General features: G+C 37.0%; 2 protein-coding genes across 7 annotated transcripts; one reads left to right on the top strand and one right to left on the bottom strand.

Moving 5' to 3' along the window:
- Positions 1 to 59,319: 59,319 nt before the first annotated feature.
- On the top strand, positions 59,320 to 112,703 carry TMPRSS15 (transmembrane serine protease 15). 3 transcript variants are annotated; one of them, XM_023943755.2, is made up of 28 exons: positions 59,320 to 59,508; positions 62,096 to 62,226; positions 62,516 to 62,583; positions 63,416 to 63,457; positions 65,651 to 65,793; positions 67,567 to 67,608; positions 69,964 to 70,005; positions 70,307 to 70,348; positions 72,253 to 72,372; positions 78,775 to 78,883; positions 81,553 to 81,662; positions 82,529 to 82,666; positions 83,752 to 83,901; positions 86,075 to 86,177; positions 86,630 to 86,780; positions 87,818 to 87,959; positions 91,600 to 91,689; positions 92,947 to 93,072; positions 93,536 to 93,667; positions 96,148 to 96,258; positions 99,089 to 99,221; positions 103,007 to 103,105; positions 106,376 to 106,425; positions 106,862 to 107,036; positions 108,678 to 108,859; positions 109,077 to 109,172; positions 110,069 to 110,208; positions 111,941 to 112,703. In XM_023943755.2, the coding sequence occupies exons 1-28, from the start codon at positions 59,364 to 59,366 to the stop codon at positions 112,094 to 112,096; spliced, it is 3,168 nt and encodes a 1,055-aa protein (XP_023799523.2). In that variant the 5' UTR covers positions 59,320 to 59,363; the 3' UTR covers positions 112,097 to 112,703. The 3 variants fall into 3 exon arrangements, with proteins under 3 accessions (XP_023799523.2, XP_086739501.1, XP_086739502.1); XM_086883376.1 differs by lacking the exon at positions 62,096 to 62,226 and having other exon boundaries at positions 59,435 to 59,508; XM_086883375.1 differs by lacking the exons at positions 69,964 to 70,005; positions 70,307 to 70,348.
- Positions 112,704 to 115,847: 3,144 nt separating this feature from the next.
- Positions 115,848 to 141,331, bottom strand: CHODL (chondrolectin). Of its 4 annotated transcripts, XM_086883378.1 has the most exons (8): positions 141,168 to 141,331; positions 126,899 to 127,211; positions 126,041 to 126,198; positions 122,283 to 122,330; positions 121,831 to 121,914; positions 120,406 to 120,508; positions 118,135 to 118,207; positions 116,355 to 116,392 (listed from the first exon to the last, which is right to left on the bottom strand). In XM_086883378.1, exons 1-7 carry the CDS (start codon positions 141,256 to 141,258, stop codon positions 118,138 to 118,140), a joined length of 867 nt encoding a protein of 288 aa, XP_086739504.1. In that variant the 5' UTR covers positions 141,259 to 141,331; the 3' UTR covers positions 116,355 to 116,392; positions 118,135 to 118,137. The 4 variants fall into 4 exon arrangements, with proteins under 4 accessions (XP_086739503.1, XP_086739507.1, XP_086739505.1 ...); XM_086883377.1 differs by lacking the exon at positions 118,135 to 118,207 and having other exon boundaries at positions 115,848 to 116,392; XM_086883381.1 differs by lacking the exons at positions 118,135 to 118,207; positions 141,168 to 141,331 and adding an exon at positions 133,307 to 133,671 and having other exon boundaries at positions 115,848 to 116,392.
- Between the last annotated feature and the right edge of the window lie 2,848 nt (positions 141,332 to 144,179).

The raw sequence follows: 144,179 nt of genomic DNA, 5'->3' as shown, positions 1-144,179 counted from the left end.
AGTAGTTAGATCTCAAATGCTAACTACAGAGAGCATGCTTCTCGAGCATCAGCTGTGACATGAGTACAAAATGAGCATCTGAGACTCAGGGCAAGTGTCATCTGACAAGAAGGGAAACGTGAGAGGGCAAGCTAACCTCAAAAAGCAGCAGAATCTGTGAGCTGGAGTCAGCACTTGCAGGGACACTGTTATACCAGATTTATTAACAAGCTTTTGAAAATGACAGAAATACCACCTTTTAATGCTGTGAATAACAAGTAAATCTGTCTTTACAGGGAGAGAACATTTTCATTATGGCACAGAGAATGAAACCTTCCTAGAAACTGACAGGAAACAAGGAAAACTAAATAACTGCTTAGAGAGATGCAGGAGGAAAATAAATTTTGACAAGGTCAGGACAGAATTCATAGCCTGCTGTAAACATCACAACAAAAACTGCAGATGCACTGCTGGCTACCAGGGATCCAGCAATCACAGCTGCCTTAAACACATATTTACAGCACTAAAACTTCTAGAATTATTTAGTGAGTGACAATGAGGGTCCATTTATATCCAAGGGATTCAAAACTTGCATCAAACAGAATGGAGTTAAGCACTGGAGCGACGGTAGTGGAAACAAGCAGGAAATAGAAATCAGACACACAAAGCAATTTGCCTTGCTCAGCTGGAGTAGAAACACTTCAGGGGAGAAAACAGTGAAATTCTTTCTAGGTGGCTGCTGATGTGCTCTGCCAGTCTGACCAGAGATCAGCTCCCCACAAGGAGGGCTCCGTGTTGCACAGATGAGGCAATCAGGAGCAGGGGTACATCACTTGCACTATCAGGGCCCCAATTACTATCAGAAATACAAAATGTACTCTCTACACACCTCCCCCTGTGAGCTGTGAAAGCAGAAGGACAGATCTTTTCTCTGCTGTGGCCTCCCTGGGTGTATCTGAAGAAAGCAGTCACTACACAGGCACAGGCTTTATCTGCTGCCACAAGGGAATCAATCAAAGAGAGCTGACCAAGACATGGCAGGTGTGTCCTGGAGCTTCAGACAGTGTGACAGGAAAAAAAAATCAGATACATGCTCAAAGTAGGTGATTTTCACTGTAAAAAGCAATGCATGGACTAGCTAACCAAAACATCATATTTTATATTCATGAAAGAGCTCAATTAATTTTGAAAAAAATGTAACAATCTGATCTTTCCTTGTTATGGAGTTTAAGGCTGATCAACTTTCATATTCCTTTAATACAGGGTTTTGGTTCCATAATTTCTTTTGTTTGCAATTCTTTATTTTAATGACAAATAAAAGTGCCCCTGATCTCTAACTCACCACAGTACTGAGGAATGAGGTTAGTCATGATGAAAATTAGATATTGCACTAATAAATTATTATTTACCAGATAGGAAAACTACTTCTTGGCAGTCTAAAAGAGTTAGCCAAAGAAAGGAATCTGTAGTGATAGGAATTTGAATTTCCCTTCACTCAGATCAGAAAATACTCCAACCAAGAATCCCTTAGAAATTTTGCAACTCATCAGCATTCCTCTTATGTACAAAACATTGTATTAAAATTAAGGATTAGGAACACATTAGTTAATTAGGAATTTGAAAGTTCCGGATCCATTACTAAGATTCACAAATCCTATCCCTTAGCAGTATTTTCTTTCTGTTCCAGGATTTTGTTTCAGTTCCAGGATGGGGGTGGGGGGAAAGTACTTTTGATGCTTAGGATGAACAATGTGTGTGTGAGTTTTGTAAACCACAGGAGATTAAACATCTGCCGCAGAACTGTCTCACTGGAGGGAAAACAGCTCCATTCACATTAACTGGGAAAACATTTGGGCCAACTTGGGCAGCACTACAAATTCACCACATGTGAATAGTGACTTGGGCTTCACTACAGAAGTCTCACAACATTTATAGAAAAGCTAATCAACAACTGTCTGAATTCAACACTTTTTCTTGTGAATCATGGCAAGTCATTTTCTTTTCTTTTTCCCACTTCACCAAAAAAAAAATAAATCCCTTAATTCTGGCATCAAAATAATATTCTTTTTCATGCCCACAGGTACTACTCAGACAACCTCTACCTCCTGGAAAATTCAGTCAGTTTAAAGTTTAGCTCATTTCTCAATTAATTTGCATGATACAAATTATTCATGATTATCTTGCACAGGGATAATTAATATATTTACTGAAAACATGCCCATAATTGTTATGCTGTGTACAGAACTATAATGGGTGAAAATAGAAGAACAAATAGAATATTGAAATAAAATCTTAAATAAATCAAATCTAGAGTAGATAGACATGTGAATAGAATGAGATTAAAGCTAGGATGGAATTTACCAGAGCATGTATCCATCTTGTGCCACCTAGATGGATTCCCTCTTTAGTTACTCTTCAATATTAACACCGATACTAATATTAATAAATGTGAATACTAATACTTCAGTTCATTGTAACACAGATATTTAGAAGAGACCAATGTGAGCAATGTTTTTGAAGTGCCTTCATACAAACTATGTAAGTAAAATTTTCTTATGTTGTTATTATTATCATTATTGGTGGTATTAACCATCTGTGAATCAGTTGTCCAGTTTCTTGAAGAAAGGAAGTAGTGAAGCTGGAAAAATTGTTTGAGAGGTAACTATGGCCTCTGACTGTCTTTGGTCAGGGAAGCCATTTGAATGTAAACACTTTGGTGATGATTGCATAAGGAACAGGCTGACTTGTCATGTAGAAGAGAGAACTTGATCAGGAATTGAGGCTTATAAATGAAAGGCTAGAAGATTCAAAGGGAAAGAAGGCAAGTTGGAAAATCACAGAAAAAAAACCCTAAAAATTAGTGAAAGGGAGCAAAAAGGATAGGGGGAATGGTAAACCTTACATCATACCCTTAAGTTTTATTTGATGATGCTAATTTAGTGAATTTTGCCAGTGTTCGTTGTCTTGTCTCTCAAATGTGCTCATGCCAAAGGGTGTCAATGTAGTGACACCGTTATCACCTTTATGTCCTGAATCTTAAGTAGTGTGAAATGGTCATGGTCCATGACCTTTTGTCAGCATAAAAACTCCATCAGTGTTTGACCAATCCAATAGAAATATATCCTTGTGTCCATGCAGGATCAGGGAATACTTAACTATACTACTATGAAACTGAACAGTCTTTTTAAAATTTATTTGTATCCCAAAAGTAGAATTATAAAATTTGAGAACAACTCCTGACCATAAATAATTTCTCAATTCCAGTTAAATACCTGGAAATGTAAACAAATGCAACTGTCTGCACATGAGACTATCCATACTTATGATAAAATAGTTGGGTTTTGCTTTTCAGATATTTTTTCCACAGAAATTCCTAGTTGAGGCTGTATTGGGTTTATGTGGCAATGTTTAGCTGCTGCAGTAGTTTCTATGGAAAGGAACCAGGAGCTGCCCCCATTCCTGAAGGAGCCAGGTTCACTCAGCTCCAAGTCAAGCCTGCCACCAGCCAAAGTTGAGGCCAGCAGTGACATTGGTAGCACCACTGTGATAACAAATTTAAGGGAGGGTAGGGGAATGCTCCTGTCAGGAGCTGTGGCCCATGCAGAAGCAGGGTTTCTGTCATGAGTTGTGCCATGTGGGGGTCCCATGCTGGAACAGCCTGCTCCTGAAGGACTACTCTATGGAAAGGACCCACACTGGAGCCATTGTGGAAGAACTTCAGCCTGTGGGAAGGACTCATTCTGGACAAGTTCATTAGAGATGGTTTCCTGGAAGAGACCCCATGCTGGAGGAGGAGAGTGTAAGGAGGAAAGAGCAGCAGAAGTTAGGAACTATAGACAATGGTGTCACTCAGTTCCCCATCCCCCTGCACCACTCAGGAGTTAAAGGTGAAGTTGAACCTGGGAAGAAGGAAGGGAGGGCAGAAGGTGTGTTGTTCTCTCATCCTAATCTCTTACAGATAGATGGTTGACAACACATTAAATTATTTTCCCCAAGTCTATTTGCTCATAAGAGTAAAATGTAAGCAATCTCCTGTCCTTATCTCAGCCAAGAGCTTTTCACTGCACATTGTCCCTGTCTCTAGCTGAGGGGAAGGAGTGATAGAAGGTCTTAGTAGACACCTGATGTCCAGCCAAGCTCAACCAACCATAGAGGCTTTAAAGTATTATTCTGAATGGTAATACTGAAAAGCTTATCTTTTTCTTGGGTGTTCCAGAATAATTGACTATCATTTTCGAGTGGTTATCTGAATTTCTGAACAGTATCTGAATCTCAGAACAGTAGAGAGTCTTTTTTTCTTTCTTTCTACAAGAGAAATTAAAACACAGGAAATCCATTATTCTTAGATAAAAAATGAAAGAAATCACAGCCCAGTTTTCTCCACTCCATGAGAAAATAGCACTGTCTACAGTTTCTTGCAAAGCTAAACATTTTGGCTGTTTATTTATTAGCATTTCAGTGAGTGTTATTTTTATTTCTCTTAAAAGATGCTGAAAGGAAAAGGGCCAGTCCTGTTCCTAAAATACTTTAAGTTATGGACTGGGTCTATCTTGTTGATAATGCTTTAATACACTGTACTAAGGATTTTCACTTTCTAGCTTTCCCCTCCTGGTGAAATATAAACCCCCTTCAGCCAAATCAGCACAGCTCTCTCTGTGGCACCTTCTGTGCATGAACTTGTCACTTACTCATTTTAGAGTATTATCTAGTGTGTGATAAACTCACTGGGAAAAATGCAAGGTCTGGGAAAAAATGGTGCTCAGAAATCTTTTAAACGAGGTTTGCCACCAGGGAAACTGTGACATGAAATTCCACCCTGGGATCTCCTGCTCACCCTCAGTTACCACCCACCATGAGGGCAATTGGCTCCCAGCTTTATTGATGGGTGTGTGTCAAAGCAAAGGCACAGGAATCTTCTGTGCAGTTCTTTATTAAGTGACCCCAAAAGGCACACATTTCAAAGCTGCTGTCAAATTTCTGTCACATGCAGCTGCATATTTACTTACAGTTATCTATATCTAAATGTAATTTGCTTTATGAATCCATCTAGATAGAGAACTAGATAGTTAAAGGGTAGTGTAGGAAGGCAACAGTGCTAGGAAAGACCAACATATCTGTTGTTGCATATCCATGCTTGTTTTAAAATTAGTCAATTTTTTCTGCTTCATTACACATATTTTGCTTATCAGATAATTATTCAGCTGTCTGAATGCAGTCATTCTTGTTATTAGCACAGTTTAAATTGGAATTAACCTTGTTACAGCCTATAGTCTTTTATAAAGAATGATCTTCATGTCTGTAGACTAATTGCACTGAGAAAGTTCACTGCAAAGACATAATTAATAGTCCATAATGTTTGGAAAGGTGACATTTCCTACTTTCTTTGAATTCTCAGTCTGCTATTTGAAAGCCAAGATAAGGTACTGAATACAGGATGTTTAATCTGGAGTGGTGTCTAGTCGATAGTTAACTGTAACTGCTTCCTTTCCCCTAACAGCAATAAAACAGAAAGAACTAATTACCCCTTTTTATAGGTGCAATTTGAACTTAAAACTCTAGAGAGAGCACATGTATTAAACCACCGTTAGAGTTGATTTCACCATCTGCACCTTAAAACTGGGGCTGTGGAACCAGCAAAATACACACAGCATTTAGCACTGAGATTCCCTGCACAAATTTGGGGTTTGCTGTAGGGGAAATTTTCAGCAGCCAGTGATAATTCAGGAGTATTTTCTGAATCCCTGTAAAATCACTTTAGTTAAATGAATGCATATTCCATTTAATCCGTCATTAGTACTTAATTGAAGCTCACTCGTCTAAAGATGATGTATTAATATTTTTGTGCATTTAATGAACCCCTCTGTACTAATACGTTTTTTGCTTAAGCCTATGTGAAGAAAGAGGCCTTAGGTTATTCCTCCAGCAAGAATGGCAACCATCACTTTTCCAAGCCTAGAACTTATTCCAACATGTTTTTTTTCTTCTGGTATTTAGTATTTATTTCTTCCATGAACAGGATCTGCTCCCATCAATATAGTTCCTCAAGCTTAATACTTTTTATCACTTCTGCTTTACTGCTAAGTTGCAAAGTTCTATATGTTTCATTATCTGTGTTTTCATAAATGATAAATTATTAAATTTAAGGTTGATTTCTTAAATATATATTTTGGTAGTCTGGAGTTTTCAGGAATAAGCAAGCTTTCTTATTGGCAGATGATGGGCTGTCCATTTTAACCACATTACCATTCTTTCTAACCCTCTGCTGCAGATTTTCAAGTCTTGAGCTCTGCATTCATTATTTTCAACATTTTTAACTCACTCTTGGATTTTGCTGTGCTTTTGACTATTACTGTTTCCAAGCCAACTAACAAAAATTTCTTGAAGCACATTGTATGATTGTGACCCTTTGACGTGTAGACTTCTACTTGAATGGTCCTGTGTCTGGAAGAACTTTCTGTCCTGACTCTGAACTGCTTAAAAACAGAAAAACTTCTTTTTGGACAGTATTTTTCCCAAGTTGGGTGTTGTTTTTGGTTTTTTTCAGTTATTTTCCCTTCTTCTATGCATTCCTGAAATGAATAGACAATCCAGAATTATATCAAAAGAGAAAAGTCAGAGTTTGCTACCATTTTCCTTGACATAACCTCCAGCTTCTGAGGAAGAGACTTGTTTTACATTTGGGTGTGGTTTTGGGGGTTTTATTTAGTAAAGAATCATTGAAGTTTCAGAGAAAAAAGTATGAGCAATAGTTGTAATATTTCAGAGGATAAAAAAATCCACAATCTTGAAGGAACTCAGCTTTACTTTCTGTGAAAGTATGTGGATGATGCTATTATGTTCTATTAGTTGACATAATATCAAGACTGAGAAATGCTGGACTGTGTGTTTTTCTTAAGTATGACTTGAAATGAAATTGGGACTCAGAGAAATTTTAGCTTCATTTGATAGTAACCTGGAAATTGAAAAATGGGCTCTTGTTTTTTGAGACACAAGCAAAAGGTTCAAAGCAATTTTGCCGAAGAGCAAAGTGTATGTGAATTTATTATTAGTGCAGGATAAACTTTGAACATGACAAAGTGCAACTTGATTTTGAGCCATTTCTGCAAAGCATTTGGGGACAAAGAAGACAGCTTAGTACTTCATGAAGTCATATATTTGCATGTGTATCTGTTGCTGTCCATGAAGTTGTTTCATCCATGAATGTCTTTAATTGACATTGAAAAAAAAGTTTATATAATAATGTGTAGGGTAGTCTTAAGTGATTTAAAAGCAATATTTGACAATTTAAATTTACTCAAACCCCACTACCATACATATGCAAGAATTAATCTCCTTTTTGAAAAAGATGTCTCACTGTCTTTCCTTTAATGATCATCTAAACCTGAGTAGAGCTTGAAGTCTATTTTGCACTTTCTTAAGTCACTAGAGCAGTCAGCTTACCTACACAGCATCTTACCACTCCATGTAGCAACCAGAATGTACAAAAGCACATGAAGGACCTTTTAAAAATGAAAGGAAAAAAGTCTTTCATAAATTTGTAAAGTGTTTGAGGAACTTATTTCAAATACTATTTTGTTAGAATAGCACCTTTAGACTTTTTCCTTTCCCTCACTATAATTGATTTCTATAATTGCATAGTTAAACAAAATAGACACAATAGTAGAAAATATGCCATTTTGTTTACAAAAAAAATAATATTGATCCATCAATCCATTGTTTGTGACTTTGCAGTGATTTATAAGTTCTGACAATGTCTGATTGGGACTGACTGCCACCTCAAAATTTTTTAGAGAAAAAGTTGTCTAAAAAATAAAATAAATTTGTGAACATTAAAGAAGATGATAGCAGGAAATCTTTGCAAAGTTATATGAATTAATTGAGATTGAATTCTGTAGAAATCCCTGTAGTTAATGAGATAAAGACCATTATTTTTAAATTCATTTGAAATAAATCAAAATGCACAATCTGGAATAATCCTATCTTTTATATGGAGAGTGTACGAAAAATTGTCAAAAATCTTTTTTTTATACGGGATTTTCAAAAGATACCACAGATCTTCCCAAACCAGAAGTCAAAAGCTTTGTAATCCCAGAAAGACAATAAACAACCAAGGAAAATGTGACTCCTTAAATCAGTATTTTTCATCAGATTTTGGCAGAGCTGGGGGCAATAAATGACAGACAGCAGAAATCGTAGCACTGGATCTAACATAATGAAGATGATAAATTTTCCAGGCCCAGCAATGTTCTTTCCCTCTTTTCTGTTGCATCCCCAGACCTTCGAGTGTATTCATAATATCTGCCCTGGGACAAAGCTGTTTCTGTTCATTTGCATTGCCTCAGTGCACTCTGCTTGTAGAGTCCTGGTGGCTGATGCTGCCCACCACAAGCTGTAGCTGCAATGTGAGGATGTGTCAAGAGACAGGAAAAGGAAATTGAGAAGCTGGATAAAGAAAGGGCTGGTTGGTCAGAAACTTTACCCTGAACTGTGACTTTATCCTCACACACACACACAATTTGTATACAGAGAGAGATTCTCTTGTACATAAATTTCATGACACACAGAAGGTGGTTGAAAAGCCTGCTTGGTATAATACTTCACTTTTCTGAATATTTATCTGAAGGGCTTGGATCTGCAAGAGCAAGTGTGAATTGAAATTGCAGCCATCTCAGCTGGAGGTTGGATTTGTTGTGTGTGAGAACATAAGATTCCCCTCTAGTCAAACACACAGACTCAATGGCATAGCCCTAAGTTGCATAATGTTCTCTGTGGTGTCTCTCATTTGGCCAGCCACCACTGAGCTGGCTCGGCAGGAAGGCTTTGCCTCTGCAAATTCATCTCCCGTGGCCAGGGACAGGGGGAATGCAGTGATCCTTTATAACAGCTATTTTTGAGAACCATCTGGTTTGGCCAGACAGAGGTCAAGGAGGTACCTGGTTTATCTAAGATGTCTGTTGTGGTGCCAGAGGGGGAGTTCTGGGACTGCTGTCATAGGGAAAACTCTCACAACTTCTCCACTGACACAGGAATGGACTGAATTTTCCTGAGATGAAAAGATCAGCTGACAGAGCAGAAAATATAAAACATACTTATAAATTTTTGGTGCCTAATGCAAGAGGGAATTGTCTCACTCTACTTTGTGCTGGTGTGGCCTCAACTTGAGTCTTGTGTGCAGTTTTGGGCACCACGATTTAAGAAAAATATAAAGATATTATGGAGTGTCCAAAGGAAGGCCACGAGGATGGTGAAGGATGAGGATGGTGAAGGGTCAGGAGGGGAAGCCATATGAGGACCTTTATCATGAGGGGATAAGGGGCAGGTACCAATCTCTTTAATCCCTTGGCCAGCGGCAGGGCCCAAGGAAATGGCCTGAAGCTGTGTCAGGGAAGGTTTAGGATGGATATTAGGAAAAGATTCTTCACCCAGAGGGTGTTTGGGCACTAGAAGAGGCTCCTGAGGGAAGTGGTCATAGCATCAAACCTGACAGAGTTCAAGAAGAGTTTGGCCAACACTCTCAGGCACATGATTTGATTCTTGTGGCTCTCCCATTCAAAGAAAGGAGTTGGACTTTGATGATCCTTGTGTTGGATCCCTTGCAACTCAGGATATTTTATGTTTTTATGATTCTAATAAGGTAGGAGCTGTAATCAAGGTTTCCCCACAGCCGACTCAGGGTCTCTGGCTCATAGTAAGAGGAAAGCCAATGTTGTAGGATTTCTTGTGAAATCCTGAAACTGACAGACCCTCTGCAGGGCACAGTCGAGCCCTTCAGCCAGCAGCAGCACCTCAGGAAAGGTTTGTGTAAGGAGGGCCAAAACCTGTCTGCCCGTGAAGGGTGAGGGGAACAGTGTGAGAGACAGGAGCCTGAGCAGGAATCCCCTGCAGCCCCTGGAAAGACCATGGTGTAGCAGAAGACAGGAGTGAGAAGGAGCAGGGCTGGCCACAACCCCTTCCCTGCAGCATAGGGACCGAGTGTAACCCACGGTGATACACCTCCGGGTGACACACCTCCGGGTGAGGAGAGACCTGCTTGGGAGAGCCTCACCCAGGTGGATTTCATCACATTCCCCTCCCTGGCCTGTTGAAGTGAGGGACATGGTGGTGGCCTTGGCAGGCAGCCAAGGTTAACCCATCACAGTGTAAAACACCATTCTCACTTTATCTGGGATGAAACTAATGTTTCACAGAGGTGAGTATAAACTTTCTAGTCAGCAGCCACATGCAGAGTCTGCAACTTGTTATTATTGATTTCTGTAGTAGAAATCTGTGTTGCATTTATTAATCTGAAAGTTTGCATTGTTTTATCAGGTCATAAAAGAAAAGAGTGTATCTGTTTTTTGGTTTAAAATTGTAAGGGTAATCCAGAACAACGGTAATCTCTTCCCAAAACCAAAACACAATAGATACATACACATAAACACAGGCACACATAAGATAAAATAAAAATATCATAAATCAAACCAAAATATAGCAGAAATATAAGCAAAAAGTATAGATGGAATAAGTCCTGTGTTTTTCTTCAAGGAATATCATATGCAAGTGATAAGAACAACCTACAGATTCTTGAGAAAACCTAGTGTCATCAGAAAAGAAATTATTTCATTTTCTAATCATATTATTACATAACTATAGTAAATTAAGGAATATAGATCTGTACACAAAACTTCTCATTGTGATTGCACAGTAATTTACATCATGCTCAAAAAAAATTCATACTGTGCAAGAAAACCTGTAATAATCCATGGTGTTACAGGACACTTGCTAGAAATTTCTTTAAGATTCTGAGTAACATGCTGAAAGATTTCTCTGCCATAATAATGCTCAAGCACATACAGTGTAAAGAAATAGTAGTTATATTATTTCTTATTTTTTGTCTGGTGGTGCAAGTATTGCTGCCAGTTTAAATTCTCACACAGTGCAGCTGTGAGAATTTTCATATCCTAGAAACAGGACATCTGGGTTTTGGGAGGGATGTTTTTGGTCAGTAACTGCTATTTTTATATAAACTAATTAATTAACAACCATAACTGTAATCACCCAGAAATAAAATTACATTACACCTATTTCTATCAAAATGGTTCCAAGAGGCTTCTTTCTATTTCATTCCCCTGACAAACTGTCTGTTTGTTTATACAACATCATAATTGGGACCAAATATTTAAGGTAATGTTTTCATTACACACTCTTTCCAAGATATATCTATCTTCATAGCTATACCCAGATGCCCAAAGGTTTTGCTTGGATTTTCTCTGTCTAGACACAGTATTTTATGGTGTTACATTTTGAAGTTGTTTTATAATATGTTGTAGTATTTTGTACTTTTGAATAATTATGTTTTGAAGAATCATGTTTTTATGATGAAAATGTAATGCATTTATTTTTTCCATTTTACTTTCTACTACCTTTGCATGATGGCTAGGATCATGTATATGGGAAGCAGTTCTGACTTCTAAAAGTTTAATAAATTGAGATTTTAATGTGTTAAAAAATACAGAAAAAGGCAGAAGTCTAAGATTCCTCAAGTATGAATAAGGCTTTAAAGTCTCTGAAAGATTCAGATAGAAATATTGGTAAGAATAAAATAAATCTGCTTTTGTAGTACAGCTGTAGTCAGAGGCTTAATGTGATACATATATTTCTGGATGGATAACTAAGGGCTGTGTTTCAGAATTAGTGACTGTTCAATTCCTCTGAGGCTGTCACAGCTGATCATAGCTTCAGTCACATTTTCCTTCTCTTCCTTATGTAAGGAAGAGTGGAAAAGAGTGAAGGTGGAACAGTTGCACTTGGTGTTCTTACAGAAAGAAAACTTACCTTTTGCAGACCAAGATACTCTTTGTGTGCAAAGAAGACTGTGTGACACCAGTTGAGTAGTGAGACAATGATTTGAATGCATCATTTCCCCCATCTTCATTTCTTTTTAAATCTGTTACAGGAGAAAGTTTGCTGGGATGTAAAAAAGGAGTGTCTGTAGGTAGAAAGAGATTGCTGAAGGGAGGAATTAAATAGCAATTAGAGGGATGACACAAACAGCTCAGCAGTTTGTTTACCTGTGTATTGACAGTGATATTGCAAACCCAGGACTGAAAACCCTTCCTGAATGGCAACACTTCCCACAGTTGTGTAGCAGGCTCCTACATCTGGAGAGTTCCTGGAATATGCACTGCATTTATTGTCCCAGGACTCACTAAGACCCCTTAGTCAAGAATATAATCTACAGCTCTACAAACCAAAGGAAAGCATCAGGAGAAATAAAGAGCAATATCCAATGTGCCAGATGCCTGCTGAGTCAGGAAATCTATTGGGTGGTGATAATAATCCCAGGAAGCAGGCCACCAACTATGCTATAAAGAGATGCACAGGGAGACAGGGAGCCATCAATAAACCCCAAAAGTCTTTTCCAAACTAATGTGAAGACACATCCTATCCAGATCTTTAATGACTAGTTGAAATAGTAAGGGGGTAGGCTGAGAGAGGTCATATTTCCCTGCTGTGTAATTGATGTTGGAGAGAGAAAGCTCCCTCTTCCTAAGGCTTTAGTTGAGGACAGAAGCTTCTACTGATATAGCTAAATGAGTGGGGGTTATGGTTCGGGTTTTCTTTTTTTATTTTTATACACCAATTCATAATTATAGTGGAATTAACTTTTAGGTAGGGGCTCTGGAGCACAGAAATGAAGAGCAAAAAAAAAGTCCTCCTCTCCCTTGTTCTGCTTGCAGATATTTGCCATAATTCAGGATGATGCTGGGGCCCAGTCTTGCACAGAGATTTTACTTCTCCCTCCATTCTTTTTCCTGATGAACTTCCCACAGATGGGAAATCTTGTGCATCATTTCAATAGTGTTTAAACCCCACAATAGAGGCAATCCATTCACCCCAACCTGAACTCTGCCCCAGAGCTCTGCTGATTCTTCAGTGGGGGCATTACCAGTCTAAAGAGGAGACTAATTATCCTGGACTGTGTGCACATTTGGAATATATGCTTTGGTATTGCAGACCCCAGTGTAAGTATCAGCTGAGCATCTCAGTACTCACCATCTGTCTTTCAGGGCTGTACTGGTTGATGCTGTTCCCATTCAGGCACATACCTGAAGTTCACAGTCAGATACACGTGTGTTTAATGTGTACTGGGGAAAATCACTGTAATGAGGATTCTCAAAGGTACTGCAACAGCACCAGCTATGGTAGGAACTTCTGGATGTACAATCTCTTTGCAGTTTCATTAGCATAATTGGAACTGGAACTTACTTTAGTGCTACTCAAATTTGGATTGATTGTATAATTGGATGATAATAGTAATGCTTAGCACTTTAGCACTACTTTACATGATCAGAAAGCTGCGCAAACATTAACTAAATAATCTTCACAGTGCCCCTGTGAGGTAGTAATTGGAGATGGAAAAAGCCCATTACTACATCATCAAATCTGATTCTCTTGCCAGGGCAACATACATTTACCCAGCAGAGGACATAGAAGACACTAAACTGCTATGTTCAGTCTCTGCTCCCCTTGTGACATTATTTCAATGTGGCACTTCCCTGAGACTGTAAAGGGACTTTACGAAGTTTTTTAACAGCATAGGAGCTCCAGTGCTCCTTTTTGATGAAGGTAAAACAGGTTTTTACTGTCCTTCTCCTTGCCTACTTTTCAATGTCAGCAGAGAGATGTGCATTTGATTCTCCTCAAAAAGAATAGAGAAAAGGATGAAACTGTTTAAAGATGGGTTCACAGTTTCTTGCTTAGAATAAAAAGAGACAGGAAAGACTCCTGCCTCTCCAAAATAAACATTCCTAATACTAGCTATCTGCCAACAGTTCAACACTGATGGTATAAAAGTGAGACATTTCATCAGTAACTATATAACATCTCTTTCCATTACAAGTTGCCTTGATAGAAGCACCACTCAATGTTTATATCCTGAATTTCATCAGGTTTCCAAGGTTGCAAAGCTCTTTGAATATAAAATACCTGCTCAAAATACAATAATCAGTGTACAATAACCTTCACCACTATCAATCTTTGTCTTTTTAATGTTATTTTGACCAATTGTTCCCCTTGACATTTCCTATACTTTGACTATAATAGTGACAAAACAATTATATCCTCTGAATAAGCCCTAAAATTGTAGCCATGAAATAACTTTCAGAGTGTTCAAGGCCATTTTATTTCATTTGCATGAATATTCATGCATGTATATTCATGGAAAGTGCAAGTCTCAGAGGCATACGTGCTCTGGTTCTGATGCTTGTGGCATTAGCAATCAGTCTGTTCAGGGAGGTGAGCCACAGAAAACAGAAGTGGCTGTTAATCTGGGGCAGGCCAGTCCTCTGACCAGAGTTTGCTTCCTCTACACCTAAGCAAAAGATAGACTTCACACAAGCTTTGGCAATTTTTCTTAAATGAATGCAAATTTTGTAATAATTTCTTCATTTCTTTTTAATATGAAGAGGTTTGGGTGATTTAAATTCATCTGTATCCATAGCAATTTATTGGGTTTTTTTTTTCTTTTTACTCCTATAAAAAAGGTGGTTTTAAGTCTAAATAAGATATGTAGTACACAGTAGATAAATTTATCCTTTAGCTTTCTATTTTCAGAGTATTAGTTTTTGACCAATATTATCATCTCTGAAACTCTAGGCAGCCAGCTGTAGACCTTGGATAACTAAGGCACTAAGGCTCTTGGTTCATAATTTTCCAGAAAGACCAGACTGGAAGGTGAGACAAGTACAAGCCAGAAAATTGCAGGCACTTACCTGAGAAATCGTTGTGCTGGTAAACATAAAAACCCTTAAGTACCTCTTAGTTTCTTTGGCTTGTAATTTTCAAGTAATATTCATTATAGACCCAACAGAAATAATTATCTGTGAGTGGAAGAGAACTCTTGTAAACAAAAGGTTTGAGTTTTTTCTGATTATCAGAGTTTTGCTGTGGTTTTGTTATCAATCTGAAATGTTACTTCCAATCTACCTTGGTGTAACAATGGAAGCATGTAAACTATTAAGAATCACAGGGAAAAAGACCAACTTGAGTCACACTTGCTGTAGCATTAGCTTCTATGTTAGAATTAAGTTCTTTTTCCCAAACACATTTGAGACCAAGAGTTTATTTCTATCCATCAAATTTTATTGAACTAATAATAACTGCAACTATACATTTTCAGTGTTAGCAGCTGTCTTGGTGCCCTAATTATTGCTGAATAGCTTTGAACAGGATCCAGTCAAATCCATGGCATAATGGTGGTTATTTTTCATTTTTAGTATTAATTAGTAATTTTAGAGAGCATATATTATTTTTAAAAAGGGGTAAATACAAGTGACTTGGTTGGTGAACTGAGTGCCTGCTCATGAACATTTCCCTGCTTGCATAAACCATGTAAAGATACAGAAAAAAGATCTATTTACTTCAAAGAACATCAATGGCAACAACATATGGGTTTTATTTCTTTTACTATATCTATCTTCCATTCAGCTATGGATAAACCTAATTTGAGGTTGTGTTAGATTGAAAAGACTGCTTCTATACAATTTTTGTATTTTTGCCCTGATTTCAGGCAGCACATTTTTCAAGTGTTAAACAAAATGTCTCAAAGTCTTGACTAAAGTTAGAACATCACAATGAAAAAATTCTAGTCAAATAGAGCAAGATAAGTGGCATGGTTTAAAGAACTTAAATTTTCAATATTTTTTAATTTGGAATGCTTAAAATACACTAGCAAAATAAAAGGATCATGGGCAAATTAAGAAACATTTAAAATTAATTTGAAGATCCTTTATTATCTGGTCTTGCTTATTTTAGAAAGCACACTTTGGAACTTTTTTTACACTTCAATCAGGACCTGTAAAAAAATCACAAAACTAGAATTTGAGTCATGAGAACTTTGGATCAGATTCATGGCAAAGTGTGTGAGAACTAACAACTAAGTGAAATAGCAAAATGAGGTGATGTCTTAATTCCCCAAGTGCTTCACTGATAAACCCTTGAGTAAAAGTGAGTCCACCAAGCTGTCGCTCTGGTGCCATGTGCATCAGACTGCCTTGGCAAAGTGTAATATTTCAGGGTGGACCTTTGCCAATTTAGATGCCTCCTTTCTTCAGTGTATCAGAGGTACATGAGGATAGAAATCTCCTTTTTAAATTGCTCTAGTAGAGATTAAAAGTAGAGAGAAGATGGGATGGGCCATGACAATATTTTTGTATTGGAGTATGAAATTGCATTTGTGTTATTGTGAGTTTTGAGATAGCTAACTTGTTAATAATAATAGTATGTAGGACAAACTTGGCACTGCATGTCAAGGGCAAAGTCTTTCTGTGGAATGAATTTATACATCAGTGATGCAAGAAATTAAAAACTTGAATATTTTCTTATAGACTAGAATGAAATAAACATTGTTGGAATTGGACCTTGATACAATATCTGATAAAGGCTACTATTTTTTATAAAAGCACAAAATGGTGATGCTATGGTCCTCTTGTTCTTGTTCTGAACTTAAGTTATCCTGTAAACTAGATAGATCTTATTCAAAACATTTTCTTAATTATTTACATTTGTTTGGATATTTTCACTATATATAATATGTTTATCATACCTGATGAATGAATTTAACTGAAGTTAAATTCTGTGTCACCTGTTAGCAAATTATATTTAATGTAAGGTACATCTGTATAATCTCCAATAGGAGAAAGTTGGTTTCTGATTTCTGAAAAATTCTAATACTTAAAAATGTTCCATTTATTTCCCCTTTTACTGACTTTCAAATTTCAGAGTGTTCCATTCTGTTAATTGTTCTGAATTGTTGATTGAATGGGAATGGATACAAATCTGAATCAGTCTGTGCAAGTATTTTAGGCAGGTGTCACAAATGCAAGACAAAATTTAAAGGATATTTCGTTTCAAAGGATCCATTGAATCTACTCTACTGGCAGATCTTTTTCTAGGTATAAGAAAGAGATGAAATCTGAGCATACCACATCTGATAGATTGAGTACTGTAAATATTTTTATTTTCACCTGTACTTGAGGACAGACATTGGGGGCAAGATTTCTGAATCCCTATTGTCACAGTTGTAAAAGTGTTGATCTCAGAGGGCTGTATGGTAACTGAATATCCTATGAAGGATAAAGCTATTCCTATGTGAAAACCTTGACTGGGAAATCATGATGGCTGTGCATGATCCCAGAAATCTGACAATCAGAACTGTTTCCTTCCCCCCTGAATGTGAGTTTTTGACTCAGGTCTAACTGTCTTAAACCTTTCTCCTCTCTGTACTGTGCAGCCTTATTTCATGCGCTGAAAAAAATCAAACCAAGTTTGGGCCCCTTAGTGAAAAAAGCTTTAGTTCTGAGAGCAGAAGCATCTTTAAAGAAAAAATGGTCTGGATAAGGCTTGAGAAAGTGCAGTTTATTCTTGGAGGATTCAATTATCTCCTGTAGGATTTAATTAATGGGGATCTGTCTTCTGTCTCGCTAAAATTTCTCTTTGGGTTGTGATCTGGACTTGAGAAATAAATGAGGGGAAACAAGGAATGACTGAAGACACAGTGACTTTCCAGCATCTTTCTTGTAGCTAAGAAAAGGTTTTATAGGTTCATCTGGACAACTGCCTTGTCTGCTGTTTGATTTTTTTTGAGTTATCCAAATGTCTTTTCTTCCAAAGACCAACTCTGGAAGTGATATTCTCTAATGAGATTTCTCTGCTTGCACAGAGTTCAGGATCAAACCTTGTGTGGTGTAGCCTGTGTCATGGTTTAAAAGATGAAAAAAATAAAGAGTCCATCAAAAGAAAAATAAATGTTTAATACCTTTAATTTTTTATAAGTTAAATTGTGATTACAAGGTCAATGTTTGTTTCTTACCATAACCTCTGGTTTCTAAACCTTTAATCCTTCTCAGCTGATTTCACACAAAAAAATGCTGGTTTTAATTGAAAGTTCCCATTCCCTCAGTCTCCTGGGTTATGCCAAAGGCATGAGAGCTGATAATGCTCCTGCATGGCAAATACACAATAACTGCATCTATGATTCTGTCACAGCATGTAGGATGTGGTGCTGCAGATATAGCTCAGTATAATGTTTTCTTCACTGTGTCTCAAAAGTTACACTTGAAATCACATCTGATAAATGATTATGCTTTATAAAAGTAAACAGTAAAAAAGGCATGTAGAATAGAAAGTGACCTGAACTGAAATTACATTGCAAAGATGTCAGAATGCTGTAGCAGCTCAGTGATAAGTTATTTCCTGCCAGTATTTATACATTCATCTTCTCTACTTCTAAATAGAACTTCTAAAAGCTTTTTACTCTTTGACCTCCAGCTGTCAGTAGTAACCAGCAACAGTATTTCATTTTATCATTATTTTTTTATTAGAGCAATAATTGTGCAAACATATGTAGATTAAATGAGAGATTGGACATACTAAACAGCTTTTCTGAATTCCATTTTGAACATTGCTTAAGATAAATTCCTAGAAAGCTCCACAGGGGTTTGAGCCTTTCCTGTGGCTTGCCAAATATATTTTCTGTACACTCCTGACAACTAAATACTTCAACAAAATTCGCACTTGTTTCTGTGGGGGTAGAGAAAATATTTTGCATATGTTTATGCAAGGGTGACTGGAACTAGCAGCAAAGTCGCTGCTGATATCACACATGCACAGATGTTTTAAGAAAAAAAATACCTTGAAGCAAGCACATAATTTTAGCAATTGATGTAGTGGCAAACACTGGATGCAAGATAATATTTTAAAGTATGGTTTTATAAAAACTTGCATTGACACATAATAAATCTGTGGTGTGATTGTAAACAAGATTATTGCCCACACAATACACACACATGCCTTTATGTATTTCCCAGCAGTCATCTGTTGCTTGTTAGATTATTATCTTTTTTTTAACTCTAATGATCCCACAGCCATTATCTTCTCTGAGTATCCTAAATTATAGGCAACAAATGAGTTCTGGGAATCATAGCCTGTTCCCCAGACCCCTGTTGGTGCATTTGTGCAACTCTAACTCGTGGATTTGAAGGGCTGAGTCTTTGGCACAGAATCCTGACTTTTCCCTCTTCAAGCTGAAAAGCACTTGCTAAAAGTGGCCATTTGGCTTTGGCATAACCGATTGAGACATTCTCTGCCCAAGTAAAAGACAGTTGCCAGGTCTGACTCAGCTGTGCCTCATAATAAAAGGTCTCAGGAGTGAGCAAAAACTATATTCGAGAATTTCAAAGCTGAGATTTGGCTTCTGTTGACTTAAATCCCTACCACAGGATTGTTTGGTTATGCTCATGTTGTAAGAGATGCAAAATAAGCTCAAATAAAATAAAGACACCACTACTGACCAAACACCTAAAAAAAAATACTATATAATTAATGTCTCTAAATCTTCTCTTGGGTCTTTGTCATATGCATATCATGGATTTAATGGGAAGATGGATATGGGAAAATTGATCCTTGACATTTTTTTTGGACAGAGATTAATAATGACTTTGCTCTCCACAAATGCTGCAATCAGCTGGCACAAAAAATGGTGTACATTTGAATTCAGCCTACCTGTAAGTCTTCAGTTTGAGGGATAGGATGATGAAAATATTTTCAAGAATTAAAAAAAAAAAATGTACTTTTACTAATTTAATTCATATTAAACTGAATAGAGGTTGCTGATGCAACTTCCCCTGGCAATCTCTTCCTTATGTTTCCTCTGAGAATACCCTGATAATATAGGCACTGATATTATGCTTCCTTTGGCTCCTCTTTTTGCAGTGGAATGAAAAGGCATCTCGGGATTTAAATATGTGATAGATGCCTGGAAATCCAAGACCGATTGAGACTCAAAAGATTTCCTTATTTTTTTTCCAGCTAAATTCCAACCTTTTAAGTTAACAAAGGGAATTAGCCTAATACTGACTATTCTGTGTATTCTTATTGTGGTCTTGATAGACCTAATTTGCCACTGACAGCATTAAAAGGATTCCACATTTAGCTTGTTCTCCCACTCTCCTGATAACTCATTAGCAAGCCCTGGCTTTGCTTAATGCCTGCAACACAAACAGTAAACTGGTTTGCATAAATCATTGCTACCTTCAAGGGACAAAATATTTTGGCATGCTCTGGGTTTATATTTCCTTGATTTTCTGTTCAATGTATTTAGAGACCAATTTTGCAGTTTCCCCACAGGCAGATCCTGTGTCTAGTTTGGTGTAGCAAACAATGAATTTATGTGAAAGGAAGACCATACCACTAAGCAAAGTGTTTAAATATAGTCTGTCATGAAATGGAATTGCACCCATGGGATTCAACGGTGACTGGAGCAGCCTGCTCACTGATTAACGTAATAAACAGTAATGATGGTAACATCTCCAAATGGGACATCTTACATTTCCTTCTGGATATTATCAGCTATTTAGAAAATGCCTACATTCCCTACTTCAATGTACAAATCTTTCTAATTTATAAAGTAAATAAATTTTGACTAGTACAAGTTGATATTACTACCCATTATGACAGTGGATGCATATAAAGCCCAATTGAAATTCTGGGGACTTCTTGAAAAATAGAATTAATCAAAAGAAGAAAAAATTTGAAAATGTCTCACAATCCTTGAGCAGACAAGTTAGCTCAAGCTGAATAAACTGAATCTGCAGACATATTTTGGTGTATTGTAAGTTCTTTACATTAAGTACTGGTTTTTTAATGAGATGAAATTTGGCCTTTTTTTCATTAATTTGCTTTTTTTCATAAAATTTCACTAAATGAAGTTGAAAGCAAAGTGAATTTCTCTTCTTTGTTCTCTAATTTTCCTTACCCTGCTACGTGTTTTTATTTTGTTATCCCCCTTTCAAAATGTGATGTCTTTTTTCCTCCTTTTCCTGCTTATCTTTCTTTTTTTAGCATTTTTAGTCATTCTTCTGGTGTATTTGTAGTAAGTTCTGCCTTTTAATAGTCCTCTATGCATAACTTGTCCTCTTTCTGACAATTATTTTTTATTTTTAGTTTAGATGTCTCTGACACGAGACTATGCCTGTCTGTCATGTGCCTCAAGTAGTTGCTCGTGCACTTGGTAAAATATTTACACAAAATTTATGCACTATTATCTTTTATGTCATTTCTGTATGCTAAGATTTCAATTCAGTGCAAGGCAACATAAGTTGCAAACCTATTTATGGGTGTCACAGGCTTAAAATTTGTCTGTATTACCCAAATTGCTTTCTGACAGAAAAATGCACATGGAAGGGCTTTGTGTGGTGATATGGAATTTCCAGCTATATTCCAGTTACTGAGCAGTTCACCTTGACATCCCTCTGAGGTTTTTGGTACTGTCTGCAATGTGTAGGCACCAAAACAGTACTGAACATGTGGAGCATGCCTAGAAACAATGAATTTATTATAAATTATCTCCACAGAGTGTACCTGCCTTTTTCTGTCTGAAATTTAAGGAAAACATAACAGAATCTGTCAGTTGAATAGATTTTTTTCTGTCCTGTTGATGTAGGTTTTATTTAATCCTGAGTTCATGTGCTTCAACTCATCTCTAGTCTATGATTCTATGATATACCTGGTGAGGACCATAAGGAGGAGGGAGTCTGGGAGATCACAGAATGGTTTGGGTTGGAAGGGACCTTGAAGATCTTCAAGCCCCAAACCCCTGTCATGGGCAGTGACACCTTTCACTAGACCAAGCTGCTTATAGCTCCATCCAACCTGGCCTTGAACACTTCCAGGAATGGAGCTCCCAGAATTTCTATAGGCAGCCTGTGCCAGGGCCTCACCATTCTCACAGGAGAAAAATTCCTTCCTGATCTCTGATCTAACCCTGCTCTCTGTAAACTTGTATTCATTCTTCCTTGTCACTACAGTTTCTGATGAAAAGTCTCTCTTTGGCTTCCTTGTAGGCATCCATGGGAGAAAACATTGCCTAACAAAGTTTGGACCAGTGAAAAGCCTCATTGAGATATTTGCAATTATTTTATTTAAATGTTATCAGCACTTCATAAAAGCTCAAGAACTGAGGACACAAGCTTGAAAGAGAAGAGCCTTGAGTGATGTGTTATAAAAGCTTGCATATAAATACTTCCTGTGATCAAATATACTGAGGTTCATGCAGCACTACAATGACAGTGCTACTGCTGTAAATGAAAGTAGTAAAGCAGTCGTAGAATCTCATGAGGAAAACAAATTAAAATGGACTATGCTTTCAGCAGGAAAAACCTCAGTCAGGAAAAGAGTCTAGAGAAATGCCACAGGCAAGTGAGTTATGTGTCCTCCCAAGAAATAGGATGGTTTGTCCATCCGGGCTGGTAAATTCCTCCACTTTCTACTTCACAGCCTGAGTCAAATGCTGCAGATCTGGGGAGCTGTACAGCCTTTGTCTTGCTGCTACAAATGTTAGTTTTGTTCCTGGGTATTTTATCTCAAGGTTGAAGGGGGTGGAAGTACATTAGCAGCTTGTGCTCTGAAAGGTGAGTGGAGTTATTTCTATGAAAATAAATAAAGGAAAATATATAAGTAACTCCAAGGCCAATAAAAATAAAGAATGAGCTATGCTGCCCCATTAGATGCTTTTTTTTTTGTTAGCTAAATATCAAGTTTCTGCTTTACTGTTTCTAGTTGGTTTAGCTTCCTCCCAGTCCATCAAGAAATCTGCTGACAAAAGGAAAGACATGTTTCTTTTTTGCCCACATGTATAGTATAAGCCTTAAAGGGAGCATAAAGAAACTTCCAAATAAATTTTTAACAATACCTTGTACAACATTAAAAACAGTAATACATTAATTTCCTTTATGACTAATATGAAGCTTTTGCCTGTCTCCTACCCCAAAAATTACCAGCTTGCTAGAAAGAGAACTCGAGATTTATGGCTCAAGTGTCTTTTGTTTCATTCTCCTGGGCATCAGCCTGCACAAGGAAAGCTGTATTGATCACTCCAGTGATCTATCCCTCTTTTTGAACAGACAGCAACTTGAATTCAAGTAGACAAACTCCTTTCAGCCATCAAAAGGAAATTTTTAAAATTGAAATTCAGCTTTGTGAAAGACTGTAAGTAGCCTGAATACCTGAAATGCAGAATATAAAAGAAAGCCCCTGCTTGGTAATGGAAGCTAGAGAAATGAAAGGGAAAACAGGATTACCCCCAAATGGAACCAAAAATACACACATTTTCTTTCCTTTTTTGTTGTTTGAGCCACACAGCTCAAAATGTCCAGAACTGAGTATGTTCACAGAGACCTGCTGAAAGAAGTAAGTGAGTGCTCTTGGAACACTCTGCATGTAAAGAACCTCACCCTGCAACAACTGAGAGTGGCTGAAGGACTTTCAGGCTTTAGACTGTGATGATCTATGAGCTCAGCTACTCAGAGGCTGAAACCATAAGAACACCTTGCTGTCCACTAGAGAAGATTAGGTAAGAAATGTTCACTTTTTTAAGATTTCTGTAATCATGTATTTTTATAGGCAACTTCTTATAGAACAAACTATTCTTATTTCAGAATAATTGCCTGTCATATTTTTGTTGAAAGCAATCAGAAGAGGAAAGGCTGAGAGATTTGGGATTGCTCAGCCTGGAGAAGAGAAGGCTCTGGGGTCTAAGACCTAATTGGGGCCTTCCAGTACCTGAATGGAGCCCACAACAAAAACAGAGACTGTTTACAAGGGCCTGGAGTGATAGGACAGGATGGAATGGCTTCAGCTTGAAAGAGAGTAGGTTTAGATCAGATATTGGGAAGAAATTCTTCCCTGTGAAGATGGTGAGGCACTTCTTCCTTGAGAAGTTATTCATGCCACATCCCTGGAAGTGTTTCAGGCCAGACTGGATGGGGCTCTGAGCAACCTGGTCCCTGCCCATGGAAGCAGGGGTAAAATGAGGGAATTTTCAAGGTCCCTCCCATCCCAGCCCATTCTGTGATTGTAGGAAACCTCCTTCTAGATGATTTGACCCACTGCAGAACAGCTATTTCATGAAGTTGTGGGGAAGGGCTGCTCCAGAAAGGGGAGAGTGAAGTTAATAGGAGAAAGAGGTTTCTGCTGTTGGAGGAATTGTTAGATGATGGGGAGGATCTTTCCTGTCTTCCAAGCTTTATGAGATATTTTGGAAATGCAGAAGAGACTTAAATGAGCTTGTTTAAACTTCTCCTCAGCTTTAGTTCACACATGCCTATGTTACATCATGCAGAACATCACAGGGATTCTTGAAATGCATGACCAAAAGTTCTCACTGGTAAATGCATACAAAGACATGGCATCTGTTTACCTTACAGGCTAGAACAGCTTTCTTTAGACAAAAACATTTCTACTGAGAAAGTTTGAAAAACTTTCTTATAAAACTTTCTTTATCATTTGTTCTGTTATATATGAATCAGACTATGCTCTAGCAAAATTTTAAAATATCTAAAAATATATATTTCTCTCAAATTACTCAAAAAATTACTTCTCTCAAATGCAATAAAAGCTGTGCTGCCCCACTCTCACTGTTTCCCATATGCCAAGCAAAAGATAATGCACTTTTTTCAGACATTTCCCTTAATCAGCAAAAAGCTTTAAAGAAAAGCTCTCTCTGATTATTAGCCTTGAATCTTAATATCCTTAACTTGTCAGGTCCCTGCCGTTACTTTTGAATGTTTAAATATAGATTAATAGAGAGAACACATGTCTAGCCACTGCAATCATGTAGCCATTAGAAGAGCAAATATCTTAAGAGCTGAAGCTGAAATGAATCCCAAGAAAGACGAGGTTTAAATTCAAAAAAATGCAGTTTTCAATTTAGGTGAAAACAAGGTGGATTATGAATTGTTTGTCACTACCACCTCGGTGTTTATTTTGCTGAAGATTTGTAGAGGTAATTAAATGATGACTTCCAAGTAGTGCTAAGTATCCATGGAAATAAATACAGCCTGTCTTTATAGACATGGAGATGAAATGAAGGTATTTGTGGAGTGAGAATTTATGTTTATTTATTAATTTAGCTTGTATTACTGTGGGAATAACTGTCTTAATTTAAAATATTTGTTTATTTGCAAGTCTTGTGTTTTCATTTTTATTTCCCTAGTGGGAATAAATCAGACTTTCTGTTTTTTAAAAGAGCTAACAAAACTTCAATGGATCTTTTGCATTGTGCAGCATCTTCATGAGATACTTTGGGCATACTTTAGTCCTGAAATAGTTTTAGACTGAAATTACCAAGGTATTTGTAAATTTTAGGATGAGTTCTGCAAAATTATCTGTGACTCTAAAGTCCACAAGTTTTCAGAACATTATTCTGTCAAGATAACTCTCTTGTAATTGAAGAATAACAACCTTTTCCTCTGTTGTTCAATGCTTTCCTACCCTCCAGTCCTCTTCCCCATGCTTTGACCATCATAGTAATAGGCACAGTCCTTGGATAGTCGCATGCTCAGTACAGTGGTATAAGATAGGAATTTTCCTTTGACTGGATAATTGACTTAAGTTGATTTTTCATTAAAATGTTGTTCCAGTCTTAACTGGATAAAGTTAGGTTTGCTCAGCAAGCAGGGCAAATTTCCATTTTCTCCTAAGACCAAAACAAATAGAATCACAACAACAAAAGCCAAAAACCATGGAAGAAGCGATAGCTTATGTTCAGACCTGAATTCTTTGCCTATTTTGTGTCACTGTTAATGCCTCCAATTGTGTATGGAGTAGTCCTGAGAGACAATACATTCTTTTCCACAACTTAGAAGAGGAAGGAAAAAATGAGGAGCTGGTTTATTTTTCTGGCTTCTATCTGAACGTAAAGCTTCCCGGGCTTGTTTGAGACTATTTAGATATGATTGTTGTCCTGCTTTCTATTTCTCATAATGAATATACATCAAAGATATTTCCAGATTTCAGGATAATCTCCTGCTTTGGTAACAGATTTCTTTCTGTCTTGTTTTAAAGCTTCATTGGCAGTGTCTTTGAAAGCATTTTCAGATGACTTTACTTCTTGCAGCACTGTTGAGATTTAAAATAACAAAGAACAAGAAAATATAATGCTTTTTTTCCTTTTCTTTCTTGTTTTTTGTTTGTGTTTTTTTTTTTTTTTTGAAAGGGAGTTCCCTTTTCTCTCCTGTTCCTTCAATGAGTAGAAAAGCATAAAAGGATTTGAAGTAAACTAAGTCCAAGAGGTAGATAAAGGAGACCCTGAAGAGCTGCAGTTTGTTTGGAAACCAGTGCCAATATTGCATTTCTTATCTGTATGGATAATACAAACAATAGAATGACCTATTTTTATGGCCTGACCATTAAATCTTTTCCTATGGCCATAAATGACTTTGAACTACTAACAGTCATTGTTTGCAACTATTTTCTAGGTTTAAATGCTTCAGATGAGACTCTGGGCTCTTTCTCAGTTTCACCCTGTATTATAGAACAGTGGTTGTTGCTGGACATGCAAGGTCATGGCTGAAATGTCATTGCTTTTGGCATCCCCACTCAGTTATTTTCATTTGCTGATGAAGATCTAAGGCTATTCAATCAATTAAACTAAATGCAAAAACAATTTTAATGGCTCGGTGGTTTCCTCCTGAGTGTTATCTTACATGGCCAAACAATAGAGCAGACATTGTGCTGCTTATATACAGTCTGTGAAATGGGTTTTTCTGGGTGTTCCTAGAAATTCAGGAGACCAAAGCAGGGACAGAAACTTCTCACTGTGGTTCCAAAACAGTGCAGTAGTGGAGTTCTTTGGTACAAATAAATGACCCTTTTGAGACAGGATTTGGTCATTGACAAGTTTTCACAGAATTAAAAAAGGACAAGCTTTTGTGAGTGAAGGCTATACAGTTTCAAAATTAGTTTTGCTGGTTAAAAAAAGATATCTAAAGGTATTTCAATAAAATAGGTATTATAGTTAGCTCATAATCAATCAGATGGCAATGAACTAATGGCATTGTTATTAGTTTGGATGTTCTGGGTGTGTGTTTTGCTTTTTTTTTCTTTGCTTTTATAACTGCATGACATTCACTGCCATGGGGGACTTCCAGGTCTCCAGCAATTTTAAGAGCAGACAGAGCAGCAGATCTCCCATATATTAAAGTGGGAGCTTTTATTTATATTTCTCTTCCACCATCAACCACTAATGCATTTGTGGGAACATCTCCCTCGTGTGTGTGTGTGACAATGACCCATTAAATGCCCATGACGGCAACACGGCACACACAGAAAAGATCACTGGAATGATATGAACAGTAAAGATGGAATTGTTACATAATGTTCATGGATGAATAAAATTTCACATATTTCAAGCACAAATATGTCTTCAGACAGAAGTCTTCATAAAAATCACAAATGCAAGGCTAAGCAACACCACTCTCCTGTTTAGAGTAAACAGCATTACACTTCCATAGCAAGTGAATTAAACATGTCCTAATTCAAGCAGGACAAGAACCAGATAGTAAAGGATGAAATGTCAATTTTTCTTCATGTGGACAGCCAAAGACCACAGAAAAATGAAAATTACATTGAGGGTGAGGGAAGTGTTTAATCATTTCGGAGTTATAGCTCAAAATATCAGTAATACCCATACTGGCTGCTGAAACCTGGATTGTGCTACTTAGGAATGCAGAAATGATCATTAACCAAGCAGGAAAAAAGCCTTGAAGATATACTTTTGCCTTAATTTCTGTGTAACTAAAAGGAATTTTCTAGAAAGGTCTAGATTCACTCCCTTTTTTTTTAAAAAAAAAAAAAAAATTGCAAATGGCTGTAAAATCACTGAACAATGCAGTGGAAAAAGTTTACTTCCAGTCTGCCTTCATTTTTGGGTGCCTAGCCCATGTTCTCCATAGGTTGACTGTCATCGGGACATTTTGATCTCATTTTCTGCCTTTTTCCAACATACCTTATGCTCTGCTAATAGCTATTTTTCCCCCAAAGGTGATAGTTTCTCACAGCTGCTATCCCTATCCTTTGTGGATGCTTGGCAGCCCCTCTTCTGTCATGCTGAGAACAAACACCTGGTCATAAAACTGAGATGCTACTGGGCCCTTTGGACGGGTGACAACTAAGCAGCAGCTGTTATCACTAAAAGAGTTCATCCATTCCTCTCCTCATCAGCTCCTGAAATGTTTAAAGATAAAAAAAGTGACCAGGAGTAGGCTGAAAGAAATTGTTGCCCAGAACAGGGGTACTTCAGATCCTAAAGACTTTGTACTCCAAATGATTAGAAAGACTGGGGGCAATTTTTCTCTTTTGTTCTAGTACTTATATGGTTCCTGTTCCTGCAATGCTGGAAAATATTTGCTGCAGTTTAAACTTTCACTACAATATATCACATTTTTAACTCCCATCCCAATCACTCACTCATTCCTAAATATGCCTGTCCTGTCAGGATTGATATGCAGGAAAAGGGACAAGGATGCTGTGTTAAGTCATGGTTAATGGCAGCTCAGGCCTCATCTTGCAACTTCAGGAAAATTTAATTACACTTTTTGGGTTCACTGAACTGATTTTCTCTGCTTGCTAATATCAACTAGTTGACTTTATTTTATCAAACATAGAAAAAGAGAAGAACACCCCAAAGTAGACAGATAAGATAACTATCTTACACTCTGTAGCTGGAACTATTTCACAGGTCACTTCTCCAGTGAGATTATGAGGCAGCTGCTACATCAGTTGGTTGCTTTCTTTCTATCATGGGGCATTCACCTCCTTCATAGTTTGATCTTCTAAAGGTGCTGCCAGGTACTGAGCCCTTATCTAAGCAGCAGCTTATCATGTTTGAGCTGTTTCTCCTCTGACACTTATTCCTTACTTCCTGCACTTCTATCATGTTTGATTAGCTATTCCCTACTCCAGCAGCCGTTCCCTGCTGCTCCTTCCCTCATTGTTGCTTGCTCAGTGACCTGTTCTGTCTACTGCAGTTTTACCAATCATTTCTGTTAATTCCTCCCTTTCAATACAAACATTGCTGGGGGTTGACACAGCTTATCCAATATCACTATTCCAATTTCCACTGCTTTCCTGGAAACTCTGAAGTAAAATACCCCACTCTTCTTTTTTACCACAGCACATAATTTGCATCCACGTCACCACAGAATTGCTTTTTAAGGTGAGCATTTACCTCAGAATTTGACTTGTGAGCTGGCCTGTATTTTGCTATACCCTTACAGCTCCAGATTTTCTCTGGTTAGCTGTGGAAGTCCTTTTCAATAAGTATCAAACACAATAAAATAGGACATGTTAAAAGAGGTCACGTTTTGTCAGTTGCTTTCATTTATATTCCTTTCTATCACAAATCCACTGAGTTGTCTATGGTCTCTGAAAATCTCCTGAGCTTTTCTTTTAGGATCCAACCATCAGGCTTATTTGAGAATGCAGAATTTCTGCTCTGCAAGTATAGGACTTGTATGGAATAAGATGAACCCTATTCTCTAATCCCAAGATTAATTTTGTGTGGAATTCTGCCTTTTAGAATTATTGGTGCCAGTCAAAATTCAGAAGACATCTGACACAAAAGTAGGTTTCCAACCAGAAGTAGCTAGAAAAGCAGCATCAGAATAAAGTACAAAGCCATCAGATCCAGGCCACACTCTGGCTTTGTCACTAATCTCAATTTAATTGATAGGCAGGAAACCTACACTAAGAACAGAAGTAGAAATTGTTGCTTAAAATATAGAAAAGTGAGCAAGGAAAGAAATCCACTTCAAATGGGTAAAACAATAAAGGAGGAAAAATCTTGATTTTAGGAAGATTTAGCACAGTAATTCATAGTTGCATCTGAATTTTATAGCAAACTGTGGACAACCAGACATGTTAGTCAGTTTAAGAGAAGTGGAGTTAACAGCATTTAACCACCACTTTCGTTTAACAGCTCAGTGTCCTAAATTATCACCAGGAAAAATTCCCCCAGCCTTGTGGATATCACAAAGTGTTGGTTTGTCACCCCATTGGCAGGCAGCTGAGCTTGATCTGATTAGTGTTGACATTGTTCACTGAGGAGACACATCAATTTTTGAAAGTCATTGGACTTCTCCAAATTTTTGTGGCCTGGGCTGTTCTCAGCAAATTGTCTGCCTTCCTCAAAAAAGAGTAAGAACTTCTCATAAAATTCCATAAGGGTCAAGTATCTCCATTTACTGCTGTGATGTATCACAGACCTATTTGGTGCTCCCTCTCAAAGAGTCTCAAACCTTTAATGGATTAGGATATTTACAGTTTATCACACAGAAATAAATTCCCTCTCTCTCTTCAAACTCAGATCTTACTTCTGGTTATCACACACCTGGCTGTTTTCAAATGCCACCTTCCTTGTGCTGTTAGCTGCACACACTATTTCATTCCTTTTTTTCTTAGTAATGGATAATCTCCAGTTTCTCTGGATCTGTTTTCTTTGTATGGGCTCTGGACTGCACATGTGGTGAAGGACACATCTGTTAAATCACCTTCAAAGTGAGAGCAGGGTTTTTCTGAGCAGAGGTTGGCAAATATGAGCTCCATATTCACAGTAATGACCAGTGATGTTCTCTACCTCAAACCATCCTCTTTTCCTTATCGTGCATATGCATTATATAAAGGCATTGACTGGATTCACCCTTTTCTTGGTGTTAGTCGTCTGTAATAGCCATGGGCTATGGAAAATAACCCTGACTATGGCAGCTGCTTCTGTATGTCTTGAGAAAGCACAAAAGCCCTGGACTGCCCCCACTTCAGTCCTGACAAAGGGAGCACTTCAGGGCATGAGCTCAGTTCGGACGAAGACCTTTTAGATTAAAAAAATATATATTGTGTGGACTGCTGTGTGCTGGTTTTGTGGGAAAAATAGTGATGAGTTTCATCACCCCTCTGGGTGTGGGTGTTTAACAATGGACAGACCTGATCAAGAAAAAAGGTTCACAATATTTTATACCATCTTTCTATTATTATGCTTTATGATGCTGAAGCAACTGAGTATCACTCAGAATCTGGTATCTGGCAAGCAGTGTATTGAAATGCACTTGAATACTGTACTTGTAGAGCAGATACTGTTGAACAGAACATTCACAAATGGATGCAGCCACCATTTTTCCAGGGGTGCCTTGTAGCTTCTGCAGTGATAACCAAATTGTCTGAAGATCCACCACAGAACAAATAATTTAATCCAATTTCTTGTTGGCCCTTGCACTAGTGAGTGAATGCTATGTTCAGAACAAGGGCCTGACATTTGAGGAGATATTTGCTGTCATTTTTTCCAAGGACAAGTGTTGAATATGAAATGATATGAAGTGATATGAAATGAGCAATGGTAGGCTGAGGCACTGAAGTGAATGAGGGTTTGATAAACATTTCTTGCAAGGAAATAATTTGTCTGGTACATCCATGTGGATGCCTTGAATGCTTTAGTAAGATCTGTTTGAAGCAGGCAATAATACAAAAGGAAGCACGCTGAAAATTTCTCAGAGGTATTGAGAGAAACTGTCTCATATGATGTCATTAATGGCTTGTGAAATGGAGTTTGGTGTTTAAGTAAAGCAATTCTGGCTGAGCTATATATATTTAAATTGGTTGCTATGTTAGCTATGAAGAAAAAATACCCCCTTAAAGATAAAGATCCCTTTTTCCATTCTTTACAAAAATCTTGCCTTTTGAGATCTTTTCTTCAGCACACTTGACTTAATTGAATTTCTAAGAGCAATAAATACATTTTGTTGAAGATGTGAGACTTAAAACCCATTTGAAGCTAAGTTATATTTCAAGTATGAACATGCAGTATAGTACAAGTACTTTAACTTAACTCTTATCTTCTAATTTGGAGGAAATACTGTTATACGTACAAAAAGGAGGTCATTCTTATAAACTGATGCTTATCTAAAGGAAATAATCACTGCTATGTACTTTTGGCTAGCAGTAACCATGAATCTGAACATGGATTCCCCTGAAGTAATATCTAGGATGCACACCACTTGGAGCTTGATGTCTTATAGAGAGAGCTTTGTGTGGTTTGTGCAGCAAGGAAGTTTAATGTACTCACTCATGGTGTTCTCACAAAAATATAAGTCTTGATCAACTCTTGCCAGCATGACCTTGAATTCTTAATTACTAATTTGTTTTACACTATTCCTTGCAGAGATGACACTTAACTCATTAATTTCTCTGCATTCCCTTTTCACAAGACATTTCTCACTAAAGGAAGAACAATTTTATTTGGCTACTTATTATCTTGATTTACAGATTGCTTATATAGATCACAGACTGTCTCTGTTTAAGGCATTAAAATTTATCACTTAGGTGCAGAAAATAGCTGCAAGTGTGTGGCTGTTTACAGTCCTGTAAATGATCCCATTTGTCACAGCAGTTAGTTTGAGCCAGGGGGATGTAAACCCTGGATGCCACATGCTTTCCATAGGAAAACCTGTTAACAGAACACAACTACCTGCTTTTGCCTGCTCTGAACCAGTGTAGCAGCAGCAGTAATAGCAGCAGGTGCTTAGTATGATATTGTTTGTGATAGAAAAAATGGAAAAGGAAGAAGAATTGTGGGTAGATAAAAAAAAAAAAAAATTGAATGAGTTTCCTTTAAACCTAGCTGTGTTTAGCAAGATGTTTACAAGCACAGGAGGCCTGAAAAAATGAAATATATTGCAATAATGAAATATATTGAGTTGAATTTTGCTTGGTGGCCTGCGTTTCCTGAACTGCCTTACTCTAAGAGTTTCCCTGAGCAATATAAGCGGGGATGAAGTCATTACTGCACGTCTTCTGGTCAAAATCAAACAGTTCTATTCCATGGTTTCCTCTATGTAATCTTTATAATTACTCTTTCACAAATTCATTGCTTATTTTCATTTGTGGAAATGTCTCTTCACTTTTCTTGGCCATAAGTGCTAGTTTTTCAGCAACAAGAGGCTAGGGACCTTGGTCACTCCAAGGAAAAGAGAAATTTGTTCTAGGCTGGACAAAGGAGCAAATTTAGGGCCACTCACATGTATTCTTTCTTCTATTCCTTGTGTCTCCCTTCTTCATCATAAACAGTGCATCACTGCAAATTCATCCCAAAGCCTTTTTTCAACCTCATAATTCCTACATGAGAGACTGGGAGAATTATCTCAGGATGTCCAGGGAGTGAAAGCAAAAGATATGGTCAAACTATCACCATCCTAAAGGACAATTCACTTGCATTTTTCTCGGGGACCTAGAGCTGGCTCCAGGACTCTTGCTAAAATCATGTACAACACAAACCATTCTGGGATTGTGATTATGTTTTGCTGCTGCTTACCCAGCAGATTTAGTTTCTCATTCATTTGATGACATTCTGTATTTGTTGAACTTACCTGTGATGGCTTGACTGGGTACTGAGGCTATAAAAAATGCTTGTCTGCACTTAACAAATAGTCTTTGCAGTCATTTTACAAGTATCTTGGCTATTTAAGTCTTGCCTTCTGAATATTGTGGATATGGAACAAACAAATCTGAATTTCCCTTTAAAATTTCATCAAAAGCATAGTTCTAAAAAGTCACTAGTTTTTTGATAGTCCAGGAGTGCCATCCACAGGATGAAATTCATATTTTATGCAATAAAGTCTTTGATATTTTAGTTGAAAAAAAAAAATTTAAAAAAGAAGAAAAATCAGCAATTTAATTTTGACATCACTTAAATATTTATACTGTAACCAAATAGAAAAACCTTTCTATCTTTCTGCTGGAATTGAATGACAGCAAAAGATATGATTTAGATCTTTAGGTGGTTGATAATTGACTTCTAATAGTTTATAAAAAATGATACAAATATAACTTAGCTATGGTTTGGTGTTTTTTTTAAGACTGCGATATTGACACAGAACATATTTCTTCTGTATTCATTGAAATCTCCAGGGAAAATACTCCTTTGCCCAAAAAGAGCTCATTGGATAATAAAACCAGGAAGCTGTGCAGGTCTGGATCTTCTAGCTAAGGTGACAGCATGTAAAACCAGTTTCCCAAACTAAGGTGATGTCCTCAGAAATAATTTATTAAATATAAAGCATTTCTTCATGTATATACTGTTATTGAGTCTAACACTGCCTTGAGAAACTATAATGAGAATAAAGAAATTATGGTGATTTTGTAATACATAGGAGGAAAAAATTCCCCTCTCAAGTAGAGGGGAATCTGCAACTAGAAAGGAGTATGTTTATTAAAAGGTAACTGTGCAGACATTATAAAAATGTAAATGCTCTCTCTCACATCTTTCAAAATACCTGTGAGTTATTCTTTCCTAGAATTCTTTCATAATGTATGTCCACATGCAGAAATTACTTAAAACTACAATAGTTCCAGCATGAGAAACCACTAAAATGCACCTTCATGATATCTTTGGTCAGTATTGCTAGCCACAGTGAAAGATTCAGGTTTTGGTGGGGAGCCATAAGTTATTTTTAGTTGTCCTCTGCCACCACTGGTATTGGTATCATAGTTACAGATTTTTGGCCTGTAATTTTTGTGAGCCTTCTGCCATTAGTTGCAATGAAACAAAAGATGGACAGCTGCTCAAGGTCTCCTTATGATCAGGAAAAGTTTCCCCTGTCTTTTCCTTTCCCTATTCTCTATCCCCTAGTACTGTTTTCTATGCCTGTAATGATTTGCCAACTCACTCCAACACATTTTCCTTCCTCCCCTTCTTGCCATTTGTCTGTTTTACTGTCTTTCCTGTCCCTGCTGAACACAAGGTTGTGCTGCTCTGGAGTATGTATAAAAAAATTATGTATGACCTCAAGTCAAAACCCACTGAATCTGTTAATTTCTTTGACCTTGAATGTACTTTATCTTGGTACAATTGCTAACAGAAAGTATAATTATCTCCCTACTGTCAATTTTTTTTTCCCATAGTCTATACTTTTTTTGTGTAACTAGGTCAAGCACACTTTCTTTCCAGTCCACAAAATGCATTCCAAAAGGTTCCAAAGCAAAAGTGATTATGATCTAGCTATGATTTTGCTTTAAGAAGAGATTGTGTTTGGTTTGGTATTTTTGGGAAAGCCATGCCAGAGAAGCTAAAGACCAATGAGCAGTTCAGATGCCCAGTATAGCCTGAAAAATTAACTTTCCATGATTAATTAACCTTCTATACTTTTAGCTGAAAGCAACACTGAATGGGCAGAGATTACTTAAATGCAACTCTACATACAGATAAAAATATAGATATTAAACCTGATACAGAAGTATACAGTCCAGACAGTCAAATTCCCAGCTGAAACTGCAGGAATGGTCTTTTCATATTGTTTTATTAGGCAGGAATGGAGAAGAAATCACAATTGCACTTATAATCTTGTTGTGCAGAGCCGTATTTCAGAATATCCTCCCTGAAAAGTGTGACCTAGTAATTTATGCTATTTTATTTGTCAGACTGCTGGTTCCCATTGCACAGGTCAGTGCTTAAATAATGCATCACTTAAGGGTTATTCTCTCTCTTCATTTCTCATGGAGAGTAAGTTCTGGTATCATGGGGGTTCTCTGTTTATGCTATTCATCTCTGTGAAGTTCACACCTGAAAATGGAGAATAATCCTGAAGTATGGAGAAAAAGATATCTCAATAGTTTCAAGTATTTTTTTTCTGGGTTTCAGATATTTTTCAGCTTTTTATTTTTCCTTCAAAGAATCCCTATAATATTTGCTTACTTGACTAGTGGTTCCTCACGTCTAATTACTTCTATTTACACCCTCTTCCTCCTTATTCTTCCATATTTTTATTCCTATTCTGCTTTATTCTTCCATACCCCGATCTACAAGAAACTCAGTTTGTTTAGAAGTATCAAGATCTGTGTCTTGCCATCAACATATATTAAGCAAACAAAAATGTACCATTTTCTTGTGTTTGTCATTACTGACAGTATCATAATTGGCCTGAAGCTTTTTATAGCTGTGGAGTTTTTTCTGTATTACCACAGCATTTCCACAATTGTATTTTGGCCAATCATTAAAGATGCAAAAAACCCCCAGTGATTTAGGTCACAGTTAATATAGATAAAACAACTATCCACAGAAAGAGGTACCTCTTCCAGGATCATAGTGGGAGGCTGGAAAAGGGAAAATATAACTGTTCAGAGATGCGAGACTTAAATTGAGGGTGCTGTGAGATACCCAGAGAAGCTGTGGCTGCTCCATCCCAGGCATTGTTCAAGGCCAGAACACTGATCTAGTGGAAGGGGGGTCAGAACTGGATGATCTATGAGATCCTTTCCAACCCAGGTCACTCTATGAAGATTGTGTAGGGGCTGAGAGAACAACATAGCTTCTACTGTGACACCAGTACTCTCTAAAATGGTTTGCTGTCATTTTAACATACAGAACATAAACACTGAGAATTCTGCCACCTTTGAGCTTCTAAGCTAGTCACATTTATTGCCTGATCAAATATTGATGTGACCAGAGGTCATGCTCCTTTCTGAAATCCCATTGGTAACCTGTGTCCAGGGGGAGCACTCAAACATTCCTTTTAAATTTGGCCTCTTTAGAAATTCTTGTCTAAGATACCCATAAATAATACATGCCTCAGGCCTGGCCTAAAAATATCAAATTCACTCTTAGCTGCTGGTCTTGACTGGAAACAGGTTGTAAGAGGTGGAGAAGGTAGGATTTGTTCAGACTTCTTTTTCAGGACAGCTCACAACTTTACGGAACAGAAGTGCTGATCACTTTTGGAAGGTCTCATTTAAATGTTAATCTTCAAAACTGACCTTCCCAAGCCTGACAGGGGAAATGAACCTATTGAATTTTCTGAAGTAAGGGCAAGGACTGCTGGGGGAGGGTCTAAGGCTGCAAGGGATTATCACCTTTGTTCACAGGCTTTAAAACTGAGTAAATAAGCAGGAAAAGTTAAAAAAAATAAACAAAAAAATGCCCACTAAGACAAGGACAGATTTATTTACTCTACAGGCAGTACAGAGCACAGTGCATTGTAAGCATGTTTAACAGGTTGCTTGGGAACCATCTCAGACTTTTACAACATGATATGACAACCTTTGCTCAAATTTGTGCAATACCAGCCTGGATGCAGCTGTTCCAAGGGCTCCTTATCTTGCTTTTCCACCTGGTATATGAATGCAGCAATCATTAACAACTTTACTTACCCCATGGCTAGCAATGATAACTAATAATTAAGTTAATATGAACATTCATAGTATTATTATTTGTCCTAATCACAATACCATTTGTGCACCAGAGGAATGTGAGGTCCTCTTTCAGTGAACATTAATGTCACAGTCAATTTGAATATCTCAAATTTAGGGAACAATGGTTTCTGTAAATTAAGCTTTATTTTATGAACTCACTAGCCAAAATAAAACCAAACAAGACAAATATTGCCTCGATTTCCTTTGTACAGACTCATATGTCTATGAGCAAAATTACTCACTGGATAATGGTGAGAGCACTCATTTTTCATCTTCCTCCCCTGCATCACTCTGGGAAGCACAAAAGCCTCAGCAGTCCAGCTGCTGCTGGAACTGCTTCAAAAGCTTTTTCCATAGAATCACACAGTCATTATGGTTGAAAAAGACCTCTGAGCTCGTTGAGTTCAACCTTTGACTGATCAACACCTTGTCAACCAGACCACAGCACCAAGTGCCGTGTTCAGTTGTTTCTTGAACACCTTCAGGGAATTCTGACTCCACTATCCAGGGCAGCCCATTCCCATGTTTAAAAATCCTTTCAGTGAAGAAATTCCTCCTTATGTCAAACCTGAATCTCTTCTGGCACAGCCTAAGGCTAAGCTTGAGGTAAGCCAATGTATTTATACCTTCCATCTTGGAAATTTGATCTGTACCGCATCCATTACTTACTGGATTCCAAAGAGACTTCCAGACAATTGCTATGAGAGAGGTCAGGAGGTTATATCTTCAGGAGAGGGCGAGCTTAAGGTGATAATGGCTGCAGAGGGGCCTCTACTCTTTCCTGTGCATTGCATCCCAACCACACATTGTTCTGTCTTTGACCAGAGCATCCATCAGGTCTTAGCATGAGGAGTGTGTCAGGCCAAAACTGGAGCAGGAGTTGAGCTAAGTCGGCATTATGCAGACAGGAATTCAAAACTTCCAGAATAGCCAAATTAATTATTGGGTATTATAAGGTTATCTTTATTCAAAGAAGAATTCACAAGAGTGTTTTGTTCTTCTCTAGACCATGTCAGAGGGCCTGCACAATATGCAGCCTCAAACACTTTGGAAGTGTCAAAAGGAATGTGACATAATCACCAACATCTTCAAAGTCAAAGAAATTCAAATACACTATTCTGTAACTGAGGCATCATGACTGGCTCAGGAAATTATGACCCAGGAAAACTGGAATGACAGCTGGTGGGTGATTGCTCAGAACTTCTGTGAGAGGAACTGTAGGCATCTACTGCCATGGGAAATGCCAACATTTCTTCATGGACATTATCAGAAAAGTCCATCTTTCGTATTCCTTATTTGGAATACTCAGAAAGTAATATTTATTACAGATGGTTTGCACCTGTTTGCATTTTTATGGGTGAAAGATTGTTATCTCTTCTTGCAACAGACACAGGCTGATCAAAGCAAATATTCTTTGCATAGCTAATGGTAGCACAGTAAATGATCTTCCTGTCCGTGAAGGATTCCCTCATGGATTACTTGGATTCCTTCATGGGATGATTTTGATGGGAGAATAAAAGGAAGAGAAAAGGAAGAGAATGTTTTCCCAAGTTAAATAAGCAAAATGAAAATCAATATCATTTTTTTCCAATCTGAGCTAGTTTATTTTTCTAGAGTCATTAATGACTTTGCTTAATTTTCTCTCCCAAAGGCTTTCTTCAAAAAGATAATATAACTTAGTTTTCTACATGCGCATTTTCTGGATCCAGTAAGTCAGGAGTAGGCTGATTGTGGAAGCTGTTCCTGCTACCTTGCAAAAATTACAGTGTGTTAAAGGATATGATTTTTTTTTTTTTCATTCTCCTTTTAGGTATTAACTTTAGCAAAAATCAGTTTTCTAATATAAATTCAGGTGTCTCTGGTGCTCCTTTAACTTTTCTTCTAGTTTCTAGAAAATATCAGAGTGAGTTGGTAGTCTATTCATTACCCCAGGAACTAAAATAGGCATCATTTATACATGGAACAGACTGTTTCCTTCCTGAGGCCAAGAAAAACTCTCAGGACAGCCTCAAGTAACCTGCTTAGAACTATCAGTAATATGTTTTTCTCCTGGGTGTTCTTTGCACTGCTCTGTCCAGGGAGTGTCCTCAGCCTGAGGGGGGCTGAGCTGGGTTCCTGTTGCCCAGCTTGTCTGAGCTCCAGCTCTGGAAGTGCATCTCCAGGGAAGAGGATGCAGCCCCAGGCAGCTCCTGGGCAATTCTGGGAGGCTATAGGGCAACTTTCACCCTTTCCCTGGGAGCACAGGAAAGGCAGCAAGGGAGGCAAAGGAAAATCCACCGGCAGCATCCTTCATCTGTAAAGTCTTTGGTATGCTGATGCAACTCTAGATCTCTCTGGTTCAAGAAAATTGTAACAACTGACTGTAGCAGTCATAGAAAAGATGAGCATAACATGTTGGAGGCAAAGATAAGTCATCCTGTACAGCTCTTAGGTTTTTTATAGTCAGTAAGTTTTATTTACTAGTTTGAACTATGTGTTAGTGTTTTGTAACTCTAATAACTACTGCTTCATTTGCATTTATGCTAAGAATTTTTTTAGGCTAACAGGAAATTCTTGGCTCCATGTTTAATTCATATTTCTCTCCACCTATCGCCTTATTTTCAATGGTGTTCAGTGCTGTTCATACAGCAGGTTTGTGCAAGACAATAAGCAGAAATTATTTATATATCTATTTTTAAGTCACAGCAAACCCTGAGGCAAAATCAAGGCCTAGCACAACATTTAAAATAAGCAATGAAGATGTGAAGATGAGTACATATGAAAATGTAGAAGACTTTACATGTGGAACCTCCAGCTATAACAGCAGATTCCACCATCCTCCATTGCAAGAAAAATTAAGCCCTAATTTAAATGAAGAGTTAGGAAAAGGAACAAGTGGATACATTAGTTATAGAGATGTTCTTTATAAGATAACAGCTATTTTTCCACTTATTTTTCTTCAAATGCCCTTGTTGACTATGTCAACAACATCTGAGATATCCAGGTCATTTTGTAGGTGATTTGTGGCTATTTAGCTCTCTATGCTTCTTATTCAAAGGTTAAGAGAACTGAGCTGAGTTTCCCTATTTACTGATTATTTGATTATTTGCATTCTGTCAGTTTAAAACTCTTTAGCAGTAAGAAAATGAAAAAGAATAATTCTTCATGAACTTTCTATCTTTCTTCTCATAGCTTCTGATTATAGTCCAGCATTATGAAAACATCCAAATGGAATTTGTTGTGGGGCTAAAAACAGCGAATTTGAAGACAAGGGATCTTATTAGAAGTGAGCTGCGGGTGTGGAAAGGAGGATGGAAGGTGACAATATAAAACTTCTGGGACATGCACCAAGTTGAATTTTAAGCCTAGACATTACCATGCAAAACTTGTCTTAATTTAGTATCAGATCAGATCTGCCTCTGCAGTTGTGAGAAGTGCAACTGGTGCCAATAGAGAGTCAACAAATCTAGAGGGAGCTTTTCAGTTATCCAACAGGGAAGTTACAGATTCCATATCCAAATCCTTTAAAAAATGGTAATATGAGCAAGAGTGAGTGGAAAACAAGAAACAGGCAGATGTAATCAGCGTAAAACTGGATTCACTGATCTTTATCTAAGAAAATGCTCCCTAGAAACAATTTTTCAGGATGCAATCTAATTTGGCAATTGTATAGAAACTAGCTATAAAGAACTATCATTTCACAAAGAGATCATCCTCATTCTTGTAATTAATATCTTCTTTGAGAGTTTCAGGACCATAATACTTTCCCCAAGACAGCTATCAATCTCTTCTGCCTAGAAATAATGATCCACACATAAATCTTCTTTGACATATTCAATCTTATTTCCCATCTAAAGCTGTTGTTGAGCTTGGTTGGACTTTGTTAAAAATCCTGTAGAAAAGACTACACTAAATTGTGCATAAAATCACCACCATGCTGGAGATGTCGAACCTTAGAAATCCTGTGGGAAATTTCTGGCTTCTGTAAACATGAAGAAAAAAAATTTGAAGTTTTATTTTTCTGTGCTGAAATTGTAAGTGACTAAAATCCTTTGTACCCTCTTCACACATTTGAAGTTGATTAAATAGCAGTATTTACATAGGTAATGGTGAAGCAGAACTTAAGGAAGGCTTGTCTCATCTTAATGAGTGCAGTACTGAGGGTAAGAACAAATGCTAATTAAAAGGCATCTCTGGTTTTCTGAATAAAAGCCAGCAACAACTTTTATTCCTTTTTTATCTTTCTTAAAGTGAAAGTTTTCAATAAAAATAGTCTAAATTAATTTTTGTTGGTGTACTACTTTGTTTTCAAGGATTTGAATAAAAAATTAGTCAGGCAAATATATAAATGTCTGTGTTGCTGAAGGATCTATGCCTAAGTAGTTTGTGTAGCCATCTGGAATGTATTGCTTTTCCTGATTTTTAGGAAGAGGCAACCCTTTCATCAAGAAGCAGAAGTGTTCTAGCATAGTCTGTGTGATCATCAGTTTCCAAGTGAATGAAAGAATGAAATTACTTTGGTAATTACTCAGAGACCAAAATGTAATGGTTAAAGAATAAGTAGAACCATTTCTGGTAGCTGCAGTTTTTTATCAGAAACAAAACTTTTTTTGCGGTAATTTTCTAAAATTTCATAATTGTAACCATAATAACGAAGGAGGAAAACTCTCTCCCTGGAGTAGGAAATCAAGGCTGCCATTTTCAGAAACAAAGTTTATTGTTCAAGTCTTCCTTTTTTAGGTAATTCAAACAGAGATCTATTATTTTTACCAAAGTTGCATAGGCTGAGTGTTGTCATGTCAGAGTGAAACTGTATATTGTAGAATTATCAACACAAAGCTTTCATGTGTACACGATTTCAGTGGTTAGTTAACTCCATCCAGAACATAACTTTGGGAACATTTCTGTGTGTTTTCCCTGTCCTAAGCTGTCAGAGCAACACTAAGAGCAGCAGTTCGACTGCACTTTGCAGAGATGCACCCTGAAACCCAGACTTCTAACGCTTGTCCTTTTTTCCCTTCCAAATAAAGGGGAAAAAGGATGGGATTTGGAAAGAGCAGCACTGCCCTCCGGTGGGCAGATTAATGCTTCACAGAGGGAAGCCTGGGGTTTCCTTCAGATCTTGGAATATTTAAAAAGCTGTGCCTAAATTTGTACTCCCAGCAAAACATATGTGCTTGGATTGAAACTTTCAAGGTAAGGTTCGAATAAGAATAATAAAAAACCTTATTATTTTTTTTTTTTGGTGGGGGGGGGAAGTGGTTTGGAGTGTGTGCATTGTGTTTTACTTCTTGTTGTTTTGGTTTTTTGGGTTTTTTTCAGAAATTTGTAAAATACTTCTATGTAAGATTAGAAATCACTGCAAAATATAAAGGAAGTGCATTCATCTTTTTTAACCTAAAAACATTACAGTGTCAGTAAAGGCGAGTTAACTTCCTTCATGTCTGATTCAGTGTCTCACATTTTCAACCCCAAATGAACACTTGCCATTAATCTGCTTAGAATAAAATATTCCACTTTTTGAGATCTTAATCATTTTGTAATTGGACAGAGCACAATAAAGACTAACTCAAATCAATAGCAAAATATTTCTATTTTAAGTTAATCAGAAAGAGCAAAGGAATAAAATGTGTATCTTTTAAATTTGCATATATTAAACTATATTTACATAGAAATAATGTTGTTAAACAGTTGTTTCTACTGAAATGTAATTTTTATGAAACCCTTTCACAGGCTTCCTTCCAGGTACCAAGCCACTGATAGCAGCTTTCTGAGAGTAGAATTTCAAAAGATTTGCATTCACCTTGCAAAGCTTCATTATGACAAATTTGTATATAAAACAGAATCAGAAGTCTGCTTAAGTCAAAACATCTCACTAAGCCAATCTAAAACCTTTGCTATCATAGAATTCTGGAATGGTTTGGGTTGGAAAGGACCTTAAAGATAATCACATTGCAACACCCCTGCTATGGGCAGGGACATCTTCAGCAAGACCAGATTGCTCAGAGCCTCATCCAACCTGGCCTTGAACACAGCCAGGGATGGGGCATCCACAGCTTCTCTGAGGAATCTGTTCCAGGGCCTCACCACTCTCACAAGGATTTTTATTTTTTTTTCCCTAGTATCTAGTCTAAACCTGTTCTCTTCCTCTCCTGGGGAAAAAAAATTGAATGAGATTGTTCTGAGTGAATTGTTTTTAAAATGCCCATGTTGTAACTTCTATGTTTTCCTAAGACCTATGTGTAATTTGGGATGCTCACAATGAGCTGGAGTATTTTTTTCCACTCTTTTCCAGACATTTGGCCTGGGAATTGAACCTGTACTGGTAGATTTGGGGGTTTTGGCCAGCTCTTTTTTCTTTTTTTTTCTAAATACATTACATGGTGAAAGTCTTTCTAAAGTCCTTTAACATTTTTAGTGTAAGATTAATTTGGAGAGATGTCTGGGGGATTTTAAGTACCTTCAGAAAAATTTCCTCAAACTCAGTTAGCTGAAAGCATGTGTTTAATACTAAGTACTCTCTAACCAGGACTTTTTTACGCATACTTTGACCAAGGCCTTGATCACCTCTTGCAATATTCACCTCTCTAGCCATATGGACATGGCTGAAATTTCTAATAAAGAAACAGCATTTGCTCCCTTGCTGGTTTTGTTGGCACACCTTCCCTTAAAAATTTATTTTTCATTCTCCAACTAATTTTCTATCCTTGGATAATCTCTCTGAATCAACAGACATTCCTCAGAGGGAAGACTTTTCACTTCACTTTGAGGCTGACTTGACTTACCAGCTCTGTGTAACAGCTGTAACAGCTTTAAGCCTGTTTCCATACTTTACTGAGTCAGTGTTAAAATTATGAATCAGGTTTAATTTTCTCTTGTTGATTTTCCAACAGCTGCAGCAATATGTTTCCCTCAACAATTAATTTGTTTAGTATTCATGAACATGCAAGTTATTTAAAACCATTCTCAAGATCATCACCATCTCACCTAAATACTTGTTAAAATGTGGGACTAAATTTCACTGGTTTTCAAGTAGATTTATTAGTTAAAATAATGTATGGCCTTTTAATGTGGCTTAGCTTCTTTTTATATGCTGAGAAGTGTTTAAAACTAAGATGACTCTTTTATAAATGCAGTAATGAGATATACATTACAGTTTGCTAGAAAACTACTTTTAAACATTGTTTCTTAATTAAATATATGTTTTAAAAGCTGTATTTTAATATAGATTTAAAATACCGCTGAAATCTGATATTTACATTGAGTTTCAGTTTAATATACTATTACTATAAATATGTAATGTAGTAAGACTAAAATGTAAGTATGATTTCTTAATATTTTTATAAATATAATTACTATTTTGTGGTGTCCTGGGGCTCCCTCTGCAACCAGTGATGGCTGCAATGGTGATGTCAGTGAAAGTCTCCCAGTTTGAGTGGGCTTTGGATCAGGCCTGTTAACATTAACTTCCAACTACAACCAGCTGGATTTATAAGAGTTAGTTGACATAATTCCTAGAAAAAGGGTGGGCTGTTTCTGGAGAAACATGCACTACATCCCTAAGCTTAGCTGATACTTCCAGATATTAGGAGAGGTGACTTAATGATCTGTTTCTGTCCATTTGGGGTGATGAAAGGGACAAAGCTCCCTGCTATCTAAGTTCCAATACACAGAAAGAAGACCTAATGAAGCTCAACTCACAGCTCCAGGAAAGAACATTTTAGTTCTATTATTCTCCAAAATTGCAAGAGGACTAATACAGCCTGGGGAAGATTGTAAAATGAATTATCCTTAGCTGTGCTTTTCCTTATGGCCTGATTCCAAAGCAAAGCACTTTCCTTTCACTCCCTATGAATATCTTTTGCTGTCATCCTTCAGTTTATTTTACTTTAGGGACATGATCAGCTTTTATTTGCCATTAAAGATCCATTTCTGACAACAGGTAACATCATTTGAAACCTTTTCCCTACACTATCACTTTAGACTCTTTGTGCCATAAAATTGGTCCTTTATTTCTTTTTTTTCCTTCTTAGTTTGCAGGTAGTGAAAGTTGATGCATCAGCCTTCTTGAATTTTCCCACTGGGCACTAGGAAATGACCAAGCAAAAAGCCAAGTCTGGATGAGATCCACACAGAGACCAAAAAAAAACAAAAACAAAAACAAATAACAAAAAAAAAAAAATTTAAAAAAAAAGTGGTTTTTATTCTTCAACTTTTCATTTAGCTAGAATTTTGTATTGACTCCAAAACAGGAAAGACTGACTTTTTCCAAAACTTCATTTTTTTTAAGAGTTGAAAACTCTTAAGAACTTCAAGCTAAGTTCTTAGCTTAAAAGTCCTCTTTAAAATTATAGAAGGAAGCTTCAATTCTTAGCTTAAAAGCACTCTTTAAAATTATAGAAAAAAATCTATAATTAGTTTAGTCACTTTGCCTACCTTGATGTCCAAGATCAAGGGAGCAGCAAATGACTCAGGGTGTTTGCAGGGCTGCCAGACTGAATTGAGCCTGAATATAGATCCTGAATTTGTCTCCCTTATCTATGCTACTTAACCTATGTGTCTCTTCATCAGCCCCACAATCCCCTGGATCACCTGCCTGGATTTGCTTTGATGTTGTTTGGCAGCATGAGGAGGCCACATGCCGTGTTCTGTGAGCAGTTCAGTGGTATGGAATGAAGGGTTAATGCTCTCTGACCCCTCTTCAGTCATGTCTGGCTTAGCTGAGCCAGCTCAAGGAGCACAATTTTAATCTGATATAGACAAGTGGCAAAAATAACCCTCTCCTTTAGAGAACCCAGAATGTTCTAACAAAGAATAAAAGGTTGTGTGACTCAGAGAAATCTGTTAGGGGTACAGATCATATGGGCTTTGCCTAAATGTGCACTTAACCAATAGAGGGATGTCATACAGCTGGAAACAAGCTATTTCCTGCTCACATTGACATAGTTTAATATTCAATTACACATTATTGTGTAATCAGAATGGCCTGGGTTGGAAGGGCCCTTACAGATCATCTAGTTCCAACCCCCCACAGTGGACAGAGACACCTTCCACCAATTCAGAAACTTTCAGAAGTTCTTGAAAAAGTTCTTTGATGTACCAGGAGCCTAAAATCTGACTACAGAAACCACTCCTTATGAAGGAAGACTTTTAGAAAGATGTATCTTAGGATGTCTGAAAATAGACTGCTGTCCAGCAGGTCCCAAATTTATCACTTGTGGTATGCTGTTCAGTGAGCCCAGTAGATATGCAACCATCAAATGTCTATTTAAAATTTGTAATATTGACTTCAGTGCACAGTGGAGCATGACTGTGAAAGTTAAGCAGAAGGGATGGTCAGTCTAAATCCTGTAGCACAGAGCAGAAATCCCAGCAGTTCATGCAGTAATATAAAACCTGATCAATGAGAACTAAAAAACTTGTTTTCTAACATGGAATAAGAAAACTATGTTTTATTTGTCTGAGTTAAAATAGTAAAACCGTGCAGAAAATAAGATTTAACAATAAACACAGTGTCTGCCTCCTGATATTGAATATATCGTTTTCAAAATGGTGGCAAATCAAACAAGGAGTGTGATATTTAACAATATTGGTCCGACTGAATTTTTTAATGCAGAGATTCATATCTTCTTGCAACTTTTCATAATTCAGCTGTTAAGAGTTTTCTTCCCAGGAGGTTAAAATTCCCTATTATCTAAATAGTGGTAAGTACTGGAAAAATTACCTTCATTTTTTCTTTTTTTCCTCTCTTTACCTTGTAATTTAGTGCCACCAACTGTCATCAATGTGAAACCTTCATATCATTGAAGCAGATGTAGTGGTTACCATCTATACTTAATTAATATTTATTTACTCACTAAATTGCATCATTAGATTAAGTAATATTCTTTTTATCTATTGTACTAGCTCCAGCTGGGGTGGAGTTAATTTTCTTTATAGCAGCCTGTATAACACCATGTTTTGTAGTCATGTCTGAAGCTCTCTCACAATTTGGCTATGGCTGAGCAGTGCCAAGGTTTTCTCTAATCTTGTGAGAGAATTTCACTGAACCTTTGGAATTCCTTGCTATGGCTTGGAAGTGGCAGTGTTAACGCACAACCGGTGGCACCTCTGTAGGAGTCACTGGATGTGGATTTGTCCCTACCCAGCTGTACTGCAGATACAGCTCTAATGTCAACAAAGTCACATTCAGGAAGGGAAATTCAGAGCACCCTCTCCCAGATCCCTGCAACCAGGTTCCAGTGTTACAGGTAAATACAGTGCTCTTGACACGTTTAGTAGACAGATTTCTATACAAAATTTTAGAGGTGAACGTGTTTCCCATTTTTCAACAAGTCAGAATAAAATCATAGAATGTTAAAGGGTTGAAAGGGACCTTAGAGATCATCTTGTTCTAAACCCCTCCCATGAACAGGGACACCTTCCACTAGACCTGGTTGCTCAAAGCCTCATCCAGCCTGGCCTTGAACACTTCCAGGGATGGGACATCCACAACTTCTCTGAGCAAGCTGTGCCAGGGCCTCAGCACTTTCACTAGGAAGAATTTCTCCCTAATGTCTGACCTAATTTCCCCTCCTTTAGTTTGTATGCATTATCCTATCACTACAGGTCCCGGTAAAATGTCCCTCCTCAGTTTCCCAGTATATATTTACAGTTTCTTTCAACAGCTTAAATAATATTTAACAGATGCTTTCTTCACTGTAACATGCAAAATTGCACATTACTGTAGATAAGAGTTTAAGATAGAAAAATTTTAATGATTAATACCTGATTTACTCCTAGTTGACAGAATTATTTTTTGCTCCACATTATGTCATAGTTTAGTCTATGCAATGTGATGTTTTCAAAATTAATTAGCTTGTCTCTTTTTTTTTATTATTTTTAACTTTTTTAATATTTCTGGTATTTTTTTACCTGGATTGTATTTTTTTCTTGTTTTCTGGAATAGCCTTCCAACATGTTCCCTCTTTAACTTTCATCTTACCAAATCTAAATTTCACTTTGGGCAGAATGTCTCCTAATTCTCTGTATTTTTATTTTTTCTCTGATGATTGAGAATTTTAGTTATTAGAAATTAGGTGAAAATTCAGCTTTTGTCCATTATTTAACAAATGGTTTAAAATCTCTATTTCTGTGATTTCTGAATGACCAAATATATTTTCTTGACATTCCCAAAGGTGGTGTAAATGCTTTTCTTCTGTTTCAAAAGTGTCATGTTTTTGATGTATTTATAGGAGATGGTTTAAAAATATTTTGAAACAAAAATATCTTTAAATGTTTTAACTTGTTTCACATATTTCATAGCCAAAAGAGAACATAGAAATTATACAACAGGAAGAAATTATAATTCCCTTATCCTTTTACTTCTGAAGTGTTTAGAATTTGTATAAATATTATCATTGTAGAGTTGTACTATTCATATAGTTGTACTTTTACTCAATAGGAATTTTACTAGCTTGCTTCCCCCTGGAAAGTTATTCTTTTTCTTTGTATTTGACTGTTCATACGTCCACAAGTGACTGCAGTGAAAATCAGTTTTTGTGGGAGATTATGCTGTTTTCATCTTCCACATACTCTTATTTTTAAATGCTTCAAAAATATGTGTGCCCTCACAATTTGACTTAATTATTTATGACCTCCTTTTTCTCTTGGATGAACTTGATCTCAAAGATAAAATCTCAAAGATAACCAGGAAGAACAAGTATTACTGGGGGAGATAAGGAAAATGCAGGATATTTGTGTCCCCAAATTAAACTCTAAACTCATAGAAGTCAGATGTGTTACAGTGTATGAAAATATTTTACTTCAGAAATAAGAAAAAAACAAACAAATTGAAATAAACCAGTCTAAATTGTCATGTCTGCTCTTTTAGGAGCAGTCATTTATCATGATTGTTCTTTCTTACTTCTGGAAAAGAAATTGAAGCTTAATATTTATGATAAAATCTGTGGGACTCATTTAGAATTTACAGGTTCTGCAAGTTATACCTGTGTTGCTCTGTCAACTTTAATATCTAAGAACTTGTTAGACTTAAGAGTCCTTACTCTTCCAGAGCAGAAATTTTCTGGCCGATTTATAGCAGATGGTGCTAAAAGTTTCTGTCCCCAGGTTAATAAGTTTAGTATCTGTAAACATATATGGATTTTTTGAGTTGGTAGCAACAGGAAAATCTTGCATTACAGCTGTACCTTTAACAATGATTGCTAAAATTATATTTTCAACTCAATGTAATCTTATAATTTTAAATTCAAGTTTAGCCCTTTGTGACTGAAACAGTTTAATTTTCCATTTATAATTTGAAGAATTAACAGAGATATGACAGAGGGAACTGCAGCCTTTTTTAGAAATAGAATTTCCAACTTGGTTCCTCTTCTATAATGTTTCATCAATTCTATACGTAAACTAAAAAACCAGAGATCTCAAATCCATCTGCTGGGCTTGTACTTAACAAGACATATTTTTAAAGGTAAATTGATTCAAAATGTGTTGTTTCTGCAAAGCTGGGAGAAAATTGGGGGTTTATGGGCAATATAATATTTGCAGCATTTTGACTTTTCTACTGAAATAACTGATATATGTGTTAGCTGGAAATGCTGAAACTCTTGTGTAATTGTATAGTGATAGATGAATAAAAGCTAAAATGTAAATATATTTGCAAACTTTAAAATGCTTTTTTGTAGAATTGCATTGAATCATTCCATTCCCATTGTCTGTCCCTTCCTTCCTACAAGGGAAAAAAATATATGAAATCTGAAATTTGGTCATTTCTATAAGGGTTTTGTAAGGCCTGATTTTTGGCATCATTGCCTTTGATCTGTTTCTAATAATTTTTATGCTTTTCCCATGTTTCAGAGTGACTTAAAAAAGCAAGTTTTTTATCTTTTTGGTTTTGCTTGTTTGTTTATTTTCCTCCAAAGCATATGAAATCTGTCAGAGTTGATTTACTTTGGGACGTAAATCCTTCCACGCAGACTAGTCCTGTGTTTCTGTTGCCCAGTTCTCATTGATTTTTCAGTGGCAATTCCAATTTTCAAATGAAGACAAATTGAGGTTGAAGGCTTGTAATAGAAAAAAGCTATAAAATTTCAAATATCATTGTTAGTATTACCTGCGTGCTGCTGTGTTTGATATCAGGTATTTTTTCCCAATTTATATAGGCACTAAAATATAGAAGTTGTTTATAGATTCAACAGAGAGTTATAAAACATTTTTCCATTCAGTATCTTGGGAGCATTTAAAGAGTTTTGAAATAGAAAGTGTTCTCTTTGAAGTACCTACAATGGGTAATGTGGAACAATTTGAACACAACGACCAAAATTTGAACTCCTCTTCAAATGGATGACCCCAGTTATTTGAATCTTTAAAAAAGTAATTACATGCTTAGTTGCTTTCAAAATCCAACAGCATTTTCCTCATCCTTCTGTGTTATCTGACAGTTACTGCTAAAATAATTATCATGTTAAAAATAAAAATAAGTAAGCAATTGTACATCATTTTGTTTATTTATCATCTTGTCAAATGTCCAATGTGAAAAGTTAATTTGGAGCAAGAAGCTAAATGGATTATCACAGAGGTCTGACCTGAATATCTCTCCACATGTGTCCAAAAGAATATAAATTACTTTAGTTCAGTAGTTATTTTGAGGGTCATCTACAGAGGACAAGAAAATAAAAGTGACCAAATCAAAAGTGCTCTAACTTGAGATCTGTGTTACCTGGTTTGGGGAATCTTATTGTTTCCTTGTCATACCTTACCTCCTAAACCCACACATAATTGCTGTCTTGCTGTTACGTTAGATGTAAAATGGGATTTTTCAAAGGATTCTGGACCAATATAAATCTTTTTCAAGTCAGGCTCATCTTCTACTGAAAGCTGCACTACAAATTTCAAAAGGAAAGGAGCAAGGCTGAAGCCAAATGCTTTTGGAAGGATGTGTGGATAATTTTTTATCAGAAAAAATATGCTTTGGAATATGTGTATTTAGAGAGTAAGCTTATACTTACACTTGACACACTGAGCACTAGGTAAATGCTTACCAGTTCTCTTTTACAGCTTCTCTGGCCTCATCTTTCATTTCATTTTGTGTGCTATTTGGGAGTGAACTGCAAGGATTTCAGATTTACTTCTTCCTATCTTCTCCCTTTATTTGAGCAATCTGTTTCTGACCCATGTATCTGATTTTTCTTTGTTCTGCCTGATGGGGACAACAAAAAAGTAACCACATGAGGGGGAACAAAAGATATAATAATGGAGAAATTTGAGGGTTTTTTTCTTATGGTCTGTCCTTCAGAATCTCAGACAGTTAACAATATAACATCCATAACACAGATATACAGGAGAACAAATGTTTCATAGAACCAGATTGGATTTCATATACAGATTTCCAAAATCATTCCAAAGGTTTATGGACAAGCTATTTTTTTATTATTGATTGTATAAGTTAGAAATAGAGATAATTATTGCTCCTTAGGCATTTCTTACTTCTCATGTTATGGATACCTATGATAAGGGTTTTTTCAGGGTCATAGGAAAAGAGATCAGTTTAAAGATGAGTTGGCCTAAAAGAGACATATTTAGCAAGAGGACCTGGTAATTCTAAAGTACTCAAATTTCAGAGAAACAGATGTTGTTCACATTTTTAGTAGTTAAAATTTAACAACCTTTTAAGTACCTGCAGCAAGCCAGTCTATAGAACAAGGCATAGCAATGCTTAACAAGATCTGCAGTCAAGAGTGTTCACTGAGCAGTTGAAATAACACCCATGAAATACAGATCTTAATGCTTTCATTATTATTTGAATATAAAATTTCTCATTTTTCATATTTTTGAGAGAAAAATCTCTGAATATTCATCAAGAATAACAGTTTTCTATGTATCATGGACAAATGTGGGAAAGACTTCTAGAAACAGCACAGAAGATAAAGTGCATTTTAATGACAGCAAATTTCCCAGATTTTTCCTCATATTTTGCAGAGGTTATAGATATCCTGAAATGGTTTGACATAGGACAGAAAAAGGCTAAACTACCCTATATCTATGTCCTTGTTTCAGACCCCTCCCTCTTCTGTGTTTTGTGGCCCTTTAACCTGCAAACAGATATGAAGATTTTCTTTCAGACTTCTTTGGAAACTAATACTGACAAAGCCCTGTGATGTATTGTACAGAAACTTGGTTTGCATTTATTCTATATTCTGAACAAAAAGTAAGGATGAAAGAGGAGAACCATTCCCCTGACACTTGAATTTTCTTTTCAATGCTTCCCTATTAGTCTACAAGGCACAAATCTTTATACACAGCAATGTTACTGTGATTTGTTTTATTCATAGAAACTACCACATTATGTCAAATTTACTGCTGTTTTCAGTGACTGCTCCACAATGGCTTTTACATCAATTATTCTGTGAATTCAGAGGCAATAATGTTGCTACTTCCTCTTGGACTTTGTCTTTTACCTGCCTATTTTGCCATGCAGTGTTATCGGTCGAGTTAAGACTCTGATTCTTCTCCTTGTGTGGCATTTCTGCTCCTGACTAATCCCATTTACTTATCACAGAGAACTTTGCATTGGCATGCTCTTTCCATTGCTCAGATGGCTCATGCTATTTTCTGTTTTCTTTTTGATTGCTACTGTCTTCATTTTGTTCCCATGATCCACACCTTTTTTGCCTAATAACAAGGGGGATTATAAGGAAGTGTATGCATGTAGTGATTTAAACTCAGATAATTAATTCAATGTGGTCTATTAATTTAGTTTTTGAATGCAAGGCATCATGTTATTCTCATTTTATCTAATTTTAATTTACTAAAAAATAGAAGTTTATGATAAAATATTTATTTATGATATTTAGTCACTGTAGAAAGATTTGATTGCTTCCAGAACAAATTCTTACCCTCACGATTGGGTCTCTAAAGTTAGGTGGAAATCTTCCTTTAGTCTCTATGACTGTTGCTGGCTATGTGATCACTTCTGCTGAAGTCAACTGGATTCATCACAGATTTCTTTTCTGGATACCTTTAATTAGCCCCACTTTTTATTATAATATATTCATAAACATATATTCTGTGAGTCTGACTTAAAATATGATTCTTTGATTCTGCGTTAGAAACTGCTGGGAAAAGGAAGTGAATGTTGACCTGCAGCTAACCAGTCAGACAAGATGTGAACTGACCCAGGAAAGAACCTCAGTGCTGTCCTCAGATCTTCCTGGATGTGCTTAAACAAGGACAGTTTTTGGTTTGTTTTAAAAAGGCCTTCCTCCCAATTGAGGGAAATATGATATATTCCAGTTTTGCTTCCTGTGCTATTTTCTTTTTCCAAGACAGTCTGAAGAATTATTGCTAATGACAGCAGTGCTTTTTTAATTATTTTTCTGATATAGATTGTTAACATGAAGACAGATTACTCCCCAGCAATTTATTTGGATCTTTGAATTGAATAGTTCATCTTAATCCATATTTCTGAACACTTTTCATGGGATGTATAAAATCTGTAAGGGATTGATACTTTTTTTCTTCATTTTTGTTATGATCTTACTGGGAGTCAGAATTTAAACTGTGAATGCACAAAACAACGTAGGTATTTGCTCATGTGATAGGAATCTATAACTCTTCAGAACCTTTTGTCAGTTCCAATATGGTCTTCCACACAAAATAAATGTATTGCTTATATTTGGATTGAGTAATCCATTACTATATTATTTTGCTCATCACACATCCCCTCTGTTTAGTGATCACCCCTAGGAAACTTGTTAGGGGTGTGTGTGAAAGTTCTTGTGCGGTGTCTCAGAGCAAACACTCAGATGACTCTATGAGAAGATATTCCCACTACAGTAAATCTTCCAGTGTGATGAGGCCACCAGACATCAACTCAGATATTTCAATAATTGCTAGTTCAATGTACACTTAGACCCAGGATTTGGGGAATGTTTAGGAACAGCATGCAGATATCAGGTCAAATTCCCTTCTCTATCTTCCCACCTTTGACGTACCACAGCCAAATGGAGACCTACATTACCTAGATCTAGGGGCACTTTCACTTGTTCCATGGCCTTGAAAACAGGTTGGGTTCTTTCAGTTTGGTTTTGGAGGGCTTGGGATGGTCAATTGGTTGGAGTTTTAATTATCATAAACTGTATGACTTCAGAGGGGAAATGGAGACACTGTTCCTTCATACTTTTCTCCTGATTAAAGTGCAGGTATTCCTGTAACTTAACAAACCAAAATTTGTTCAAAACTTTTGTGTTCTATAGCATAGTTTTCTCACCGCCTCTAATCCAATTTAAAGAGAATAACATCGCTTTTTTTTGACATCTTTAATACTGCATGCACTTTTAAATTTTTCAGATCTTATTTAAGAACCTCACGATAAGAAGTAGCATTCCAGAAAACAGAAGATTCTTCAGCTTGTCCTCCAAGTTGAGTTATTCTGGAAACAAGTGGAAAGAGGGTAATACAAAGATTACGTACTCTTCTGCTGCCATGCTTAAGACATGCCAAATTATGTCTTGCTGGGTCAAACATGCATGAGAAGGTCTTTGAAGAGAGAATAGTATATTCTATATGATGTGTATTATGTGACTTTTAGTCAGGCAACATTTAATAATGAATTACACAAAGAATTAAATATTTCTAACTAAAACTTCTGATAACTTGTTTAGTAAACGAGGCCCATGTTTTTCCTTTCATATGAAGTTTCACAGTTGGATGACCACTACCACAAATATTTTTCATCCTCATTTTTTTTTAAAATATTTTGTTACTGCAATCCAGCTCTGGGGTTCCCATCACAAGAGGAACATGGACCCATTGGAGCATATCCAAAGAAGGGCCACCAAGCTGATCAGAGGGATGGAGCACCTATCCTACGAGGAAAGGCTGAGAGAATTTGGATTGTTCAGCCTGGAAAAGAGGCGGCTTTGGGATGACCTAATTGTGGCCTTCCAGTGCCTGAAGGGAGCCAACAGAATAGATGGAGAGAGACTATTTACAAGCACCTGGAGTGTCAGGACAAAGGGGAATGGCTCACACTGAAACATGGCAGGTTTACACTAGGTATTAAGAAGAAATTCTTTACTTTGGGGGTGGTGAGGCACTGGCACAGACTGGATGGGGCTCTGAGCAAGCTTATCTAGTGGAAGGTGTCCCTGTCCATGGCAAGAAGGTTGTAATGAGATGGTCTTTAAGTTCCCTTTCAATCCAGGCCATTCTATGATTCTTTGATTACTGAGAAATTGTCCTTCCATATGATCTACATTTTAAATTTCTCCTTTTGATGCAGTGGTGAAAATAGCTCATAATCCATTTCTGCACCTTCACAGCAGATCTTTTGCTTTGGTTTTCTATCTTTCTCTCTCTCTGGAAGTCTGTATAGGGAAAGGGACAAAGCACTTTAGACATCTGAAAAAAGCTGCCATAAGAAAGCTGATTTTCATTTCATTTTGATAGGGCAAGGCAACTCTGTGGGGGTGACAAAATGTTTTCCCACAGAGAGCTAGTTATTAATGCAATATCAGGCTTTAAGTGTGTTTGTGGTAGTCTGGGTGTTAGAGGAATTCTCTGAGCACAACATCCCCTCCCCTCCTATGTCAGCAGTCTTTTCACCCTGTGCTGGAGACTGATCAAACAAGGAAATAAAAGCAGCCCCATAAGGCTACAAAACCTGTGGAGCTGCAGATATGGATGCAGAATAAATTACCTAAATTGTGAACTGTTATGTTTCTACCCTGTCAATAGCTTATTTCTTTAACAATTACCTAACCTGATGTTTCACTGGTATGGCTATAGTAACAATTATAGAAACCTCAATTCTCAATATTAAATAAGTTAGCACCTTTCTCTGGGTTTTATCACATTAATAAAGTATTTGCCTTTATATAATTTAAAGTATTTTAAAATCATGTTGCATTATTTCATCATATAATTCATAAGTAGTGTCATAAAACTAGAGGTTAGAAAATAACATGCAACTGATTTTATTAGTTTCAACTGAGTAATCTCATTTGTTATTTTTAATTTTGCATTATTTTCTTAGGTGATTATTTTTCTTGCTTCAGGGTGTCCATGACCTGTGAATATTCACAACTTGCAGTAGATGGAGGTAATCTGTTAGTAACAGTGGCTTATGCTCACTCTTTTCCTGAATGGATCATACCATTTCATCAGTTTAGCAAACCAACCAAATCCAGCTTTCAAGAGTTCTCTGTTTCAATCCACAGAGGAAAATAAAGTGAAAAATAAATTTGATAATTATGCCAAAAGTTAAAAAAAAAAAAAAAAATGCAACTAAGATTGCAGAAGAGTGAACAAGAAAAGTAGTTAAAGGAGGAATAAAAGTAGAAGCAAGTGATGTCAATGTCTAGAGGGCAGCTTGCAGTCCCAGGATGCATCATCATTAAGAGGCATAGAAATGTCCTGGAACAAACTTCACAATGTTCAGCCAAGTGCAACAAGTCCAAAGTCCAGCACCTGGGGTGAAATAACCCAAAGTTCCAGTACTGGCTGAAGCTGACAAGCTGATAGGGATGTCTAATTTCTGCCTTCAGATATCTAAGGGATGATTGCAGAAAAGGCAAATTCTTCCCAGAATTGCAGAGGGGAAGCCTAAGGGGCCACAAACACAAATTGCAGCAGCTGATATTCCAATAAGACACAGAGGGGGGAAGAAAATCACTATTCAGGGAGTCAATGCATAGTGTTTCTGGAGTCTTCCACCTTGGAAGTATTCAGATCTTGCCTTGACATGGCCCTGAACAGCCTGATCTAATTTCAGTTAACCCTGCCTCGAGCAGGAGGTGGGACCAGATGCTTGTCATAGGTCCCTTCCAGCATAAACCACTCTGCTTCTGTAATTCCTGACTGATAGCAAGCAAGCAGTGGCATGCTGTTGAATTCTGCTCCCCTCATATTGAAGGTTTGCAAATGAAAATGTGGAAACATGGGTCCTTATATTGTTTTACAACCAGCTCATACTAGTACACACAAAAATATTTTGCAAACAGATTAATGCAAGTACTCAGTTTTAATAACTACCATCTCAGTGTCCAGGTTGCCTATTAATTATTGTTACCATGGTCTTACTGCCAGATAAAATTATTTAGCAAATGAGTTCATTTGTAGGAGTCACAACTCCAACTTGAGACTACCCATGCTAAGTTATATCTTTGGCCAGACTGTAATCAATCTGTGTGAACTGTAAGTGGCCACAGTTTTTACTCCTTTGGTCTAATCTCTTCACCATTAGAGCACAAATTCAGAATTTCAAATGCAGTGGCATCTTTGGGTGATAGTGGTTGTGTTTTATTAGTGATGTTTAGCATCAGTTATACAAATAGTGAAATTATGCAAAATATGACAGAGGAATACAAAGTCCATCAGCACAAAACTCCTCAGATTTGTGATAAAAAATATTTTATTAGGAATAAGACAGGACTAAACTAGTATTGTTTCAGGCAGCATTGTCATGGACAATTCAGTGACTTAACCTTGCCTTGCTGCCAGGTGCCCATCCAGAAGATTGCTCAGTGCCCTCCTCAACAGAGCAGGGTAAATGTAATTTATAGCCACCCCCAAGTAGTGCAGGGAGATGGGGACTGAGGGCTTGTAGTCAGTCCATAACAGCTCTCTGTCAGTCCTTCTTCACATTCTTCCCCTACTCCTTGTAATGGCACAACTATGATGTGGATAACCTAATACATGTAGCTGAGCAAAGTGAATTATTTAGTCATCATCTATTCATGTGATAGAGTCAGTGTTCAGAAAGATGCAGAAACTTAAACCCCTTGGAATGAAGGGTATCAAAATTATTGCTGAGCAGGCACAAAAATTTACAAAGGCACTACTGTGGCATAGCTCAGCAGTGCTCAGCACTACAAATATGATCTGGTCATAAGTATACACCTGTATCTACATGCATTTGTATTCATATATGCTTTGTCTGTGATACACAATATATACAAAAGCAATTCCTACTCTGTCTAGTGTGATGACCCAGACATCTCATCCATTTGCAAGATAGAATCAGGTTGCTTTTGCTCTGTAAGGACAGTATAATGAAGCTGCACTGAATTTTGTTTTAAAACTTTGGGTTTAAGCAAATAATTATTTCCTTTTAGTAAGGTGAAATATTACTATATTGCTTTCATTATGGTATGATATTACACTAAATGGAGGATCCTACTTTTAGGCCAAGATTTTGATTGTGATTTAGTGCCTTATATCAAATCAGTTGTGTGGCAATCCTTTCAAATACCATAGTTCTCAAAGACTGGATAGAGAACTGATATGTCATCCAAGAGTCTCATTTCAAGACTTTCTCATTTCTTCCCAATTTATATTATCTCCATTTCTGTCATTAACAGATAGGTAGAGCTTCACTCTTCCAAAGATTGACTCAGAAGTTTCCCTTCCCTTTGACAGGCAGGAATATGGCTGGTGTGTTCAGATTCTCTGCAAGGAAGAGTGTCATACCACAAATATGGGTTTAGCACTCTGACTGAGAGTCAAAAACAGTAACTCTGAGAGCATAAAACATAGAATCTGTATGACTTTACTTTTCTGAAGCTCCAAAGTTTTGACAGATTAAATTTATAGCCAAATGGTTGTACTGGTTGCTACAATGCCTGCTTAATTTACTCTTGCTCTACTAAGGCTGCAGCTCTGGCCATCCACAGTGCTTTAATTTTATCAAGGACTTGCATCCCATGGCACATTTATGCCTGGCAAGAAAATACAAAACAAGCATACATTCATAATGTCTTCTCTGATTAGTTCTCCAGTTCTGTGGTCAAAGAACCATGCCTTACACAGATTAAATTTGTGCTGCTGAATTACTGTTCAGTGCTGAACACGTTGCTGAGCTATGGCACATTACTAAACAATTCATTTCCCAGCACTTCCTTTATAAATAAAATTGCTTTTAAAGGAACTTGTTAAGCAGGATGAGGAAAGATACAACTTTCACTGTTGTTCTCATAGCTGTGCTTGTGAGGAGTTAGTAAAAGAAAACAGTATAAGCAATAAATTTGGCAGCAATATTTTATATTGTCACTTAAAAATATCAAATTACAAGAAATAGTACAAATCCAGTGACTAACCTTACATTTCTGTGGGTTTGCTTGTCCTTTATCTGAGACACAATCTTCAGTGCTTCTCCTCTGAGTGGATTTATTTCCTTTTTATTTGCATACCCTGCGCATGATTATGACTGCTCAGAAATGTTGTAAAACCTGTGTCAGTGCAGTCTCATGGTGTAATTAATTTACAACCATCTCCTATAAATATCTGTTTGTGTGGATTATTACCCTCCTTCTCAGGCTGTGTCTTTTGTCAGTCCTTAATTCACTGAAGTTTTTGAGACAGAAATGAAACTGAAAAAATCATCTGATAAGAAATATGTTCCTCTTAGTAGATATGAGATTTTCTTTGCTTCTCTGGTTGCAGTTCTTATGTGTGTTTGTGTTGGACTGATTGTACTTTCTTGGTTATCAGTCCAGGAGCTGGAACGAGGTAAGTAGCCAGCCTTTAACTACAGACCTTTAGGAATTCCTTCGACTTTGAAGACAGTGCTCTTGCAATTGTAATTATATTTTTTCTTTCATGCTATGTTTTTAATGCTGGGGGCTGGGAAAATGGTGCTTTAGGGATTATTATATGCTTTTTCCTCCCCTGAAAGCTGACATGAACAAAATAGGGGAAAAAACCAAGCACTGGAATCATGTTCTGAAGCCATGTAAACTAATTTTCATGGTTTAGGCTTCAGGAAAGGTTCCTGAGATGCAATCCAAGCTATAAAGCTTTGCTTATTCCAACATTTTTATCATCTAGAGAAGGTAATATGCAAACTGTGAAACTTTTCCTTTTTCTCTGTATATGAGGTTTGACTCTGAAGTCAAATAATCCACTGAAAGACTTGATAATCCACTAGAGTTTGTGGGTCCCATCTCTTGGAATCTATTAATTTTTTATTTAAAAAATATTTTTAAGTTATTTATTGGTGTGAGAGAGCTCCTGCATCAGAGCATCAACTGCCAGCCCCATGTAAAGCTCAGGTAAAGCCACTCTTAGTCTTTATCCTGTGCTCGGAATGTGATGGAAGAAATTACTGATATTCAAAGCAAACTTACTTAAAATATCAATGTTGCATGATTTTCAAATGGAATTGAAATTTTGGTTAAGAAATCTTGTGGCTATAAGTTAACTGGGAGGCCACACCTGGAGGACTGCATCCAGTTCAGGGCTCCAAAATACGTGAGGGATGTGGAGCTACTGGAGAGAGTCTCAAAGTGATTTTTGTCACTAAAGAAATATTCTGCTACATTGATGATTTTGCTGCTTTCATTAACAAAAAATCCATACTATTTCACTCTGAACCTCATGAAGACTAAACTTTCTGTAAGACTTATGTAAAAAGAAACACAACCAACCAAAACCATTTTGTCAGAATATCATGTTTGTTCCTTCAGTTGCCATTGTTTTTATTTCCAGATTTTAAAAACTGCGCCACTTACTGACTTTCTTGCCTTCTTACCGGAATGCTATCACACTCCAGTAAAATAAAATAGTGTATTATTGAATCTAGAGACAGGCTTTAACCTAATTTCTTTGTTTTTAGAAGATAAATAGGCCAAAATGTATCTATGTACAAATATGATTATAAAATATTGTTATAATTATAGCTGATATATAATTTTAAAAGGCTTTTGTTATTTAGAAATATTTTAACAGATTTGCAATTGTTCTAAAGACAAACCTTCAAAGGAGCTCAAAGCAGTCTGCTATTACTAGTTGATATTAAATTTGTATCACTATGCTGTGCCTTCCATCATAAACTGTTCCTTGTAGTATTTATTGCTTGTCTGCTGTTATGATTAAGTTATTAAAAATATTAGAAATGCCTCTGCCCAAATTAAGGTGCAAATGAGACCATATGGAAAAGGATGGGTTTTATTTAACAGAAAACAAGAGAGAGAGAGGAAAAGGAAGAAATAGGAAAGAGGGGACTGAGAGGGGAAATAAGGTGGAGACAGATAAAGTAGAAAATATCAACACTCAATGGATCCCAATGGCATCCTGTAGATCTTCTTCTTCTTCTTGGTGGTGAGGGTTTCTTGAAATACATAGAATCCATTGGAATAATATATGTTCTGGCCTGGTGGGAATGCCCAGGTTCCTGTTAGGATGTGTCTTCAGGGCAGAGGGCTTTGGTGGTCACAGCTTCTTTATGCAGTTTTGCCATAATGGGAAAGACTCCTTCATAACAATATTTAAGCCATGAACTATAATACTTCAGTCTCTGACATCTGTTTTTGTCTTAAAACTTGCTTTGATGTTAATGCCTTCAAGCACAATCTAAAATACCACTGGTGCTGCAACTGGTAAGCAAAAAGTATTTCCTATCAATCAACTTTAATTTAGGTATTTTCTGAGAAATTCCAGTGTTACACAGTGAAGAAATATGTTTTTAATGTACAGTGAATTGCTTTATGTATACCTCATGTCCTGTAGTATATTAAAATCAAGATTAAATTTGCAGCAATGACCAGTTGTCTTGTTTCTTTATAACGTGTATATATTGGTGAGAAAGGTCAGGTCTGAAATAGTTGAACTATTTTGACACTGGATGTTTCCAGTGCTGTCATCAAAACCAATTTACACATATAAAAAAGGGCACAGCACAAATACAGAAAGTGTGAGGTAATAATTCATAATATTTTTTTATCCAGAACATACAAAATACTCATAATTCACTATTTGCCTTCCCATGTATCTCTGTCCCTTGTGTTAGACATAACTGGGCATATCATTGTATCCTTTCTGCACTCACAGTGTTGCTGGAATGCAGCATCTAAAACAAAACTGAAAGTAATGAGAACTAAGGGCAAATAATATTCATAAAAATATGATTACAGTTGTAACTATAGAAAACATAAAAAAGTCTATTTTTTCTTTAAACTCTACACTAGGTAGAACATCTCTGCAAAGCAATAAAAAACCCTAGAAGTTACTGAATTGATGATCTGTGTGAAAAAAATCTGACATAATATTTTTCATTTATTTCTATGTAATTAAAACACCTTTATTTTTAATTATCTAGCTGAAGCATATGTGAATACTCATGGCTATATGGGAATATTTAAAATAGTCTCTGGCACATCTTTCACTCCAACCTTACAGAACAGTTCATCAGCTGATTTCAAAGTCCTTGCCTTTGATATTGAAAAATTGGTAAGAACCTATCAGCTTGTGGTTAATTCAAGAGTATTTGTAGGTACATTAATTCTCTAACACTAATTGCTGTTGATGGTCTTTCTTTCCAAAAAAGAAATATTTCAGGTCTTAAGCCTGGTCAGAAATCAATATATTCCTTACTTGAGAAAATCAGTAAATCATCAAAGAAATACCTTACTTATGTAGTCTAGAAAAATTTATTTAGTTACTAAAACCATTATTATAGTGTGAGATTGTGTGTATTTTTAATTACTGTACTGGTTCAAGATTTTTCTTTTTCATATAGATGCGAAATGTCTTTCAAGAAAGTGATTTGAAATACGAATTTGAGAGATGTGAAATTTCCCGGTTCAAGTAGGTACAGTTCTATTTAACTTTGAAAATAAATGTCAAGAGTCCTCAATTAGATATTTCTCTCAGAAGTACTTACCTTGATTTTCAAGATGTCCTTGGGAACCTCCTATATTATGCCTTTCATATCTTACATCTTCCAACTGCTACTGTGCTCAGTTTGACACCAATGTGCTTCCTTGGGCAAACTTCCTTCTCAAGCTGATGTGTGTCCCTGCTTTGACCCAGGTTAAGGTTGAGCTCTAAGACCCACTCACAAAAATTCTGTATTTTAAAGAACTGCTTCTTTTTTTTTTCTTTTTCTTTTTTTTTTTTTTTTTTTTTCTCAAGATGCTGTTTGCAGGGTTTCTGATCCTTGCCATCTAGAAGAAATTTCATGTTAGAGATCTCCCTGCACAAGCCTGGAGGCTCAGGCATTCCTATGTCCTTATGGATACGGATGCACTTAATTCATATTCCTCAGGGCATTAACAGGGCAGTCATTTAACACCAGGAAAAGCTGCAGCCTCTGAGTCCTAAAGAGTCCATAAAACTGGTATAGTAAGATCTGCTTCATTTAGTAAAGCTTATTTTCAGTATCCTGGGGTGCTGGTTGTCCTGCTGAAGGCTGGCTGACAAAAATGTTCAGGTTACACAGCCAGGTCTGTGGTGTTAATTCCATCTGCACTATCCTTAATAAGGTCCTGATTCAGCAAAACATGGGTAACACTCTCACCATTAAATAGTTCAGGGACGTGTTCCCATCCTGTCCAAAACATTATAATCTCAGCAAGAACCATGTGGTGCTGCTTGTAGGTTTTCCCTTTCTTTTTTATTATTGCTTCTTTTTCTACAGGAAATCTGAAGATGACCGTGACAGATTGACATCAGAGACCAGGTAATTGTATATAACAAAGTTTTCTTAAAATATAGGCAAGAGACAATGATGCTACTATTTCAGACAGTTCTTCTGTGGATTGTGAATATATTAAAAAAAAAAAAAAAAACAGAACCGAAACATTTTTAGAATTTGGATAAGGCACTCTAAAGAGGATGAAGCTTCAAGACATATCTTTTCTCTAAAAACTTCCTCTAGGATTAGATGAAAAAAGAGTGTTAGTCCCTGGGACTGTCAATTTAGAAAGAAAAATGGAAGAGTGAGAAAGGTAAGAAACTATCTAGAAAGGAAAAGATAGGTTTGTGCTGAGTTTGCTTGTGTAAAACTGCTTAAACTGGAGTCAGATCTCATGTCATTACGAGTAACTCAATTTTTAAATCAAGAAAAGTCTAATGACACACAGTGATAGGCAGGAACAAAACAGAGGACAAAAGATTAAGGTTCTAGCAGAACTGAAGGACCCTGAGAAATGAATGGTATAATTGGCTGTCTCATAGGTGAGCCCAGAAAATTAAAGTACACATTACCTGAAAACAGATCAATAGTTCTCTGCTACCGTATGTTCTTGTGATATCAGTGTAAATACATAAAGTTGATAAATATGCAGAGGAGATTAGTTTATTTGAATGATAGTCCTTGAAAAAAAAAAAACAACAAAAAAACGAAGATATTTTGGGGTATTAGCTGACCATGAATATCAATAAATAATGGGAAGCAGATTTACGTTGCAGAAACTTTTGATTGGAATAGTGAAGACATAACCCCAATTAGCTAGAAAGTAGAGTATGATCACTTTATGAAGGTTTATATAACATTAAGGGAATGGGCTACACAGCAGCAGGAGAAGGCCACTTCCAAAGTGTTGTCCTTGTGAAGGTAGATAGTCAGGAAATCTGATTTCTGCACAAAGAAAGTGACTATTCTCATCAAAATTTGGGTATTAAAGATGTAGACATCTCTGAGCGGTTTGCTCAAGACTGTCTTTGTCAATGCTGGGTCAATTTAGATGCCTTTTTTAGGAGAAGACTAATTATGCCAAAGAACAGCTTGTCTTTTTTCTATCAACCACAATGGGAATCTAGATCTGCTCTATAAATAACTGTGTTGGGAAAAACTCATTCCACTCCTGTATCCTGATACAACAATCACAGGAATCACAGAAAATCTGATGTTTGTGAAGCTTTGATCTGGCTCTTAATACATCAGTAAGGATTTGTCTTCACTTCTGCTTTGAATAACTGTCTCAGACATTATTTTCATTTAGAAAGTCTATAGCCTTTCAGGTAATCTGCTTGGTATTTCACCCTTGAAACGCTGCTGCTGAGTCACAAGGAGAGCAATGAAAGCTTTTGTTTGCTCAGCAGGGCCCAGAGGTTATCAGGAAGTATGCAAGAAGGAGAGTTTCTCTATGTATTGCAAACTACAAACTATACTCAGCAAAACAACAGGATTAATCACTCCTTACAAAGAGCACTACTGTCAGTTGCAAATGGGTAGTTTAAGGATTAAAGAGGTTTGCACCTAAATTTAAGTCTTTGGCAAGTCTCATAACTTCAACATTACCCTACTCTAGCTACAAACACAGAACTTCATAATACAGTCTAGAAGAGATGGCAGAGAACAAACAGAAAACACTCTGGATGAAATTCATAGATGTTAAATGCAGTTTAACCACAATTTCTAAATACCTCTATTTTCATCCATCACTGATTCCTTATGAGAATTCAGACAATCACACAGCAGATCTGCAAAAATGCAGAATCTACACATGGTATTTGCTTTATGGAAGTGGTCACCTTGTATTATATTTTTCCATATGAAAATATTATACAATTTTCATAATACTTCAGGGATCACCTTCAATATTTTAGGCCTAAGAGACCTGTTGAACAACAGTAAAGCTACTTCTTTAGTTTTCCTCAAGTTCAGCTCAATTGCAGCAAATGAAATGAATGTTGTCTTTTTTTTCTGGCAGTGCAAGAGTTGAAAAAGAAACAAAGTTTCTCCAAGGTTCAAACTGATGATTAAGAGATATTTCCTTAGGTCATCTTCTCCAACCAATATTTAAAAAACAATCTACCTTTGCCAATGAAACCAATGTTAAAATTAAATATTGTCTAGATAATAAGTCATATAGAACATTTATTTCACCAACTTGAGTAGCTAATTAACTTCTCTGTTTTGTATTTCTAGTGTGGTTGTGATCTTCACCCTTTATTTTACCCACATGGTAACAGCTGAGAAAGTCAAAAATGAGCTGGTTTTGGGTATCATTGCAAATAATGCTAATCCTACCAAAACTTTGAAAATTGATGTGAACAGCGTACAAATCACAGGTAATATTAATAAGTTTTTTTATTTGCAGTTTTTGCTTGGTTTTGGGGGTATTTTTTTGTTTCCTTTGTTTTTTGGTGTTTTCCTTTGTTGTTGTTTTATTTTTATTCTATAAATCCTTAAGAACTGCAAGTAGCAGGAATGAAAGTTTCGGCTCCCAGACAGCAATTAGATTGCTACTTTTTCTCTTGGATGCCCTCTTCCCCCACTACATAACCTTCAGTAGCAGCTGAAAGAAGAAATTACAACCTTTTCTCCTAGAAAGTAGGAGACAGCATTGTGTACATTCCCTAAGGAGGTAGTAAAGGGCAAAGAAGCAGTTTCCCAGTGAAAACAACTCAATTTCACCTCTTATGAAGCATAATATTTGTAATTTTTTAACCCTCTAATTAAAGCTATTAAGCCCCAAACTTGTTGTTTCATAAGTAAGTACAGTCAGAATTTTGTTCCGCTAAAGAATAAGAAAAGGGCTCAGACTCACAGTGAGTAAAGACTCATTTACTGAAAATCTGTCAGGAAGAAAAAGAAACTGCTTTGGGAGTAGTGCACCCAGGGAAGTGGCTCTATATTCTTGTAGAGTTGAAAGACTGGGAGGTGGGGAGGGAAGGAACAGGGCTTTAAGGACTAGGTAGCTTTATATTCTGCAAATATACAGATAATTTATGCAAGTCCTAGAAAATTTATCAAAGCCTAAATGGAAACCCTTCAAGATCAATGGGAATCCCTGTTTTTTTACCTGAATAAAGCATCAAAACAGCCCTTCACTGAAGATGAGTTTAAAAAACAATCTGAATTCTTTGAAGTAGAAGTTGATTAGCTGATATTTGAAGCCCTGCTGGAGTTACTATTAAGTAGAAACAGAGGAGGGGGAATCTGGTAAGCCATGTCTCTATACTAAAAACTGCATTTTTTGAAGATAAGTACTTCAAGTATTCAGAGGCTAAATTCAGAGTCTGGGCATATTTAGTTCTCTTTACTACTTATTTATTCCAAATTACCACACAACACTGTGGAAATTGATTGCTCATTATACTTCAAAAATGTCACCAAAAAATAATGAAGAGCCTCTTAAAAGATTCATCCATTGATGAACTTTGAAGTAGCTAAACTTTTACTGCTGTAGATCATTAAAATGCCTCTTTTCATATGAGATATCACCTGTCCATTCCACCAGGAGTGCTTCAATAAAATAATTGTAACTAATTAACAGTCACAGTCATATGTGGCACTTTTGCATCGTGTATATCAATATGTTCTGCCAGAGACATTCCTATTTCAGAGAGGGAGAGAGGTGTCACACAGGTGTGACTTGCTTCAAAAGAGTTTCCACAGTGATTAAAAGTCACTTTCTTTCTTTCTTTCTTGTAAACTATCCCAGGTTAATTTTAACTCATTCATCTCTTCTAAATACTGTTCTCCAAGACACAGGTGCTCTGAAAATCTCTATAGAATAAAAAGCCTCGAGAGAGAGATTTCCCAGGTGAAGACATTCTATATGCAATACAATCAATAAGGATTGAGGATTGAAAGGAACTGCAGTAGCTTTGAAACCTCATAACCTCAACTCATTTTTGGGATCCTTCCTTCTTGGGAAGATCATGGAGTTTGAGAAAAGATTGGGAACATGGTGAGGCAAAAGGAGAGAAGCAGGATACGGACAGTGATTCAATGAGAAATAGTCACTGCTGATTTCTTTTTAATCTTTATTTCTCTCATCTAAAACTAGACCCTGTGCTATAAAAGACGTTTATAATGAACTTGCTTTCTTCCAGTAGCTGCAGAAAATCCTACTACACTGATGCCTTTAACCTCATCAGGTCAGTATCTTTTGCAAAACAGGTGCTAATTTGTGTTACCAATACAAGATGAAGGAAAATAAGACTTGCTGTTCAGCTCACATAGCTCAGTAAAGCTGCCCTGGCTGCAGCTGGGGCTTGACTGCCAGTGATAATTAGCTGCTTTCAGTATTTCTTACTATTTGAGAAAGCAGTGAGTGGTCTGAAGTCTGTACAAAATCTGTAGGAGCTTAATTAGGGTATCAAACCAAAAGCTGAGTCTCAATTAACCAGATGAGCTGCAAGCTGAAGTTCTTGCAGATTTTGGGAGGTAGATCAGGCTGGGGAGTCCTGCTCTCATGTTGTGATTATTGATTTACTAAGCAATGTTGACAAACAGATTTTCCTTCCACTATCCCTGGAAGTTTTATGATAAGACATAAAGCAGCCAAAACTCCTTGGTCTCACAAAGCTGCCAAAAGTCAGCCAGAGAGATAAACAATACAATTAGTGCCTTATAGCACTAAATGCAGGTAGTCACATACAAATTGCAAGCCAATTATCACACACAAACTCTTCAGAGCAGGGTACCAGACCAGCAACTAAACAACTGCCCCTACAAATATAGAACACAAGTATTTAATGATATTCTAATTACAGCCATAGTAACGAAAGGGTTGTTATTATTCTTGTTACAGGCCTACTAGTGTGCATAGTCCAAAGTGTGCAAGTACTACAGTCTATTCCCAAAAATAGAGTTTAAACTGCTAACATTCAGTCTTCCCCCTATCTGTCCCTTCCTCTGGTATGCTATCTTAATGATCCCCTGGTCCTAAGTTCAATGTTGCTAATCATCCTCAGGCAAAAATTTGGAGATTGGGGGAGGCTCCTAAGAAAAGGGGAAGGGAGTTGGGTATTGCCAGCACCCAAGGTTGGAATGGCAACAATATTCCTGGTGTGAATTTCTTCTCCCTTGGCCTTGGGTCTGCTTGAGGTCATTTTTGTATTTTTGTTAATATTGTCTACTTGCTTGTTCTTTCTGTTTCAGTCTAAATGTCATGATATACCCACATTTTACCATACCAGGTATATTTACACCTGCTGGGTACAGAGTTATTGCTCTGCTGACCCTAAAAACATCCTTTGCCATCCCAACCTGTTACTTTAATGAGATTTTCTAGTAGTTGTGCTTATATCACTGCTGTTTCTGTCACTGTCCTGCGTTTTCCTTTAGGGATTCTGTTGTCTGTTGCTATCATCTTGTGCATGCATTTTTGGGAACATCTGTAGCCACAATTTCCAACAGTCTCCAAGACGTAGCTCCCTGATAACTGTTTTCATAGAACTGTTTGCTGCTGCATGCATCTGTGTTTTAGGTCTTGGACCATTTAATTCCTTCTAAATTGGTTATCCTGTAGTAAATGTATAGACAGGTATGTTGGTGTGTGTATATATATATATATATATGTATAAGTGTATATATATATAAAATATATAATATGTGTGTGTGTATATATATATGTGTATATATATATATGTCATGTGTGTGAGTGTGTGTGTATAACTCTTTGAAAATCTGTGATGGCATGAATTAAGCTTTTTTTCTCTGCAGTAGCTGTGAGAACAGTCCATCTATGCCCTACTCTTCTCATTCTCTGCCAGAGAAACTCTGCCCCTAAATTTGCTGACACAGAATGCACTGTAACCAGAGTGGCCTAGTTTAGCTTAATAGTATTTGCTAAATAAGAATGTTTTGATCAAAAATTGGTGGGAAATCCTCCTGCAAGTTTGTACTCTAGGTGCTCTAGGTCTGGGAGAGTAAGTTGATGATGGTGATGGCACCTTCTTCCCACAAAACTGATGGGTGACAAACTATAGAGAAAGCCTTACTGCATCTCCCACTTTATCCCTTCAAGCCCTTCATCTTATAAAATGAGGTACAGGATCCAGTACCTGCAGTGACATGGGGATTGTTTTCAGTCATCATCTTACTCACATATTTGAGTCTTAATTTAGAAAATAAAAATAGTAGCCAGGGATGCTAAAGCAAATTCAGCGAGGAAAAGAAAAAAGACTGTTTGGGAGCTGGAAGTACCAGGTGCACCCTCAATGAAGTGGAACTTCTGTTGGAGCAATCACAAATACACATTCCATTTTTCCAGAATGTTTTGTAGTTTACAATCACTAATATAAATCTGCTAATTTACCCAGGCATTTGTTCATGTGTAAATATGTAGACCCACGGATATGTATATATACACCTGTATGTAAATAAACAAAAAATAGAGAGGTTTGAGGCTCCTAATTGATTTGTAGAGCAATATTATTTAACAGAAAATGTACCTTTACCTTTTAGTTCTAATGTTGAAGTTGTCATAACTTTTCTTGTTTCAACAGGTCCCACGAGTTTAATTACAAGTTCCCTGACACCAACTTCAGGTCAGAACTTCCACAGGGGAAGACAAGAAAGCATTGCTCCCATTTTAGTGGGAGGAAGGAGAAATCTTTTGAAGTTATTGAAATATTTGGGTTTCACATAATTTTTCTTATGTTTATTGTGACACTTGATCTTCAGGACCAAGCCACTTAAGCTGGCACTACCATATCATTACCTGGAGTGGGGAGCAAATAATGCAGATATAAAAGCAGATTAACTGCTACTTAACTCTGCCCAAGCAGCCACAGAGGTGCTCCCAGAGAGCAAGAAGTAGAGTTCTAACCTTGAGTTGTGTTGTTCCAGGTTCAGGACTACTCACCACCAGCAAGTCCTCAACAACAGTGGGTGAGTAAATGTGTGTGTGGAGTAGGAAGGTTACATAGAAAAATCCGAGATCACAAAATTTCACTGCTCCTGTACAGCCTCTCCTCACAACATTCAGTCTTTGTATTCCACTCCTTAAAATTCAGGATATGCAGGTTTAGCTGAGACCAAGGAGACCTCTTCAAAGAGAAGGGACTTCTAAGACTGTACATGCTAAAAAATGCTGTATGTGTCATGCATGTTGATGCACACAGTGACACCAATACTAGCTGCTCCTTTTTTTTTCATATTACTTCTTGACTTTCATGAGGAAAATAAAATAAGCAAACTGATAGCAAAGTATGAATTCCAATGGACAGAAAGCTGAAGATGTTTGAATCTTTGAAAACATTCTACAGCCTTCTTACATGGTGAAATACATATGATATTTACAAGCTATCTAGTGTGTTCAAATCTCATGTGTTTACTGCAGTTACTTAATTGAATATAGCACTTAAAACACAATTTAGGGTAATTTGCCATGTAAAAGAGAAATCTTAATATTTTTGTAGGAAAAGTTGATTTCTTTCAATCCAGGAGGTGGCAGTGCTGTTTAGTTTTCTGAATTGAATAAACCAAGAATTGATCATGTTGTGTGTAAACAATGATTTCTTGCCTGATGGGCTTGTGCAAATCTCTTCTTGGGTTATTGGCTGGAATTTTTGCTTTGGGTCTAGAAAGCACAGTTTTGTCTTTGCCCCTCTGTGAAAATTCATTCACTGGCCCTGTGTCACCTCCAACACTTGACTGGAATATGTTTGGTTCATTTTAATTTCCAGTTGGATGCAAAATGTCAAATCTTTTTGCTTTATAACATTTGCATTGACAGCACTGAGAGTGTTTTGTAAAGCACTTTGAAATGCTACAATACATCCACACCAATGGCAGTCTGGGACGTAATACAATATTATATTTAATCTGATTACAGAACTAACAGATCTATGACAAAATATATGAAAAAGATGAAATTTTACAGATACTATTTTTCCTTCTTGCATCAGAAATTTTGACTTTTTTCTGTAAGCATTCATTAAAGTAGAGACAAGGAAATGTGTGAATAGTTCTACAGAATTTAATGCAATTTTAAGAATTTTGAAATTAGTAGTTCTCCAAAGCTAATTTTAGCTGCATGTTTCTGTTCACTTTAATAGGACCTACTCGAATTCTACAGGTGTCTAAGACCAAAACCCTCTAAAGATTAAAAGAGTTTGTTTGCAGTATATGAACACTGATGCTCTAGGAAAATATTATTCATAAGATCTGCAATTTCAAGGATCTACCCATATATTCTTCTAACAGAAATTTGATCTTTGCTTATATATTTAATTTGTAAATCTGCTAAGAATATGGTTTCTGATAATTCTGGTGTTTCAGAATCTAGTCTTAAAGACTTTTTTTTATGATATGCTGGTTAAAAAATCCGATTCCTTAGCATGATGAGGTGCAACAGTGTGATGTGTTAAAGTTGAAATAATATAAATTGCATTTAGCTAAACCCAGAGATTTTACACTGTTCTTTAAACCAAAGCACAGTTTTCTCACATTATTTGAACATAAAAAATTGAAAAATGACATGTATTACATTACAGAAAGTAGTTTATTTGTGTAAGGGAAAAAAAAAGGAAACCACAGACATTTTGTTCCAGCCTTACCTCAAGCTTGGTTTCAAAAAATATTTCACTTCTGAGAACTCTCTCCATTCTGTGCCAAATTTATCTTTGTAGTATGTGATATTTCATTCCAGGCTTCTGAAAATGCAGTTTTGTAAAACACAACAGAGTGGTTGATTTGATTTGTGGTAAAGCAACCAGAGGTAAGTCAATTTTCCTTTGTAGTGAGACTGCATTATTGTTGTGCTGTTATTGCTCTCATCTTTATTATTCCAGCTGAGTGTTTGCCACCTGCTGAACTCTGTGCTGATGGTGTAACCTGCATTAGCAAAGATGTCTTTTGTGATGGAGTCTTGAACTGCCCAGATGGTTCAGATGAATCTGAAAAAAGATGTGGTAAGAATGTAAACTCCTGTGAACCAGTCTTTTTAAATATTCTTAACGCTGTCAGTAGTTTGTAAATAGTTTATGGGCAATAAACTGCACAGTGAAGTCCAAATCAATTCTACTAAAAATAATTATGAGTGATTTTTATAATCTTTATCTTGCAAGAGGAAACAATGTTCTGTAAAATTCTCACTAATGAAGAATATGCTTAATAAATAATGAAATATTAGAGTCTTTCTGTTTTAATATAAAGTTATAGAATTTGTTGCTTACTATAGAAATATTAATAACATAAATAGTATGTAAATTACAAAATAATATACAAATTTAATATGAAGATTTGCATCAGTGATATTAAACAATGTTCAGACCAGATGACCTCCACAAGTCCCATTCAACCTCAGCCCATCTTTGACTGTATGAAACTGAAACCCCACTGGGGTTTAAGATAAAGAGGTTTTATCCTGCGGTGCCAGTCAGTTCATTTGCCTTTGTCTTACCTTCAAGTGCTGTGTCCATTTCTGGGCCCCTCACTACAAGAAGGACATTGAGGGGCTGGAGAGGTCCCAGAGAAGGGCAATGGAATTGGAGAACAAGCCATGTGAGGAGCTGGGAGGTCTCAGCATGGAGAAAACGAGGCTCAGGGGGAAACCTCACTCTGTACAACTCTCTGCCAGGAGGGTGGAGCCAGGTGCAGGTCAGGCTCTTCTCCCAGGTAATCAGTGTCAGGACAGGAGGAAATGGCCTCAAGCTGTGCCAGGGGACATTCAGGTTGGACATCAGAAAGAATTTCTTCACAGAAATGCTTGTTCAGCATTGGAATGGGCTGCCCAGAGAGGTGGTGGAGTCACCATCCCTGGAGGTGTTTGAGAAATGACTGGACACCATGGTTGACTATGGTGATGATCTGGCAAAGGCTGAGTTCAATGACCTTGCAGGTGTTTTCCAACCTAGGTGATTCTACTCAATGATTCCAACTTCCTGGTTTCCCCAAGGAACGTTTTGTACCAAGGAGTTTGACAACAGTTCTCCTTACCAAGCTGCTCTGCAGTTTTGCTGGGGAGGCATGCGGGTTAATGCCTGAATTGCTCTCCCACAGGCTCAGCTCTCAGTTAAAAGTCTGTCAAGTTGTCTCACAAAGAGAACATTGCAAATGTTTTAGGAGAAATGGGAGCAATTCACTCCCTGAGTGTTTTGTTTGCTTGTTTGTTGTTTTGTTTTTTTTAAAATATAGAATTTGGTGCTAGAAATCTGGAAAGCTTCTTTCCATTCTGCTGTGAGAAGAGGAAAACAGTGAGGGCAGTCTGCTGCAAGCTTTCAGAAACATGTGAAATGCTGGGCTCTAGAAACAAACAAGAAAGCAAAAGACAAATTATGTTTATAAAGAACCTGAAAGCTTGATCCTGAAGGTTTGTGACAGGCTGAACTGTCATGTGTAATTTTCTTCAGAAAAAAAGAAAAGAAAATTGCAGATTCTCAGCCCATTGCCTACATTTTTTTCTGACTGCAGTCAGCTCAGAAGGGAGACTTGGCTGAATATTTTGGGGAAAATATCCATCAAAATTCTTCAGTAGTATATCCACTGAAACACATCAAAATGGCTGCTTATCATAGCAGCTGAATCTAGCTAGACCATATAATTATTGTCTCTGAGCTGGTCCTTCCACAGCTGAGGAAATAAGAAGGTTCTAAGGTTCAGCTAGAACTTAGTTCCATGGAAAGCTTTAGGTAACATAACCCCAGGAAGTTATCAGCCATTCATTTCTACCATCATAATTTATTTTTTTTTTGAGACAGCAATCTTATTGGGGACTTTTTTTTTTTTTTTTTTTAATTTTAGGTATTGCTAAATAAGAAAAATATAGACCCTTATATTCATAAAGTAATATTATACATCTCATAAAATGAATGCTTTTTACTTACCATCATAGAATCACAGAATAGCCTGGGTTGGAAGGGACCTCAAAGACCATCTCATTCCATCCTCCTGCCAGGTGCAGGGACACCTTCCACTAGAACAGGTTGATGAGAGCCCCATCCAACCTGGCCTTGAGCACTTCCAGGGATGGAACATCCATACAGTCTCTGAGCAACCTGTTCCAGAAGTTTTTCCTAATATCTGATCTAAACCTATTCTCTGTCAGTTTGAATCTATTTCCCCTTGTCCTTTCACTCCAGACCCTTGTAAATAGACTCCATTTCTCTTATAGGGTTCCTTCAGAGACAGGACACAATTATGTCACCCCAAAGCCTTCTTTGCTCCAAGTTGAATAATACCAATTCTCTCAGCCTTTCTTCATAGTAGAAGAGTTCCATCTCTCTGATCAACTCTGGCCTCCTCTGGACTCACTCCAGCAGGTCAATGTCCCCACTAGGTTTGAATTTACAAGTTTCATCCACATTTTATTGAAGATATTACATTCATACCTGTTACATATGACAGAATTTAATTGATATTATATATTGGGAGACACAGACAAAAATAAGCTCAAATACTTGAAGTCAAAGCTGTGTAGGCATGACTTAGCTGTGCCTTGAAGGCCACACAGTGATTTAAGCTCTGAATTGTGCTGGAATAGAGTTTTTCTGCTGAAGCATAGACTCTTATGCACATGGCTTTTGGATGTAACTTCCACATCTCCCAAAATCTCTACTGAATACAATTTGTGAATGTTTTCCCCTTTGTAACCAAGGATGTTATTCAGTGTTTCAGCACAACTGAGCTGAAAATTTCAGGAATGTGCATACTTAATAAAAGTAGTAAATAAAATAAATAAGTACAAATAATAAAAGTAATAAAAATAAAAATAAAAGTATAAAATAAATATTAAGAAGAGTAAAAATAAACAGTTTCATAGGGAAAACACCTGTAGTTACAGTCCAGAAAGCTGGATGATTTATCCCTGATCATCTTTACTGATGCCTGGTATTTCCAAGCAATCTGGTCAGTTACCACTAGTGCAGCAGTTTTGGCTCATAACCTTAAAGTACAGTTCTGGCTGGAGGACAAATTGTTCATCCATGTTTCTTATATTAAATTTTCAGTCTTTTCTATCCAAAACCTCAGAGCTTCTCTAATTTTCTGTATTTAAGTTTTTTAGCAGATTTTATGAAAGCAGTGGAATGAGGGGTTAGAAGCTGGATGAAGTTTTGGGATACCTGCCAATTTTTCTGCCTCTTTAATGTCTCACTTTTTTCCCATTCTTAGAGAAACTTAATATGGTCACATGAAAGCTAAAATTGTTTAGATTTTCAGAAGTTCTTCAGAGTTTCACAATGAGATTTATAACCAATTCATAATTCATGCTACAAGTGCTCCTGCATACAAAAGAGTTGCTGTCCTCTAAAAAAACTTGGTTTATTTTTCATCTTGATTGTTATTCCCTCTAGTATTTCTGTTTTCCTAATGTCAATTGTTTAAAAATATAGGATTAAAAAATGAATTTTAGTCATCTCTTTCCTGCATTAGAGAGAATTCAGTAAAATCTCAGATTCTCAGAACAGATTCAGGCAACTGAACACCCTTTTGGTTTTTTATTGATTAAAATTATCTTGAAAGGTTTCCTTCTGGCTCTGCAATGCAGTGCAGTAACAAAAGGCTTCACAAAAGTACAGCTAGCAATTTCAGTGAAAGGGTCTCTAGAGAGATGTGAAGTCTGAACAGCAGCTACTAATAATGAGTGGCATTGCTGTAAAGCAGCCATGTAGCACGTAGGGGTACAGAAAGGGAGACTGGAGGCTGATCCCAGGAGGGTTTTCTGCAGACTCTTTGCAGTTATTATATGTCTAGACTATCATTTTGTGATTACTCACCTCACAGCATCACTACAGCACTGAAAGAGATTAATCAGAAAGTAATGAACTGGCCTTTGGCAGAGAAAGGTCCTGTCAAGTGAGATATGTGGGCTTGATTTGACCAGTTTGGGGACCTTCTCCCCCAAATTCAAGGCTAATGGGATGAAACCCTCAAAATGTCCCATGTATGGAACATTAGTAAATAGAAGTGGGTAGCAAGATGTATGTTGGGGAAAGAATGGAAGTGGTTCCTATAAAGGATATCTCCTGGCTCCTGCAGCTTTTCTTTGGCCTCCAGGAGGCAAAGAAAGAGGCAAAAATGTAATGACTTCCATGCCCCTGCACATCTTTGACCACAGCTGCTCTCTCCCTGCAAGGAGGAAGCACCAGGAGGTTCTCCAGGGAAACAGGACCAGTCCCTGCTCTCTTCCTTTCATTCCTGACACACAAAGCACTGACTATTGCTAGTCTGTGGATGACCTACCTAGGGACCTTTTCCAGAGTCTTGCTGTCCTGCTTGAATTGACTCACCATCACTTAAGAGATAACAAAAGAGAACAACAAGAAAATAAGAACAATCATACTAATAGGGGGATGGAGCATCTTATGAGGAAAGGCTGAGGGAGCTGGGGCTGTTCAGCCTCAAGAGGAGATGACTGAGAGGGGACCTCATCAATGTCTGTCAGTGCCTGCAGGGAGGGATCAGAGAAGGGACCAGGTGGTGCCAGCAATGGGATAAGAGGCAACAGGCAGGAACTGATGTACAGGAAATTCCACCTGAAGATGAGGAAGAACTTCTTCACTGTGCAGTGACTGGGCACTGGAACAGATCACCCAGAAAGGGTGTGGAGTCTCCCTCACTGGAGATCTTCCAGAACCATCTGGACACAATCCTGTGCTGTGTGCTCTAGGATGGTCCTGCCTGAGCAGGGAGGTTGTTCCCACTGTGGTCCCTTCCAACCTGACCCATTCTGCAATTCTAACAGATATGAATGAGCAAACACTTGCCATTGATTTAATTAGAACAGTATGAATATTTCTTTATTAATGTCCATATTATAAGATTTCTTTTAGATCAGATTATGTCTTACTTGTTAACAGTACCACTTTTTCACAGTCTTCATCAGTAACAAGCTGGGCACTTTCCTTCTTCTCACGCTGATTTTCTTCTTCTCATTGATAAGGACAGGAAATATGTGAATTAAAGTGGAGAAAAAAAGCAATTCTATACCAATACCCAGCTCTAATGCTAACATAGAATAAGAACTATCATTCATGGACCTTTTCTCTCTATCTATGTAAAATCTTATGTGTTCTGTTTTCTTCTCAAAGATTGCAAAAGGGAATATGTTTCTATTTCAGCTCATGAATTAGGCACATTGGCAAAGTTCTTTCTGCACAGTCTTTATTTATGGTGTATACCTGCCTGAAACAAAAATTGATTTTTATTTTGTGTTTGCTACAGTGATAAGCAGAAAGAACTTTACAGTTATAAAATGAACACACAAGGAGCCCAGATTTATTCTTTTATGTATAATTTCCCTGAGGAGAACTATGCTCAATAAAATTCCCATTTTATTTTCAATATGATTGGTTATTTGTAATTTGGACCATCATCATAAGTATGATTTCATTTCTGAAATTAATTAAAAGTTCTGTATCATTTCTGACCATCTGCCTCAAACTGATGAACTTTTCTTTACCTCTATAGATAATCATGTGTGGTACTGATTTTATCCTTATGTGAAAGCTCTATGATACTTTTTGGACTGAAAACAGCATTAGACAGATTCCTAACACAATGTTCAAGAGATGCAGCAAAACCTTCAGCAGTTCTTCAGTGTCTGCTGAAATAAAAAAACTCTACATGAATTATCATTTCCAATCCTGCTGAGGCTAAAAAATATTTTTTCCCCTTTTTTTTTAAGTGAGGAACTTTTACAGAATGGGATACTAACACTAAGGAAACAAAACTAATAAAAGCCTTTTGAAAAAATAGATTATGATAAATGACATTTTCCTCAACACCTGTCAGGAAACCTGGGAGATCCACTTATCTCTTCCAGTACTCAGTAATATATGAGGCGAGGAACTAGGAAGCTCATAAAAGTAGAGATAACAGTAGCCAACCATACCCCTTTTTGCTTTTATTCACGTGATATCAAACTGTCTCTGATAGTACAAACACAGTTTTCTGATTTAAAGCAGTTGTAGATAAGAACTGGTAAGGCAAGATTCTGTTTCCTTATAAATGTATAGAGTAAAATAAAAGAAAAAATTGGATTAGCAAAATCCAGTCGATGGTTTTGAAATCCATCAAATTTGAATATTTGATGGATTGGTTTAGACTAGTTTGGATTAGTTGGATTGTGTCTAATTTAAAAGTTAATTTTCTGTACTGCTTTTCTTCTTATATAGTACTTTGAGATCAAACAGTGCTGAGAATTAGAAATGAGAATAATTTGATAGTGTATTTTACTTTGTCTTCCTATTGTTGCTTACAAAGCAGTTCCAAAGTAATCCATGTAAACTAACATCCAGGGTCACCCACATTTTGGTTCTGAACCTGTTTTTCAAATGTCATTCTGACAAATGCTCTTCATTATATCTTTACAGCTTCTGTTTGTGATGGAAAATTCATGTTGACTGGTTCCTCTGGGTTTTTTCACTCCATGAATTATCCAAAGCCATATAATGCAAGCATTTCTTGCCAATGGATAATAATGTAAGTCATTTTCCAATCATTTTGTACCTAACATTTTATTTATTATGAGGTGATCTTGTTTCCTGCACAATAGTCTTATGACATTTGCTTTTATTCCCAAATACTCCAACATAGAAAATATGTAATACATTTTCTCCTTTGTATTTATGTAACTTTTCTTTAAAAACCTTCATGCATAAATTCCATAAATGTATCAATGATTTTTCCACTTACAAAAATTCTTATGTACAATTTTGAGGAATCTTGTGTGCTATATACATCCAGAGGAACATAAGCATAGGTTCAAAATACATCACATAAATCAAAATAGTTCCAAGATTTTTTTTTTTCAAAGGATTATATTAAATAGCAATCTTCAGGTAATGGCTTTATATGATGTAACTCTTACTTAACAGAAAGAATTTTCAAGAATTCCCTTGTCACTTAGGTGTAAAGGTTTCATCTGTGAGTTAAGAGTATGTACCTATGTACCTATGTAATTTAGGAATATGGATTAAAATTGCATAGTTATCATTGTATATAATAGCTTCAAATGCCTTTTAAACCTTAGGCACAAGAGGTGGAATTTTTTTTTATCAAGGATATATACCTACAGACAGGGACAACTCTTTGATTTTGACTCTCTAGGTCCAGTTCTTAGGCCAGGGAGAAAAAAGCCACACTATATGATAAATCTTGTCTAGAAGTACATATCTAAAATATTAGATGATCACAAGTTAGACAGTCCTAAAAATCCCTCCTATGACTGCCAATTCAGAAGTTACTGAAAGGCAGTAATTCTTATCATGGTTTTGTAATAATGGCTGTTCTTTGATTCTGAGAAGTATTAATTTGGCAGAAGATTTCAAAGGAGATTAAGATATTGCCTTTAAAATTGGAAAAGGTTTGGGCTTTACATTCCAAAGGCTCCTTTCAAAGTGCTAGGCTTTGATTTCATTCAGAACTTTCATCTTCACCTTGAAATCCTGGTTTTCCTTCTGTTTAGTGCATTTTTTCCTTCTCATCTTCAGTGGAACTATTCAACAGTAATTACTGACAACACCTGGCTTTAAAACACAGGTGTGTCCCAGGAAAAGAACAGGAGTTTTTTCCTGCAGAATATGTCTGCCTTGTTCCTCATTTCATGGCATTGCAGAATTTGAGCACAGTAAATAAACATGGCCCAAGTGGCCTCCCTCCATCTAAACTGTTGCTGTTGCTCCAAGTGCTGCTATAGCTGCAAGAAGCATTGTGTTAGGTAGATATCTATACCAGGTATGTAGCTAGTAAAAATTTAATTTTAGAAAGAATCATGAGCAATTGGAAACAGTATGGTAGAAGTTCTGCAGATATGTGTAATTACAAGTTGAAAAATGACAAAAACAACCATCAGAATCGATTTTCCACTAACCTGCTTTAAAAAATTCTGGCAACACTGAGAGTAAAGGCCTAAAAAACTCAAAGTGGTACTCAAATTTTGTCTTTCTTTCAGAAAGAGTTGTTTCCATAAGGGAACCTTTGGGGTTTTCCAGTAACTTGTGTTTTTTTTATTATCCCTATAAAAATGTGTTTAAAGGCAACCTATAATACATCTGAGATTGGATTTTTCTTGTGCCTGCCTTTGTCTAGAAATATTTCACCATTACCTTTAGAAAGAGTTTTAACATTCTTGTCATTTAACTACAAATGAAGATCCAATAGCCTCTCCTTCTAAAAGAGCAACATGCTCAATATTTCCCTGAAAGTTTAGTTTCCTGAATGTTTCAACGATATGTTTTACTCTTTTCTAACCAAGGCTATTTCTTCCCTCTGGGGAAATATAAAATAATAACAAAACCAAAAAAATTAAATGGCAAAATCTAAGTGTTTCCTTCACACTTCTATACTAATCATTACTCATAAACACCAGAGGATTGCTTTTGAAAGTCTACTTTCATTGCATCTCTCAATTCCAAAAAATAAAAACACATAGGGGTAGCTAAACTGATAGTGATAATAGTGTTTTAAAATTTGGACTACCATATGTGTCTAGTGGAAAAGAAAAGGAAGAACAAATTAAATATAGATTACTCATTGAACATAACTGTAGCAAAATAAGGCCAAGAATTTTTACACTTTATTTCAAGTGATTTCTGTCATTAAATTTTGTGTGTGATGGTTTAGATTTATAACAATTTCCCAATGAGTGGGTTTGAGATCATCAAATCTGTATGCAAATCCCATTCTTGTCATAAGAGACCGTGTTTTGGACTTTCAGGAGAGAGATTTTAATATCTAACTGTTCATATTGATATCTTGATACTATTTGTCTGCCATTGGGAAGTCTACTTGAGCAGTGAGATATCTAAGAGTGTATGAAAAAGTGATTGCAATTCAATGAGATGCAGAGAACAAAACCCAGACAAAAACATCAAAAATAACCTTCTAGAACTGATTGTCTCATTCTAGATTTCAGAACATTTAGTTTCTAGAACATACTTAACTCCAGTGTGTAAAGGTGTATGCACACTTACAAAATGTTTATGCCAAATTCCTTTGGCAATTTTACAAGCTAAAAGACAAAGAGATCTTGATTAATATAATTTCATGTTGCTTTTGAACTTATCATTCAAATACACAATGACTTCAATGACTTTACTGAAGTCAAAAAATAGATTTTCAGTTTTGAGTTAATCTTTCTGTTGTCTTAGAGTTCCCCAAGGGTTGTCCATTAAACTGAACTTCACTTCTTTTGAAACACAACCATATTCAGACATATTGGATATTTATGAAGGATTAGGACAAAACAAGATTTTAAGAGGTAAGTTTATTTTTCAGCTAATAATACTTTCCCATTAATAAAATCTAAGTGGTAAAATAAGCATTTTGAGGTATCAAGAGCTGCACATGTGTGTTCAAGAGTAAGACTGAACCTGTATAAAGTTACCTTGTTAGACAATTAATCTCAATTGACCTGTCTGCCCTTTAATTTGACCAGATAAAGCCCTTATACATTATTATGAAATTTCTGCTTGTTTTCTAAGATCTTATTTAAAAGATTTTGATAACTTCATCAGCCTCATAGTCTTGTGGGGTCCATGTTTCATTGGAAATATATTGTCAGAAGATCCTGTAATATCACACACAGTACATAAAATGAAAGCATCAAAACTGAACTGGTGGGAGAAGTGCTTTGAAACTTCCTGAAAATCTTTACAAGTATGGCATGCTTTTCCTCAGATCTTGAAATACTGATGATACCTTATCTCTGTCTCTATATTCTACTCTGAAAACTGGGATTGTACCCATTTTTCACAAGACTCAGTCTATACAGCTGAATCCTATCAGAGGTGGAAATCATATTCTGAAGATAGACTATAGGAAGATAAATCAGAAAGATATATTATTATTTATACTTATTTTTGGAAATAGGTAGAGAACTGGAATGAGAAATGGTAAAAGACTAGCTGATATTGGTGGATATGAGAGGAGAAATATGCAGAATATTCATGTCAGCCAAACAGCTAAATGTTTCAAGGGTTTGAAGTTATTGTAGCAGAATATCAGGGAAACCATTCCTTAAGACTCAATAAACTAATCCACTGTGGTTTTGTAACAACACTGGAAATTTTAATGTGCGTGTGATTATTTTCTCTCTCACTGTATGTTTTTTTAATTTGTTTTCAGCTTCTCTGTCTGGGACCAGTCTTGAAACTATTTACATTTTTTCTCATGAGGCTACAGCACAGTTTATGTCTGATTATTCAGAGAATTTGAATGGCTTTAATGCAACGTACACTGCATTTAATGCAAGTGAACTAAACAGTAAGTGTTTCCTCTCTCTCTCTCTCTCTCTCTCTGTGTGTTTGTATTTTTGTATCTTTTTTATCCCAAAATATTGGTGAATCTACATTTTCAGTTTTAGAAAATGGAGGTGGAAAGGGAAGCAGCATTTTCTGGCCTTGGTCCAATAACTATATTGTCTTTGAAAAATTTCATACTATTTTAAAGATTAAATAAATTATTTCTGTAAGGTCATTCACAGGTTTACAAGCCTGTATCTAGCAGTAGGGTGATGTCTGACAAAACTCATCTGTGTAAATAAAACAGTGTCTGCACCTCCATCAGATTTCTCAGCCAGTTTGTTCACTAATCAACACTATGAAATCATTGACCACAATATGTTTATTCAAAAAAACATTCAGAACAATGTTTAAAAATAACTTTCAGGAAAATACCTACTTCAGTAGACAGGCGTTAGGAAGTCTGGATGAGGTAAATCTACAGTGACAACAAAATGCAGCAATATAACTCATGCTTTGGTAATTGGATAAGTGAAGGGTTCTTTAGCTGCTAGATTTGGAGCAGGAGGTGATCAGGGAATGTGGCTGGGTGGGATATGCTGCAGAAAGCATCCAGAGGGGCCAGCAAGTTCCTGTCACGTGAAAGCCCTGCCTGGCCTGCATTTCAAGGCTCCGTGGCTAAACACTGAAATATGAGAACAAAAGTGACGAAGATGCTGCAGCAAACCCATGTGAGCAAAGAAGGAGCAAATGAGAAGAAAGGGACACCCCAGGGGCATGGAGCACAGCACTCTGCCCTAATGGTGAGCCCTTTCTGCTGGAGCAGTCCAGGCCTTGGTAAAGAAAAGAGGAAAAGAGGGATCAGAAATAAAGGTTGGTGAATGAGTGCAAGAGCATGTAGGGCTACCCTTCAAAAATAGTGTTTTATTAACAAGTACAAACATCTATTTGAGTCATTTTCTTGCATTCCATAAAGAGGAAATTAAGTCTCTGTTAGGTGGTCTGCAAACATGTTTAAAAATTTACGTTGTTCATCACTCCTTTCTTTGCAATTCTGAGAAAATAGTATCTCTGTCATCTTTATTTACTAGAGGTCCTTATTCACAGATTATGAGAAAATCAATTGCACTTTTGAAGACAGTTTTTGTTTCTGGATACAAGATTTAGATGATGATTCAGACTGGGCCAGAGTTCAGGGTCCTACCTTTCCCTTGATGAGTGGTCCTGAATTTGATCATACATTTGGCAACTCGTCAGGTAAGATCAAAAAAGTGGCTTGAAGATTAAAGGAAAAACTTGATTTAGCTTATATCACTGCATTAGTGATCCTTCATAGTGGTATTACTAGGATGTCATATTATTCTCCCATAGAAATGTCAGGGCTACCAGACAAAATGTTTTATGCTAGTGATTACCATCTTGTGGAAATATACCAAAACTAAATAAAAAAAATAAAAGAATAAGTAAAATTATCTAAGTGTGAGGACTGAAAATTTCAATGCTATTTTTACAGCAAAATACCTTATCTAAGAAAGGAATTTCTATTGGGCAAAAACCTAGGTGTTTAACTTCAGGGAAAAAAAGTATAATTGTATTATTAGGCAAGTCACTTCTGTTTCATCCCTCTCTACTGCTCATCCTCATGGTTGTCACAAAATAATTTTGATTTAAATAAAGTTGATCTGCAGTTTACAAGGGGCATCTGTGTCCCCAGTTACTGCACAGCAAACACACCAACTGTGCCACACACACAAACACTCCAGTAACTGTTACAGTTCAATAATTTAATTGGAAGAGTGGTCATATCAAAAGTGGAATTTAAAGAGACAATACTGATAGAAGTCAGATTTTGAGTGTATCATGAGCCCTTATATGAGAATTAGACTCCATAAGTTTTTCCTGTTTCAACAATAAAACCAAACAATCATTTCCTCAGCTGATTTTTCAGTCCACCTAAAACCAGATAAAATGCAAATTGAGTTTTGCAATGGTTATATATATTCTATGCAAGAGCTATATAAAACTTATTCAGTGACAAATAAGTGGAAAAATCATAAATATTCTGAAAAAAGTTACTCCTGGGAAAAGAAAAATAGTATTCTGCACTTTATGAGATAGAAATTATTCACCCCTCTCTGAGTAAATGCACATTTTCTGAACAGTGTTCCCACTCGGCTCCTAGAATGCAAATCAGATGAAAGAATGTAAAATTTGTTTAATAAAACACTTGACAATGATTTCTCTCACTCAAAAATGTTAATCTATTTTAGGTGCTCTCTGTTTCCCTGTACCACGTCTAAGCTGACATATATATAAATGTGTAATGTTACTATTGTGTTGTATATTTAAATTTCTGTGACCTGTATTTTGAGTAAATTGCATTAATATCAAGCTGTTACATTCAGTGAAACTCTTTTTTTGTTTATTTTGCTCTTGAAAAGTAAAGAACTTAATACATATTCAAAAATTGATTCTGAATGCTTAGAGAATTGATGAAATAGTGAACTTTCCCTCTGACTATAGGAAGAAATTTTTTCTTTAAGTTAGACACCATGTATATTTTAGTGCATGCTCTCTAAGTCAACAGAGGAAATTAAAGGCCTGGTTCAGATTTCAGATTCATTTTCAGGAACTTTAGCCTCCCACATGAAAAAAAACTAGATAATCTGGAAGTATAAATAACAGAATACAATGTATGTAATATAATTAATATAATTATAATTACGTAATAATATTTGAATATATATGTATTAGATAGAAGAAAATATAATATTACACCCATGATTTGACTAAAGCAAGAATTTTATTTTAAAGCTGCCTAAGTTTGCATTTCTTATGACAAATCCCAGTGCTTCTGTGGCCTGGCCTCATATTGCAACAAGAGGTCCAAATTCCCAGCTGCAACAAATTATCTCAGAAAAAGCTACAAACTCAATTTCACAAGTAAAAGGGGGTTTTGCTTGTTTATAAAGCCTCACCTTGCTATAAAATATTCACATCATCATTCTGTCATCCTCTCAACATACAATCCATACTTCCCACTGTCATGTGGATACAAGTTATGAAAATATCAGGAAATTAATTCTTCTGCAAAAATCACCAGCAATATCAAACAGGAAGACATTTGTATAAACCCAGGAGAATTTCTGCCTTCACTGAATATAGGATAGGATTCCCACTGACTTGAAAAGGGCTAGGTTCCCATTGCTTATCTAGTTCTGAGGAGTATCCAAGCTTAAAAGCTCAATTTAATATGCCATTGACTGATAAATGGATAATCAATCACATTTACTGTGCTGGGAATCTTCCAAATCATGCAACACTATCTGTGTTTAATGTTATTTTAAATGTAAAAACTCTAGTTCAATAAGTAACAACACTATAAAGAAAGTTCATCTCTCCTGGCTAAAGTGTGATCATTATCTTGCAGGATTTTATATTTCAACACCCATCAGACTTGGATTCAGAGAAGAGAGAGTCCGGATTCTGAGTTTGCCTTTGGTCCCTTCAGATACATATTGTCTAAGCTTTTGGTATTGTTTCATAATCCCTAAACCTGTATTTTGTCTAAGAATGTGCCCAAAGAGCTTGCTTTCATGAAAAATATTAATCCCACTCAGTGTGCCAGCAACGCCAGCCTGGTTCTGTTTGGATTTCTACAATCAGTCCCAGCTCCAGGCCTGAAGTTTAATTCCTTCATAGTTTGACTTTTGCAGTTAGCTATAATGTATTTCATTTTTCACCCTGCATGCAATATTCATTTCTACACAAAAATAATATTAAGAATCCCTGAAATGTTTTTTGTCATGAAGCTTAACTAGGCCTCCACAATTCCAGGTGTAATTTAAACATACAATTAATATTATTTTCATGCTTGCTTCAAATTAATCCTAATTTCATAAAACACTGTAATATAAAAAGAGAGACATTTTTTCATGGAATTTAACTTTGTTCTAACAATACCAAAATGCTTTTCCCCCTCTAGGTATTTCATGTATGGTGATAATGTTTACCGTTTTAGAGTTCGCATAAGTGATGAGCATGGTCAGGAAAAGACAATTTTCGAGAAAGAAGGAAACTATGGAAACAACTGGAATTATGGACAAGTGACTTTAAATGAAACATCTGATTTTAAGGTTTGTTAAGCTGCTTTCTTTTTCTTTTTTCATTTATTTTAGCTAAACTGATATCAGAGTTTTCTGTGGAATGAACCCAACACTCCACTCTTCCAAAGGTATCATTAGTATCATTTAATAATGCATGCCATCAAATAAATATTAGCATGCAGAAGATTGGAATCCCCATTTGAATTCTCACAGGCCCTTTTCCTACTCTTGAATTTAAAGTATTGAAATTTCAGAAAACAGAAAACCTGACCATTGTCAAGGAAAAATTAATGCTTTCATGAGAGCTTTCCACAAAACAAGAGTGTTCAAAGACTATCAAAATCTGCTGTGGAATATAAAATCTCAATAGTGAGGGTGATGTGAAGCACTTAGCCATGAGAAGATTTAAACTGAAATTGCTTCAGATTGTGAATCACTGTTTTCACTAATTACTTATTAGAGTAATCCACTGAAAGTGTGTTGCAGATGGAAGTGGTTTTGACATCACGTGATGAACTTGCTTATCTGTAAACAAAAGGAGGAGATTTATTCCAGACAATTCTTTCAGCACCTATCTTTTGAAAACAATTTCTTTTTATAGGTATTTGGGATGGTTTGCCCTGCTACAGTAGTTTTGATTGATTTCTGGCAAGCACTGCTAGAAAGATACATTTAACATCTCGGGAAATAAATGCATCTGTGACCTGGCTGCATCTGATTTCCAGGAAATATGTAACCACATATGATCTCAAGAAGATTGATATACCTAACTGTAGTTCATCATCACTGATCTCTTGTTTACAGGATTACTTTAAATATGTGGATATTAAGGAATTAAATTCATCATTTAAATGAAGAATGAGGCACTTAGAATTCCTTAGAATGAGCCACTCAGTTTGCATAGTGCTGTTTTATTTTCTGAGGAATTCTGTCTCATCCCCAATGCCTTCCCCTGAGTGTAGAACCAGTGTAGATTACAGTGGAAATAAGAGAATTCAAGAAAAGACAGAATGATAGAGCATAGGAAACTGTAAATGATAAAATTCTATTTTTTTTCCTGAATTCAGGTTATTCTTGATGCCTTTAAAAGGAGTGGGCCCAGTGATATTGCCGTGGATGACATTGGCCTGACGAAGGGAAAGTGTGATGAAAACAATTACGTAGAGCCAACTGCAAAGCCAACTGTTGCTACCACCCCTTTAGTTCCTAGTGAGTAAACACTAAATCACTGCTGATTTCCTATTGCTCTATTTGTGTTTGAGTGGGTCAGAATTTTCAACCTCAGTTTAAGAAAAACCTCTCATCAGCATTAAAAAGTTATTTTCAGGGTAACACGCTAAGATGGAGTTCCATGCCTCTCCAGACAGGTTGGACAGCTTGATCCAGACCCTTCCAGCTGCAGAGTATTTTAGAGGAAAGCACAGAGGTTTCCCCAAAACATCTCTGTTTCACAGAGCTAAGCAGAAAAATCTCACAGCAAAAAACAGAGAAAATACCTATAACCATCCTTATAAATCTGGATAACTTACATAAAAGAGATAAGAAAGTTTTTATATGATGCTAAACAAGTCCAAGCACATTCAAAGCAAAAACCAATATAAATAAAGCTTGTGGAAAAATCATTAATATATCTGATGAGGCTTGCTTTGTAATTTATTCTGAAAGTGGATGAAATTTTGGAAGAAAAAAAATTCTACAAAAGGCCTATTCAGACCTCAATAGTGAGGGTGTTCAAATCATTAAAACAAGGGCTGAGAATGTTCCAGGACTGCCTCTTATTAGATTTACTGTGCCTTTCAAAACACAGCTGGTTTCTCTCTTGAAAATATATAGTAAACAAAAATGGTCTAAAATTAAAATAATAGTAAGACTGTTCACATTGTATTCATGTTGAAACACTGTATACTAATGTTATTATATGTTAGTTATTATTTTATTATTTTATTTATTATTTTATTATTATTATGTGTTAGTTAGTATAAATGTTACTGAATACTAATATTATTATTCTCTCAAATCTGTCTCCTCCAAATCTACTTCATCAGGACAGGTAAGAAAAAACCTTCTAAATGTAAGAGTAAAATGATGTTTTAGAGCTCCATCATGAGACACATGGAGGTAAAGTTCAACAAGGTGTGTCTGTCAGGTGTGTCAAATTAAATTTTAATAACAGTAGTAATTTCAGTCATAGTTTCTCAAAATGAGTTTTGGAACTCAATAGCAGTTTTTATTACAGTAATTTTGTGGAGAGATGCTGATGTCTGCCTGCAGCTGACCTTCAGATGCTGTGGGTAAACACACCTCACAAGTTAGCACCAGTCTAATGATCAATGGTAGAATAGCCCTGTGGTAAATAGTAGCTGAGTGCTTCTGAAAAACACCAAAGGAATATCAAACTGTAGACCCAATGGTCAAGAAATTTTAGCATTCAAAAAAGGGACATGATAATTTGTCTTATAATTCCTTATGAAAGAGATTAAAGAGGTCCATGATATATTAGGGCAGTCTAAGCTGTTGCTGGGGAAAAAATAACATGTTTTCATAATTTTGTTGGGACATGCTACCACATGCTATCTATAACCTGATAAAAAAATATAAACAAATGTTATTAATCATCTTCAAAGAAGTATGAAATTACTTTGATGAATGTATACAAGCTTACTAACACTAATGATTTCACTATAAATGTCACATCCATAAAAAAGACATAAAAGTATTTTAGCTGAGGCAATTTCCTTCACTAAAATTAGAGTTTCAGTACAAGTCACTGGCATCATTCACAGTGCCACAAAAGCTTCTTGAAATGTAAAAAAAGGATATTTTTGATGGTAGCATGGGGAAGCTGGATTTGCTTTGGTCTTTTGCACAAGACTGTCACCTCACGCTTTCATCTAAAGCAAAGATTGCTTTCATCTTCATGTTAATTTATAACCTGTCTTTTAACACAAACATTGGTGTGGAAAAGACAGTGTGCATTCCACATGTAAGATAGGTATGTCAGTATATACTGAAGTTTTGGCCAAAGCATAGAGATACAGGTCATATATCATTTCTAATGTGTTGAGAAAATCATCTGTTGTGCTCAACCAAGACTGTTGGTAGTGATTACTATTAGATTCTCTAATGAGTAACATCTGTATGAATAACTCCACATGAATTTGTTTAGAGATCACATTTTTAAAACATTATTTCAAGACATGAATAAATTCCATTTCTTCTCTCATTTTTCCATGCTAGACAAAAATCACTACTAATGTGACTTACATGTAGTCAACACCAGATCAGATTTCATTTCAAGCCGTAATATCCCATTGAAAAAAACAATGTAATCTTTATCTGTTGTTCATGGTATTTATAAAAAATAATCCTCCTTGTGAGCCATATGGCCAAAACATAATATACTTATTAGTTGGGATGAGATTGTTAACAGTTGCTTTTCCTTTCCAAGAGTTCAGCTTTTCTTGCCAGGCGTGATTCAGTGAAATAGAAAGTTCTAGGAAATGGCTGTTGTGAGGAAGTTCAAATTTTTTCTTGGTTTCGGGGGTTTTGGGGTTTTTTTTTTTGAGCTTTCTCCCAGTAGGATTCAATGGTCAGACTTTTTAGGACTTGTAGATTATGCAATCCTCAACCAACGGGCTCAGAGTGTGAGATGCTGTCATACATCATGGCATCCAAATCTGAGCCACAAGGGGTGGGGAGGAGAGAGTTAAACTTTAGCCAAAGTCTGAGAGTTAAAAATAAATAAAACCCAGCTATTTTAATTCAAGGAATAAAACATAAATAATCCCCAAAATAAAGAAGGTAAAGCTGGTTTGCTTTAACTACTATTTCCTGAAGCAAATGGAGGAACACTGTTTATTTTTGAACTAAGTAATTGTGAGCAGCAAAAGTGGGAAAACACCAAAGTTCATTTTCATGGTTGATTCAGTCATTCTGATGGCTAAAATGAAAATAAATATTTTCATTTCAATAAAAAGTAAACATTTTGAACATGAAGTTGACATATTTTGCATGTAAACCACTATCAAAATTATATATTGAAACAGAATATTGAATATATAAAGTACAGTTAGTTGTGTCCATGTTGTGAATTCATGTATATGCCTGTACATGTATCTACAATATTTGCTTTTATAGAAATTTTATTAATTTTTACCTGTAAGTACATATGCATCTTTATGACAAAGGTATTTCCTACTAGAACAGTTGTTTTAAGGAAAAAACAAATGACTGTTTTAACCACTGACAAGGCTTAGCTGTAAAAGGTTTTGGGGTCCTGAAGAAAACAAAGTAATGGTATAAGGGGTTTGCAGTCTCTTGCTGAAAGTTTACTTGCTAGATGACAAAAAGAGCTTTAGATTTGAGTATCTCTGGTGATGCTGCAAGAATAATTTGTCCACCAAAAGAGTGGTCAGGCATTGGAAGGGGCAACCCAGGGAGGTGGTGGAGTCACTGTCCCTGGAGTTACTCAGGACATGGCACTCATGGTCTAGTTGACAGGTCCTGATGGTCCTGTTCATCAGGCTGGACTCAATCATCTCAGGTCTTTTCCAGCCTTATTGATTCTGTCATTCTACAATTGATCAGATAACAAGAAAGGCATACAAGCAAAGTGCATGAATTGGTTATATTTGGGGGCCTCTCTTATTCTCAGCATTTCCTAGCTTTTTTACTACTGTACTAGTAAATGAGACAGATGACTGTATCACATTCTTTTTTCATATTTCTGTCATGGGTATCATGTGCAGCCCAGTAATCATGAAAATTATATTTACAAATTATCTCTGTTACCGCAGATTGAAAAATTAAGACAGTAGGTTAATTATGTTTTGAAATGTTCTTTTTTCAGCTGACTGCGGAGGGCCAGTTGAACTCTGGGAGCCAAACACTACATTCAGCTCTGAGAACTTTCCAAGCAACTACCCTAACTTAGCTCTTTGTAAGTCATTCCTTTCCAAATCTGCAGGAGAAGTTTAACCATATAAAAACAGAAATACTCAATCTGTTTTCCAACTCAGATGCTGTCAAACAAAAAAAGAAAGCTCTAAGGTATATACAGTGGGATCTTTTAACTGCATTCTATCTGGTACTGAGAGGAACCTAAGGAACACATGCCAGCTGATTAAAAAGGGATGAAGACAACTATAATCCAATGGAATGGGTCCAGACAGGCCAATTCTATCCTGCCTATTATGCCAAATGTCTTTATGTCAATGCAGCAGCACTTCCATAAGGTAATGAAAGTCCCCATTTTCCAGTAACCTGGTGTGTTTGCCAGGGAAGTATCATCACTTCTGCTGTTAAATAGCTCAAGTTTTCTGGAAACAAAGAGTGTGTGCATGCATTTTGTAAAGAATCCTCTCTTCATTGAATGTTTCTTAACATAGTAATGAGAAGACTTTGTTATTCTACTGACATTACTTGATATAGATTAAATGAGAGCCAGCAAAAGTGAATGCTTCGAGGTGGTCCAGTATGTCTTGTTGATGGATAAAGCAAGGAAGAGAGCTTTGTCATTGCTTCTTAATGAAATTTTAATTATTTATTCCTTCAATCCTGGGGAATTGTGCTGGGATGGTAATCATAAGAGTTTTAATTTTGTGTTTCTGTTCTGCTTGAGATAAGGCTCACATTTCCAGGATTCATTCCACAAGTTCCCAGATGAGATTGCTGCCAGTGAGAAAATACTTTTAACTCCATGAAATTTATTTCTTTTACTTTCTTTACAAGATTTCCATAGTATCCACACTTAGATTAACTATGAAAAAGTATAGGCTAAACAGAAGCAAAGAGCTATTTAACTTGAAAGACAGGCTTCTGTGACTGATTACAAAAATTATTTTACTATGAAATGAGACCTAAGTGACAAGACTATTTGTCACATTGTCACAGTCAGAAAAGAATGAGCTTTACTGCTTTGGGGAAACTCACAGCTGACATGAATGATTAAAAACACATGTATATGTGTTGTAGAAGCTCAGAATTAGTTTTCAAAAATGTTTTAAGAATGAAAAACTACAGCATTTTGGATCTTGACAGCTTTTAAATACAAGATTTAAATGTCTTCATTTCTTGGGTGATTATCAACAATTTAGGAGAATTGTTTTTTTCCTCGCCAAAGCCCTTCAGCATGAAAATGGCAGAGTAAATTACTGAAAAGGTGATTTGTGTGTATGTGTGTGTTACTATTTTCCAGGTGTGTGGTACTTGAATGCTGAAAATGGAAAAAACATCCAACTTCATTTTCAGATTTTTGAACTGCAAAGTATTCAGGACGTGGTTGAAGTCAGAGATGGCAGAGGACCAGATTCCTTACTTTTGGGCAAGTAGCAGCAGTGGGTACTAAAATGAATGTAATCAGGCAGCTTGAGGAAACTGATGGATATAATATCAAGGAAATCAAATTCCTCTCATTTCATTCACATTTTTTGGGCCTCAGAAATTCAGATGGAAAATTGAGAAAGCATACTCTATGTGACATCAGGTTTCCAAAACATTTGCACACACTCAGCTCTCCATGCAATCCGTGTGAAATTAACTTCTCAGTAAATCAGACTGTTAACATGTGTGGACAAACATGTGGATAATCTCTTAGCTGAGCCTTATAATTCTGTACTGATTAGTCAAACCTGGTGTTGGGGTCTGACCACGGCAGTCTGATAGCAGTTAGGTTTGGGGGACCAGCTACATCCCTATGGGGGCAGTATTTGCTTTTGAACCCAAAACATTTTGAAATACATTTGAAGAGAATAGGTTGAATGTACTCATGTTTTCCTGGTGAATAGCTGTGTACACAGAGAAAGGCCCAGTGCCAGATGTCTTCTCTACAACAAACCAGATGACGGTGATCCTCCGGACGGACAAGTCTACAACGGGGAAGGGATTTCTTGCAAACTTTACTACTGGCTACCACTTAAGTAAGCATCTGAACCTTTGTATTTGAGAGGTTATACCACTGGCCAAATATATTTCAGAAAACGTGTAGATTGCAAAGTGACTCTCAGCACTTGCTCAGTAGAAAAATGCAAATGTTAAAGAGAAAAAGGCTGGTTACTCATCTGTAGTTTATATTTCCTGACATGAAAAGTGATGGGTTTGTTTCTTAGTGTAATTGGAGTAATGTCTAAATCATGGGCAACTCTGTGATGTTATGTGGAAAACTGACTCAGTATTTTGACCAAAAAGCAGTATTTTCAGATGTTAAGAGGGAAAATGCTAACTATCCCCTATAAAAACCCCAGGAAAAAAACATCACTTTGTGAATCATTTCAGGGTGTCATTAAAGTGTGTTTAAATGCATTTGTGAAATATTTACTATTGATGACATGATCTAGGAGAGAAAACTGTATGTGGTAACTGTAATGAATATTTGCAAAATGGTCCTTCTTGCATCTTTAAAAATTTGATCTTCAGTGTGTGAATAATCTGAGTCTTTTAGATATTTGGACAGCAGTGTTACTGGTTCCAGCCAGATCCATTCTGAAAGGCTCTTGATTTTCTTGGGGACTGCAATTAGACTTGTCACTCAGCAATCAACTCTCCAAAATATGCAAAATGAATCATTTTGCATAATGCAAATTACATGGAACACTAATATGCTTAGCAGGACAAATAATTACACTAACTGTAGGGCAAACCTTCACTGAATTAATTAGAGGCTTTGTATTTCTTCTATGGAAATCTGACAGAAGAAACACAGAGAAAGAAAAATCAGTATGTATTGAGAGATGTGTAAAGCACCATTAACTTACCTGAACAGAAAGCCAACAAGAATCTAGATTCTTTTTCTTACTTTAAGTCTCAGAAATGGCAAGTTTCTCCCAGCTTGCTTAGCCAGTGGCAGATTTTTATAGATTCACAGTACTATTATTATTATTATTATTATTATTATTATTATTATTATTATTATCATCATCATCATCATTATCATTATCATTATCATTATCATTATCATTATCATTATTTTAATAATAGTATTATTATTATTATTAATAATAATAATAGTAATAATAATAATAATTTTTAATCTTCACCTCTGGTCTACATTTGTAAAATTAACTCTATTTAATCCCATTGTGCATGACTGAGATGTTAGTTTGTATGTCCATATGACAATTTTGCTGCTTCTTCTGCCTTCTCTCTCACATTTGGTCAGTCCAACAACTCTCTGCTTTTTTTTTTCAGCATCTTTACTGGGCTGGCACTGCCCATATTTTGTAAAGTGAAAATTAAGCTTAGCAAGGCAGAATTCTCAAAGTGGCAATTGCCAGTTCTGCTTAAATATATTAAAAAAGTTCCATTTGCAAAAGGATTATGCTTATTCATGATCTTTGCAGCCAAAGGACAGAGACTAATATCATTAGGATTCAGGCCTAAGGATAAATGGATTGTCAGTAAATAAATTAACTTCAGAAGAAAAGCAAATTTTTCCTTGTATTTTATTTTTTCTATGAAGAGTTGGTTTTTTAAAGAATTATTTGAAGAGAAATAATTTTTGGCTGTATGCAATATAATAAAAACACTGTCAAGAACTAAGTTCTGTGAAATATCTGTCATTAGTTATGGACATTGAGTGTGTGAAAATCTGGTTCAAGCCTTTTATAATCCATATTCTTCTGCTTCCATTTGATACAGGCCATGCTGATTGAGGAATGAATCATTTTATAGGAATATTAAAAAATCAGAAGTAAAGCAATTATCTTGCTTTAAATAAGACTTCTAGATAATTACGTATTTCTGTCAATAAGCCCAGGAAGGTAAAAGAAACAATTTTTTGATAGAATTTATGACTGTAATACAAATGAAGCCATTAAAAATACACTTTGTCCACAGAAAGAATTATAACTTTACATTTACTCACTCCCTTATTTACTTTAATTGTAGAACTGAATCTGAAGTATCTTAATCCTACTTTTATGAATGATTTCCTCTTTCATTCTGTTTACTTTTGTCTCTTTCCTAACAGGTCCCAGAAGTAGACTCTCAGCTTTCATTGCCTCCTTTTTCATATGCTTGGCTTGACAGAGTTCATGGTCTCTAAAATTTGTGCAAATGCTGAACATTTGAAATTTCAAATCTTTAGTCACTTTTGACAGGATTTGACTTTTCACTCCCATGTTTTGTCACTTGCAGTGGAAGAACACTACTAACTGAGCAGCTATAACTAGAGCAGAAGCTACAAGGCAGAGTACCACAAATTTTATTCTTGATTAGCTTATATTTATCTGAAAATTATCTTTATTTTGAAAGAGAGATGGATGGAAATGGAAAGAAAAAGAAATCAAAGGCTCTTCATAGTATCTGCACAGTTTTCTTCAGGTGAACTTTAAGATCTCCTGCGGACATCAACCTTCCTCACAACTACAGATTAATTTTCCTCTCTCTTGTTTCCCTTCAGGGGCTTGCACAATTGATGAGCATCAGTGTGGTAGTGGGAAATGCATCCCATTGCACAACCTGTGTGACAAAGTACCTCAGTGTGAAGATGCCTCTGATGAAGCAAAATGCAGTAAGTTTTCCTTCGTACAAAGAAATCATAGAATAATTTAGGCTGGGAAAGACTATTAAGATCATCAACTCCAACCATTAATCCAGAACTGCCAAGATCACTGACAACCCATGTCCCTCAGTGCTACACCTACATGTCTTTTAAATTCTTCCAGGGATGGTGACTCCACCACTTTGCAGGTTGACATCCTTGACAACCCTTTTGGTGAAGAATTTTTCCTAGTGTCAAACACAAGCCATGCATATTTGGCAGGAATTGCCTAGGAGAACAGCCACAGAACCTCAGCTAATACAGAATGCTGCAGATGCAGGCAGGCCAGTTTGCACAGCAGTGTCTCACTGAGTTTGTCAGGGCCAAAAAAATAGTCACTTTTCTGAGACAGTGTGTGAAACATGGTCAAGAACTCTGGAAAAGGTAGGAAGCTCCTCTGTGCTGAAAACTGTAGTTGTTTATAATGGCCTCAAAATTAAATTAAAACTCAACACATGCTTCTGCATTCATTTTGTATTTCCAAGTTCTACTTGGTTTTGCTGTAATTAACTAGAGTTTCACAGCAGTAAGAATTCTGCAGTGCAGGGTAGAGAATAAACATGTTCTTGATGGAAATTGCCAAACAGTTTTGTGGGTGTGAAGCCAGCTATAATAGATGGCACCCTCCAGCCCATCTGGACCCCATGGGGTGAGTGGATGGCACACACTCAGAAGCAGCATACGTTGTTCACTGCTATTCCTTTCTTCTCTGGTGAAGTGGTTCTGTCCAAAATGCATGTGCACAGTATATTAATTCATTTCACATAGCAGGGAAATAAGATTCTCCAAAACAATAATTTAAATGTAAGACTAATGCTAAAATCATGTTTGGTCTGGCACAGCAGTTAAACTGCTCCTTCTGACAATCTGCTTTGGAGAACTAATTGAAGATTTAAAAGTGGTCTTTAAGCTTTGCAAAATTCCATTATTTTAAAGATATGTTTTTAGCTGTGTGTTTACAGTCCATTGATCTCAACATTTTTTACATGCATATATATAAAAATATACATGGCATGTGTAAATACTTGCAGATAGATAGACGAAGACACAAATTCACTTCTCAAATTAGTGTCATTGGCTATTTTATTGCAAACATAGTCCTCCCTTAAAATGTATAGAATAAAATTCACTTCAGATTCTTCTTAAGCAGAGAAAACTTGATACTTTTCTTCCAGTCATTGCTGAAGAAGATCTGAACAAGGTAACCATCATCTACATTAAGACACTGTACATTTTCCCAAATATTTATTTTGCCACTGATTGTCTATTACTTCATGACCAATTACCTCACATGAAAAGCCTGGGAGATTTGTTTCCAAAAATCCATTTAATCCAAACTTTGTCTAAATCTATGTCTTAAAACAAAATGAAAATTCAATTAGAAACTCTCACATTGAGTCTTTCCAGTGTTCAAAAGCCTTGCTCATTTTCCTGAAAACAATTTCAATGTCTTCTCAGAAGTGGCAAACAAGACAAATCATCTTTTCAAATCCCCCAACTCCTGAAACTTCCAGGGACAGCAAAGAAATGCCAAGATTCTAAAAAATATATGATATCTGAAATAAGAAGTTGTTGGACCTTCAATGACTTTGTCATTCCTTACCAATAACATATTTGGAGAAGAACATGGATCTGATAAGGAGAAAGGAAAAGGTGTTATAGTTCAAATTCTCTCAAAAAGAGAGGTGTCAAAAGTAATTTGGAGAACTCTTGCAGTGCACACAATTCCAAGATGTTTAAGAAGCTAAAAAACTTAATTTAATTTAATCTAACATTTACCATTTATTAATCACTGTATATCTCCTCTTTCATTCATGCACTCTAGGTCACAGAGGAATTTCTAAAAAACCTAAATTTTTTATTTACTATTGTGGATACTCTTTGTGAAAGCATTTTGGTGGAAAAAGGTTTCTTTTCCTGCACAAGATTTTTTTTACAAAAATATTTTGGTAACCAATAAATGTCAATGCATTGCATACTTTTCTCTACCTCACAATGGCAAAACCTGTCATCTGCCTGAAATGCAGCTGTAGTTCCTAAAGATAAATGAGACTCTTGACTATAATATATAAATTTACTGTTTTAAATATTAATAATTTAATATTATAACATATAAATTGAATATTATATAATAAAATTCTTATTTTATATACATGTGTATACATGCAATTCTGTTGGCCTTACAGTCCAACTTCCTTCATCACTATGCCAATAGCATAAGACTTTTACCAAAAAATAAATGAGTTTCTGAATTTGTGTTCTGAATATTTCCTTTTGGGGAAAAGTTTTTATAAAAGGACTGACTTTCAATAGGCTTTTATTATTAGTGTGAATGTTTTAACTAAAACTGCAATGAAAATCGTGAAAACTCACAGCAATCTATTTTTTTTTTCTCAACACTCATTTTAACCTTATTTCCAGTCAGTATTACTGAGCATCATGGAGATAAAGCTTCACTCATTATTTGGAAACTATATAATGCTGACTAAGAAAAAAATGCATTGTTTAGAGTTGATGGAAAATGTACTGTTTATTGTCTATTTCTGAGACATTTGCAAAATACAAGGTATGAAACTCCCCTGTGGCAGAAATATAGGAAATAACAATAGTATTTCCTTCCTTTGGGAACACAACATCCTGGAGACACTGGGTTTATTACCTCCATAATGAATTTTAACTTTTTTTGTGTTCTTCATTGACAATAATTAATTTCTTTACATTGCATTTCTGTTTGCCTGGGGTTGGGGAGGAAAGTGGTTTGCCACCTATCTAAAATGCTTCTGCCCATTTTGTTCTCCAGTGAGATTACTCAATGGCTCTCTGAGCACCGAAGGGCTGGTACAGGCCAGGATTGGGAAGACGTGGCATCTGGCATGTGCAGATGATTGGAGTGGAGAGATCTCAGAAAGTGTTTGCCAGCTGTTGGGGTTGGGGTGAGTGATAAATATTCATTGTCCTTTGTAACTTGTTTGCAGATTTGTTGAGTGTATATTGGCATTTTCCTCCTCATTTTACTGGTGCACTCTCCAAAAAAATGGCAAATGTATCTGTCTCTGTCAAGTGGAGTACTTGGTGTGCCAACAAATTTGAAAGTGTGGCAAACCCTGTCTTGATGACATTCAGTACAGGATTGATGACTCTGAACATGTCAGGTTGGGCATGAGGATACATATTAGAGAACATTGGGAGAGTGTTGTGGATGCATCACTCTTTTATCACTTTATGTCATCATCTACATCTTCACTTTCATAAGGATGGCTCAAGAGTAAAGCTGGAGCCAACAGCAGCCTTGGCTGCTCTGCTTTTGTAGTGCTGCTGTTTATTCCAAGTAGAGATAATCACTTGGATATTCTGCTACTGGGCTCCCAATACATTTAATAGCTCAGATCATTAGATCTGAGCTTTTGAGAGAGGAAATGGGATTTCTCTCGAGGTAGACATAGAATAGGGAAGTATATGACAGAAAAATAGATTTGGCTTTAGTCACTGTTCAGAAGAATTTTCAGGGGAAACTTGGGGATTGATGAGTGCAGGGTGTTGCTTTTTTCAATCTATGGTAAAATTTATGGCATAAATTTTGGCCTTACTTACATCATGTGCTACTCTGCTGCCATCCACTGAATAATAATTAGCTTTCCTGCAGTCCTGAGGTTTTTAGGGAATGTTACTCACCCAACTAATAATCAAACTAAATTCTAAGCTTGCCATTCATTATTTCGGTCTCTGACCAAAGATAGATGCCTACAAGTCCCCTTCTGATAAATTAGTTGTAGGAATCACAGAGTTAGAATAACTTAGAAAATAACCAAGTGTTATTTCAAAAATGCTTCTAATTGGATGAATGTCTGCTGGTTTGTTGGGTTTTTTACTTTTTTCCTTCGGGTAAGTACTGGGGTTATATAAATATGAGGCAGCTACATGCACAAATCCTGACTGTAATTTATGTATGCACGCATGTAAGAACATACAAACTATGTCTAAATGTGCTTCTTATCAAATACCTTGTTCTTTTGAGTGGCCAGTGGTCTTCTTCCTCTGATTCTTTCTGCCCCTGCCCTGCCTCCTTTCCTTTCTGAACAGAAGTAATTTTGTGGTTTACTGATTAAATTGACATATTTGATAGTTTCAACAAACTTTGCTTTCCATGGTATTCTAACTTTTAAAAATTACTTAATGCTTTTGTCCCCATGACATTCTGCAGCACTATCTTCCAGGTTGTCTCTATAAACTACTCAGGTGCACTTGCTAAATGAGTTCTTATTAAGCTTCCTAGTTATTTCTTATTAATTCCATTTCTTGATTTATTACATATTCCTATTGTCAAGAAAAAACATTTTTAGACCTAACTTGTATCACATTTTCATAACCTGGGTGCTACTGCAGTTACAGCATAGGACAAAATTCTCATCTCTGTATGTCCATATTTATGTAAGTATTGATATATGAACAGGTGTATATATGTATGTATATATATGTAACTCCTGTGAGCATCACACTGCTCTGCTTTCCTTGGATCCTTCAGTAGCAGCATATTTGTTAATAAGTGTCACCATAGTTGTTACTAAATGGATGCTTGAAATAACAGGTCTTGAGTAGGCTGTAGCTCATGCTCCTGCACTGAATTACAACATAGAATCATGCCTTATTAGAAAGTCAGACTAAAATTCATCTAGGAAAATTTAGTTTCACTATTAATTGCTTATACATTTGGTAGTCTCACTTGATGTTTAATTTATGAAAAGAACTGAGCTGATAGGAGTCCACTATCACATCCTGATTATTTATGTATCTGGGCTAGAAGGTTCCTCACAGGTTCTGATAAACCTAACATGTAAATCCTTTTGCCTTCATTTTTCAAATATGTGACTGTTGCATTTGTGATTTGTACCAAACAAGAAGCCAGTCTGGGGACATGTTTATCATGCAGCTACAAAATACATCTCAAGCAAATATCTTACAAATCTTCTTAATGAGTCTGGGGTGCAAGATGAACAAATTGATCCTCTGGAGAAACCTGAAAAGGATCCTTTGCTCAGCTTGCACTCGTAGCTGTGTGTATCTGACAGCACTGCTAAAATCTTGTCAGCATCTTATTTCCTGGAACCACGAAAATCACACACTGAGCTTTTCAACATTCCATTGGGCAGATGCAAAACAATCCCATTTCCCTGGGACCACAGCCAGGTGGGTCCTTGCTGAATTGTACCCAGGAATGGGAGTAGACCTTGCAATTTTGTCACACCTAAAAGTCCAACAAGAGTGAGAGTTTAGGCTTTACTCTGAAACCCTTCATTCTATTTTCTTTGTGAACTTGCAACATAGTTCAGAAGGAAATGAATTCCTGGGAATAGTTTGCTGGTCCCAGCAAAGTTCTTCATAATAGAATTTGACTCTGCCTACCTGGCTTGGCACTTTACAGCTCTCTGACTGTCTAAAAGTCACTTCCAGACTGAGAAATGCAGCAGTTGGTGACTTTTCCAGCACGTGGATCATACAGCTCTCCTGGTGGCACAGCAGGGTTGCTGCACACCTCTTTACTTCATACACAGCATATTTGCAGGCAGATTCCAGACTTAATCCTTCCCAGGAGAGTGACATAAAATGTGTTTGAAGAGCTGACACAATGCAGGTACTCCCTGTGTATTAAACCTGCAGGTGCTCCTTGTGTATTAAACAAATGGTTCTCTTCCTGCTCCTGAGATGTGTAAGGCTAAAGGGCCAGATGGGAGGCTGTCACCCCCTCAAAAATTGTGCAGTCTAACCACAGCTATCTTTTTTCCCATGCTTCCTCAAGGGAAAGAAAATACAATTCATAGATATGTGTTCCAAACTGGTCATAGGAAGTACCACAAAATACATGATGCAGAACAGACTATAAAGTAAATCTGGATATGGGATCTAAATGTCAAAACAATTTTTCTCACCAATAGTACACAGAATTCTTAGTTAAAAAGCCACTGCTACCATTGCTACCAAAAAAAAAAAAAAAAAAAAAAAGTTACTCGAAGAATAGACTAATTGATGCCTTTAAATTGACTACATGACCTTTAAAGTCCCATCCAACCCAAACTGTTCTGTGATTCCGTGACTCTATGAATACACCCCACTCCTGCTCAATAGCAAACATGACACTATTGACTTATTCCACAGCTACTCTGATTTCAACAGATCTATGAGGTGAAAATTAACTTATTTTTTTACTCCATTAGATTCTTCATGATACAAAATGTAATTTCATTTCTTTCCTAGATAGTATAGTATAAGTGTAAGTGCACCCCTCAAAAAAGCAAGACTGTGATACCCCCAAGGTTCAAATATTACTGCCCTGTTTGGCATTCTAAGTTCTGGCTCCATACATTTAAGAACCAATATTTCAGACCCTTCACTGTGACACAGAAAAGCCAAAATAAATATTTATTGATGTCAAAAGAATTAATTAATACCTCTTTCAATATTATTGTAGCACTAGAAATCTTAGTATAAGATGCAGGACTGGAAGTAAGTGACCCACATTTTAATCTGAATGAGTTTCAAGCTTCAAAAATCTCCTGCTAAAGGGTCATTATTTGAGGAGAAGAAAAAAAACTAGTAGCTGGTGTTTATTATTCTATGGTGATAATATGGTGATTATTCTATCAGCATAATCAATTCCTAAATGTTGCTCTACTGGAGGAATAGGAAATATATCTAAAAATACACATCTGTCTTTTTGTCTCAGGGATGCAAACATGTCATCACCTGTATTATTCACTGGAGATGGCCCATTTGTCACCATCACCAAAGGAGGAGGTAACCACAGCCTAAATTTTACAAAAAGGTGGGTACAGTGGGGTTTCTTCCTCATACAAACAATGTCTTTAAGTATGGTGATGATCATTCATGCACTAATATATAGCTGAAATCCTAATTTATGTCTCTATCCATTTACTGTGGAAATGATATGCTCTTTTAGAAAAAAAAAACCTTATCTAGAAATCTCTAAATTATGATTACATAATATAGTAGAATTAAGATTACCTATATGTAATAAAGAAGAATTAAGATGGAGTGACATTCACCCATAGTTAAAGAGTAGTTGTCACAGCAGGTTCTCTCTGTAATCAGCAAAGAAAAATAAGCACACCAAACTGTGATCCATCAAGGCATCTCTTGAAATACAATGAGTCACACTCTATGGTCCTTTGACTTTATTGATATAAACTTTGGACACACTGAGGATTGCTAATTTAAGCCATCCACAGATGGATATCTATGTTTAAACAAACTATCCCCATTCAAAAAATGACTTACAGATTTGTCTCCACGTTTACAAGTGAATCATTAGATGACATGATCCTCAGAATACATTTGATTCTATTCTAACTTTTCTCAGTCCAAATAACAGCTCAAGTGATTCTGAAGGGTGCTACAAACCGGTGTTTTCTTGTAGATTAAATGAAAATGTGATATTAGCCCAGGATTATATCCTCAGGAAATGGTGGGATTTACAATGCAACTCCCAAGGAGAAAGGCTTACCATCATCAATTTAAAGACTTTAATTATTTCAATTACTGTTTTCTGCTTATAAGAGGGTTTACTGTAGAAATTTTTCTGGATTTCTACCAGAACACTGAGCCAGAAAATTACTGTCTAATTGCTAAAATGCTGAAACCATGTTGAGGACAGCAAGACATGTTCATTCACTTTTCCTTTATAAACATACCACATTGTAATAAAGCAAGAGACACTCCTTAATTTTCTATGGTCTACTATTTTGTCTACAGGAAAAAAAAATTAAAACATTAATACATTTTATGTTCTAATTATACTCTGTTGACCCCAAACATTTATCATTCTCATGGGTGGTGAAAGTATCTTAAACTAATGGAATATCATTGCAGGCTATTTTTCTTTTTTCCTTGAGTGAATGTCTAAACCAGCATTGCCACAAGGTATCTTGAAGAGCAGTAATTATTTAAGGGTGTCTTCTAATACCTATTAAACACTAGAAGTGATTAAAGCAGGAGGAAATGGAATAAATTCATTTATCTTAGTTGTATTTCTGTTGCAGAAATAGATGTCTTCTTCCATATTTCATCTGGACAGCTGATAGGAATGATTTTGCAGGGTGACACTATTGCAGATTCACACACGGTTTTTGTACATAAAATGAATGCTAGAAAGATCACACAGATAATTTAAGCAACTGAATTCATTAACTGGTAATCTAATTATAAAATGTATTTCTCACATTGTCTTTGCTTTTTATTCAAGTGCATCCTCCATTGAAACAAAGGAGGGCACATATAATAGGGCTTGAAAGCTGCAGTGACAGAGACAGCAAAAGAATTCTCTGGTGCCCTTAGGTAATGTGATTTTTGGCAGGATAGCTTTGTAAGAGCCCCAGATCCTGCCTTTTAGATATATGTGAGCAGATTCCACAGGGACCAATTGTTTTTGCCAGTTCTAAGTGAAGATCAAGCTCACAGATATCCTGACTACTCCAGATTTCTGCCTGGCATGCTGCTTGACAGCTGACACTCAGAGAGGCATGGAGGAGGCTGTTCAGAACACGCCTCTGGTGCCTTTTGGCCACTTCTGAGCTGGGCAAGAGGCAGCTGAGAACTGTTGGGCTGAAGTGCAGGCAAGGGAGTGCTTCTCCTACTGGGAGCTAGCTTCCCAAAGAAGGAAAAGCACAGGCAAATGAATCTCTACTGAACCAACCAGTAGGTACTTGTGGTGGGACAGCAACTCCCTTTACACTGAAAATGTAAAATTATAGGGACAAATCTGACATTTTGGTTGTTAGTTTGGGTAGTTTATGTATCTCCCTATGACAAAGTGTAGGATCAGATAAAAGACCTGATATACAGCACCACTGACCCCCCACCTTTGAAAGCCTATGAATGCACAGTGTAAAAGTGTATTTAGTTGCTATGAAGTTTATGCAGAAGATGGTTTTAGTTTCCTGAGGATTTATGCACTTCTGGTTGTCCTTGATGTTTGTCTGGCTATGAAGGGACACCCTTATGAAGGCAATGCAGATTTTAATACATCTGTCACAGAAAGTGGTGGTTCTACTTTTTAAATTACAGCTTTAAAATTAGGTACCTACCTTGAAGTGGAAGATGGCAATGTGGGACTATCCAGGGCCAGAAGAAAATCTCATTTGCACCCACTACAGTGAAGGTTTAATTGGGGAGGTAGTGGGTGGTCACAGTTTCCACTTTATTTCTTTTACCACTGTGCCAGTGGGAAATCAGTGGGTCACATCTCACTCACAGCAGATACCAAATTTTAGAGCAAACACAGTGAGGGATACATAATTCCCTATCATGTTTAAAGTACCCTTCACCTTTTTTATTTAAAAATGGAATGTGGAAATGCACACTGGAAACAAGCAGTTGGCAGAGCTTGGTTTTCTATTTTCTCTCCTTTCTATTTCTGTGTGCATCAGATTTGATTTGCTAGCACACACACTGTCCCAAGTGTTTCAGATTCATTACAAACCACAAACATAATATCAAAACCTCTGGGCATCAGAAATGCTCGAGCAGTTTTGATCTGTGGTCTTTTGCTCTTCAGACTCTGGCTTAATATCTCTGCTAAATGATTTCTAACCTAGCATATGCAACAATGTATTTTACAGTAACATTATTTTCTTAATAAAATGATACAGGGATATAAAACTAACCTCTTAAATTCTTTGGCCACACTGATCTCTAGTGGTAAGGTATTGAAAACATCTCAAAAGGTAGGAAAAAATACCACAGGCAGCTATAACTTTATTTCAAATCTGTCACGGAGGACCTATTTCCCTAAAACACAAGAGTCTACTTTTATTTCCAAATTATAAACCAATTAAGTGCCCTCTGAAGAGGAACATGTACATTTAAAACTGTATAGCATAAAATGTTGTATATTTATAATTAAAATATAATTTAAACATGTAGCATTTGTTATTATACTTAACAGGTTATTACTGCTAAAGTCATGGTCTTTTATATATATGATTGCATAAATTTCTCTGTGTGTGTGTATGTAAATATATTTGACAGAGTTATCTGGTGTGCAGATACTTGTGATTTAATTGCACTTTCATTCTAGAGAGCACTGTTTGGACAACCTGGTGATTCATCTGCAATGTAACATTCAATGTAAGTACACAGAATCCTGGAATACTTCACAAAAAGATCAAATTGTTCAGACCATAAAGCCAAATGTTTATAGCTTGAATGGAAAGGTTAGGGAATGGACTATAAATGCTATACTCATAATGATATAAACACAGGAAAATTTAGTCTTCACTTGATTTCAGTGTTAAGTGTACACTAGAGATGGATCTGCAGTGAAAGCATATGTAAAATAAATGTATAAAAATTCCAGAAGTTCTGAGGAAAGAAAACATCTAAATCCAAGTTAGACAGTTGCATCTTGATTTCAGCTACAAAAACCCAAACTTTTTTCCCACGGTATTTTTAAATAGCAGTTCAGGTTCTACAAAGCCTTTTTTTCCCAAGAAAATTGACTAGTCTAATAAAATATGCTACATCCTTATAATTTTTTATTTGATTTGATTTTACTTTATCTTAGCTTGTGGAAAACACCTGGTAACTCAGAATAATGGAACAAGAATTGCAGGTGGAAGTGATGCCAGAAGAGAGGCTTGGCCTTGGATAGTTTCACTCCATTTTAATCTCCGACCAGTTTGTGGAGCTTCCCTCATCAGTGATGAGTGGCTGGTGACAGCAGCACACTGTGTATATGGGTAATGTTCTTTTATCTGCAAATTCACTAAGGAGGCATCAGATTGTGAACAAATTGTGACACTGATATGAAAAATTAACAACTCCTGGTTTAATTACCGTGTTTTGAATCACTTGCAGGGTCAGCTAAAAGTTCCTTCACTTTTGGTAAACCCTCGGTCCTTACTTTAATGCAGAGAATTGTGGAAACCAGGCAGCATTTCCTGAACAATAAGGAATTGCACTTTAAATGCATGGTATTAATACTGAGTATTGGTACTTAATCCATAATTATTGTGGGCCTCCATAAATTAGGTGAATCCCTTCCAGTGGTATAAAAGGTGACATCATATCCCATAAATTAAATACAGTGTTCTCCCTGTATATTATCATGGATTGATCAAGATTTACTGTGCATCATTGGAATGAATCTTGATTTATGTGCATTGATTAGGCAATAATGGATATCCTCTTGATGGTGTTATTTGTATCATTCAAAGAAATGATGCATATTGAAATATTTTCTAGGGTTTGCTTTCATAATATCTACAATAAAAAGCAAGTGTTGTAAAAGACATATAGAAACTGGAATGACAAAAAAAATAAAAAAATTCAAAATTAGAGTAGAGCTTTCACTACAAATAGCTAAATAGTAAGGCAGTGGAGATTGTGCCAAAATCCTAATGCTGCCTCTTGGCATGACAGGAACTACATTCCACACAAAGACACTGAAATGGAAAGGACTAAGCCCTCTTAGTTCCCACACAATAAATCCACGACTATTTTGGTACTTCCTTTTCACTTGAATCACCTATTTTCAACTAAATATAATTTTATCATCTTGCCTTTGCCAGAATTTTCCTAAGTTAAAGCTTGCAGTTTAACGCCTTCTGAACATTTAACTTGAACACTCCTAGTTTGGAACAAAAAAGCCTCTTGATATCAAACCAAAAGATGAGCAGAAATCAATTTAGTCCAACAATCAGGCTGAAAATGTACTTTTTAAACTATAAAATTATATATAATTTAAAAATAATAAAATATTAATTTCAGCAAAATTCAGCAAAATTCAGCAAAATTTCAGCAAATATTCGAAAATTCAGCAAACATTTAAGTACTCTGATGAATACAGCCTCAAACCAGCATGTGTAGATTAGGAAAAAAATGCAGATCATGCTATATTTTGTCTTGGTATATCTTTTTTGATTGAGATTAAAAACTAAGAGATTAGTTTTCTGAGTCTATGAGCTGCAGCATTTCCAGCAACAGACCAGACCTCTTATTCTTTAGACATTCCATTACAATTTTCTAACTGGGACCAATATTAATTGCCTGCTGGGCAGTCAGCAGTACTCTTCACAGTGTTTAAAAAGCCATGGTAATTTAGTTAATGTATTTTCCTCCTCTGCACCACCATCTGATTAATCCATTATAAATAATGCATCATAAGATAACCATAAAAAAAAATCAGCCATGCATATCTGCAGCATGGATATTTAAGACAATGATACTCTCACAGAATTCTAAGCACATCTACTCTGTTCTATTTATTTGACAAAATGTGCCAATGCTACAGACTACCACGAGGCTAAATTTTATCTGATACCTATTTTTCAAAACTTTCATTAATCATTCCTAATTGTAGATACTGTTGCAACTTCTAGGAGACAATTAAAGCCATCCCGCTGGCGAGCGGTTCTGGGCTTGTATATTCAGTCAGATCTGACACAGCCTCCAGCAGTGCTTGAAAGCATCGACAGAATAATAATAAACCCTCATTACATGAAGCAAACAAAAGACAGTGATATTGCTCTCATGCACCTTCAACACAAAGTGCAGTATACAGGTGAGTTTTTATTTTCCCAAAGCACCCATTTATTCCCATTTATTCTATTGTGCAGAACAGTGCTAAGCATATGAGGATGGTGGGGAGTCTGCTCAGTACCTCCTGAATATCTTGGCCAAAATGTGGGTTTGAATGAATGAAGGTTTTCTGGTGTGACTTCATAAAAACCTGAATATAGGAAAGAGGTTGAAATTGATTGCTTATTTCTCATTCACAGATTACATACAACCTATCTGCCTACCAGAAAAAAATCAACAGTTTTTACCAGGAATTAACTGCTCCATTGCTGGCTGGGGAAATACTAAGAATGAAGGTGGGTCATCTGCTTGGAAAATTCTGACATGTGTGTAACTGTGAGGGAAAGCTTGCTCCTATTCCACAGGAGTTGCTAAAGTCAAATAGTTTAGAGAGCTACTCCTCCATATGAAAATTTAGAAATTATCACATCCACTATTCCTTCTCTGAAGCAAAATGATAGTTATATAGAAAAAAACATGCATATCTAAGTTCATTAGGCTATGAAGAAAGCTTATTATATCCACTTAGAAGTTATGATAACTACTTTTCCCAACATAAAATATGTATATCTTGGTTTCAGATATTGGGTGGGGGAAGAGAAAGATTAATCTTTCTGACAATGTGCAAATTATTTCCCCCAGAAGTCATGAAAACTGACTGCAGTGTGAAATGTATGTTCTGTTTGTATGTCATATGCTCCAGATTTGGAGTCTCTCTGAAATAATAAACATGCCATTTCACTTCCACAGTTGAATACATTGACTTCTACATTAAATTGCATTTAAAATTTTGGGTAGGAATTAATAAAAGGATTTTTTAAAAAAACTTTAAATAACAAAAATTACACAAAGAATAGGGAGGAAATGCTGGACAACCCACATTCCTAAGCCTTTAATCATCTTTTAGATCTCCTCACAGTGAGTTCACAGTCATTGATTTCAGTAATCTTGATTTAATTATAACCAAATTCAGTCCCATTACACAAATGAAAGACAGAATTCAGTTAACGAGCCCTGTTTAATCAGTGAGTGTGTTACAGGGGCATAATCCTGAATAGTACAGCAGTAAGGCAGGGATTCCTGCTGCTCAGGAGCGTGCCAAGCATGCTGAAACAGGAACAAAAACATCAGAGTTCCCAGTGGGATGCATGCATTTCATGCTGCACGTAAATATACTTTGTATTTTCATCAGGTTCCCCTTCAAATGTATTGCAAGAAGCAGAGGTCCCTCTCCTTTCCAATGAAAAATGCCAGCAATGGTTGCCAAAATATAATATTACTGAGAATATGCTTTGTGCAGGATATGAGATGGGAGGAATAGACTCCTGCAAGGTAAGTAGAAGCACCTCATTTCCACTGCTGACATAAGCTTTATCTAGTTACTGAATAAAACGCTCCCTGATCCCCCACTCATAAAAACCAGAACAATCTCTGTTCATTAATGTAATTTCTACTTACAGTACTTTGTCCATTTAATAATTTTTCAGGATAAAAGTTTGAAAAAAGGGCTTTTTTTGTGTCATCTTGGCATAAACAACCATGGAGGGAGATAAATATGAGGACTGGAAAATTTCTGCAGTAGGCTTTGAATAATTCCTGCTGAGTAATTCCGTGAAGGAGAGAGGCATATGCTTAGGGAAATGCAGAGAACAGAGAAATAAATACCAAATAAACTGAAGTCTAAGAAATCCTTCATTAAGGGAGAGAGAACAAAGCTGCTTTCCCCAGAACTTGTAGACTCTGGAGACCTTTCCTAAGCAGACACCACAGTATTTCACAGAGGATGCCTTTCTGCACTGATACACGTTCCTTTAGTTTAGGGTTTAGTTTTTATCTATTTCAGCTCTCTTTATAACTCGCTGTTTCTGTTTGAGGATGTACTCAGAGATGGCTGCCACATGATTTTTCTTCCAGCAATATGGAGTCTGTGGCATGGAGACTGGCTGAGGAAATTCCCATTTCCTCAAACCTAGGAATGCTCAGTGAGGAGCACTCTCAGATAATTTTTCATATTGCCTTGCCCTCCCAATGTAAGCCTTCATCACGTGCCCTAACTTTGCCCTACTTCTTTGTTCCAGTTTAATCCAGAACAAGGACTGTGTTCAAGCCTAAAGTCCTTTCCCCTCATGGCTTTCCTCTTTCCCTTTTTCTTTCTGAACTTTATACTGGAAAAAAAAATTTAAAATATAAAAGTAAAAGAAAATTCCATGTAGCACCACAGGCTGATACAGAGTACAAGTGACCAGCACTGTGATCAATGACCAGTCAGCCATGAGCAAAGATGAACAACTGAGTCCTGATAGCACATCCCCCTCTAGGCTGCTGTCACAGCCTTTTACATTCTGGGATGCCCTAAAGTTATGGGCGGAAGTATTTTAATGGCTGAGTCCTTACAGAATTCTCTGGTAAAGATCCATTCACAGGGCCTGGAGAGGACACAATTAATACTGGTTCAACTAACTCGATAGACAATGAAAAATAGTAATTGTTTTCTTTCTCATCAAAACAAGATACCCACGGCTGACTCAACCCTACTCAAGCTAAATCAAAGTCAGTCTCTATTACAATGCTACAGCTGCTAAACTATTGAAAAGGAGGTGAGAGAAAAGGGCACCTCTTCTGTCAGTCTTGTTATTTTGTTCTCTAAATTTGAAACTGAAGAAACTCTGGGGTGACTGAAAATAGCCAAAACTGTGTTTTGGCTGAATATATTCAACTGAAAAAAATCCTCCGCATTTACCAAGGCTTTGTGAAATATGAAGGGCTGAACATAAAAGGAATAAGATTAAAAAAAAAAAAAACTCTTGAAGTCTAGTCCTGTATTGGAAGACTGACAACAGCCTAAGCTCACATCATTTAAAAAATAAAGAAAAAAAGAAATTGACCCTTTCAAGGTTGGTTTTTTGGTTTTTTTTCACATGGAAATATTCATACTGATCTCACTTCCTGGTGCTTAAGACATACAGGGTAGAGCATCTATGATTAAGAAACAAAATGAACATCATAAACAGGCTCAGCTTCAGAGTTGACACTGTTCACTTAACTTTTGAATTTGTTATTGCAGGGGGATTCAGGTGGCCCTCTGACATTCAAAGATGGGGACAAGTGGTTTTTGGTTGGTGTAATATCATTTGGCGACGGGTGTGCATTTCCCCAGCAACCAGGAGTGTATGTTCGAGTCACCAGGTTTGTGGACTGGATCAAAAACATCATCTATTAGCTTGATATTTTTTAATTATGGACATGGAATTTAGATTTTGAAAGTAAGACATTGCATAATGATGTAAATGAGGCTGCCATTTCAGCCTCACAGAGAAACTGAATAAATACATAAATCTCAGTGAGGAAAACACTGGTAACTTCTGTTTGTTAATACGACCCATTTCCAAATAAGTACAATATTTTAAAAGAGATGCTGTGGTTTTGTTAATAGTTTTGTCATTTTTATATAGGACCTTAGGAAAACAGATTCTTTGAACATCAGTGCATTAACTGCACAGTGAAGGGCTTTACAAAATGTTTGCAAACTGTAAATGCTGTAGTGGAAAAGAATCAAAATTGTTAATATCAGGTGAAATATGATCTGCTTGATGTTTTTATATTGTGTTTTTTAATGTGCAATTTCATATTAATGCAGAGTCAACTCTTCCCAGCAATTTCTCTGCATATCAAAATGCAGGTATATGTTCTCTCTTTAAGCTGGGCTCATGGGAGTCCCTCTGCCTTGCCTATTACAAAGGGCTCTGGAATGAGTTTTATGGATTGTGCAGAAAGGCTGACCATGGATCATGCTGCTTTCTAATGAATAAACTGAATGTCAGCCAAAAGTTCTCTCTTGTGTAATGTGCTTAGAATTAATAGAGTTTAAAAGGGATTGAATAGAGCTTTTTAGTTTTCTTTCTAGGCAAGTGTCTGGCAATTATTCAAACAATTATAGAGATGTGCTTGTCCACACCCAACCACAGACTCACAATAACCACAACTTCTCATAAAAAGTGAGGTTTTTAAAAACATTTGACAATAATGAGTACCAGGTCTCCCTCCTGAATGACAGTGTTCCTACATTACATGCATTTTCTGTACTGGTGATTTTTAATATATATTTTCTGCTTTGTAAAAAAAAAAACTAGCAGGATGTCCCATTACATTTTGTATTCCAAAGTGGAATTCAAAAATACACTTTGCATTCCAAAGTGGAAAGAATATGAAAACCAAAATAAGGGGTTTATCTTCTTGAGCTCTTTTAAAAATCAGTTTCTATTAAAATATAATTACTTACTTGTTCAGATACCTTAAATTCTACAGTGTCTTAGCATAATGATGCACTTCTTTATTTCTGTTTTCAGACCATTGCAGGACTTTAATGTATTTATCATTCCACAGTGCCAAAGCTACAAAATGCATTCTCACTTACTGAAAAAGTCTATCTACACACATACACACAGGTGTATGATTGTTGTAAGCTCTTGTATTTTGTTCTTGCAGCCCTAAAAGCAGGTATGAAATGCTTGCAAACAGAGGTTGGCAGTCACTGATAAAGAAAACAAGTCCCAAACTGCTTTCAGGTCTTTGTAAGCATTAGAGAACTAGGTCCAGACCAAAATCTGTAGCTTTATCACGACATCTGTGATCACAAAGAACACAGATAAACATAGCTATGACAGAGAGAAGGTAAGAAGGTGTTTTAGACAGAGTCTCTCATATGAAAGACACAGCTTTTTAACATTAAAATATTAAATTTGCAAATTTTATCTTTCATAGTGGACCATTGTTTCTCCTATTACTCTGAAAAGTAGAGCATTTTGCTATCAATAGAAACTGATTTGGATGAAGCAATTACATTAAAATGCTTAAGTATGACCTGATTTTTGCATTATTTACCATACATCACTATTGCACATTGTGTTTCAGTCTGTTAACGAAATACAAAAGCCAGCTGAAAGCAGATGCAGTCACTAGAAAATTTGCTTTCCAGGAATAGAGTAAGATACCTTTATTTGTGTGCTTTTTCTTGCATCCCAAAATGCAAGCCATAAATGTATTTTGGGATATACACTGATAAACTACTTCATCAGACTTAAAAAGTTCTAATATAAAATCTGGCATATATATATATATATATATATATATATATATATATACACACTATTTTAATTTAAAAAGCCATTTTATTTCAACTAATTGTGCCTAGGTAAAATTGCATAACCTTAGTCAATCACATTCTTGCCTTTGGTCAGCATCCATGGCTCCAGCTTCCTGCAAATTAACCTATGGAGAAATCAGTCAATACTAATTAAAACACTTGGGCAGAACAGATTATTTGCAACTGAATCAGTTCCAAGAGGTTTTGAAACAGAGGATATATATGGCCATAAATACAGAAATATTTTGTCCCAATAGCCAATATTTCTTATTTCTACATGAAATCTGAGCACACTACAATAGAAGCACTGGATGGCACTTCCCCATCTGCCTTGACACAGAGTTTGAGACAGGTCTGTGCCAATGCCTGCCCAGCCATCACTTTCACTCTAAAAAAACTCCTGAAGGTATTTTCATTCTCTTAATTGCCACTTCAAAATCACTTCTGCTGTCATTAACCATCATATTGATAGTGACAACTTAACATCCTTTGGGAGTATGAAGAAATAGTTAATCCTTAAATTAAAGGGAGTTAATCCTTCAAGACCATAAAAATTAACTAAGTTCTTTTTACCACAACTCTTTTCAAGAAAGAGGGCTCTCTTCCCCTCAGCTGGCTTAATATTTACATCACTAGTAATACAATTCTGGTCATGGTGATCATGTAGGATCATAGTATTTTCTCACTGCAAAGGAAACCAACTGGAAAAACTGTAGAATATTTTAAGCTGGAATAACAATATTTAACCTGAACTACAGGAGGAGTTTTCTTTGAAAAGAAAGCAAAACCACTGCATAACAGCAGCTTAAAGATACTTCCAAAAGTGCTTCAGCAACTAATTGCACAATTACTATTAATGGCACCAAACTTTCAAATACTTTTTCTCTACTCATGAAAAATTGAGACACATTTGTCACCAAAGTGATGTGGTGAACATCAGGCAGCACAGTGCAGGCAACCCTTCAGTTCTGCTTTGCTCAGTCTCTCCCCAGCATCCACCCTGCAGTAGCTAAGAATCTGTGTTAAAGCCAGCTTGGTTGAGCTCAGGCTCTTGAACTCTTGCTGGAACAGCAGTAAAATCCCTTAACTTGTTGCTCTGACACCAGATTGTCAAACAACAAATCAACCAGAGTGCTACTGCCACCACCCTGGACTGCTCCTAATGACTGGCACTACCATTCTTAAGGCACAGAAAGCTCTTAAGGCACCAAAGAGAATGGACATTAAAGATGTTAATCATAACTCTAAAAGACAGCTTTAAATGCACAGTTACCTCTAAATCTGTCCATCAATTAATATAATTAATGTATTTCTAGATAATAGTCTGAGTAATGCTGGAATCAATGTATGAGTGCCACTTCCAAGAAAAAGCCCATGTCTTTTCTTTGTTCCAACATTATACTATTCCTATCTATTACTTATATTTAAATACCTTTTAATGTCTTTTTTATGTAGACTTACTGAAACAGTGATTTTCATCTTAAACTCTTGCCCACTGTGATATTTTTTTTCCACCAGAAAATTATTTTACTCAAGTAACAACTAATAGCTGCCTTTAAAGGACACACCATTAATGAGATATCACTTACCAAGTTATTTATGTTGACCTTGGGCCAATATGACAAAAAGTTATAGTCATTCCCTGGCAGAATGAATTCATTCTATGACAGCAAAGGACTTTGATGAATCCTTGAATTTTGCCACATCAGGCTGATGTCACAACATGGTGGCTGTTTCTGTCAGCAACCATGTTAATATTTAATAAAACAAAACTTGTTCCCGAGGTTCAAAAACTATGTTAAGTGTGCAAATAAATACTAAACAAATATTTTGTATCAAACTTTTATGCAAAGATAAATAATTGTTACACTGTAAAATTGTCATTTCCATTTACTGTACATTGACTACAATACAATGCATGAGAGACTAAAAGAAACAGAGGAGATTTGTTTAACTACAAACAGTCTTAAAACTGACATACATTGTGGATATTTCCCCATAAAAACTTCAAATGCTCTATTCATTTCATTGCTCACAACTGGCTAACTTACATCTCTTAGCAAAATAAACACATACCCTTTATTTAGCATGGCATATTTTGTTACTGAATTAATAAACAAACATTATATAAAAATGATGTGAACATTTGCCTCAAGGGGGAGCTTACAGTTCATTCTTGTAGATCCTTTGCATTTTTCAAGCCATTCCAAGCTAATGTTCTTTGATGACATTATAATACAGCCTCACTGCAAAATGTTATTTTTGCTCTGTTTTCAGTCAGTAAATCATTATACCTCCATGCTACTGTCCTTCCTAGACGTCTTTGAAATCCATAGTGTGGACTGGTTTGGACTGGTTTTTGTTCTTCCTTTACTGAAAAATAAAAATATAAATTATTTTCAGTGCATGTGTGCCTTTGCAGTCCTAATTCAGCTTTGTGATCAGACCTGAGTGTTCCATCCCTGGATCTCAAGGCCACATTTGGTGCTTTCACAGTGTGGATTCCCCATCCACAGTGGCACTGTTACCAAAAATACCAGATCACCCTTCTTAGCAGTGCTGCTCCCAGGAACTGTACTGAATTTTCCTGTATGGATTTTATCTCATTTCATTTTTTTTCAGTTCCCATCCAGCCACACCTCTTGTACAGAGTAGTCTTTTCAGAGAAGGACTCAGTTTGACCAGGGCTGGTGGGAGCTGAGCACTTCCTTTGTCTGGGGGGGGACCAGAGCACACACACCCCCCTAAATCTACATCCAAAGTGCAGCCCACCCACCCCAGTGGGTACCACACCCCTGCCCACCCTGGTACACCAACAGGCTCACTGGGCATCCCTGCACCAGCAAGCCTCTTCCCTTCGGGGCTTGATCTGACATCTAATGAAGTGATGGCACATGAATCAGACTCCTAGCAATGAATGACTGGTAGAAAGCTTCCTTAGGGCTAGTTTTCAGCCAAAACTGTCAATAATAGGTTTTGTGTTTGGCACTTTTTCAATTAAAAAAAAGGATAAAACTGGTTCCAAAAAGTACTTGCTCCGCAATACTGCTGAAGTGTTTGCTCTGATTTTTCCAGGGAGCCCTGAAAGTTTATTGGCAGAATTTCACATGGCTACAACTGCTACAATACACCATCTTCCCTCACTTAGACTGGTAGATGACAGTGCACAGCAGACTACTGAAATAGGACCCACTTCAGGAGCCATTGCAGCAGCATTTCAATAAAAATGTTTCAGTCTCAGGATAGAATATTTCACACTGAGGAGTTTTTTTCCCCAGTGAAGTAAAAACCAGAGGAGGAGAAGCAGCCCTACATAACTCTGTAAGGTTGAAACCTAAGAGTCCCAACAGTCCTATACATTCAGTTTTAGTTCTTTCCTGGTGTGTAAACGCAAGTGAGTCTGAGTTGATTTAAAATGTGCTTTAAGGGTTCTGAATGCTACAGTAGTTTTCAATCCCTCCAGACTTACCTCTGAAGCCCTACAAAGTAATGCATTATGTACCTGAGCCCATTGGAGTAATTGAAAAGACTCCCTTTGGCTTCAGTGGACTTTAGATCAGGCCACAATGCTATAAACAAAGCAATTGCAATGAATCAAGTAGTTCCAGCGCTTCCTTCTTAAGGAAACGAAGTCACTACTTCCCTCCGGATTAATCCGGCAAAAGCAGGCGTCAATTAATGATGAAAGGCTTTGAATGGAGAGTCCTTGCCACACAGCAGGAACAACTTCTAAATACCTTGGATCAGAACTTGAGCTCTATCAAATCATCTTCAGCAAACCTTTGCTGATATTTCACAGCTGGTTCAGGAAACAGATTTTAGTGACAAAGGTAAGATGCAATAAATAACTTGAGCATATTGGTGTTTTGACCATCAAATGCAATCATAGAAACTGAGAAATATACCAGGATGGAATTTAAACTTTCTGCAAGGCATTCAGATGATAATGGAGATGGGTCTTTGAAGCAGTTTCTCCTTGCTTCCCTGGAAGAAATGAAAGGGAGAGCATCTAAGCATGAATGAGCTGATCATTTCTGCTAGCTACAGGGACGAGGTGTTGCTTTGCCTTATTACTACCCTTCAAGAGCCCAATGCCAAGCAAAATTGGTCATGACCTTTCAAGCTAGGCATGTCCTGGTTGGCCATGGGTTGTGGCTTTCAGAGGAAAGGTCACCATGCTGTGGAAGCCTAAAAAAGAATGAGAAGTCAGGTTCATGTGGAAAGTTGGGGATCCCTCCTTCCCCAGCAGGACAGAATACCTTTCCTAAAGCTCTGTGGTGTCCAGATGATAAGTTCAAGTGATTGTCTCTTTTTTTAATTTGGTTTTTGTCCAAGAGCTGCATATTTGTGATGAACTAAAATGATTTGCAAGGCAGGTCATAAGTGGAAATTAAAAATAGATAGGAAAGTATTTTTTTAGAAAACAAAGTTTCGTTTCAACAGGTAAAATACTTCATTTTTGTGATAGTTTTTTTGATCGAAATAATTTTTTTAATTTCTTTAATTAAAAGTTTTGATGTAACTCAAAATGGACATTCTGGGAAAAAAAAAACCCAAACCAACCAAACAATAAAAAAGGGAAGCCCGTTTTGCATCAAAACCATTTTGTCCTTGATTTTTCTATCATTTCATCCATCAAACCAATCAGCTAACAGAAAAAAGGGCAATCTTCCAAGGTGAATTTCCAATATCTGCATCATGCAATTTTGAAGTCTTGGAAGTTCAGATGAATTACTTCTGGATCAACTGCTATAGCATCAAAGGCCTGATCAAAGCCCACTGAAGTCAACACTACTATTTCTATTGATTTCAGTGGGCCATGAACCTCTCTCTGCTTTCCCAGGAGTATTCAAGGGCTGAAACTTTCCTCAGAGGAGAAGGATCTGCCAAAAAAGCTACTAAGATGTACCATACTTACCAAGAAATCCAGAGCCACTGTAATAAGGGTTCCAGAATTCAGTACTATGTAACTGCTAGTGTTATATGTGTTATTCTTTTACTACTCTTCTTTGCTTTGAGCTTCCAACCTTCTGCAGCCCCAGAGGTGAGGTTTATGGATAACATTTCAAAGGCTTTAATTTGCCTGTCATAAGACAGGTTGGAAAGTGTACATTTTCCCTTTCTTTATAGAAAATGCATAAAATAAAAACAATCAAGTTTGTTATGCAGACTTTGTAACATCTCTTCTTTATGGCCACTTTTTTCAATGAGGCATGGCAGCAAGGAGTACTGCAAATATCACTGTGCACTCACTCATACAGACAGAAACAGCCTTTACATTTGGAGTGCTTCCTCACACAAAATAAGTTACTGCAGCTATTAGCAGGAGATATAAAGCAAAAACCATGAGGAAAAAATAAAGGTTAAAAATAAGGAGGACTTTTTTATTTTAATTTATTAAAATATTGATATCATATTCCTGCTCTTCAAGAGAGACAACAGATTATGAATCTGCTAATTGCTCTTGATATTTTACCAAAGTAGCATTTATCTACAAAACATATTTCAGTTTAAACTCTTCTGGATTACATTAACTTGAAAACACTTCCTGAACTAAAGGATGAAAATTATATTTGAAAGCTTCAGAAATACTAGTTCAAAAAAAAAATATCAATTATATGCTGTCATATCTTTATGCATCTATATCAAGTTTTGAAAAAAAATAAAAGTCCAAAGAATTTTAAAGCATGAAGCAAATTATATGGTATTTCAAAGGCTGAAATGTTTCCTTTTTGCATAACAGTTCACCTGCTTGATACCACAGCTATGAACACATATCTATTTATTTTATGCATCCTCTTTAGCACACACATGATGTACAAAGGATGTCACACTGGTGTGTGGCTCAAAGCAAGCTTTTGCTTTTTATTTTCAGTTTCAGTGCTCCAGTGGTGCATCTGGTGTTTGTATGGTATGTGCAGTGGAACAGGATTAAGCAGCTGCTGGCCCTTAGGTTTGTCCTTGGAATAAATTTTTATTTCAGGTTAGAAAGTGAGTCCTTGGGCTCACCCTGTATCTGTGAGGGACCCCTCTAGTATTTCCCACAGCCCAGGTACTTTATAGGGGGTAAGCAAATGAAAGAGGTGAAGTAGAAGTGCTGACAACAGCCCTGCCTAACAAGTGATCTGCAAAGAGACTTTCTTCAGAAGCAGGTGGAGTCCCAACAGCAGCATACTTTGAGACCTGGAATTATTTCAGCATGTTGTGGAAAAGCCTGAAGGTGAATGTTCAGCTGTAACAGCTGTAAACTACTTGCATTTTAGTAGATGAAAAGGCACTTATTTGCATATTTGGGGACAGATGTAAGCAGTCTTTCAGTAGGAATAGCTTGCCAATGGAAATATGAATTCTGCATTATAAAAACACTATGGATGAATATATTTTACCTTTTATGAAGCATCTGGAAACAGCACGTCCCAAAAGCCACCAGTATCAACAGCAGTAGTGGTATAGTGGGTATTACAACATATATTAAATTTGGAATTATACCTACAAAACAAAAGTTCTCATTAATGTCTCCCATGCTGAAGTGCTTTTAACTGTGTGAATAAAAACTTGGAGTAAAATAACAGGAATACATTAACTTACACAAAAGAACACATATTCCCTCTACAGGAAGAGCTTTAAAGGGAGCTCAGCAGTATCAAGAATAAAGCAGCACACGAGTTATGTGCAAAACATATCTTAAAGTCTTCAATTCTGCTATTTTCCAATTTTGTAATTAAAAATTCAAGTCTTTTAATGCAGTTCATTTCACAGCCTATATTTTTTTGCAGTCCATTTTAACTGTATACTCAGTTGTCTGTATGTGGATTCCCTGCCCATGCAGGACCACAGGAGGAATGAGCCTGGCTCTCATCTTCCCTTTCCACTTAAAAGACACATATAGCCTCTCCTTGACTAATGAGGAGCTAGAGGTGCTCCTCTGCAGGTCCCTGCACAAAAGGAGTGGGAAATGGTACAAGCTGAGACTCTGTTATGTGTCTACAACAGAGGATGGGGTCTGAACTTCCAGAAGTAACTATAACTACATGCCCATGTTTTACACTAGTACACATTTAATGTACAAATTGTGGAGATTCTCTTACTCATTGATGTATTTTTAAAATATTTTTCACTAATAAGAATAAATGTGAATATTCAGGTAGTGTTTGAGTTTTAGCCTTTGCACAGTTTGTATTAAATGGTATTATTGATTTCAAACCACAGTTCATCCATATAATAATAATAATTCATGGTGCAATCCTATAAAATCCAGAGCTGCTCCTTAGACATGTTCAGTTCCTTGAACTAAAGCCATGCCACAATTCTTCCAGTCAGGAATTCCATTCAGAAGATAAATTGCTGAACGAAGCAGCCAGGGACATGGCAGAATCTGGGCAGTAGGTATCCACTTCCCACATATCAAGTGTCATCTCTACTGGGAATCTCACTGAGGCACTGAACTCCTCTTAGCATGTGGTTTTCCCAAAACACAGGGTATCTGGGGGAGCTATGGACACGGTGTTTATTCTGTTTGGTGAGAAAAGGAAATAATTTGTTTCCACAGTAACTAAGAGGACTAAGACTCTTGAAATGTTATTCAAATATATGTATTTTCAGGGCACTTCCCAGGGAAAAGACTGTTTCTTCCTATTGATAAAAATGGAAACTGAAATACAGCTGAATATATATATGTGTGTGTGTGTGTGTGTGTGTTCATATTATATATTCATATATTTCAGTTAAAATACAACTAAAAATAAAAAAAAAATCTCTAATTCCAGTGTTAATATTTTTAGCAGAACACTACATTCATATAAACACATTACCTGTTTCAGTAGCAATAATATGATACTGATCTTCTGGTTTGCTTGTGTCATAAGGATTTCCTGCTGGCACGGTTGGAAAAATTTCTGAAAAGGAGATAAGACATTTTAGGAAACTAGTAAAAAATATGGCCATTATGTTGTTAAATTAATTAATAGTAATTACATTTTAATTTATATTGGGAAAAAGAACATTTTTATGTTTTATTAAATATATATATAAACAGGATTTTATTACAAAACTGGAATTATAGCTGGAAGAAAAATTACAAGCAATGTTATTCTGAACAACAGCCATATATTTGTAGCTGCTGCTCTCTGAAGAATTCATTTCTCCTGTTTCCATTTTTAACCATGCCTGTTAAACTTAAGAAATTTTGGAGGTTCTTATACAGCTATCCTTATAATTATGTATTTACCAGTGCAATGGAATTTAATGTGTCAAAATTTCTTACCGTATTCTGGCTCTGCTCTGTCTCCTAATTCTTTCTCTAAGACATTATCTGTTAAATCAATATTTGAAATTCATTGTTGAAGAATGAAAAATGTGTGCAATAAAACAGATGTTTCCATTTTTTTTCATGCAGTATCACAGAAATAGATACATTCCCCCAAACAATAATTGCTCAGTTCTTCAGCATTTCATCTTCTTACCAAAGACTCTTCACAAACTAGTGTCAAATCACCCCTAGTTCATATTTTTTGCTCCTTAGAAGGCTATAATTTAGTCTAGTTTCAATTCTTGGTGCCCTCTGATTTAATGGCTAATGGTTAAAGCCTCAGAACACCCTAGCTTCTTAGGTGCTGAATGAAGCACCTAACATATCCAAAGCTTCATTTGTGCAGACCATTCTAAAACAATATAAGAAGTTCTCTGTCTCATATAGTTATAGTAACTTAATAGTGCTATGAGACTAGAGTTCTGAGTGTCCTGATAAACACAAACTGCTGGGAGAAATCAAAACAGTGATAAAGCCTACCAGAAAAGGCAATTATTTCACCTACTCTGGTAAAAGATGTCTACATTTGGCCTTATACAAAGAAAGATTCCAAGATACCCCAAATAACTGAGCTGCTGTCTCTTGACAGCAGGAGATGAGTTTTTAATTTGATTGCTTAACCAAACCTACAGGAGCTGGGCAGGAACTAAATGTGTTTGCAATTACCAACCTATAATTAAATTTAAGATTGCTGAATGATCAATATGATCCAAAGCCAGACTGAACATTACAACAGTAAACGCTATCAAGGGAGGGCTTGGAAGAATAAAAGTGTCTACCAGAAATGCAGCTGCTTCTTGAGCAAGGCTGCCTAATGAGCACTGTCCTGGACTTGCTGATGAAACAATTAGATGCAACTTCATCAAAGTTACCCACAAGCTGCTTTGGCCTGTGGCTGGTATCACACACCCTGCATTGAATACAGGCAGGAGAGGTGGGAACAGCAACATGCTCAAACAACAAAATGAAATTCAATATGCATGTGGCACTTTAGTACTCCTGGTGAAATGGATGTATTCTGCATTGCTAAAAGCTGACATTGAAGCCTTTACAGTGATTTGAGGGGAGAAAAAGGTCGTTTGGAAGTCTCACTTGGTTTGAGATAACAAATGTAATTTTCCTACAAACATTGTGTTACTTTCTTCAGGCAGTGAAAGAAATGCCATGTATCTATTTAAATAAAATTTTGCATCTACTCCTTTCTCTCCATGTGATAGAAAAACACATTTCTGGAGAATAGTCTGTTTTGCTAAAGAGCAAAATTCCAACAGTTTGAAAAATAAATAGCTACAATTCAGTATTTAGCTGCATAACAATGACAATACTAACAATAATCTACCTATACATTGTTTGCCTTATATGCCTCATTATAAACTAATAACCCATTTCTACCTAGAGAAAGAAATATAAATGTATTTTCATTGTTACTGTTTTCCAACAATCCAAAATAACCAGCATTTTCTCAGATGGTAAAAGCAATAGAAAAAACAATTCTTTATCACATCTCAAGGGGAATGGTGAGTAGTTCTATTAAAGAATAATTATCTAATTTAAATTTGTTTGCTTTTAAAGCTACAAAATACACCTGAAACCAAACCTTTTTAATAAAGCCTGCAATTTCTGACATAAAAGTGTTGGGTTTTTAACAATATAAAACATTTTTATTTTTTCACATTATTTCAAAATAATTCTAACTGTTGCAAAAGTGATAAAATTGTTGCATTTCCTTGAAGGGCCCATGATGATTACTGAACATCATAAAGTAGTGATATCCACTAACAATTTCAAAAGCAGAAACAGATTCAGGGGTTGACAGTGTACCAAAACATGTTGGTATATCAACTCTGCCAAATATTTAATATTTGCTTGCCATATTAATTGCCATTAATATGCTCGAGACCAGAAAGTGAGAAAGTTATGTATCCACTAAAACCAGAGGAACAAAATAGTCTGGATCTCTACAGACAGATCTCCACAAAGAGAGTGATTGTTTGATCATCAGCATAGAGAAAGAAGGTAGGAAACTGCAGAATTTTATAGGTCAGATAATAAGAATTTATAGGTCAGCTGCTAAGAGTAGGATTTCATAGAATCACAGAATGGTTTAGGTTGGAAGGGACCTTAAAAAATAGCTTTTTTCTAACCCCCTGCCATGGACAAGGATATCTTCCACTAGATCAGGTTGCTCAGAGTCACATCCAACCTGGCCTTGAACACTTTCAGTGATGGGACATCCACAACTTCTGTGGAAAACCTGTGCCAGTGCCTCACAAAAAGAATTTCTTCCTACTATCTAATCTAAGCCTATTCTAATCTAAGCAGTTTGAAGCCATCCCTCCTTGTCCTGGCTCTCCAGAACATTGTAAATAGTCTCTATCTTTCTTGTAGGCTCCCGTCAGCTACCAAAAGGCAGCAATCAGATCATACCAAAACCTTCTCTTTCCCAGGTTGAACAATTCCAATTCTCTCAGCCTTTCCTCACAGCAGAGCTGCTCCATCCCTCTGATCACCTTGGTGTCTCCTCTGGCCCGGCTCCAGCAGCTCCCTGTCCTTCCTGTGCTGGGAGCCCAGGGCTGGATGCAGCCCTGCAGGTGGGGTCTGAGCAGAGAGGGGCAGAGGGGCAGAATCCCCTCCCTGCCCTGCTGCCCACGGGGCTCTGGATGCAGCCCAGCACACGGGGGGTTCCTGGGCTCCCAGCTGGGCCATGTCCAGCCTCTCACCCACCAGCACCCCCAAGTCCTTCTCCCAGGGCTGCTCTGGATCTGTTCATCCCCAGCCTGGATTGGTACAGGGGATTGTCCTGACCTTGGACTTCATCTCATGACGTTAAACCTCCAAGTTAAATCTCATGGGATTCCCATGGGATGCCTCTTGGGTTTTAATTAATTAATAAATGAAATAAATCCATAATTTCATATGCATTCTGACTTCTAGCTTAGTTTTGAAAAACAAACACACTAAAAAATATTCAAAAACATTTGCATGATCCTGCTGAAAAACACGCTTCCGTTTGCTTTAAGTACCGCCAAGAACAGAAAATGTTACAGGCTCAAACTGGAAAGTTTACTTTTCACGTCCTTTCTGGTTTTGCACCATGTTCTAGTTTACAGTTCACTTTTCCTCTATTGACATACACAGAACTTATGTCATGTCTGAAAGTACAGCCAAATTGCCTAAGATCTGTTTTTTCTGTCACCATCTCAACTAGCATGCATCTGCTTTTCATATCTCTAAGTCTATATGCATGAATGCAGAAATTTTTCCTGCTGTTCTGGACTTCATTCTTCAAGCCATAACTTTTTGAAACACACATAAGATGGTATAAAATGGCAGTCCTGCAACTACAAGGACAGTGCAATATTTTTTACAGGAGGACCAAGAGATGTCTAGAAAATAGAAAATGTACACTTAAAGTACTTCATGAAGTAAGGGAATTAATTAAATCAAAAAAATCTCTGGGAATGTGTGATAGTAAAGCTAACTTTGAAAACATTCTTATTAGAGATAAACAGGTTTATTAAAATGTATTAAAAGTGTTTTTTAATAATTGTTATTGACATATTATATCCCATGTTAATGCCAGCTCAGGCACACACTGAAGGAACCAGTACCAGAGGCCAAAAAAAACTTGAAGGTTTCACTCATAAACAAAAAAACAATTGTTTTTCCAAGACAATGTCCCACCAGTGAAATACAACTTCAGTTTTACCTACCTGGGGCATATTTGCAGATAAAGTTGTGCTTCATGTTGCATCTATCATCATTCCATTGATAAAGGTATGGCCCCCCCAGACCAGGGTTGGCAGCTGGCTGATGATACATCACCACACAGGCTTCACTTCCACAGGAAGGCTCATCTGTGTACCAATTTCTAGTTTTTGAAAATAAGATTCATCAGGATGACAAAGAAAAGAGTTTGCATCAATGAAGAAATATCAACCCCAACAGTCCCATCCTCTTCAAAGACATCCTGTATTTCCCACAATACTTCTGTCAAAGGAGTTTTAAGGCCCAAGCTACTCATCTCTGAATATTGAAAAAATTCTGATCAAAGCACCTCTGCAGAAATAACACCCTTTGCTTTCCTCCCTATTGGACTCTTATCTGTCCCTTTGTCTGGAGTTCTGTGAGTTGCTGCTACTCTGGCCTTTGGCTTCATCAGTTAAAGTTAAGTTAAAGGCTTTTCAAAAAGGGTAGAAACAGAACAATTTACAGTAAGCACCTCACAATAATTTATTTGGTGGCTGGCTCCCTGATTTGAGGTGGCCAGAGCCTTGCAGAATTTAGCTGCCTGCTTTCAGACCACACCCAAAAGACTCTACATGTGGCAGAACAACCTCCAAACTTCATGCAGAAGCAAACCCTCTGGGTGGGAGCAAAGAAATTTGCAGGCTGAAGCCACACAATGCCATCCTGCCATAGCTTCAAACTCAAAACCCCGATTGCCAGCTACCCTTCATCTGGAGAAGTCAAGGGGGAGATGCTAGACAAACTTCATGTCTTCAAGGCTTGTCATTTCAGGCTCCATCCTTTCCAAGAACCCTTCTCAATCAGCAGTTTCACACACCTACCTGAATGGTGACATACTTCCATCAGCCCACTGGTAGAGGTCGGGGCAAGCACTCGACGTGGCCAGTCCATCGCCACTTCTCCACAGCCCAATCCAGAAATCACCATCAGAAATCCCAGAGCCTGATTTGGTGAGGTTTTGCAGCATGTTTTCTATTAGCTGCTGCTCAGCTTCGCTTTCCAAGCTCAGTAAAGCCCCACCATCGATTTCACAGGCCTGGCGGGCTTCCTGGAAGCCCACGCGTCTAGACAAGTCCTGGAAATAAGCTAATTTGTAACACGAATGCTTGAAGGCACCATAGCACACCTTCTGGCCTGAAAGACAAAAACATGGGGCTGCTCAGAGTACAGTAATGAAGAGCAAAGCTGCAAGAATAGAGTACAGCACATCATGCATACACTGGTGGAGGACGGGAGGTTTTTTTCTGAGCATATTCATGGTGGTAACACTGGCACCGCTGAAATCCTTTGCTCTAATTTAAATTTCAAATAGCACACAGTTCATGGGAATCTATGTTGCCACGTCATATGAAACTCTCCAAAACACTGAAGATTCCCAGTAGGTTCTAGAAAAATATTCTCTATTTTAATGATTCTACAATCAGGCCTCTCTGTTATAGCCAGGATCTGTTTGGAGGGTATTTCCTTGACTATTTCACACTAATGGACCAATTTCACTTCTATTGTGTAATCAGAGCTATTCAATTTTTTTAAAAAAATAAATTTCAAATTCACATGTTTAGTGGCAAGAAGCAGCTGGAAATTCTTTTTGATCCCCTAAGTTAACCTTGAGAGGCTGTATATGAGAGGAACTCATAGCTACTCTTCACTACAATGTGCCTAAGTACAACTTGTAAAGCCACACTGGCACAAAGTACAATAGTTTATTGTACTATATCAAATTTCCATTTGAAAATCTTGTATTTAGTCTCACTTTTAAGCAAACCCAGATACGTGACTCACATAAATAACATTTGAATAAGATATATCCTGTTTCACCTTAAAAAAAATAAATTGTAATTTGTCACCGGGAGACAGCAACATCCTCACATAATTTAAGCTATATTTAAGTTTTCCCAGGCAATGTTTTTCTATACACAAAGAGTAAACACCAAAGGAAACAAAAAACCTTAAAAGCTACAATAAAGTTCATTCTTTTTTGCATTAGTGTTGTTTCATTTTTGTATTTAATGAGTAAGACATTTCCAATAGCAGACAGCACAAGGGCTGAGATGAAGACATCTCTGTATTTGCACAGAGCATAGTTTCAAGTATTTGCACAGAATAAGCAGATTGTATCAAAGATGCCTTAATGTAGGAATGGAAAATCAGGATCAGCTCTTGACTTAAAGCTAAATCTGAAAGTAACTCCTATTTTTCAGGATTATTTCTGTTGTAGATAGCTAAATTACAGGGGCAGTAGGGATATTTTATGCTTAATTTTCTAGGGTTTCCTAGAATTCTTGTAATCTTTCTAGAAAAAAAAAACCAAACTCTGAAACCTTCACTTTATAATACCCTATTAAAGTTCATCTGGAGAAGGACTATCAGAAAGAAAAGCATCTTTTTAATCTCATTCTTACCTTGTCAGACAGACTTCAGTTGTTTACCAGTAATTAATCTACCAAAATAACACAGGAACAAGAACAGTCTAAAAAAAGGACAGGCTTGTACCACAGTTGTAGAAAAAGCCAGGCTCCAAGATCAGGCAGAGAGTACCAATTTTGACTCTCTCTGATAATGTCCTGACAACACAGTGTATGCCCAAATTTTTTTCCTGATACTTCCCTTTATTCATATAGGTTAAGAGCCTCACTCCCAATAAATGTAGGAAGGGCCATGGTTGTAGCTGGGCAGTGGTGCTGAAGAAGCAAGGTACAGACGTTTTAACAGAGATGCAACTGAAATAACAGGCTTCTTCCCAGACTTCTTTGAACAAAAGAACTACTGTTATCAAAGTAACAAAGTGGTAAGTCTAAATGTTCTGAAGTGAGAAATGCAAAAATGAAAGCTAGCTCATTCCCTTCCTCGACACAATGCTGAAATTCCAATTTTGTGAACATGATTGATTTTCCCCAGGAGCTCTCTCACTGACAGAGCAGAGTGCACAGGGAAGGAGGAGTTGATCAACATTTTGTTGATCACTGCTGGGTGAGTGACAATGGCTTATTGCCAGAGTACTCATGTGCATACAACAGCACAAACGTCCAAAGCCTAGCACTGAATTATGCAGGACACTAATCACTTCCAAGGAAAAGTGACCACACCTTTCCCTGTAGCTGAAGATTTGGATTCAAAGCATTAATTCAAGATGTACATGCACATTTAGGAAGAGTGCTTTGTCCATTGTCTTGTTCTTTTTTTTTTCCCCAGACAATCTTTGAAATGAGTTCTTCCATGATTCCTTTCATTCTGTGCACATACTCCTCCTTGACATCAAGTAGTAAATTATGAGCAAATTCAGATGTCAAAGGATCCTGGTCACAATTTCAGTCATGCTGGAATGTTCAACCAACTGTGATGAGCAAGCTGACCACTATGGAGAATAATTCCTGCGCTGTTTCTCCTTCTCATGGGAAAACAGCTAACTTTGCCTTTAAAACAGACAATCCACACCCCATCCCTGCATGTTTCTCAGGTGGCTGAAGTGCTCCTCTCACTCTCTGCTCCCATGCACAGCCTCTTTTCTTCTGTGACTCTCCCAAAATCTGACTCAAACCTTCTAGCTGAAGAAATGGATCCTTGCTGGCTACCTACCTGAGATTTCTCAGGATGCTCATCTGCCTGTCAGCTGCTGCATGGAGATTCAGGTAGAACCTTAGAATTTTAGGCTGGCAAAGACCCTGAAGACCAAGTCATGGCAAGCACTGTTTCTGACCTGCTCCAAGGCTTGTGTCCATAAGCTGTGCTGTATTCTTGTCTCATACAGAGGCTGTATCAATGCTCAGCTCCATCACCCACACCAAGGAAACCAGGTGGGACTGTATGGAGCAGCAAGGAGGATGACAAGCATTTGTGATGCACAACACAAAGAGCTACTGCAGCCCCTAATATGTGTCCAGCTTGCTCCTGTTCTGCCCTTAAAGCAGGGAGCCCTCTTGGAGCCATCAGCATACAGATGTGAAGGCCCAGTTTCTACCCAAAGACTTATCTGAAAGGGTGTGCAAGTTAAAATCTTGAAGCTTTGTGGAAGACATTTTCTTTCTTCCCTTAAACTGACCTGAAAAATTTCTAAGGACATCATTTTTATTGCAGATATTTGGGCAGGGTTAAGTAACTCTAAAATCAAGTTTTAAAAAGTGAGAGGGAATTGAACAAATGAAAATTTGCATGAAATCCAACTCCTAAATCACTGCTCTTTCATTTATTGTTCTCTCTACCCATGGCAAAAGAAATCATTTTCTCCTTACAGGATGATCATTTCTGCAAGAATATACCTCCAGAAACCAACAGAGAAAACAGCAAGAAACAAAGAAATAATTGGCATTAAGACCCATAGACCTAAACAGCGTGAATGAAGTGTGTGAGGCAGAGCAGCAAGCTTTCTGGAAGAAGCTGTGAATTTCTCTTGTTCTAGTTAATTTAATCCCTGTGTTTAGGCAATGACCTACTCTGAATCTTTTCTTTCTTCTTTTGAAGCGGACTTTGAACCAGTTCCACTACGGCAGATAAATGTGTTAATGGAAATCTGCAGTTGTCCCTTAATAGCTGGCAAATCAGTTGACATTTTAGTGCTTTTCTCGGAACACCCTGAGATGTCAGGTTTTAAAGCTTCGTTTTTTCTCTCACTACTAATTTCTGAACTACAAAGCAGAAATAATTTACCACTGAGAAATGACAGAATGGACCACACTGTACAGGAGACAATGTAAGTATGGAAATATCAACTCTGTGCTATTTTACTTTATTCTAACGCCTTTCAGCAGACTCCACTGTTAGTTCTAAGGCAATATTTTGCTATTTCAGCTGTAAAAATTGAGTTCAAATTTTTCTGTCACAATTGAATAGAAATTAGATTTGTAAGCAAGACTATTGGAATGAATCATGCTAAGATACTACACAACACAAATAATCTTTTTTTATTTTTTTTTGTCTCATCATCTCATTAGCTGATGAAAGCAAGTGAACAGCATTTGCTCCAGAAAGTGCTAGCTAACATTTCCATCCATATGGGTCAGTTTGCACCTTTGTGTGTTTCACAGAAGGTCCATTGTAGAATATTGAGTTATCAGCCTCAGAACAAAGATATTTTAAAACTAAATTACTCATTAAAATATTTCTGCAGATGGGGGGGGGAAAAAAAATCTTCAAGAAAAAAGGAAAAAAGCAAATTACAAGCTGTTATTTCAATCAGTTATATCTCCATTATGTTTTAATAATCATGCTTCATTAAAAAATAATGGATTCCTTGATTTCTGTCATGACAGGAGTTACAGCAAAGTGTCATTTAGAAGCAAAATTCTAAAAAAAAAAAAAAAGGTAATCTAAAAAACCTGTTAAAATACCCAGGTTAAAGACTCCTCTCCCTAAGAGCATCAGGCTCATTACTAAACTAAACCCCACAGGCCCATGAGCGGCACAAAGGTCATTTTTAGTGACACACCTGGCTTAGCTGGAGCCTTTGAAGATGTCAGGTAGAAGATAAGCTCCCTGCTGATAAATCCCATCCCTCTTCCTCTTGAACCTTACAAACTAACCTGCAATCCAGGGCTTGATACCATTAGCATCCACCTAGATTAGGTCTGCCACTGCACGTGCACAGCATATGTGAAGAGAGACAAAAATTAATGCACAAAGCCTGATGTGCTCAACTCCTTTATGCTTTGTTTTTTCACTATTTTTTCATCCCAAGGCAATGGATTCAGCAGAAAACAAGAACACTTGGTAAAAAGCAACGTGAAATATTTATCATTAACCAGAGCAGCGTGAGCCTGATGGAGACCTCAGAAAACAAAGTGACAAATAAAAAAACAGGGACTTAAATGAAAGTGATAATGAAATAGCAAAACAGAAACCTGTGGTAACTAACCAAAATATTCTCTGCCCATGTTATGAAGACTAGCCTTGGTCTCGAGCTTGCACGTGCGCAGTGACCTCAGGGATGACTCACCAGCATGCAGGACACTGGGCACAATTTGTTTTCACCTGTCTCCTCATCACAGGGCACTCCACACCAAGTCCCAGTGATGCACTCCAGAACATGGCCAGTAAGAGACTAAGTGGTAATAAATTTTCCTAATCACATTTTGTTTCAAAGCTGATGCATCTTGTCAGATGGTCTTTGTATCATCCGGTCAGATTTTGACTAGGTTCAGATGCCAGTCACATTTTGCTATATTACGTTACTGCTGTTGATGTTTTACTGCAACATTTTTGCGTCCATCCACCAAATATATTTTTTTTATGATTGATATTACTTTTTTTTTAAAAAAAAAAAACCTGTCATAACATTTCATAATTACATTCTGTCTGTATTTACAATAAAAGCAAGTTGACATCCTCTCTCCCAAACTTTGTACTGAATATACATCATTCTCTGGCTGAGTCAGTGTTCATACCACTGATGTTTCTCAGCTCACAGTCCCAAGCTGTTTAAGGAATTCCATGTGCTCATAAATTTGACATTCAAATCAAACCTGCTGTACAGATCACATGCCAGCCTGTATCTGTACTGATAGCTTCACAGCTATCTCTTCCATACCTTAGTAGGTACTCTGTCCTCCAATCCTCCTAATCACCAAGCCTTCTGAGAGAAGAGAAAGTCATTACTGGTTTATTCTGGATTAGGGATTATGTCTAAATTGTCGTCATACATTTTGTCTTAAGTCATTTCCCAGGGTGAAAAATTTTCAAAGGTTCAAATGGCTTATATAAAAAACCCTGAGGGCCACATTTGCCTATCCCACAGCTGTGCTTCAGGCAGATGTGCACAGCAGTTTGTATGCATCATATCAGAGTCACAAGCATGCAGACTATTGTCTAAGGTGGCTGAATGGAGGCTGCCCCCAACCTCTCATGCCAAACTCATCTATCAGCCATTTTTAAAATACTTCTTGCAATGGAGTATCTTTCTTGCTAAATTCTTGGGCAAGTAAAAGTTATAGATGGATTTATAGACAGCAAATCTAAAATGATAAATATGAATTTTTTTTCTATTTTTGATCAAACAAAGGCCAGGTAATGTAACTTTAGTCATTAACCATCCTATACCTTGTGAATTAGAAAAGATGATACAAGAGATCCTCAGACACCAAGTAAACAGTCTCTAGGATTAATGCAACTTTTGCAAAGGCAAAAAAAAAAAATAGGGATAATGAAGTTTTAAGTAAAATCAAATTACTGTACTATAGCATTTATACAGTGATTTTGTACAGTTATGCAGAATATGAAGATATATTGAATATACATACATGAAGACATACAAGATGCTTTTTCCCTATCTGGTCCCTGTCTTTTCTTTTGCCATGGAAAGTGCTTTTCAGTACATTTATTGCTGAAAATGGGGTTTCACCTTTATGTTAGCCTTTACTAGTTGAGCTATTGTGTTCCTAAGCATTTTGGGGGCAGGGAATGGGCTATTTTCTGAATGACAGCTGTCCTCAATAGACCCATAATAGCTACACCTTCAAAAAAATCAAGCAATCAAATAGGAGACACAAAGAAGCACCTGGTAGTGCTCATTTGCATATTAAATGTTACTCATTCCTAACACCTGGATTTTGCCATCAGCTGAATACAACTGCAATTGAAATTGGATCTGAGAGTTTCCCTGCACAATGCAGCAAGATTGCTGGTCACAAAAAATAGTTAAGAGTACATATATGACCCCTTATAAAAAGTATTGATCTAAGCAGGTTATTTTGGGGGAGGTTTGTCAAAGCCTCTGTGTGCTCAGGACCTGCACTGTTCCAGGTCTTGGGAGGATGCAAGAGCATTCCTTGTCCTGCAAAATGTTCTTCATTGCATTAAATAAATTGCTGGGAGAATTTGTCTTTTGCACAGCAGATTAAAAGTTTGGGTTTTCAAAATCCCTGATGGGGTGCTTCAGGCTTGTTCTTGATGTACTGGGAACTGGAATACCAGCCTGCAAGAAAGCTGCCATCTTCACAGAGCAATGATAGGCTTATTCACTCATTTCCCAAAGTAAACAACACACATTTATTTCTTATACTGAGCTTCTCAACCCTGGCACACAAAGGAGAGATCTCAGGCCATTGACAAAAGAGCTGTAAAGGAGTAGCTTGATGTCTAAATCTCATTAGAAGCTAATCAACACTTCACCCTCCATAATTACCATTGCAGGCAAAGATACGATTACAATTATGTGAATTAATACAGGGTGTCTTCAACTGGAAAATTAATCTCCATTTTTATGAAAATGTTTTAGTCACTGATTCAAGTCCTAACTCAGATTAAAGAAAAAAAAATCTATAAAGTATTTCCCAAAAAGTATTTCTTTTTTTCCCCCAGGTCAAATCATTAGAGCCCTGACAGCTTTCATTTCTTCTAAGTAAAACATACCATCATTTTGGCATCAGCTCTGGTTTCAGCTATCTAACACATCATAAATTTAAAGCATGAGATCCATTTAGCTTTTCCTGTAATAACTATTTTCCTTTCTTCCGGTCATGTGAACTTTACAGGTGTATATCACAGGGCTCACCACAGCAGTCAGCCACTTCCTTCTCTAAGGGGCCAGCTCAGAGTTGCACTCTCCTGGGGATTCACAAAAAGTGCCAACATAGCTGCTGAAACAACCCCTAAAGCTGCCAATTGCCTTCCCTTTTTTAAAGAAAAACTTGGACACAATCAGGCCCATGATAAGACCCAAGTGTCAATGGTATCTATTCTAACTTATTCAAAAGAAGAGGAAATACAGTGTGTTGGAAAGATCTACAAGTCTGCTCTGGGATGTGTATTATTTTACCCAGAACTTTAAAACCTCAGAACAAAAAAAGACTCAACCAAACAAAACACCCCCTTACTGCTGAAGCTGTTAGCAGTGGGTTTGCTTTGCTTTGTTCTTTGGGTTTTTTTAAATTCTTATAAACATAGAAGCACATAGGTTAATTCTTATAAACACAGTAACACGATAATTTTTTATATATCATAGCCTAAAGACACACCAAGAACTCCACAATTTCAGCTGTTTATGAAAAAAAGCATAAACACTGACAAGATTACCCCCAGAAAAACTGTGGATGTCCCATCCCTGGAAGTGTTCAAGGTCAGGTTGGATGGGGCCCTGAGCAACAGGGTCTAGTGGAAGATGTCCCTGCCCATGGCAGAGGGCTGGGATGAGATGGTCTTTAAGGTCTCTTCCAACACAAACAATCCTGTGATTCAAATTAAGTCCATTCATCAATAGTTTTCTGTGTAGCCATGAAGCCCAGAACAGAATTCACAGAAACTTTAAAGACAGACATACTATGGTACCTAAGAAGTTGTAGTTAACTTGCTGTGGAACAGACATAATAGACAAAAATTGTAGTCTGAATGCCTTAAGTATGTGTGCCAGCCTAGGGGAGCAGGGAATAGTTTTATTCTCCTATCCCAAACCAGCAGACATTTTCACAAATACCCAATTTTATACCCATCAGTAGCTTCCCTCAACAGGTTTTCTCCAAGGCATAAATGTAAGCACTTTTGATAGTTTCTGCTGATGGCTTCTTATTCTTGCCTCTATAAGGAAATAGTTCATAACTCTTTGGTCATAGAATCACAGAGTATCATTCAATTGGAAGAGACCCCCCAGGATCACCAAGTCCAACCCCTGGCCCTGAACAGACCATCACCAAGAACCCCACCATTTGCCCAAGAGCACTGGAGAACTCTTCTTGAGCTCTGTCAGCCTTGGTGCTGTCACCACTTCCCTGGGGAGCCTGTGCCAGTGCCCAACCACCCTCTGGGGGGAGAACCTTTTCCTGATATTCAACACAAATCTCCACAGTCAACAGATCCACACTACATCAATTAAATGAAGAAAAAATGAGAAGAAAATATACTCTTTCTCAATTATTTTTCATAGCAAGCACCATCCATTCTCAGTAATTTTCAGTGAAATTTGAATATCTTTTTTCCAAGTAGGTGTATTTTCATGTTTTACCAAAGTATTTGCAATAGATTTAGATAATATATATCTGGGTGCAAATTATAATAATTTCCTTGCTTTAGCAGTTTCCTGGGGTAAGGAGCATTTATGTAGGGAGCTCCTTATGTATTTCAGTACAGGATTGTAGAGTGCTTTCTTTCTGCAGCAGTTCCACAATTAAAAGACAAAGCAACAAGCAAAACATCGTTCATTCACCTGCTCCTAAGAAAGTAGGAAAAGTCAATCCACGTGGAATCTTAAAACTGGTGACAGTTAACTTAAGACAAAAATTGAGGGGAAGTTTGAGGAGAGGAGAGGAGAGGAGGGATCTGTTAGAATATTATAAAGGATAATTTATACCAAAAAAATTCAGAGGTAAAGCATCAGTGGTTAATTCACATTACATGTAGTCCTTGAGATACAGCGTGGGATTCATCTCACCAAACTTTAGTTCTTCCCAATAACCTGTCCATAACTAAACTGGCTGACTGATCTCACTGTGTAGACAACTGAACAAAACAAACAGCAGTATCTGTTAGCACAGATCTGCAGTATATTCAAAATCCAAAATTAAATTAAATTAATCCCACTCTTAAAATACCAACCTTTTCTTTCCCTTCTTATAAAGTGAGCCTAGAGTCATTAACTGGATACTGCAGCTACATTCAGATTTTCTTAAAGCCATGCCAACTTTTTCATTAGGACTCATTATTTCTTAAGATTGCTTGGAACTGAAGGTCCCACTGTTTGTCAATGGTGGGAGCAGGGACTGCTTCAGCAGGAGACTCAACTTCCAAATACTGAGTGACTGGTAAGAGTATAGAGTGTAACAATTACTATCAAAGGATTGTTTCATCTTACCTATTGTACATTAGCATCTACCATTTTTTCTGACCCACCAGAGATTTGCAAAGAGAAAGCCATTAGTTAGAAAGATAATTAGTTTCATAAAAATAATGATGTATAGAACCCTTTATGAACCAAAGCATGTTCCCCTGCAAACATTCTATAATCAAGAATTTTGATCTAAATCAGGTCAGATCTGAACTAGAGTTGAAATGAAGATCCAGAACACAAGTTTAACCAGGGAAGAGACCAGCCTTCTCTCTCTGAGAGCAAGAAAAATCAAGCAAGCAGATTGTCCATACCATTCCACATGGTTTTTACCATAGCTCCCTCCATGGTAGCTGTTTCCTCTTGAGCTCTTTAGCCAAGTGGAATACTGGGACTTGAAAATCACGAATTTGAGAGCTTTGCAATGCCCTTCTTTTTTTTGAACAAAATGCTGGGAGCAAAAAGTTGTATTCCTGGGAAAACAGCATGCTGGTCTGAGACACAGCACTAGGATTTTCCATGTCTTTTTCCTTATTCCTGAACAGAACTGCAGCCTGGCACAACTCTCGCCCATGGGAAATGTAAGTTTCAAAGGGTTGACAAAGGGGGAAACACTTCTAATACAGAAATATGATTCCTGAAACTGATTTAAGTACTTGGGTATTTCTACCCTGCTACAGAAGGACTCCTCCACCATCAGATGTCTCATCAAAACTAGGCTCCCATTCCACAGGGTATTGTGGAATTTCTTGGTTTGTGGCAAAGTGTGTTTAGTAGAAACATGTATTATATTCAAAAATCATCACCTCATTTCACGTTAAAAGCCCAAATCATTGATTTGTCCCCACAAAGACAGTGCTCAGTACAGCTGGAGAAGGAGAGGAACTAATGCAGGAGTCCATGGGAATTCAAGGCCCATCTTCTTCTCCTGCACTTCTCCAAGTCTCAGCTTTAGTGATTACTGAGACCTTCAACTGAGCAAAAGGATCTTGCACTATCTGGGCATGCCTATCCAAGAAAAGCTTCTCTAGTATGGAACTAAGTGCTGGATATTTCCAACAAAACACGTTCAACACACACCTGTTGCACATGTAGATGAGATGGCAGTGTTTTTATCAGGTTATACCTTTGGAAATTCTGAGCTGCGAATGTGTCTTGAAATTTGCACTTCACACAAAAAAACCCAATCCACAACTTTACAGTAGAAGGCTTCATCTAGAGAAAATGCTTACACTTCGACAGACAAAACTCAGGTGCAATAAGCAGGTCAAGAAAAGTCATTTAAATTAAACCATGCATGTTTTGAGAAAGGGCTTGTTATCTCTAGTCAATCCAGTATCCATGAAGACACCGCTTTAATTCTCTTACTTTGTAGTACTTTATGTAGAACTCAAATCTGATCATAAGCCATGTGAATGAACATATCCACTTCCTTAAAGGCATCTGAAGCAACAAAATCTATAGTTCAGGGGCAACTCTGGTAGTTTCCTAACCCACCAAGTGTTTTTCTTCATTTAGTGTTTTATATATTCAAGTACTTTTGCACAAAATAGATACCTACTGCTTTAAAATACTATATCACTGTTTAATCTGCTATTGATGCACAGCAATAACATAGAGCAAAACTTTAGAAGTTGTAGAAATACAACTAGACAAACAGCAGTCATTAAGCTACAATATCTATGATTAATATATAGGCTCTTAAATGATTAGTAATAAGATTAGCTTGCATTTCTTCTGCCCAATAGATACTTAAAGTAATTGCATCTTTGCAAACTGCATTATCATCACTTCATGTTCTTTATGATGTCATGGGACAGCAAGGCAGACTCAGCACTTTCTCCTGAGCCTGCTTTGGGTTTTCTCCTACAGGAATCAATTTTCTGGCAACACTAGACAGTTTGATATGGAGGCTGTAAGCACTGCTCACAAAACATCTGTCTAGCTATGTTAAAAATTAAAAACCATTTTGCATCACTGTTCAAAACTTCCCAAATTAAAGATGACAAAGAAATAACACCAAAATGCGAGTTGTTTGATGCCAAAAATAGTTTTAATTATATCCTAGGAAAACTAAGGTACTCAGAAAAAGTAACAGAAACCCTTTACTTAAAAAATGGCATTTCAAAAAGGCAGGACTTTTCTTCTTTGTCCTCTTGACACTGCGATCAAACTGCTAGCAAATTTGCAATTATTGCTAGGTCTGCTGCAAATTTACAGCAGTCAATGGGACCCTTTCCACGAGGTCCAACCAGCACTCAAGCAGCTTAGGTGAGTGATAGGAACTAGATATTTATTTATAATGTGAGCAGTGAAATTTCCTACTATGCCAAATTATTAATTATGACTGAAGCATAAATAAATAATTTTCTTTAGGTCTGTTTAACATATAGACTTATGAATTCAAACGTAAGCTTGCTTAAGTCCAAACTGCTGGTTCTTATACAAGAGAGAGGTAAGCTAGATCGGAGCCAGGTGACAGCACACACTGCCCAAATTCTTTCCAGTGGTACTATTTCTTGCCTGAAATAATGTCACTACTGCTAGTACTACACCTATACTTCTGCATGTGCCACAATATGGGTGTGAGAGAAATGGTATTGAGAGAGAGAAAGGGAGGGAGGAAAAGTTCTTCCAGTACATAAGATTATATTCAATAAGCATAAATAAATAAATGTGGTTGCTGTTGTCTAGAAAACCATCATCTAATGAATGCAACTTCAACAAATAAACTAATAGTACATAAATGGTTCATTTTGTAAGTGGCTTCAAACCCTCTCCTGTATTCCACCAGACAAGTATTATCAGCATCACAGTGACATGAGGCTCATTAAATGCTTTAAAATGCTTCAGGGAAATATGGGGCAGAGTCTGTCTCCTATCAAAACCCCCAAAGCCTTATGTGCATCCAGGAACAGTTTGGCAAGGCAGTATACACATATCACACAGGGCTTTAAAAGCTGGATCTCAGTTTCCTATGACTCAGTTAAACACAGAAGTTGCAGCTAGAAGATTAAGGGACTGGATTTCCTCAGCCACACACGGATTCCTGCACTAAGACTGCTAACGCCAAACACATCTCACAGATAATTAATCTTCACTATTCCTCAAAAATAACAGTGTGACATAGCAGTCATATAAATTGTAATACTTAGAGCTTTGATGTATCATATAAACCAGTACAATTCACAGTATAGCAGAGGTAGAGGAAATGTTCCAGGTTACTGTTGAGGCAAATAAGATTTTCCAAAGTGCTGGAAGTACTACTTAGCTACTGTTTCCTGGAGATCTGTTTTACCAGAAGCCCAACAGCCCACCTCTGTTGTAGCATTAGAACACACTTCAAACAGAGCACGACCAAAATGGGCCAGTGACTGCCCTCCCTCAGCAACTGAGAAAGTTATCTGAATTCAGCAGTCAAATGTTTGCAACAAAAAAAATTTAACCTACAAAAAAGTTTTGTTGATCTGCTACTGTTACAGCCCCTGAAACAATAGTACACAAATAATTGGCATTGTTCTGGAGACAGTTTGCAAAGACCCGTGTTCTTACCCATGTATATACACACATAACTTGCTAACAAGCAGAGTGGGGTGTGTAAATCTTTGTTTCCAGGCAGATGCATGGATGTATATATAGGCAAGTGCAACACGCCTCCGAGAGCCCGTCAGCTTTAGTCTAGAGGGTCTGAAACAAAGTAAGCTTAAAAGGAGCCCTTTCATTAAATTTAGCAGCTTCTTAGCATATGCACCTGTACACTGTAAACACACAGTGGGAGTCTACAGCTCTTAAATTAAACCTAAGCTCCAATGTTAGATACAGATTTCTCAAGTATTCTTCCTTTCGCTTTTGAGAGTTGCGGATGTACCCACGCACACCAAAACTATTTATACCGCAAGCTCTAAAAAGTTTGCCCTCTCCTCCTAACAATATCGCAGACAGAAATGTCCCTGTCCAGCTGCCAACAAAACTCGGTGCACAAACGTTCCCCGGGAAGACGCTCGATCTCTTTAAGCAATTCGGGCTCAGGCACAGCGCGCCGGCACTCAACCAGCTCTGAGACGGGGCAGGACATGACTTGAGGCTGCCGCAGGAGCCCGAAGGGTTGCTCAGCCCCGCAGCATCCCCAGTCCGCGGCATCCCCACTCCGCAGCATCCCCGCTCCGGAGCATCCCCACTCCGCAGCATCCCAGCTCCGCGGCATCCCAGCTCCGCGGCATCCCCGCTCGGCAGCATCCCCGCTCGGCAGCATCCCCCGCTCCGCCGCGGGACAGGCGCGCCCGGGAGGCGCTCCCAGCCGAGCCCCCGGCCCGGCTCCCGGCTCCGCTCCCGCACGGAGCACTCACCGCTGAGGACGCGCCCGGCGAGCGCCCCGGGCCCGCACAGCACCGCGGCCGCCAGCACGGCCGCCAGCCCCAGCCCTCCTCCGGCCCCCATGGCGCTGCCCCGCTGCCGGCTGGCTCCGAAAAGCGCTCAGGGCAGGGCGATGACGGAGGGACACACACACAGCTTCGCCACCGCCCTCCGCCACCTCCCCGCCGCTCGCCGCCCTGCCTTTATCTGCTTCCCCCGAGGAGGGACCGCCCCCGCACCGCCCCTGTCCCTGTCCCTGTCCCTGTCCCTGTCCCTGCCCCAGCCCCTGCCCCTGCCCCAGCCCCTTCCCTTCTCCGGAGAAGTACCGCCACAGGTAGCCCATGTGCGGTCGCTGCCCGCTCCTGGGTGGAGGCTGCGGGTCCCTCCCAGCCTCGCTGCCGGGTCATTTAGGGTGAGTTACTGTCCCAGTGGTTTCTGAGTGTGATCCAAGCCCAGGTCTGTCAGGGTTTCATATCTGTTAAGGGCTTTGTAGACCTTCGTGTTCCGTGTTTTCCCTGAGAGGAATAGAAGTGTCCTGTTGCCAGCTTGTAATGTATATACAAGTATACACCTGGAAAGGACATATACACACTAGACTATAACTATATATACTGAAAAGTTCCCTTTTCTCACTGCCACAGAAGATACTGTATTTAAATCCACATTGTTGTCACTCTGAAAATGCACTGGTAATTCTCTGGATCTCTTCAAAGGACCACTTTCAAGACTTCTTTGTTCGTCAGTCATGCTGAGGTTTTATCTACAAATACAGTTCATAGATTTCTGTGATTACTTATGTACTTTGCTTTTAAACCAGATAGATCACTGCAGATGTGTGGAGGCAGATAAGCTTGACACAGCTTTCCCCTGGAGGGATATCCCTTGAATGGGCTGTGATAAGCTTATCTCAACCCTCTCCTGGAGAGATACCCCTTAAATGGAGCCATGTCACGGTGAGGGCTCCAGCTATCCCACCATGCCTTGATGCCTATGTTGATTTCTTACAAACCATTGGTTTTCCCCCCTGGTACCAGCCTGGCTTTCCCCCATAAAAACCCCAGCTCCTGCCCAGTTCAGGGGGGAGCTGCTGTCCCTGGCTGCCCTTCACAGAGCTGCTGGACAATAAAGGCTGTCTCTGTGGAATCACCACACGACACTCCTGTCTCTCTGAGTCAGCCTGGGATAACCTCACAAGCAGGGCTGAAATCACTGAGCTGAAATCACTGAGCTGAAATCACTGAGCTGAAATCACTGAGCTCAAATCACTGAGCTGAAATCACTGAACTGATCACTTGCAGCCACAGGCTGCTCCTTGCTGAGGTTACCCAGTGGCCAGGGATTGCCAGAAACCCCCCAAAAGCTGTCTCCTGGGACACCTCTCTCCAGGAGAGGCATCCCAGACCAATGGACCTGGCCTGGCCACCTTACACAGATGTGCTCGAGGGACATCTTGTATGCAAATTCCTAGATGGTTTGCCAGTTAATTTCATCCTTCTCAGAACTCAAAGATCATATATAACATATTGTTAAGTCATTTTCTCTTTGGATGTTTATAGCCAGGTTTAGAAGTCAATACATCTCAGATTATTATGAATTTTAAAACATTTGAAGGAGTCCTAGCTGCCTTAAAACCACCTGGGATCAGTTTTTTACAAAAAAAAAACCAAAATCCTTGAGGTTTCCAATAGCATTGGAAAATTATTTTAATCACTGTTGTGTTTTGCTACCAACTTTTTCGATTTAATAATGAAGTTATTCGTCTGGCTGATTCAGATTTTTTTCCAAGTGAATTTATTCTTCCAGGCAATAAGTGATTTTTCTCTGCATCTATAGTTAAGTTGAGCTGAACAATACATTCTGAAATGAAGAAGTTGCCTTGAATCTCCATGGCATCTGAGATTCAACTTTTCCTTCCTGTAAAGCTGATGGTATGCAAAAATAAAAGAGCACAATCCAGACCTAGGATGAATATAATGAGAATTTTAAACCATTTTTTGTAATCCATATGTTTTAAACTTTCTCCTATGTTGCTGAGGGAGTTCAAGGTTGTTCAAATAATCTTGGATCTCAAGTGATGTCCAGCCAAAGGAGGAGGGAAAATTTAGAAAGGTGTTACTAGTTTTCTGGAGTGGATAGTCTCCTACTGTCTCAGAAATGATGTATGGCCAATAAGGGAGAAACCCCTCTAAACTGATGGGAATCATATGTTGAATACCACCCATAGGTACTGAAAAGGTCTTCTATCTTTTTCCCACACCTTTGCAAATTTTCTTAGCTTGTCAGCCTCTAAAGTAATTTTCAAATGCAGCAGTTGTATATCTGCACAGCTAAGGAAAGGCTCCAGGCATGCATACCACCTCTTTTCCAATGGAATTAGCAGGATGTGAGGGAAACACAACTAATTCTGTCCTTAGTAAATTATGCATCACCTTTCTGACATGCTTTGTGCTGGTTTATTAGCTAATATTGTATACACAGTGACAGCACTGTGAAGTGACTGGGCAACCTAGAATTTTAGCAAATGCAGTAATTGCATTCTAACTCTGAAGCCTAACAATACATATTTCAAGATTCTGGTACCCAGAATATGAATAACATCCAGTGCATTAAAATTTTATATTTATTTTGGCTAAATCATAGCAACTTGCATGTTCATGAAATTACTTTTTGAAGGAGGACTGTGTTTTCTCTGGCATCATTAATTTGCCATGTTGCAAAGTTTTATTTCCTCATCTGGAGAATAAGAAATTGGAAAGAGAACAGTTTAGCTGAACATAAAGCTTTCAAAATGTTGTTATCTTCAAGTCAGGGCTAGGTGCTTTTATAAGCTCTTTTCTTCTGAGTGAAATTATTTTATAAATCAAAGAAGAAAACAGGTAAAATTGTGCAGTGTTGTTCCAAAAATTAGGTAAATTATTTTTGAATAAATACAATCATTAAATTCTTCTCATTGCTTTATGACCACTTGAAATACCAGATTTGGGCAATTTTAAAAAATCATTACT

This window comes from Cyanistes caeruleus, chromosome 3, assembly GCF_971803275.1.
Source record: "Cyanistes caeruleus chromosome 3, bCyaCae1.hap1.1, whole genome shotgun sequence".
Lineage (NCBI taxonomy): Eukaryota > Metazoa > Chordata > Aves > Passeriformes > Paridae > Cyanistes > Cyanistes caeruleus.
Note: the sequence above shows the minus strand (reverse complement) of the source record. Positions and strands in the feature narration are given on the sequence as shown.

Bases quoted from the DNA above. Each gene is read 5' to 3' on its own strand.
- TMPRSS15 (XM_023943755.2), top strand. From the start codon at position 59,364: ATGAAACTGAAAAAATCATCTGATAAGAAATATGTTCCTCTTAGTAGA. The intron at 96,259-99,088 runs GTAAGTTTTCCT...TTTGTTCTCCAG, and splicing joins CTCTGATGAAGCAAAATGCA to TGAGATTACTCAATGGCTCT. The intron at 106,426-106,861 runs GTAAGTACACAG...ACTTTATCTTAG, and splicing joins TCTGCAATGTAACATTCAAT to CTTGTGGAAAACACCTGGTA.
- CHODL (XM_086883377.1), bottom strand. From the start codon at position 141,258: ATGGGGGCCGGAGGAGGGCTGGGGCTGGCGGCCGTGCTGGCGGCCGCG. The intron at 122,331-126,040 runs GTAGGTAAAACT...TTGATTTAACAG, and splicing joins TATCTGCAAATATGCCCCAG to ATAATGTCTTAGAGAAAGAA. The intron at 120,509-121,830 runs GTAATGTGTTTA...TTTGTTTTGTAG, and splicing joins TATTATTGCTACTGAAACAG to GTATAATTCCAAATTTAATA.